The sequence below is a fragment of the Nuphar pumila genome, chromosome 7, assembly GCF_984573655.1.
Source record: "Nuphar pumila chromosome 7, dmNupPumi1.hap1.1, whole genome shotgun sequence".
Taxonomy (NCBI): Eukaryota; Viridiplantae; Streptophyta; class Magnoliopsida; order Nymphaeales; family Nymphaeaceae; genus Nuphar; species Nuphar pumila.
In genome coordinates, this window is record NC_143255.1 from 8679308 (window position 1) to 8811151 (window position 131844).

Genomic DNA, 131844 nt, shown 5'->3' on the forward strand with positions numbered 1-131844 from the left:
AACATCTTACCTTGCATGGCCGCTCTAGGCTCGAGTCTCTTCCTCCGCTTCCCTCTTCTCTTGTCACCATCAATCTCTTGTTGGACATTTTTGGTTACGGGTCCAACCCACAGTCTGACCTGGTTTGACACCTTCTAGTGGGTCACATTAGTGGCCAAATAGTGGGGTTAGTGGGTGGGAGTTACGTGAATGTGGAAAGACCACATTCACGTAACTGCCTTATTTCCCCATTATATAAAGGGTTAGGAGGCCACGAAGATGATGAGAATTCAGAGCATTTCTCTGCCAAAATACTGTTCCGCATTCGGACGCTGCGGAAAGGGTCCTGCTCACCATCGACCTAAGGCCTGGGCTCATTGTGGGCGTCGACCGGCTGAGGAGAACGCCGAACTTCCTACACGAACAATGGCAAATTCAGGTACGCTCCCTGTCTATATTGTTTTCACAAGGTATCGCCCAACATCTCTTAGATTGTCGCCAGACCGGCGTCACCGTGGGGTGACGCAGGTCGCCGGCCATCGTGCTCAGTCGCCGTGACGGCGACGTGGGTCGCCATGGAACCGAAAAGGGCGGAAACCCCCTTTTCGGTTTCCCTAAAAATGAAACAAAAACCATCGGGTTTTTGTTTATTTGTTTTATATAGAGACCGGATCGGGTTCAGCGAGGAGACCCGATGACAGACCCGATCCAAACCCTTTTGGGTGGATCGGGTCTGCTTTTTCACTTTTTGGATCTGACCCGGACCCATAAAGGTACCAGGTCTGGGTCTGATCCGGAAAGGATCGGGTCTTTCTCTCGGATCAGGTTTGACCTGGGTCCATTTAGGACCGGGTCTAACCCGGGTCTGCTTTTGGAACGGGTCCGATCCGGACCCATTAAGAGCCGGGTCGAACCATGGGTCCGTTTCGGACCGGGTCAAACCCGAGTCCGGTTTGGACCGGGTCGTACCTGGGGTCCGTTTCGGATCGGGTCGTACCCGGGTCCATGAAGGACCGGGTCGTACCCGGGTCCATGAAGGACCGGGTCGTACCCGGGTCCGGTTTGGACCGGGTCGAACCCGGGGTCCGTTTCAGACCGGGTCAAACCCGGGTTTGGTTTGGACCGGGTCGAACCCGGGGTCCGTTTCGGATCGGGTCAAACCCGGGTCCGGTTTGGACCGGGTCGTACCCGGGGTCCGTTTCGAACCGGGTCAAACCCAGGTCCGGTTTGGACCGGGTCGAACCCGGGGTCCGTTTCGGACCGGGTCAAACCCGGGTCCGGTTTGGACCGGGTCGTACCCGGGGTCCGTTTCGGACCGGGTCGAACCCGGGTCCATGAAGGACCGGGTCGTACCCGGATCCGGTTTGGACCGGGTCGAACCCGGTATCCGGTTTGGACCGGGTCATACCCGGGGTCTGTTTTGGACCGGGTTCGATTCGGGCATGTTTCGGACCGGGTCTAACCTGGGTTCTGTTCGGGCCGGGTCTGATCCGTATTAAGTAAGGGTCAGGTCTGACCCGGATCCCATTTAAACCGGATCGGATCCATGTAAAGCAGGATCCAAACACTATTGAGACTGAATCGGATCAGGAACCTGATCTGACCCCTTCCGGAATCGGTTCAGAGCCGTTTTTGACCGGTTCTTTCTAGTTTTTCACCGGTTCCGAGATGTTGAGACTCTGTTTTCATAAATATAAAGAAATACAGGGATTTTGGCATACAATTATAGGGTTTTATGAACTTTTGTTCATATTAAGTATCGGTTTATAAGGTTAAGAATCGGTTCAGACCTATAGATGACCGGTGCGGGGTGGTTTCAGACCGGTTCAGAGTGTTTTTAGACCGGTTCAAACTTGTGGACCCTGGGTTTTACCCATATGAGCATGCTTTTGTTATTTTTTCATGCTTTATAAAGTATTTATTTTGAATAATGCATGACTTATGCATGTTAATTCATGTATTTAGCATTGGTTAAGTTATGCATGATGATTTTAAGCATGAATTGTAACTAAATTTATGACAATTAGTTTATGCATTTTTGTTGAAGTATGAACTCATATTATGTCATGAATATACATGTATTAAAATGTGTGCATGGGCGTGCTCCATAATACGAATAGGATTTTCGGTAAAAGATTTTGATTGACCGATTCATGTAATCACCAAAGTGATCTGAATCGTGTTAATTAAGGATTCTTTGGACTGTATTAAGATTCATAATTATGATTGTGTGTGAATTTATGAAACATCGATTCTACCCAAAGGTAGGTCGTTGTGTTCCAAATTTACACAGGGTGTGATAGTAGCTGTGTATTTCAGCCCATAAAGCATGTTTGTACCCAAAGGTACAGTGCTGAATTGCCTCTGGATTCATGATCTACTAGTTTCACCAACTGAAGTCAATTCCTTGAGAATTGAAGAGACAGAGCAATTATGAGTATTATCGTTTTCACCAAAGTGAAACGATAATGGTTCAACTATGCTTATCTCAGAAAAGGTGAAATTAAAGGGTCTCACTTTTACCTTTTCAACACGAGTCTCGTCTGAGCAATAATAGTAATGTCTTTCCGTTTTCGTTCCTTGATTTATCAGGTTCCTTCCATATCGACGGTTCAAGTAGTATCCCTATCTTAGACGGATCGAATTTTTCTGATTGGAAAGAAATTGTATTATTCACTTTGGGTTATATGGATTTAGATCTAGCCCTTAGAATTGACGAACCTCCCGCTCTTACAGAGCAGAGCACAGCCGATCAGAAGGTTGCCTCTGAGAAGTGGGGGCGCTCGAACAAACTTAGCCTGTTGCTTTTGCAATCTCGGGTGGCTAAGAATATTCGAGGCGTCATTCCTCATTGTAGAACGGTTAAGGAATTTCTGGGAGTCATTGAGGCTCAGTTCGTCACTTCTGATAAGGCAAGGGCCAGTACGCTCATGTCCAAATTAGTGTCTATGAAATATGTTGGTGGTGACAGTCACATCCGACAGCACATTTTGAAAATGAGGAATATTGCGACTCAACTGAATGACATGAAGTTCGCTATTTCTGACTCCTTTTTAGTACATCTGATCTTAACCTCGTTACCTACTGAGTATGGACCCTTTAAAATCTTCTACAACACACATAATGATGAGTGGGCTTTTAATGACCTCTTGAGTAAGTGTGTTGAGGAAGATGAGAGATTGAAGGGTGAGAGGGTGTCAAGTGCACATATGGCCTCTCATAAGGATAAACAGAGGTCGAGGCCAAAGAAAAGCTCCTTCAAAAAGAAGAATCAGAAGAAAGCCACTGGGGAGAGTTCAGACTCTCAGGCAAAAGCTAAATCCCAGTCAGGAGGCCCTTCTATAAAGTATTTCTTCTGCAAAAAGAAAGGGCATAAGAAGGTGGACTGTTTGAAGTTCAAAAAGTGGCTCGAAAATAAAGGTAATAGGTCATTCGTTTCTCATGAGTGCAATCTAATTCATGTTCAATTGCATAGTTGGTGGATTGATTCTGGTGCCACGGTGCACATTGCCAACTCTTTGCAGGCATTTCTGAACAAAAGGGAACCAACGGAGCATGAAAGAAGCATCTTCTCAGGAAATAAGATGCGTTCGCATGTCAAGAGCGTTGGGACCTGCAGAATTGTGTTGGAGTCGGGATTTATATTGGATTTGGTCGATACTTTTTATGTTTCATCTTATAGTCGTTACCTAATTTCAATTTCAAAACTTGATAAGTTTGACTTTGTATTTAAATTTGAAAAATCTGAACTTATTATTATAAAAAATTCAATGAATATAGGTTCTGCATATATGTGTGATGGTTTGTATCGATTAAGAACCAAACTCCAAATTCAAGAATCTCACTCCATTGAGAACACAATGATTGGCAATAAACGTGGTCTAAAGGATGATCAATCATATTTGCTTTGGCATCGAAGATTAGGACATATCTCGAAAGAGAGAGTCCAAAGACTCGTGAAAGAAGGAATTCTTGGATCCCTTGATTTTACGAATATAGAGCCATGTGTTGATTGCATAAAGGCTAAGCAGTCTAACACATATAAGAAAGATGCCAAACGCAGCAATGAAAAGTTAGAAATAGTGCATACGGATGTCTGCGGCCCTTTTTCACCGTGTTATACAGGTGAAAAATATTTTGTCACCTTTATAGACGATTACTCACGGTATATGTATCTCTACTTATTATCTGAAAAATCTGAAGTCTTTGAGGTTTTTAAGGACATCAAGAAAGAAGTAGAGAAACAAACAAGTGAAGTTATTAAGGTTGTCAGGTCAGATAGAGGTGGTGAATATTATGGTCGTTTCATTGAGATGGGACAAAAGGAAGGTCCATTAGCGCAGTTTCTAAAAGAGGAAGGCATTGTACCTTAGTATACCATGCCTGATAGTGCTTACTAGAATGGTGTAGCTGAAAGGAGAAACCGTACGCTTAAAGAAATTGTTCGAGCGATGTTGAATCACTCAAACCTTCCTTTGACCTTGTGGGGTGAAGCTCTTAGGACTGCAGTGCATATTCTGAATAAGGTTCCTACGAAGGTTGTTCAAAAGACTCCTTACGAGTTATGGACAGGTAGAAAACCTTCTTTATCATATATGCACATATGGGGATGTCCAACATAAGCTAAATTGTATAACCCACATATAAAAGCTTTTGATCCTAGAACAACTAGGGGTTTCTTCATTGGTTATCCAGAAAAAGGCTTTAGGTTTTATTGTCCATCTCATACACCACAGATAGTGGAAACAGATAAAGCAAGATTTCTTGAAAATGGTTCTGTTGGGATAGATGCATCTCAAAATATTGATTTTGAGGAAATGCAGGATTCAGGTTCTACACCTGCTGAGGATAATGACCCGATTTTCTCTATCATTGTTCCTTCGAGTAATGTAAGAGAAAGTCCAGTCAATGAACATCAATCTCAACTAGATTCGGTTGTTGATGAGGATATACAACAACAACAGGATACAGAGGCTCATTTTGAACCCCCTGTAGCACATGTATGGAGGTCCACAAGAATTAAGAAATTTATTATCCATCCGGACTATGTAGTGTATTTACAAGAGTCAAATGATTTCATAGACATTGATGAAGATCTCTTCACATTTGCAGAAGCCATTGAAAGTGAAAGATCAACACATTGGATCAATGTCATGAAAGAAGAGCTTGACTCTATGGCAAAGAACCAAGTGTGGGATCTTGTACCTCGACCTGATGGAGTTAGACCTGTTGGTTGTAAATGGGTTTACAAAACCAAAACAAACTCTAAAGGTCATGTGGAGAGGTACAAGGCTAAGCTTGTTGCAAAAGGTTTCACACAGATAGAGGGCATTGATTATAATGAGACTTTTTCTCCTGTCTCAACTAAAGAATCATTGAGAATAATCATGGCCCTCGTAGATCATTTTGATTTAGAGCTGCATCAGATGGATGTGAAAACTGCCTTCCTGAATGGGGGTCTGGATGAGGAGGTATACATGCAACAACCTCCTGGTTTCAGTATAGATGACTCGAATAACTTAGTTTGCAAATTGAATAAGTCAATTTATGGACTTAAATAGGCCTCCCGCCAGTGGTATAAGAAGTTCAATCAGGTAATAATGAACTTTGGATTCACTGAAAACATTGTTGATCAGTGTATTTACATTAAGACTAGTGGGAGTAAGTTCATAATTTTGGTTTTATATGTTGACGATATTCTTCCTGCAACTAATGATTTGAGTCTTTTACATGAAACAAAAGACTTTCTTTCATCTCATTTTGATATGAAAGACATGGGTGAGGCCACTTATGTCCTTGGAATAGAGATCCGTCGTAACAAAACTAAGGGTGTCCTTAGCCTATCTCAGAAATCCTATATCCTTAAGGTTCTTAAAAGATATGGGATGGAGAATTGTTCTTCTAGTTCGGCACCTATAGTGAAAGGGATAAATTAAGCTTGAAGGACTGTCCTCAGGATGATATTGCGAAGGCTCAGATGGTTGTTGTCTCATATGCTTCAGCAGTTGGGAGTTTACAGTACGCGCAGACTTGCACTCGACCTGATATAGCATTTGTTGTGGGAATGCTTGGTAGATATCAGTCAAATCCAGGCATTGCGCACTGGAAGACAGCGAAGAAGGTCATGCGCTATTTACAAGGAACGAAAGACTATATGTTGACCTACAGGAAAGCTGACCACCTAGAGGTCGTTGGATACTCTGATGCGGACTTAGGAGGGTGTATTGACAGTAGAAAATCCACTACTGGATACATTTTCCTTCTAGCGGGTGGTGTTGTCTCATGGAGAAGTGGAAAGCAGTCTACCACTGCTGCTCATACCATGGAGGCATAATTTATTGCTCTATATGAGACTACGCCACAGGCCATTTGGATAAGAAACTTCATTATGGGTCTTGGTATAGTGGACTCTATTGAGAGACCACTAAAGATCTTTTGTGACAATGAAGCAGCCGTGTCTTTTTCAAATAACAACAAGAGCTCAACATCGTGTCGACACATAGAGTTAAAGTATTTTGTTGTTAAAAAAAGGACTGAGAATCATCTGGTGTGTATTGATACAATTGGGACGAAGGAAATGACTGCGGATCCCCTTACTAAAGGGCTGGCATCGGGATTGTATTCCCAACATGTAAAGGGGATGGGTCTTTTTTATTCCTTCTGATGTATGACAATACATTATGTAATCACATTTGTGTTTATGTTTTGATTCTCTAAGGTTTTGTGTTATTGTTGATTTTGCATAAAGAATCTCTCATATGGGTTAGAGAGAATAGCAGTATAACAATATTAAAGGACCAATAGAATAGGTGAGAGACCAACCTATTCATAAAGGTAATTTCTTAGCATGCCTAAGCACTGAAGGTGAATTGTAGTGTAGTACAATGAAATATGACATTTCATAAAGGGGTGTTGATATCCTTGACTCATACGATTCATCCTTGTGATAAAGGGTGGCATGTGAACCCACATGAAAAATTAAATCGAGATAACGGTATATACCTCGATTTAGTACATTTTTTGATGTCAATGGGTCAAGTGGGAGAATGTTGGACATTTTGGGTTACGGGTCCAACCCATAGTCTGACCCGGTTTGACACCTTCTAGTGGGTCACATTAGTGGCCAAATAGTGGGGTTAGTGGGTGGGAGTTACGTGAATGTGGAATGACCACATTCACGTAACTGCCTTATTTCCCCATTATATAAAGGGTTAGGAGGCCACGAAGATGATGAGAATTCGTAGCATTTCCCTGCCAAAATATTGTTCCGCATTCGGACGTTGCGAAAAGGGTCCTGCTCACCGTCGACCTAAGGCCTGGGCTCATTGTGGGCGTCGACCAGCTGAGGAGAACGCCGAACTTCTTACACGAACAATCACGAATTCAGGTACGCTCCCTGTCTATATTGTTTTCACAGGGTATCGCCCAACATCTCTTAGATTGTACTGTTTTGAGTAAAATATCAAACATCTCACACCTAAAGCATTTAGAGGAATTGAGACTCAGAGGATGCAAGGATCTCGCTGATGTTGTTCCAGGCTTGGACATGAGTGTGGAAGCCTGGGTTCTGACCTTATGAGCAGATTGTCACAGGTAGGTACCTTCTTGCTTCATTGTCTTTTTTTTTTTTTTCGGGGGGGGGGGGGGGGGGGGCATGATTTATTATAGTGATTTAGGGATGGCAGTGAACGGCGAAAAAACAGGCCTAGCCTCATTTGAACAGGGATAGAGGTTAAAATCAAAACCGGTGCAGGGATTTATGCTTTATCTGGTTGGGCCTCATCTCCGATCTTTGTTAGTAAAATAACTAAAACACCTTTAAGGATGTTAGTGGATCGGTGAGAAACGCCGCTTCACCCCATTTGGACTGGGAATGGAAGACATGAAATGGGAATAGAGGAAGGAGATGGAGGTTAAAATCAAATCCCATCCAGAGATGAAGGTGGAGATGGAAGGCAGAATTTTTAGAAGGGGTAGTAGGGGGTGGAGACTTTGTCCCCCACCTCCACCCGGATCCACTGCCATCCATAGTGATTGGTATACGTAGCACATTTCGTGATATGTATTTGGACTGATTAGCGCCTAACTCTTTGACTTGCAGGCGTCATTTAAACATTTGCTGCGTGTCTGCATTACTGGAAGCCGTGTGGTTCCCCACTTGATATTTGGGATTCCAGCGGAAGCCGTGAGGTTTATCAAATATTTCCAACATACGGAATTCGAATTTTATTTGACAGAGGCGTCGCGCTCCACTCCAAACTTTGATGAGACATCACCCATTAATGTGTGTTTCGAACTCATGGGGAAGCGAAAGATCACCTTACTTGAAAGGCTACAAAGAGAGCGTCAATTATGGGAGACTGGAAGCTACTTCCGACTTTCAACAAGTAAATTGAAGGATGCCATAAATGAGCACTTAGGTGAAGGACCTTTGATGATACGGGTTTCAACAACTTCTCATGGTTACGAGTTGAGGACGGGAAACATCACAATTGGAGGGTGGTGGTTCCCACCGGTGGGCCTCGAATCATTTGAATAAGGATAGAGGTTAAAATCAAAACCCGTGCAGGGATTGAGACGGGGATGGATTTATGCTTTCTCTCGTTGGGCCTCATTTCCGATCTCTATTAGTAAAATAACTAACATACCTTTAATGATGTTAGTGGATCGGGGAGAAACGCCGCTTCACCCTCATTTGAACTGGTAACGGAAGACATGAAATGGGAATAGAGGAAGGAGATGGAGGTTAAAATAAAAAAAAAGCAAAAGAAACAAGTCAAAAGGGAAACCGAGAGAAACTTCCTCGCGCTTTCCTTTCAATAATGAAAGATAAAAAAAAAAAAATGTATAATTTGAGGTGGTCCAATAAATAAACAACAGCAAGCAAGGAGAAAAAATAAAATGCCTATTTGAAATGGTCAAGATACGATGGTGAGAGGTTTTTTTTCTTTTGTTTCTTCTCAACTACAAGAAATGCAACGGCTGACCAGATACTCTCAAGCTTTGAGACTCATCGTTGCAATGGTCTTAGTTTCATGTATGTATTCCCCCCACCCCCTCCCCTTCGTTTCGCCCCTTACTGTATGTATATAGTACAAATAGGCCCATTCTGATTCTGAACCGAATAGAACTGAATCGGCCAATTTATAACCAGACTCACCTCCAATTATAACTGGAACCACCTATCAACTTGAGCTGACAGCTGTAATAAGATCACTACAGTTTCATAAATGAGTCCAACCACTCAATGTCTCCAAGAAGGAAAGAATCTCAATTCTGATCTTGCACATGACAGCTGAAATACGATCACTATCTTGACACTCAAGCTAAACCCCAACAAAAACTCAGACTCTTGCACTTGTCGAAATCCAAGATCTTCGTGGTTTTCTTAAGGGTGACCTACCCTACCTGAGGTTGTCATCAAGCAGGAGGTCACTCAGAAATCGGCTCATTCTGATCACTAACTGCCCCTACCAAACAAGGGGAGGTCCCAAAGAAAAATCTTGTTTAAGAATTAAGATAGAGCTGGGGGAACCAAGGAACCAGGAAGAAGTGTCTCATTAGGTTGGTAGCCAGACTCACCTCCAGTTATAACTGGAACCACATATCTTTGCTATACCAATTGGTCAACTTGAGCTGACAGCTGTAATAAGATCACTACACTTTTATAAATGAGTCCAACCACTCGATGTCTTCGAGAAGGAAAGAATCTCAATTCTGATCTCACAGAACAAATCAACGGGTTGAAAGTAAGGTGTCTTTGAATTTATATAAACATCCTCAAGAAAAGAAATCAATTCTGCAGAAAAGTATTCATGAAAGTCTTAAACAGAAAAATACTCACCCGTCTTCTTTCAATCAAGAAAAATCAATACTGGAAAAAAGCTCACTAACTCAAAGTATGGCAAGACTCCACAATATCAAAGAGCACAGTAAAGTAAAGGAAAGCCTCAAACTCAAGACACGATCATAAGATTACTCGGCCTAGTCAGCCCATGACTCCGTGGAGTTTTATCAATTCCCAGGCCATTCACTAATTTAAATCGGTGAATGGCCACCACAACACGATTATTATTTTGGGCATAAAAATTCTGATTTTTCTGACAAAGTTGATCTCCTCATTTCAAATTTTAATTTGATTTCAAATATCTAAGTTACATTTTAATTTAAATTTGATTTTTGAAATTATATTTAAATTTAAGTATATAAATTGGATAATGTTCTTCAAGCTTTGGAATTATTACTTATTTGTTGTTGTCATCAATTTGCAGTAATGAGGCAAAACTGATCACACTTATAGGCAAGACGGTATCTAATTTATTAAGAAGGGTCACATTTGACATAGATCGTCTAATTGGGATCGATTCTCAATTAAATGAAGTGTTGGAGATGTTGAACAGGGAAACAAATGTAGTTACAAATGTTGTTTCTCTTATTGGAATTTGTGGGCAAGGTGGCATCGGAAAGACGACAATTGCGAGAGCCATCTATAATAAGCTATTTACTAAATATGATGGTGGTTGCTTCATCACAGATGTTGGCGAAAATGCCAAGCATGGTAAGGGACTTCTCAAACTACAAGCTAAGCTAATTTCTGACATTTTAAAAGAAAATAAGGACATCCATGATGTTAAAGAAGGAATTAGCTTGATCAAGCAAAGAACGAGTGGAAAGAAAGTTCTCCTAATTCTTGATGACGTGGATGACAAGGAGCAACTTGATGCTTTTATACCCCACCGAAAAGATTTGAAGCAAAAGGAATGGTTTGGTGCGGGAAGTAAGATTATTGTTACAACAAGGGACAAAGGCGTACTCCTAAAGCATGGACTGAAGGAAAACCAAATTTATGCCCTTAAAGAACTGGACGATGAGCATTCACTTCAGCTATTCAGTCGCCGTGCATTTGGGAATGACGAACCAAAGGCAGAGTTTAAAGATCTGTCTAAGGAAGTTGTGAAAGTAACAGGGGGCCTACCACTAGCTCTTCAAGTACTTGGGTCACACTTTTATGGTATAAGAGATGGAAAAGAATGGCAAAAAATGTTGACAGATTTGAAACGAGTTCAACATAAAGGAATTCACGAAACTTTAAAAATAAGTTATGACTCACTAGAACAATGGGAGAAGTGCATATTTTTAGACATAGCATGTTTTTTTGTTGGAAAGAGGAAACAATTTCCAGTTTACATGTGGGAGGATTGCGGTTATTTCCCAAGCGTGTCACTCAAAGTTCTCGAACACAAGTCTCTTATTAGTATTGATGATGATAATACTTTTAGAATGCGTGACCAAATTCGAGATATGGGAAGGACTATAGTTCGAGAAGAAGGCAATTTCAGACCTCAAAATTACAGCAGTCTATGGGATGCCGATGACATAGAAAAGGTGTTGGAGAAAGCAGAGGTATGATCTAAACTGATTTCTATCTTTATTTTCATAGTATTAGAACTTTGAATATTGGCATAAGAATGATTATGGCGTATTCTATATATCTTTTATTTTTCATAATATTAAAAAGTTGGTCACTAACACAAGATTGGTTTCATAGGCACAGGTTGAGTGAATATTGAGCTAGCTAATAAATTAGACAACATTGTTTCTTGGTCAAAAGTTCATAAACTTGGCCTAAATTAAGATTGGTAAATTTACAGTAAAACAATGGAATCTAGATAATGAACTACTTCTAGCCATCATAGCGCACTTGTCCATATACATACAGATAGTAACAAATAATGCCAAGATTTTGAAAGTGGCGCAATATTTTATTGACTTATTTCCAAAGCCTTAAAATCCCGTTAATATCGTGAGGCTTTCAAAATCTCTCATAATCGTAATATTTTGTGAAATTATGGCACAAACATCGCAATATTAACATAACTTCAAATGATAAAACCTCGTCAACAACAAACAAATTAGTGAAAAAAAATGTTCAAAAAATTTTGCTGACGTGGGAAAACTCCATGTGAGCAAGCAGATTTATTAGCCCACGTACATGAATGGTCCAACCATTTCAAATTTCAAGTATGTTGCCAAGCAAAGAGATCGAGTTCATTTTTAGCTAGAGTTGGAAAAAGGCAAGGACTCTTTTTCCTCATCGATATTGGGCTACTTTTGCATCCTTGTACTCATATCCAATCAATATCTTATTCACTTTAAGATTTCATCTCACCCACCCATAAGTATCTATTATAAACTTTTGGTGGTAGTTTTTTACTTATGTATAATATATTTTGACAAAATCTATATTTTATAAGAATTTCTCATGTAAACAAAGTTTTTCCAAAATCTCCACGTGCCAAGAAAATCTCCACGTTTTTACAAATCTATATTTTGCCGACCTATTTGAAATCAATCTTCGTTTCTAAGAAACTTAGTTTTGCCTCATGTTATCCAAACGGGGACTAAGAATAGGCATTTTTAGTTTGCACATCTTATATGCATCTTTAATAGGTCTGGACAAGTGGCCCGGCCCAGCCCATATGCCTGACTCATTGCCTATCCGTAAGGCCCAAGTACTAAGCTAGGCTTAACTGGTCCACAATATATATATATATATATATGTATGAAGGAAAAACAAAGAGGTTAGGAAGAATTAGTACAAGTAGGGGTAGTTGGTGACGAGGGGGTGACCCCACCACAACAGGAACACAACTAAAGAGCATAAAAGAAACGGTAAAAACCAAAGATACAACATAAAACCCAAAACAGCTTTGCAAAATCCATCCATTTTGGTAAAAATCCAATACCCCCATTCAATATAAGTTTCCTTTACTCTGCGAGCATATGCACGCACGCAGACACAACTGCTATAGTCGTTTGTACATGCAATATAATAGAAAGCACTTTTGGTATATCTAGCCATTAGTTTGCTTAGTAAAAAATAGGTTTTCAAAATCCACATATATAAAACTATAATAAGACCACCTACTAGCAACTAATAGTGTCAATCAGACCTGATAGATGCATCACATAGTTTATTTGATAGGAATAAATATTGAATAATTTATTTTTTCATATCTCTATGTGAAGTCAACGGATACATATGAACTGGATAGCTCAAAATAAGCATTAAGAGGGTACATCAAGTTTTCTAGTGGGTTGATGTTGTTCCAAATTCTTCCAAATATTGAATAACTTATTTTTTCATATATCTATGTGAAGTCAACGGATACATATGATCTGGATAGCACTTGTCTAAGGCTGGATTGTAAGATGTAAATGGTTTATGAGGCAAAATGTTATTGCCAGTTATTCATACGCCAGTGGCAGTCATTGGAGACGGCATGGCTGTGGTTGTTAAAAAGGTAATGGTGACGGCTTGAGTCATCATTGTAACTAGGGATGGCAGTGGACCGGGGGGAAAGCAGGCCCCGCCCCGCCTCACTACATTTGGACCGGGGATGAAGGGTATGAAACGGGGATGGAGGCGGGGACGAAGGTTAAAATCCATCCCCGTCCGGGGGTGGAGGCGGGGATGGACGTACACTTTTCCCCGTCCCCGCCCCATCCCCGCCACGATCCTTGCCTCATCCCCGCCCCAACCCCGCCCCGACCACTTTTCCCCGCAATATCCCCGCCCCGCCCCGCCTCATCCCCGTTTGAACCGGGGATGGAGGACATGAAAAGGGGATGAAGCCGGGGATGGAGGATAAAATACATTCCCCGCCGGGGATGCAGGCGGGGGTGGAGGATAAAATCTTGAGGCGGGGCGGGGGTGGAGACCTTGTCCCCCGCCCCGACCCACTGCCATCCCTAATTGTAACTAGCAGGGACCAGCTGTTACTCAATGACGTGTCTGTTACACTAAGGTCTTGATATAAAACACATGGGTTTGAGGATCAAGATAAGTCTAAGATACGACCAATGTCTAAGTCTTAGAGTTTTGGTTGAGGTATGAGAGTACAAAGAGATAAGATTTTAGTTTCAATAGAGGTAGTATGTCTTAGAATCCTTAAAGAATTTGAGTTTTAGAGTTAGGGTTCTTAGGTCTATAAAAGGGACATTATTTGGTTGTGGGTTTTCTTTTGTAAATTTTTTACAGTAATTTTACCGTACACTCCTTGTTATATATCCAGCAACAATAGTAAGTAAAATGCGTAGACTCCTATTTAAGGAAACATCCTCCCCTTTATTGTGTATCTCAATCAATAAAAGAAGAAGGCTAAGTCGTGGACGTTGATAGTTTTTGCAGAACCACGTAAAATCCTTGCCTTTTGCATTTTTAGTACTTGTTTCTTCGATCAATCGATCGAAGGGTCGTTCCCTAACAAATGCATGAGAAAGAAATGAATTGAAAACATAAGATCCCTAAGAAGAGTCTCTGTTACAACTGATTTCTATTTGAATAGGTTCAGTTCAGCGTATTCATTCCAAGTCAATGAGGTCATCCCCCTCTAGTTTGATTGCAGAGATTCGGTGAAGGTCAGAAAATCGAGTCAGTCAAGTTTGTGGATGAGTTGGTGCATGCATGTTCTCGCATTCTTGTTTACTTGATTCGGTCTGTTTCCTTTCTTATGTGTGCAGGGATCCGAGCTCCCTCTCAGCCAAGGCATGACTTTTCGGAATATGGGCAACGGACATAAGCACTTGAGCAAGGAGGCATCTGAGGCAATGATCAATCTCAAGATCCCTGATAACATCTACTATGGGGATGAAGATGATGGGTCCATACACCTCCAAAGGAATCTAAAATATCTGACATTGTATTGTGGTCGCTCGGATACAGTTCGGTTTCGTAACCATTGCCTGAAGGGACTCGTTGTCCTCGACCTAAGACGTAGTAAATATCGAGAAATCGCAATGGGTAACATGGTTAGTAGTCACAAAAATAGTAAGAATAAAAACACTCATGCATTTCCATCTTCAGTATGCAAAATCAAATATGGAAAAGCGGCAAGCATCCCATGATTCAAATGCCTATTTTAGGCGGAGCCAACGCGTTTTGTGCCTTTTGATTAAGGTACCAAGAATGAGTGATGGCCATTTGGTCATGGGAATTTGAGTCACATGCATGCATGTGTTCATCCTAGGGATGAACAACATTGAACAAGGTCGCCTTTTCTTTTACTCCCAGTTTCTCATATGTTTTTTATGCATATAATGTTTTTGTGAATATAAAAAAAATAATAATAATATTGATCTGCAGGTGCTTCCAAGGCTAAAGGTCCTCGATCTCAGTTACTGTCACAGACTCGACCACACTCCTGATTTCACTCATCTCCAGTGCCTGGAAATGCTGGTGCTGGACAAATGTTGGTCACTGGAAGAAATTGATGAATCAATCAGGCATCTTAAGAAGCTGGTTTTCTTGAGTATGGAGGGCTGTGAGGGACTAAAAGGACTACCTAACAGTCTGTGTGAGCTGAAGTTGCTTAAAGTCCTCGTCCTTAAATATTGCAGAAGAATTTCTCTTCTGCCAGAAGGGCTAGGGGACTTGAAATCCCTATAACGTCTTGACCTTGAGGGTTGTAAGGAACTAAAAGGACTACCTAACAGTCTGTGTGAGCTGAAGTTGCTTCAAGTCCTCGTCCTTAAATATTGCATAACAATTTCTCTTCTGCCAGAAGGGCTAGGGGACTTGAAATCCCTAGAACGTCTTGACCTTGAGGGTTGTAAGGAACTAAAAGGACTGCCAAACAGTCTGTGTGAGCTGAAGTTGCTTCAAGTCCTCGTCCTTGCAGATTGCAGAAGAATTTCTCTTCTGCCAGAACGGCTAGGGGACTTGGAATCCCTACAACGTCTTGACCTTGAGGGTTGTAAGGAACTAAAAGAACTACCTAACAGTCTGTGTGAGCTGAAGTTGCTTGAAGTCCTCGTCCTTGCAGATTGCAGAAGAATTTCTCTTCTGCCAGAAGGGCTAGGGGACTTGAAATCCCTAAAATGTCTTGACCTTGAGGGTTGTGAGGAACTAAAAGGACTACCTAACAGTCTGTGTGAGCTCAAGTTGCTTCAAGTCCTCGTCCTTAAAGATTGCATAACAATTTCTCTTCTGCCAGAACGGCTAGGGGACTTGAAATCCCTAGAACGTCTTGACCTTGAGGGATGCTCTGGCCTAAGAAGAATACCTGATTCATTAGGAGGGTTAAAGAACCTGCCTCAATTGCCTCTATAGCGCTGCACATCACTGGAACTGTTACCAATCTTCATCGGAAAATTCACGTCTTTACGGGTGCTGTATCTTCATTGTTATAGTTCGTTAAGGCTGCTACCCGACTCATTAGGAGACTTAAAGAACCTTTCTGTGTTGTCTCTAAAAGGCTGTGAATCATTGAAGCAAGTACCAAACTCTATTGGAATGTTGGAATCTTTAGAGAGACTCATCCTTAATGGTTGTAAATCACTTCAAAAAGTACCCGACACCATAGGTCGGTTAGTGTTTTTGGAAAAGCTCAACCTGAAGGGCTGCACTTCAATGAAAGGGATACCGGATTCCATAGGGGACTTGAAGAAGCTCCGTATTTTCTATCTAGAAGATTGTTCCTTTGTGGAAGAAATTCCCGATTCCATCGGTGGGTTAGTGTCTTTGGAAAAGCTCAACTTGAAGGGCTGCACTTCAATGAAAGGGATACCGGATTCCATAGATGAATTGAAGAAGCTCCGTATTTTCTCTCTAGAAGATTGTTCCTTTCTGGAAGAAATTCCCGATTCCATCGGTGGGTTAGTGTCTTTGGAAAAGCTCAACCTGAAGGGCTGCACTTCAATGAAAGGGATACCTAATTCAATAGGGGACTTGAAGAAGCTCCGTATTTTCTCTCTAGAAGATTGTTCCTTTCTGGAAGAAATTCCCGATTCCATCGGTGGGTTAGTGTCTTTGGAAAAGCTCAACCTGAAGGGCTGCACTTCAATGAAAGGGATACCTGATTCCATAGGGGACTTGAAGAAGCTTGGTATTTTCTCTCTAGAATATTGTTCCTCTCTGGAAGAAATTCCCGATTCCATTGGTGGGTTGGAGTCTTTGGAAGAGCTCAACCTGAAGGGCTGCACTTTAATGAAAGGGATACCTGATTCCATAAGGGACTTGAAGAAGCTTCGTATTTTCTCTCTAGAAGATTGTTCCTCTCTGGAAGAAATTCCCGATTCCATCGGCGGGTTGGAGTCTTTGAAAAAGCTCAACCTGAAGGGCTGCACTTTAATGAAAAGGATACCTGATTCCATAAGGGACTTGAAGAAGCTTCGTATTTTCTCTCTAGAAAATTGTTCCTTTCTGGAAGAAATTCCCGATTCCATCGGTGGGTTGGAGTCTTTGGAAGAGCTCAACCTGAAGGGCTGCACTGGGATACCTGCTTCCATTAGTTACTTAACGAGCTTAACTCATTTATACCTATTGGTTTGCAATTCGCTTGAACAATTTCTAGATTCCATTGGATGTTTGAAATTTTTGATGGTCCTAGACGTTGATTTCCTTCCTGAGCCATCTTCAAGAGCCTTTGGGGAACTCCATATGGATTTTATTGGTGAATTTTTTCAATTAGAACATCTTACCTTGCGTGGCCTCTCGGGGCTCGAGGCTCTTCCTCCGCTTCCCTCTTCTCTTGTTACCATCGTTCTCTCAGATTGTACTGCTTTGAGTAAAATGTCAGACATCTCAAACCTGAAGCGTTTAAGGAATTTAATATATCCCCCCACCACACACAGTATATATATATAAAGGTAATGAACTAACGGTGTAAAAATAATAGGTGCGAGATGTATCAACTCAACCTAATTACGTATATGTGTTCAATATGGTTTGTTTAGAAAGGATTAAGCCTTGAATTGTATTTTTCTGATGTAAAGCATGATTTTTTGAGTTCTGAAATTTTGACACATTATGGGCTATTAAATGAGTTTTAAATAATTGAATTGTGACATTTAAGTTGTTTTTTTAAAGGCTCAAAAAAGTCAATACTAAAGTTCACAACTCAAAAGTCTTATCTTTAGATTGAAATAATATGATCTAATTTTTTATCCTTCGCAGATAAACTGTGTTGAACACATCTATGATTAAACCTATGATTTCCAACACAATCGCTCTATGCCTTTAATAGCTCTTTTGAGTTAAGAAACTTTGGCACAATACATTGTTGACAGTTGACTTTTGAAAATTTTGATCTACAAAAATTAGAATTCTTTTAAGAAAAAAAAGAGTGATTTCTACTCAATAGTTCCTTACCTTCATTAGTAACCAATATTTACCATATATATATAAGTTGGATAATGTCCTTCAAGCTTTGGAATTACTTATTTGTTGTTGTCATCAATTTGCAGGAGTAAATCTAATTTATTCAGAAGGCTCCCAATTCACTTTGGGAACGAATCTCAAGTAAATGAAGTGTTGTCGATGTTGGACAGGGAAACAAATGTTGTTTGTCTTATTGGAATTTGTGGGCAAGTTGGCATCGGAAAGACGACAATTGCGATGGCCATCTATAATATGCTATTTACTAAATATGATGGTAGTTGTTGCTTCATCAAAGATGTTGGCGAAAATGCCAAGCATCTTAAGGGACTTCCCTATCTACAAGCTACGCTAATTTATGACATTTTAAAAGAAGAAATTGACATCCATGATGTTAAAGAAGGAATTAGCTTGATCAAGGATAAAATTAGTAAGAAAGTTCTCCTAATTCTTGATGATGTGGATGACGAGGAGCAACTTGATGCATTTATAGCCCACCGAAAAGATTCGAAGCAAGAGAAATGGTTTGGTGCGGGAAGTAAGATTATTGTTACAACAAGGAATAAACAAGTACTCCTAAAGCATGGACTGAAGGAAGACCAAATTTATGCCGTTAAAGAACTGAACAACCATTGGCAGAGTTTAAATATCTTTCTATGGAAGTTGTGAAAGTAACCGGGGGCCTACCACTAGCTCTGAAAGTACTTGGGTCACTCTTTTATGGTACAAGTGATAAAAAAGAATGGCAAGAGCGTAATGTGTTCAATCATGATATGGATTTTAGGCTTTTCAATAATTTCTTTTTTGTGAGAAATTAGGATTTCCAATAGTATTAAAAATTTAAAACATCATTTATACTGATTTTGTCAGACTACATTTACTTTAGGTCCAGAAATTAAAGCATTGAGACTTTCCCCAAGCTTTAACAAGACAGAAATATGCAGTACCAAGCTCTTCATGAGAACAAACAGCTTGAAGAGTAGGGAATGAGAATGGTGCATTACCATATCATGCCTGGGCAATGATATTATCAACGGTTCAGTGCTGCTTTGTTGATTTTTAATGTATTTATCATATTGTCTGTTTACCCTTGGTAATGCGCCTATAGACAAGTTTAGAAATCTAATCTACAATTTCCTAACAATGTCTTTATTTTATCCTTTTATGAGATGGTTGGATGTAATTAAATTCTGTTTATATCCCTTTATTTTATTTAACGCACCAAGGTGTCATTTGGATGAACAGTTTATTGTTTATGATTAAGAAAAATGTACAAATATAACTGGCCAAGAAAAAGGGTCCTGTCCTTATTACCTTATTCTTAGGATAAGTAGTACACATACTACTTGAGTCCAACCATCCTATGTCCAACTCGCATAAGTACAAGGCATACAAGATCCTTATTAGTAATGCAGACATGATGCAATTCTATATGTGAATTGTATTGGTTTTTCAAATTAGATTGGCCTAATCACTAGAACATTTCTAAATTTCCTTTTGCACTGAAAGTAAGATTCCCAGATCCCGAATGCTGTATATCATTTATTCCATTAAACATCAAAATGGCAAGATAACATTTATGGCCAGCAAGAGCTAAACACAGGCTCTCCAATGCGGTAACAGAGTTTATTATTAAGGCCTTGTTCAAATCGGGTTGTCTTTAGGCAGATTTAATAGTCAGAGGAAGGGGTGGGGGTTGGGAATCATACAAGGCATGTATAAATTCAACAACTCGAACTAGAAGTTGCCTCAAATTCTACACTTTATCATTTTTTATGAACCAAGCTCTAATGCAGCTTATACTTCTGATATAGTTCTTCAGCACAATCGATGTGATAAAATAGAACACTTCCAAGATTATCTAAAAAATTGACATCTCATTTTAGCTCCATGGGCAAAGAAATGCATATCTAAATGGAATCTAATTTGGCAATAGTGGACATTCCAAGCAAGATGGATAATATGGCAGATGAGGAACTGAAGGATATTTGATGGGCTCATACATGAAGTTGAAAGTCTACACCCAAGGCTTCAATGTTAGAAGTTCCTATATGCAATCAATAGATCCCATGGCTTAGACATTTCTTGGATTGTGTCTCTAAGGATTGGGAAATATTGAATGTCCTAGTCATCTACTGTTTTGTTTCTTTGTTTACGATGTTGGTCTGCTTTGTTTATTTCAATGAGACCTTGCCACTATATTCTTCCAGAAAAATCATAACATTGACATACCTTCAACAATACAATAGACTGAAACATATTTTTCCTTAAAGATCTTCATCGACAACAAAGATATAGTCTGTTAGCAGAAAGTGAAGTACTCAGGTGCTTGTTCACTGCATTGTTGGCATCATGTGATGACCTTCTGAGATTCCACCACAGTGTGAATATGGATGATGAGGATGCAGAACATGAAAACAATAGGAACTATGCTTATAAGCCTAAAAGTTTGCTTCACATTAAGTTTGACTTAGAAAAAAAATTGCTTCACATTGGGTTTGATCCAAGGAAAAAAAATTTGCTTCACATTGAGAAAGATAAGGAAAACAAGAGAAAAAGCACAAAGATGAAGGAGCAAAGAATGAAGAGAAAATATAGCAAGCAGCAGAAAAGACACTAAAGCTGAGTTTGTTACTACGCTGGTTCATCCTACTAGCAATTAGAACATGTGATCATAGAACCCTTACATATTAGAGATTAACAAAAGCGGCAACTCAAACACATAAAGGACAAACATAGCCCCGGCCACCAATGAAAATACAATGAAATTATACTATTTTTTCTCCAGCAAGTCAATTTTTATTTCATGGGTCAAACTTAAACTTATCTTAACAGTACATTCAAATTTGATGCCCTTGTTGCAATGCAAGTTTGTCCCATGCATTTAAGCCTGTTTTTGCTTAATAAATAATAAAAAATGTTCATGATTAAATCAAAAGTGGCACATGCCTATCTCCTTCACTATTCACAAGCCGGAAGGCATTCGTATCTTCATTAGGAAGCCCCAAACATGTCCGTAAATCAACAGCATCATTTAACCTTGTCTCAAGCAATCTTTCCATGTTGAACACACACGATGGATCTCTACAATGAACACACAGAAGTAACAATAATGAGAACAAAGCACAACTGTATCTATAATAAAAAAAATGAGAAAGGAGAATGGCCAAGCATAGCACTAGTGGACATGCCAAATTACAGATTCATTTAAAAGAATAACTATACCGTCTTGTGTCATCCTCTAGTTGCATTATACGGACACAGAACATTGAAAAGGAATTGTACAAGCCCCACCCAATTGGCTTTTCGGATCCATCTGTCACCAGCACAATATCTCCAGTCTTGGGAGGAGGCCTACCAACTATTCTGTCAACAGCACCACTATACACCATTGGACTTCCATTTCGAAACAACTGTGTTTTCCCTTTCTTCAAAACAACCTTTGGTATACCTGTAGTACCAGAGATCTCGTCACAAAATTAATGTTGGTATAAAGCGTGAAGAAGTCATATAGATGCCACAATATACAAGGAACTATTTACAAGAAAGATAAATGATTGCACAGAAAATGAAACTAGTCTGTCACTTAAATAGTAGTGGAAGACCTATGGTTCATTTATGGAAATAGAAGAAATCATGAAGAAGAATGTACAACCCCAGTAAATCTTAACCATACAGGTACCTGCCATGTAGAACGGAATGAACTAAAACAGTCTATTATGATTAAAATGGTGCAATATTATTGTTGTTATTATGATGGTGGTATAAAAAAAGTGTTAGTGATCATATTTTGTTTGTGGAAAAAAGCTGGAAGATACTGATCTTCACAATATACATGAATAATATCATAGAAACAGATGTTGGTAAAGAAACTCAAAGACTAAAAATGTATATAAATCAAGTGTTTGACAGATAAGGTCTAAGAACACAACACTACTTTCTAGGTATAGAAGTTGCGACATCTCAACCAGATGTTATATCTCAAACAAAGTATGTCCATGATCTTCTTAAGAAGACTTAGATGTTGTGATAATACGGCAGTGGATACTCCAAGTGAGCAAAACCATAAATTGATGGCAAAGAACTCAAATGAACCAAAGAAGTTTTTCCAGCCTATTTCATTATCTTTCTTTTATTTGCTCACACTGCTGGATTTCTTCTAAAATTTTGCTACTTTTCCTTTTGTCTTCTCATTCTCCAACTTTTACTTAAATATCAACCCCATTACGCTTTAGAGAGTTTCAACAACTCTTTGCTTAAGCCACTAAGGTTTCTTTGTTGTTGAGCAATGATGGCCTTGGTTGAATGCAGAGCTGTGGTGTGCCACATGGTGTTCACACTGTCTTAAGTGTTTTAAGATACCCAAGAGCAATTAGCTGAAAAAAATTCCTAGAAAGCATGTGAGAAGAATCATGATAACCCGACGTGTTGCGAGTTGGCAACTCCACTAGTGTCGGTGAAAATATACCTTATCTGTTGTCAAGTCCTATGCCATATGACAACAAGGAAAACGTCGAGTTCCTTTACAATGTTATCCTCAAAAGGTACTGACTGAAATAACGATATAGACACTAACAGGAAAATATGTTGATATTTGAGCCTGATCAACTGACGAGAAAATTGCAAGCAATCCCTCACTGCATCAAATACTATTTCGAGTGGTAGTTGAAAAAGATAAAAATGCCTTTGTTAATGCTCAAGCACCTTTTCATATGAGACAGAGTAACGATTTCTTCATATGTTGCCTTGAAAGGTCTCTATTTACTATATAGAGAACAACAATAGTTGGAAACATCAAACACTTGAACTACAGACCGTACGTCTCCATCATCCGGAATGTATTGGACGGAAAAAGAGAAAAGCGAGGAATCCCCAAAAACTCACAAAAAAGACGATAGCAAAAATTCAAACCTTACCATCAAAATTTATGAGCTATGGTGGAAATATTGGACGAAATAACGAATACAAGGAGATTGGGGGGTGCTTAATTTCCATTAATCGATAATATTTTGGTATTGTATAAATCAATATTTTGACAATAATGTGCAAAAAAGAGCAATAGAGTGAACAACCAGCAAATACACAACTAGAACTTCATATTTTAGTTCCATTTCATGGTCATTTCAATACGAATCAGGATTACTGCCTCAGGTGAGGTTTTTATAAGCATAGAAAGCACGCTCTGCACTTATAGCTTTATTTGAAAAGCAAAATGCTCCGAATGAATCGTGTTCTCTGCGCCGACAATCCATTATCTACCACGGAAAGCAAGTCATATTGGGCTTCCTCTTTTTTTCAAGAGAAGCTAATAAGAGATGGCTGCTACCCACAAAAGTTTAGAGAGAGAGAGACCTGGGGTGGCGGCAGCAGCTTCTTGGAGGGGGCAAGTCAACGAAACCTGATCCACTCATGTATGGCTCTATCTCTCTTTGTTCTCTGCACACCATCTTTTGCTCAGATTCATTGCTAATTGTTTGTTTCTTCAGCAGAAGTGAGTCTTCACCATAGAACCATCTAACAGCAAGAGTCGTTATTGCAGCAGATTTCTGCTTGAATGGATGTCAAATGATTAGTTACCAACCATCACAATATTATAAGAATATCAGGCTTTTAAGTGTGTTTTAAAAGAAAAAATTGTAGTGCAATATTTTTGAAAAACTTCAAAATGAAATTTTTGTGATCTTTAGGGTTTTTAGTGCAATATTCTTGAGACGTTAGGGTTTTTAATTTTATTGTTACTTTTTAAAATGTCATTTCACGAGGGGAGTCACTTATTCCTAAATTATTCCAAAAAAAATAAATCATGACATGATATTTCTGAGATAAATGCTGATGGACCATAGTATAATGGTTCAGAAGCTTAATTTTTATGGCCATGAGAATTTTTGATGTGGATAAATTTCACAATTATAAGTGCATGCCGTTACATTATTTTCTTGTTGTTATTGTTATTTTCTGAAAGGCAAAATTCATTATCTGCTTGGATACCAATATATTTGTAGATGGCTGCTAATTATGTCTAAAATGACAATTTCTATTGTACTCTATGGCATGAATATATGCGTACAATAACTTCTAGCAGCTATTTTTTATCTGCAACTCTTCTTGATTTCTAGAACCTTCCAAGGTAAGCCACAGAACATTTCCTTTTAGGCACCTTGAAGAATATGAGGTAGCAAACTTCTATTTTAGGCACTTGTCTTTTGTCCTCATCGCTTATCTTCATTCATTTGCTTATGGCCAGAAATCTTGCTTTTGAAATGTTTGTTTCTGTACGTCTTCATAGCCAGTCAAATTGATCTGTTTGAAGTAATTGGTCATCCACAATGCCTTGAATCACTCGGTGACATTCTGTTGACTATTTGACATATTTTTAGGTTCTTCAGCGTGCATCTTGTATGTACAGAAGCTTAAATTCTTTAGCTATGAGGATAACAAGGGAAGGGGGTCTCCTTATGACCTGTTCATGCTCAGGCGCTATGACCCAAAGTGGGACATTTTTGCAAACTCTTCAAGAAAGTTGTTCACGTTATACTTATCACTTACTAGTTCATGGAATTATCTTGTTTTGAACCATATATCCATGTTCTTGGCATTTTGTTTTGCGTTTCATTTGGCACATGAAAGATGACATAAAATGTTTCTTTGTACACACTTTATAAACCATGAAAAATAACAATAGCAAGCTCATATGGGTAAAACCCGGAGTCCTCAAGCAAGAATCAGTCTTACACGACCCCGAACCGGTCTGAAAGCACTCTGAACCGGTTTTAAACGGCCTCGAACTAATCATCTAAGGTTTCAAACCGGTTCTGAACTTTATGAACCGATGTCAAGTATGAACAAAAGTTCATAAAACTCTATAACCGTATGCAAAAATCCTTGTATCTTCGTAGATTTATGAAAATAGGGTCTTAGCTTCTCGGAACTGGTGAAAAACTAGAAGAAATCGGTCAAAAACAACTCTGAACCGATCCTAGAAAAGGGCCTAATCAGTCATAGATCTGGTTCAGTTTCAAACAGTGCCAAGATCCTGATTCGGTTCATATTAGATATGGGTCTGACCCTAAGTTGGATCCGGGTCTTACCCGATATAAACTGGATCCGGGTTTGACCCTGTATAAACCGGATTTGGGCCTGTTAAAATGTATCTCCCAAAATCGTTAATGTAAATATAAATATATATACTTATATAAATAGAGATACATATACATATGACATATATATATATATATATGTATATGTATCTCTATATATATAAATATGTATATTTGTATATTTTTATCTTTTTGTTTACCCGATAAGGGTATAATTGTAATTTTCCTTCTTGCACATATTCCATTTGGAATATGTTGTATTTTTCTTCTTTTTATTTTGTGTATTCTTTTTTTATTTTTTATTTCTTTTCACCTTTTCATAAAGGTGCATTGGGGGTCCCCCAATAGAGTCGTTGGGGGGCCCCCAACGACTCCTTTGGGAGCCCCTTTGCACCTCCTCCTTCTTGTATAAATAGGGGTGTTTCCCCCTTGTTTTCTCCAAGCTTGAGAGTCTCAAGCATTTGGTTTTTTCTATAAAATACATGCCATATGCCATAGTGCATGTTTATTATTTTTACGCTTTTGCGTACTTTGTTCAAGTGTTGTGAGAGTGCCTTCGTGCACATCTTTTCTAAAGTATTTGTGCTCGTATGCATATTGTCTTATCATAGACAATTTTACATGGTATCAGAGCAAGGTTGATTATTGAAGATCGTGGGATTCTCCATTTTTTGAGTGCCTCGAAAAACGTGTCTTCCGATCTTTGAAGTTTAAAGTGGTGGATCTTTCTTCTCAAATATTTTAAAAGAATCTTGTGCAAAATTGGTGGTGGAAATATTGTGTTGGTACGCTTTTCCCTCTACCTCTTTACTCTTTAATAGGCGAAAAAGAGTCTCATTTTGCTCTTGGTTTCAAATTAAATGGGTCCAACTATCATGTTTGGGCTGAAAATATGGAGGCTCATATAAAAGGGAAGGGCCTTTGGGGAATATGTACTTGGCACAATTCCGGAACCGGAACCTAAGATTACCATAGTAAATGGAAGCGAGATCAAGATTCTTGAGGGAGAAGAAAGAATCAAAGCCCTTGAAGAATACTCTAAGAAGCACGATGAATGGGAAATGAAGAATTTCAAGATTCTTTCATGGTTTTTCTCATCCGTGGAAACCAAGATTAATGCCAACATTATTAAGTTCAAAAAGGCATCGAAAGCTTGGCATTATCTTGAAAAAATGTACACATCAAGGGATCTCTCTCATAAGTATTACCTTCAAAAGAAGGCTATCTCCCTTACTCAAGGTGAAATGACGATTAGGGAATACTTTGCCGATCTTTCCTCTATTTGGGATGAGCTTGCAATACTTGAACCAAAATGGAGTGGAGAGGCAATTGAGCTCCGTCATAAGCAACTTGAAGAAGATCGGTTCTTCAACTTTTTGAATGGGCTAAGGCCCGAATTTGAGCAAATAAGGTCATCTCTTCTTTCCTCCTTTTCTCCCCATTCTCTTGAAGATGTTCTCACCAAATTAAGTGGTGAAGAGACTCGTATGAATTTATGTAAACAAGGACCAAATGTTCTTGCGGTTCCTTGTAGTATTGAAGAAAATAGTGAGGTTAATGCCGTATCAAGACCCAGAAACAATGTAAGAACCTATCGTCCCCCTCACTTTAAATTTCAAAATCAAGGAGAAAATGGTGGACAAAGAGGAAAAATGGACTATAGCAAAACTATTTGTCATTTTTGTAAAGAACCGGGGCATATCAAACTCGTTTGTCCCAAATGGAAGAAGCTCCTAGCCATGGCTACCACTGGTGTACTGCAGAAAGAGGAGACATTTTCAAGTGAGACCCTCTCTATAAATCAAATAGTGGAAGCTCTTCAACCTCTCCTCAACGGATCCACCTCCGGTGCGGTCGTATCCACTCCTTCCTCTCCAGGTAAAATCTCTTGGCTTTCGGACTCCGGTGCATCCTTTCATATGTCCCCAAACATTTTTTCACTCTCCGATTACTCAAAAAATGGTTCTCCATCTTATGTCTCTACTGCGGATGGAACCTCTCTTGAAATTAAAGGAATAGGTAATTTTGAAACTCAAGAGTTTTTTATTTCAAAAATCAGATTTATACCTAAACTAAACTTAAATCTCCTCTCTGTTTCTCAACTCACGGACCATGGTTGCGATATTAAATTCTCTTGTGATAAATGTTTAATACAAGATCGTCAGTCTGGAAAATTGATTGGGGAAGGCTTTAGAAGAGGAGATTTATATTATATGGAATCTCTTCAAGTTCCAAAAGTTTTGTGTAATGTTGTCCGACATAAAGATATAAATGTGTGGCACAAAAGACTTGGTCATCCTAATATCACCAAGTTATCATATTTACATTTTGCAAAAGACCTATATAAAAGCTCTTTTTCTTGTAATGACTGTATTCTTGGAAAAATACGAAGTTTACCTTTTGAGCAATAAATTATGTTCTCTTCTAAAACTTTCGAAATTGTTCATTCAGATGTTTGGGGACCTGCACCTGTTGTTTCAAAAGGAGGCTTTTCTTATTACGTAATATTTGTGGATGATTTTTCCAGATATTCGTGGATATATTTTCTTAAGTTTAAACATGAAGTATTTTCATGTTTTAAAATTTTTCATTCAATGATTAAGAACCAATTCAACAGTAACATAAAGATTTTTAGAAGTGATTCTGGAGGAGAATATCTCTCTAATCAATTTAAGATATATCTTGAGGATCACGGTATTGTTCACCAAAGGTCTTGTCCTAAAACGCCACAACAGAATGGGTTGGCTGAAAGAAAACATAGGCACATTATCGAGACCACTAGGACTCTCCTTATATCTCAAAATATTCCAAAATTTTTTTGGGCTGAAGCAGCTCTTGCTTCTGTTTATTTGATAAATCGCTTACCATCTAGGTTATTAGGAAAAATATCTCCCTTTGAGGTATTACATAAGCTCAAACCTGATTATAATAGGTTAAGAGTCTTTGGATGTAAGTGTTTCATACTTACGGATAAGTATGACAAGCTCTCTCCCAAGACTATTCCTTGTGCCTTTCTTGGTTATTCCGAAACTCAAAAAGGTTTTCGTTGTTATGACCTTCAAGATGATAAGCTATATGTCTCTAGAAATGTAACTTTTTTAGAAAATGAGAGTGGTTTTGAAAAAAATGTTTCTCAACAAGAAAATTTTGATTACTCCTTCTTGTTCAACTTATTGTCTAGTAATGATGACATATCTAGTGATGATGATGTATCATTAAACCATGATGAGGAAAATGATGGAGATATTGGTGAACATAATTCACTCAATGAACAAGAAAGTAGAGTTCCAAGTGAGCCTATAACCTACTCTCGAAGAAACCAAGACACCTTTAGAAGTGCTATTGATCAATATAGTGAGCTTTCCACTACTCTTGACCATAGAAGATCTGAAAGGAATAGAAGACCTCCAACTCGTTTTGTCTTTTTTGACTCTTTTTCACCCCGATATAGGGCTTGTCTAAGTGTCATTCACTCTTATTTTGAATCAAGAAATTTTGAAGAAGCTAAAAAATATATAGAATGGCAAGAAGCCATGCAAAGTGAACTTGATGCTCTTAAAAGGGCAAAAACTTGGGATTTCCAAACTCTACCTATAGGAAAGAAAACTATAGGTTGTCGATGGGTCTTTAAAGTTAAAACTAAGAGCGACGGTTCTCTAGAAAGGTATAAAGCTTGCTTAGTTGCAAAAGGGTATGGGCAAGAGTATGAAATTGATTACGAAGAAACCTTTGCCCCTGTAGCTCGAATGGTTACGGTTAGGTGTCTTATTACTATTGCATCTATTAAAAATTGGAAGATTTTTCAAATGGATGTTAAAAATGCCTTCTTAAATGGTGATCTCAATGAAGAAGTATATATGGATGCCCCACCAGGCATGATAATTCCTAAAGATAAAGTTCTTCGTCTTCGAAAGACTCTCTATGGTTTAAAGCAGGCTCCCAAAGCCTGGTATGATAGGTTTACCAGTGTAATGCTGGAAAATGGTTTTTCCTTATGTTATACTGACACTGCTTTGTTTACTAGAAAATCTAATGTAGGGATTGTAATTTTGTTGCTCTACGTTGATGATATGCTAATTACAGGTGATGATGTTCAAGGAGTCAAGGGTATTAAGTTCGTCTTGACTTCAAAATTTGAGATGTCAGACTTCGGTTTTCTGACATATTTTCTTGGAATTGAGGTTGCTTATTCGCAACGTGGTTATTTTCTATCTCAGTCTAAACTTGCTTGCGAGATTATTGACAGGTCAGGTATTTCTGATGACAAAGTATGCGAAACTCCTGAAGTTGTGGGAGCAAAAATAAAGATTGACGATGGTGTTCCTCTAACCTATCCTACTCCTTACAGGCAGTTGGTAGGTTCCTTAATGTATCTTAGCATTACTCGACCCGATTTGTCACATGCTATACACATCGCCAGTCAGTTTCAGCATGCTTCTACAACCGTTCATATGAGTGATGTGCTTCGCATCATCAGATATTTAAAGGGAACTGTGAATAAGGGAGTATTCCTATCTTCGTCTTCTGAATTGAAATTGCTTGCTTATACTGACTCAGATTGGGGAGGTGACCCTAGTAACTGTCACTCCGCCACTGGTTTCTGTGTTTTCTTAGGTGAGTCTTTGATCTCATGGCGATGTAAAAAGCAACAGAAGGTCTCCCTGTCATCTACTGAAGCCGAATATAGAGCCATGACATCCACCACCATGGAAATTGTATGGATTCAACGTCTTATGGAAGATATGATAGTGTTTATCAGAGAACCAACAAAGTTGTGGTGTAACAACAAAAGTGCAATTTATATTGCCAAGAATCACACCTTTCACGAGCGAACAAAGCATATAGAGATGGACTGCCATTATGTCAGAGAAGAATACTTGAAGAAGGCCATTGATCTACCATACGTAACATCTGAGTATCAGCTTGCTGACTTCTTCACCAAAGCTCTATGTTCGCCCAGATTTCATTTCCTCCTTGGCAAACTTGCAGTTATCACACCGTAAGTTTGAGGGGGGGTGTTAAAATGTATCTCCCAAAATCGTTAATGTAAATATAAATATATATACTTATATAAATAGAGATACATATACATATAACACATATATGTGTATATGTATCTCTATATATATATATGTATATTTATATATTTTTATCTTTGCGTTTACCCGATAAGGGTATAATTGTAATTTTCCTTCTTGCGCATATTCCATTTGGAACATGTTGTATTTTTCTTCTTTTTATTTTTTGTATTCTTTTTTTATTTTTTATTTATTTTCACCTTTTCATAAAGGTGCATTGGGGGTCCCCCAATAGAGTCGTTGGGGGCTCCCCAACGACTCCTTTGGGAGCCCCTCTACACCTCATCCTTCTTGTATAAAAAGGGGTGTTTCCCCCTTGTTTTCTCCAAGCTTGAGAGTCTCAAGCATTTGGTTCTTTCTATAAAATACATGCCATAGTGCATGTTTATTATTTTTATGCTTTTGCGTACTTTGTTTAAGTGTTGTGAGAGTGCCTTCGTGCACATCTTTTCTAAAGTATTTGTGCTCGTATGCCTATTGTCTTATCATAGACAATTTTACAAGGCCTCCTATTAGATTTAGACTCGAATACCTGATGGGTTCGGACCATAATCTGATCCGAATAGATCTGGATCTTAACCCGGTTCAATCGGATTGGACCAGACCCTTAACCAAATGGGTTCGGACAATAACCCAATCCAAAACTGAATCTGGGTCTTTTGAATTAGACCCAGACCCAAATACCTGATGGGTCTGGATCACAACCGGGTCCAAAATATTTTGGATCTTGACCTGGTTAAACCGGATCAGACCAGACCCAAAACCAAATGGGTCTGGCTTCGTTCCAACCGGGTCAGATCTGATCATCCCTCCGAACCCAAGTGGATCTGGGTCCATCTAAGGGATCGAATCCTTAGCCTGATCCAAAACGCTGGTTCTGACCCATACCCGGACCCGGTGCTGAATGGGTCTGGGACTACAAGATCCAACCCAGACTTGATGCCTTATGGGTCTGGTCCTGGGACAAAACCGCAGACTGGATCCAGGTGGATATTGGTAGACCTGATCCACCCAAAATGGATCAGATCGGGTCTCCACCGGGTTGAAATACCCGGTCTGACTCGGGTCACCCAATAAGAACCGTATAAGATGTGCACTCGGTTTCTTGAAAAATCGAATGCATTCTGTTTCTCAGGAAACCAAAACATCTCGATCGACACTGACCCACGCCGCCGATCAACCCCACGTTGCCCCACGATGACGTATGACGACTGACACCAGTGCCCAGCCAATGATGCATACCGGCGAGGGCTCTATGGCGACCCCCAACGAAGGTCACCCCCCTTTCCTACGAAAGGGTTCCTCTATCGGCCACCCAGTCCGGAGGTTGGCCATTACTACACTGGCGAATGTCGGTGCTCCGGTGATCGATCACATCTGCCAGCAGTGCTGGTGAGGCCGCCAGCCATCATTCCTCCGACGGTCTCCGACGACAACAGACTAGATTGCAGCCCGACGATTGAAGGAGCATGGGGTTTTTAAACCCCGGACGTCAGCCATCCGGCGATCTCAACCCCATTCCTGCCCCGACGACGTCTGCGGTGACCTGGGCGCAGGCCAACCACCCTGTAACCCGACAGCGCAAGGAATCTCAGGTGACGGCCCATGGGATCGAGGGACTTCGCCGGCGCGGTGACCCAATGGCCGCCTCTTCAGGCATATCACCCAATGGCGATCAGCTCGTTTCCCCCAGCAATGGATGACTCCATTGCAGCCCCACGATTGAAGGAGCAGAGAAAGGGGGTTTTAATCCCTAGATAACATGCATCGCCAGACGGACGCCGACAACCTCCCCCCCCCCCCTCGGCGACGCTTCAGGTGGCAAAACCCGACGCCAACAAAAACCTCTCAGCCTGACGGCTACATATTAAACCCTCGATCTCTTTTTTTTTTAATGAGGGCCTTCGGGCGGTAACCGGCATACGGCTGCCGGGAATAGCAGTCGCCCCACGATGACTGTTACAGTCGACCAGTGACCCACGGCGACCGGTGCTCACCTCAAGTTGGCTCTGTTGCCGGTGAAGGTTGTTGCCTCGTGACAACAGTCTGCAGGGAAACGTTGTTGCCTCACAGTGGCAGTAGCCATTTACTGGCGACCAATGTTGACGGGTTGAGGAAACGTTGTTGCCCCATGACGACAGTTCCAGTCTGTTGCAGTCGCCTCACGGCGATAGACTGCTAGAAAACAATCACCTCACGGTGGTTGTTGTTGTCAACCTGTGACTTACGTCGCCCCACGGCGATAGTCGCAGCAAACGTCAGCAGGCCCGCACGTACCCATGCGCAGCAGTATGCGTGGTAGTGGGCCCATAACCCAATGTTGGCGTTACCTGAAACAATATACACAAAAAGCGTACCTGCAAGTATATCTGCTAACGCCACAGAGTATGCGTGCAGGTGTTCAACGCTCTTGTCATCCGGTCGACGTCCACGATGAGCCCAAGTCTTAGGTCGACAGTGAGCAAGACCCTATACCACATCATCTGTACGTGGAATTTGGGTAAACTTGCAGCGAAACTCATCATCTTCGTAGCAATCAACCCCCTTATATAATGAGGAAAGAGGCATTTACCTATGTAACTTCCACCAACTATCTTCCCCATTATGTGGCCCACTAATGGTGTCAAACGGGGTCACCCAAACGGGTTCGACCCAGATCTGTTATGTCCAACATTGCTTTGAAGTACATCTTAGAGCTTTGTGTGGTGGAATTGGATTTAATTGAATTCCCTTGTATTGATTCCAGAATTGTCATTTAGTGAATCAGTTCATGTCTGTCCATGATGACTTCGCTCATTTGGTAAGGACTACTCGTGAATGTCACCAAGTTAACACGACATCATGAGTTTGAAACCCACGGGTGCATGTCCTTCGCCGCAAGGCCAAAGATGGATGTATTCCCTAGTGGGCAAGATGGGTGTATTCCCTGGTGAACAAAGGAACCTGAGGTTTTATGTCAATGAATGTACGAGGGTTTTTTCCCGATTATCCAAAAATTTCATAGGAGAATGTTTTGTACCTACATCTATACTTGGGTGAAAGTTGGTCAGTCAAGTGGGGGATTGTTTCACTTGTTTGTCTTAATGTTTTGCATTTAAAGATATTTTGTTCTAAGTTCTAACCTCTTATGGATGAATGTTTTCAAGCCCTTACAGCTCTGCATGAATCTGATATGACTTCTGAATAATTTAAATGGCTGATGCAGGGTGCTGCTTCAATGGCAGGAAGGAGAATTACTGTTCTCCGTCAAGCCGGCGCAGCTTCTGATCATCCTATTGACCCGTCTTACCCAGAGGGAGCATATCTTACCAACTACTTGCTTCGAGTACTATGAAAAAGTTGCTAGCCGTTTGGAGATGGGGTTAAGATTTGGCCAGGTCGCCATGATGCGCAAATTGAATTCTGTGTTGTTTTTCATGAAACTAACCTTACAGATATGATCTACATGGTTTGGATAGTGGGAATCGACTCTTGGCTCGCCCAATAGGTATGTACGATTTTATAATCCTTAAATCAATAGCTCACAATGTGTGATATTTTCTCTGCTCAAAATTATGTTTTTTGGTCGAAAATTTGCGATCCAAGAGCTGGTCTCTAGCATTTGGACCATGCTCGCTCTACCTGTGAGGTCTGATTGGGTCAACATGAACCACACCTATAATCTCTTACTCATTCGGAATGTCAGGTTGACATGACCAAATGGTCCCCCTTGGAGATGTTCTTTCAATTGTAAATGGGATTCTTCTGTTTTTGAGTCTACCTACTCTAGTCCATTTTGACTGCATCTTCTGGTGTAGCCATTTCTGTTGATTATCTGAAAATTATACTAGGTTAATCATATTATATACCATGTGCTCTCTCTCTCTCTCTCATACGCACACACCCCTGACCTGATTATAATCAAGCAGGGATAAGGGGAGGTTCAATCCAAATTCAAATTTAAGTGATAGTACTGGACTCAATTGAAAAGGTTGAACGAGGGTTTTCCACATCCAAAGTGGAATTGGAGCCGAACTGACAGAACTCAGAACCGAATATAGACCTAACACAGTACAAATCTGAATCTGAATCTGAAAGTCCAAACATGCAAGTCTGAATCCTTGATCCGAATGTACATCAGACTGCTAATGAGCTCACAAGATCAGGTGCGGGTATGACTGATTGTAAGTCCCAGTTGGATCTGTTCCATCCAGGGTTGCCAGAAACTCTACTTACATATGAGAAACTCATTTCCTAGGAAACTGTTTCCAAAATAGGAGACCCAGTGTTTCCAAAATTTGTGGGGAACTTTTAAAAATGCATGTACAACTCATTTCACATCACATGGGAAACCTATTTACTTTATATAGAAAACTCGTTTCTTTATTTGGAAAACATATTTTCCTACATTTCTTGTAAGTTTTCTTTAAATAAGATTTTTTTAATAAAAAGTTGGGATATATGTGTTATTCAAAATTTTAGTGCACGTCACCTTTTGTTAGAGCGTTGCAAGTTTGAACCCCAAATGGTACGGTTGTATAACTGGTAGGTAGGGGTGGGGTACCGGGTTGAAACCCAGCCCATTATATAAGTGGCCTGGGCTCGAGCCAGCCCGCGGGCTACTTGGGACTGAGTTATTTATTAAAAATTTTAATAATATAAAATTTTTGAAAATTAATTATTGCATAGGAACTTGGATAACTATTATTATATACTTAATTAGTTGCATGGAAATTTGTTATTTGTTAATTATTGCTATTTACTTAATTAGTTGTACCGATTAGAAATTAGTTGCATGAGAACTTGTTATTCTCTAATTAACCCATAATTTCAGTCAAGCATTTATGCATTTTAAGATTGGGTCAGTCTGGGGTGGGTCAGACCCGGCCTGCTTCACATTGGCCCATTTAGCCAATGAGTTGGCCGATGGACTTCTCTTCAAACCCGAACCCATTAAGAGGGTCAAAACCCAGCCCGAGCAATGGCCCAGTCCATTAGTGGACCAGTTCGGGCCAGCCCAATGCCCACCCCTACTGGTAGGTGTCTGCCTAACCCCAGCTTTCTCTTTTGAAAAAATTAATCACTTATTTAAAAAAGCTAAATTTTGTATACATTTTTAACATTAAAAGAATGCAATTTTTTTAATGTTTTTTTAGTGAAATGTATTGTATGAAATTGAAAAAAAAAATAGTGTAACTACATTATTTTTTCTTATTTCTTTGTTCTATCAAAATCTATGTTGCATTAAAATACTTTATTTATGATATTTAATAATTTTATTAAAAGTAAGCTAACTATTCACTTATTTATATGAAATACAACCAACTTTATAATAGCTTTGTAGTTACAGTCAATTGTAATCATATGTTTTATAAAAAAAAATTTTGATTCTTATTATTTATCACAATATTAGTAAAAAAGTTACTTTTATGTAAACTTGTAATATTTTCATGATTATCGACCTTTGCATTTGCTGCACACATGTATATGTCATGTTTCCTATTTCACGTTAACTTTAAAATGTCTTGTTTCCCGTTTTTGTTTCTCAACACATTTCTCATTTTCGTTTCCCTTCCTGGCAACCTTGGTTCCACCTTTCACATGAACAAATCACCCACCTGGTTCGAACGACATAACTGAACCAGGTGGTTCCACACCATCCTAACTGGGAGGTTTTGAACCATATGGGAGTTGGACTGGCTAATCTTTGTTGGGGATTTTATTTTATAGGTTAACTCCTTACTAAGATTAAAAGGAATTAGGAATGTTTGAGAAAGATGTCGAACTAGAGACCGTTGGATTTGAGATTCTAAGAGCCTATCATTCTCGTGGATGGGAAGGGCCTTTCTTGAGAAATGACATTTCTTAAAAAAAAATCACTTTAATAAAAATTTCTTTTCCTTCAACAAAGACATGGATTTCTAAAAATTCGTACCATCTCAGTCTTCTTACAAGAATGCTTTCATCAAAGGGGAGGCATGAAAAGATTTTTGTGTTATGTTGCCCTATGATTCTTAGATTTCTGCGGATCTTGTGATTGCAAATCACAATCACAACTCTTTCTCAAGGTTAAAACATGAGAAAAGTACAAGTTGTGATTATGATTGTCGGTTGTAATTGTTTTGCCTTAAATCTCAACTACTTTTGCAATTGCCATCGTTCATCCTACGAAAGCAAACATGCCTGTGGTAGGTGGTGGGAAAAATTGGGATCCACTTGTGCCATCAGGGCAATTTTCCACCATGATGATTTGATATTTGTTTTCACTCATAGTAGGAAAGAGCGGGGCATGATTAGGCGATTGGCCCGAGCACTTTATGAGTGAAAGAGAGGGAAAAGAGAGGCATGGTTAAGCAATCAGCTTGGATATACTTTACAAAGTACTCGGGCTACACAAAACACAAAAAAACACTAACGAGTGTATATGTTGTGGGTTTGCGGAAAATTCTATACCCGTAACAATTTAAATTTTGTGTAAAACACAAATACAAAAACTCGCTATGAGCTAGTGATTGAATTTTGTGTGTAAACATAAAACACAGAAACTTGTCATCTGCACAGGGAACTTCTGTGTTTTGTGTAGTTTGATTATTTTGTAAAGTACTCAGGCCGGATCATTGAATTTGCTTCCTAGAGAAGGATGGCAGCTCAACAAGTTATCATAAAATTTGCATGAAACAAACAGAACTTAATAGGTCATATTTTTAGGATCTGTGTCATACGGACATGCCATTTTGGCCACTTTCACCTAATGACACGACCAGCAGAGACATGATCATTCTTTAACTAATTTTAATGTTATTTCAATAAAAGCGATACTGTTTGATACCCTCTCGATTAGGAACCCTAGTGAAAAAATGTAATATTTTTTTATTTTTTCAGATTTTTTTTACATGTGACCCTTTAGATTTGATCTACCTATTAAGTATTTTTAGGATAATCCAAAGAAAAAAAAACTATCACCGATCGCACATTGTCTGACCTTCTATTGGTAAAACCCCTGAGGTCCTCCCGTACACTCAGCTTCAAGGGCAAAGGACGACACCCGTAGGCTTCGAACTTGTGACGTCCTGTAAACTTAGGTCAATTTGGTGATATTCACGAGTCTCTTGGGAGCTGAATCCGGTCTGTTCTTTTTCTTATTACTTTTTTTGGTCAAAAAAAATCTCGAACTTGTGAGATTTTGAGGTAATAAACCAGAAAAGGTTTTTGTTCGTTCGATCCGGAAATCTCCTTTGGGTGAAGTCCGCGTTTGACGTGCAAGCCACATTGTGGACTATATGTGTTCTTCCTCCTCCCACCTTCTTCACATTCGCAATTTTCGAACCCATTCTTATTGTGGCACTACCAACGACGCCCTTTACGCTTCACTCCCTCTTCTCCTGCAACAAATCTTCCCTACCCATCACCCCTCCGCCTATACTGCCCTCCTACGAGCATGCACCGAAGCCAAACTCCTGTCGTTGGGCCGATCGCTTCACGCCCTCCTGCTCAGCAATGGCTTCTCTCAGAACCCCCATCTTCAAACCAGCCTCGTCGCCATGTAGTCTGCTTGTGGACATCTCCCCGTCGCCGATCTCGTCTTCGGCCGCGTCCGCGAGAAGGACGTTCGATCGTGGAACGTGATGATTCGAGGCCTAGTCGATCATGGGCATTGCCGATCGGCTCTGAATTTGTATTCTCAGATGGCTCAACGGCGAATCGATGCCGATAATTTCACGTTTCCCTTCGTTCTCAAGGCGTGTGCCGATTTGGGCAATCTCGAAATGGGCAGAAAAGTTCATGAATCGATCAAGAGAACCGAGTTTCGGCCTCATGTTAGCGTGTGCAATTCGGTGATCGCTATGTACGCGAAGTGCGGCGAGATTGAGGGGGCGCGCAAAGTGTTTGTTGAAATGCCCCAGAGAGATTTGGTGTCTTGGACGACGCTGATATCTGGGTTGGTTCAGAGCGGTTGGTATGCGGAGGCGTTGTATGCGTTAAAGGAGATGCTTGCGGATTCTCCGGGAGTTCGTCCTTCACCGGTGACTCTGGCAAGCGTGTTGCCTGCGTGCTCGTCTTTGCGATTGCTTGGGATGGGGAAGGAGATTCACTGCTTTGCTGTTAGAAGGGGATTGTTTGCGGATGTGTATGTCGCGACTGCCCTTTTGGATATGTATGCGAAATGTGGGGCTATGAGCCTAGCAATCAAGATGTTCGATGAAATGCCTCAAAGAAATGTTGTATCTTGGAACAGTATAATTGCAGGCTATAATGAAAATGGCAAGTACGTTGAAGCTCTTTCATTTTTTCGAAACATGGTGTCGTGGTCATCGTTATCTTCTTCACCAGCTTGCTCTTTGAAACCGAACTTGGTTACCCTTGTCAACCTTCTTCCCTCATGCGCTCACTTAGCAGCATTGCACCATGGCAAAGAGCTACATACCTTTTCTATAAAACATCAGCTTTATCCACATTCTACCTTCATCTCGAATGTTTTAATCGATATGTACGCAAAATGTGGAGATCTCAAATCTGCTCGTCAGGTGTTTGAAGCAACAAAAGAGCGGGACGTGATCAGCTGGACGGCTATGATCTCTGGCTATGGCATGCATGGAGATGGGGCAAGTACGGTAGAATTGTTCTATCGCATGCTCGAAGCAGGGATTAAGCCAGACTATGTAACGTTTGTTGGAGTGCTATCTGCTTGCAGTCGATCCGGGATGCTTGAGCAAGGCCTAGAATTATCAGAGAGAATGAAGGACGAGTATCAAGTTTTGCCTGGCATTGAGCATCACGCCTGTGTAGTTGATCTTTTAGGTGGAGCAGGCCGCTTAGAAGAGGCATTGAAATATGCAGAGCATATGCAGTGCAAGCCCAGTCCAGTTGTATGGGGATCACTTCTTGGGGCATGCAGAGTTCATAAAAATGTACTGGTCGCTGAGATAGCTGCAAAGAAGTTGTTTGAAATAGAACCTGACAATGCTGCTAACTATGTGCTACTTTCAAACATATATGCAGATGGAGGCAGATGGGGAGATGCAGCTAAGGTGAGGACTATGATGAGGGACAATGGGTTGAGGAAGCAAACGGGTTCGAGTTGTTGTAAAGGAGAGGGTGGTATCCCCTGTGAGCATGCATCCTTGGAGAATTGACATTGATGGGTTTTTTAGTGGATATGGTTAAAGGCATATGATCTTGATGTCAGTCAGGCTAGTGGGAGATCAGATCAGGTGATATGTCAAAACACAGTTTTTTTGTGTTTTGAAATCATCACCGTCCATAGCCTTCATCTTTGTATAATGATGACATCAGCTTTTTTGGTGGGTCCCACTACGGTGATGAATTCAGGACACAAAAGAATTTGTGTTTTGACTTGTCACCTGATATGACCTCTGATAATGGCAATGTTTGGAGAGCTGATTCAGTCATTGGCCGGGTACCTTGCACTGTTGCACAATGACTGGATGGCATGGAATCAAGCATCAGACAGTATTGACTGGTCGCAAGGTACTCTACCGGATCACTGGATCTCCTCTTTTACGATTCATAAAGTTTATTTTTTTGAAAGAAAGATTATGATTGATAAAGTTGTGTAAAACATGATCCCAACTTTGTAGTAAACAAATTACTTTAAAACATCATTGTGGTTAGATTGAATAATATTACTTGCACCTGTGATTTCTAGTTCAATATTTCGGTACCTTCAATTATAGCAAATATTTACGCCTACTTAGTGTGGAAGAATTTAGCTAGGCTCGGGATATAAACAATTAATTGTCCTATGATATGTTTTGATTATTTATTTGGCTTAACTAAGGAAGCTTATTGGATAGATTAGACAAATTCACGATAATAAGAGCAAATAAATCGGGTTCCTTAACCAATAATAAAACTTGGTTTTTGCGAACATGATGGTTCACCTATATTTTTTGACCCAAAACAAGTATAGTCAAGTATATTTGAATCAGGTTGAAATAAGATAAGCATATAAGCCTAGGTCCTGTTAAAGCTGGATTTAACCTGGCCATTTTGTCTGTCTTGTCTAAAAGTCTACTTTTACCCATTTTCAGCATATGCTAGTTTCGCAAAGTCTTATATCTCTTATCTGAATTTAGAACTTCATTATTCAAGAAAAAATCCAGATCTAAAATCAAATTCAGTATTGGCTTATCTATGACCTAAACCATCTCTGACTTGTTTGCATCCCTATGTGCACTCGTCATGATGCTCATTCGGGCTGTCAACAGGTGAAGTATCTGACCTGCTCATGTGCTGATGAACAAAGTTTGACAGTAGGACTGTCAACAAAATCAACATGGTTGACATTTGGTGTAGTGGTTTATGTTTTGTTTTGTATTTGGGAGGTTAAGACTTTGAGTATCATTGCAATCAATAGACTTTTTATATTAAATACATTTGTTGACATTTTATCGTCAAACTTTGTTTATACTTCTAGAGTAAGGGTAAATTAGTAATTCATTTTATGAGTTACAAAGGTACTAATTCATCTCATGAGTTTTTTTTTTTTTTTTTGAAAGGCAAGCTGGGGTTAACCAGACCCCACCAGGTACTAGTTCATTTCAACGTATCACTGGGTTTTGAACGTGCAACTTCTCATTACAAGGAGATGTGCACTGACAGCTCCTACTAACCATGCTGAGCCCCGTTGGTAATTCATCTCATGAGTTACAAAGGTAAAATGAAACATGAGTTAGTGTTAACCAAAAATAAAATAATACCTTTAAAACATGAGTTAGTGTTAATTTATGATTGGGGAAATTTGATTAACCCAAGTAAAAACTTTTGTGTGAATTTGCAAACTCTTGGTGTGCACATAAATTAGACTCAAAAGTTTGAAGCTATTTGAAAATTTTCCTTTCTATATACTGCACAATCAAACTAGAATTCAAGTTCGGATAGTTTTCTTTTCTTTTTGGTTAATGTGTCACTATAGTTTGGACGTTATATTACTGGGCCGAGAGCTGTCACCTTGAGGATATGAGTCGGTGCTGATTCTGTAAAACTTCATGTGTATTCTCCCTCTGACCCATTAGGGACAGTATTCCATTTGACTTGCATTCACCCTTCAACTTGAAAGCCTCAAGTCAACCCACCTAGCTAAGTGTGCGAAGCCCTTGTGGCTCAGGTTTAGGGGTGTCAATGGGTCTGGTTTGGTTTGGATCCAAATGAAACCAAACTTGGATTAGATTTTTAGGTATGGTATTGGGTTCAGACCCGAGTTTAATCAAGTCTGCTATAATAAAAATCATACTCAAACTCGATAAGAACTATATAAACCAGACTCGGACCATACCCGGTAAAATAATAATTTTTATTATTTTTGTATTAAAAATTTGTGGGTCTTAATTGGAACTCCGGTCGAGCCTGGGTCTGATCGGACCTTCGGTTCGGACCTAGGGCTTAATAAGGTCTTCTTATTTGTCATCATACCCGAACTCTATATAGGGTTTAGTCCAGGTAAACCCGACCTGTTGACACCCTTAGCCAGGTTCAAGCAGTTGTTGGCCCAGATACGAGAGAACTCATGTTCGATCAGAGTTTTGTTTTATTTTTCCATATCTAGTATTAACTCAACAACTGGTCGATTAGAGAAGTGAGATCATGTAGAATTTAAGTTGAGATTTAGCAACTATGCTTAGTATCTATGTCTCATGGACATACCAGTTTGGCTGTGTCTCTAGTGACACGTTAGGACACGTGGACACTGATACTGACACATGCTTATAATATTTTAACATTATTTTTTTAATGTTTTAGTTTTTTATTTTAATAAAAATACAGTTTTATCATTAAAGTAACAAAAAAATAGATTTTTATTGATTAAAAATTTAAAACAATTTGTGTCCTCGTGTCCTATTTTTCAAAAGATTTTCGAACTTGAGAGTGGAACCCGCATCACGCATCCTCGTGTCCATGTGTCTTTGTGACAGAGCTTAGTATGTATAAATTTCTTACACAATTATCCATGAAAAATACGTTGGCGTAATGACTGTGCGTTCCCGTGTATCTCACCATTGTCTTGGATCGTTTTTAAGGTTAGTATATGTGGGTATGAATTGGATATCCGATCCAATTCTTAAAATCATATTATATATTCATGTGAGTATCTGGAATGATCTCTTTATAAGCTGCTCATATCCGGACCCGAATCTAGTCGAGCTCAAAACAATAGGTCCTAAAACCCGTTATGTTTTTTTATCAGGGTCTTCATTGTTTACAAACCCAAGATTACGGATCCCAATCGGCCGCGTATCCAATCACAAATCCAACCCGTTGAGATTACCCTCACGCACAAAGTACCAATTCAATAACTTAAAAATATCGTGGTATTATTTCATTACGTATAGCGATATTTATGTTTTACCGATAATTTCAAAACATCACGATTTTTTGAACTTTCATCATCTGTTGCGAAAAAAAGAAACCTATAATACCCTGATATTTTCAAAATATCGGCGATATGGTGACGACGGCTGGAACCCACCCACATCCCACTGACGCGAGTGGGGCCCGCCACGAACGACCAAAAACCAGCACCTTCCGTCCGTACCATCACCGTCGTCAGCTCCGGCCACGTGTCAATGTCTTGAAACGTGTCGACTTGAAAAAGCCTCATGCTTTGGCTTTTTCAGTGGAAACCCCAAACTATCCCCCAAAAAATAAAAACATTTCTATTCTGTTCCCTTTCGTTATTGGCCCAAAACGGGCACCCAATTTTAGAAGGCACACTTTCTCTCCTTCTCCATGGGCTTCTCTGCTGAGCCTGGAGGTACTTTTTTCTTCTATTTCTTTTATTTTTTTATTTCAAATATATAGAGAGAGAGTTATTAAACGATATTCTTCTTTTGATTTCTCTTGGTTCTTGATTGTTGTTTTTCCAGTGTTCCTTGAAACCCTAATCTATTTCTTTTTTTATCTTTCTTTCTTTTTTTTTTTGGTTCTTGCAGATTAAAGGATTTTCTGAGGTTTGTTTTTTCACTGTTTCAAGAGGTATGTTTGTTCTAGATTGCCTGTTGTTTTTACTTTTTTCTCGATGTTGGAGTGTGTTATTAGTTCTCGAGATTGATGTTCAGGAGAAAACCGTGTTTTTTTGCGATTTCTGCTGTTGTTGATCATGTTGATCTTCCCCTTGATCATTTTGTTGTTATTGGTCTTCTTCTTCCTCGACTAGGGTATCGAGGTTCTGTGAGTTTCCCATGCTGGTCCTTTATTTTTTCCAAGCGGCGATGCGGATGAGACTTGCGACTTCGGCGTTGAAGATTGCGGTATTTTTATTGGCGCTGGCGCGGGAATAATTTTGAAATTGTTCTTGGTTGTTTTCTTAGTCGTATCGTTTAGTGGGATGGAATGATGGTTGTGGTGGCTACCGGCAGGCTTTTATTTGGTTTCCTTGTTGGTTCCCTTTCGGCTTTCATTAGTGTTTTGTTAGTTGAAGCTATATGCCATGGCCAAAAAGTACATCTTGTGATGTGACATGGAATAATGAGTTATCTAGTATGTTTGGAATGCTAGATCATTGTTCCAGTAACTGTGTGTAGGGGTTAAGGGTAATCTTTGAGTTCTTACAGTTACCATCGCCACTGGCATAGATTTTAGTAAGTCGTTGTCGTTTCTGAGGCTTATGGATGGATGAACCAGAGTTACTGGAAGCTTCTTAGGTAGGTAGGAAGCTCGCTTCGCGGAAACTCGCTTCGGAAGCGCGATACTCATCTCTTTCGAAACTTCATGGGAATCTCGATTCTCCCACACTTTTTCTATGCTTCCCAATCACATGGTCTATGCTTCCTATATGCTTTTCTCACATTTTTTTCATGTATTTTCTCTCACTCTTTCACTCACTTTCCATGTATTTTCTTTAAATTAGTAACCATCATTGTTAGATTTTAACAAAAATATAATTCTTTTCTATGTCACATGGGTGCGGGTGCGGGGGGTGCGGCACTTTCAAAAACCTTGGGTGCGGGGGGTGCGGCACTTTCAAAAACCTTGGGTGCGGCAGGGGCAAAAATGTAAATATATATAGAAGGGGGTTCCCCCCGGTGCGGGTCCCGCTGCGCGGTCATCGAGCGGGGGTCCAAGGGGGGCCGCCCCTGGCGGGGGGTTATAAGGGGGCAGCACCTCCCTCCCCCAAGAATTTTTTTTAAAATTCTGCAGCCCATTTCATAGGGCAAATTTTTTTTTTTTTTTTTAAATCCAAAAAATGGACCGAAATGACCCTGGGTGCAGTCAATGCACCCGGTGCCGCACCCGCGTTGAGTCATGTCGACGCGGGTGCAGCACCCTGCTAGCCGAATCCTTGTTACATAGATTCTTTTTACTGAAAAATCATGAAATATAAGAATGATCAATTTTATTTTAGTTTTTATTTGTTTCTTGTTCGATTCCTATTCAATTACCATATTGCTTCATTTTTTTTTAATATTTCGCTTTTAAATTGATACTTCGCTTCCCGCTTCCTATAAATTTTAAAATGCCTCGCTTCCGCTTCTTGTATCGTTTTCTGCTTCTGCTTCTTAGTTTGGCAACCTTGGGATGAACTGATGGATGGTTCAAGATCAACGACTTTAACTTTGTTTCTGGTTTTTGGGGATGTGTTGTAATGTTTTATTTTGTCTTGTTTACTTTGACAAATAGTTCGCTATCTTTCGTGTTCACCGGACCTAAGAGTTGAGACTTGAACTTCCGCCATTGTTCAATGGGTTGTTTCTTCTAACCTGCCATGGGAGAATTTGCAGCCTTTTCTGGTTCAGTCGCTTTTCAGTTTGTTAAGAAGTTTCTGGTGCATCTGTTGTATTCCACTATTTTTTTTAATTAAAAAAAAACTAGCCATAAGCAAAATATTGGATGAGATCTAGGATTTCAAAATTGTGGTCCATATTAAGATGATCCAGCTTTTGCCATGGGTTTGATGAATGAGCTGATTTATTTGACAGAGCAATATAATGGACCGGTAGAGGTGTATCAATTCATGAGTCTTGGTAGGATGGAAATCTCAATGAGGGAAAATCTAGAAATAGCTTGAAATATTTTGTTGCTTTGAGGAAATCTCAAGAACTATCAGCAATATAGAAATGTACAAGTATAAAAATGAAAAAAAGGAAAATGTAATCATGAAATTACCAAAAGGAGTGTTTTTATTGCATTAATGTTCATGATAAAATGCGATATTTTGAGAAAAAGTAATAGTTTGAAAATATCAAGATAAAATCATTCTATATGTCAAAATATCACCAATATTTGCTACATAGAGCTGTAGTAAAGCCCCTTTAGCATGCTAAGATGTTTTGCTTTTTATTCTTGAGTACAAGTGATTAATATGTTAACAACACTAGGGTTTTGGGAAAGTTGGATGAGGATATTATATTTCAAAGAGAATCTGGGTAAAGCTTGGAATTGCTCCTACTTGTCATATTGTAGGGATTCATTTTGTGGATTAAAAATTTATTCCCGTTTCTATTTATTGTAGTAAGAAACAAATCAAGTTGCTTCATCATGGCTAGCAAGCAGTGGCTGGTATATGGAGTTGAGGAGAGACCTTTAGGGAAAATGAAACTAATAACTGGTTAGCCTTCATCAATCTCCTATGGAAGTGGTGAAGTTACAATTTACAACCTTGCTGATAATATTATCAATTAGGTGTGTTCAGGATGGCCTCTTGACATAGAGGATAGAGCCTTCTTAAGCCATTGGTTTATTAGTACACCAAAATTTCTCAGGATAATAGCCTTTGAAGGAATTTGTTATGTTGGGTCATAGTTTGGATATCTTGGACATCAAATTATTAATTAGTTTATGATATTTCCCTTCTACGATGTGCATTTTATGCCTTTTCCTTTCTCGTTAGAGAACATTTCCTCCTATAATGTGCATGATTCTATTGAGTAAACAGAAAGGCATCATAAAGTCATGCTTGAATATGTTTTGGCCAAGGATCATGATTTTTTGGTGTTTCATCAAAAACTGCGGTGATAAAGCATCTCCTTCTATTTATATCTAATGTAGTGTGTTTGTGAATGTGCACATATGGCATTATAGGCTTGAACAAGTTTATACTAGAAAATGCCCTGTGTTTTTGATAAGTTTCCAACTTTATTTTCCTTATTAATTGTACGATGGTCGAAACCATTTGCAGGAATTTTTTGGAAGATCCAACAAATCGCATTCTTGGGCTTAAGGAAAATTTGCAGTAGATAAAACTTTGTCTTTAAGGAAAATAATGAGAAAAGCTTGCTAAATTCAAAAAATAATAAGATTGAATACAAATCAGAAATGAAAAACTCTTCAGGGCATAAAGAAAATAAAAAAATATTGCAGTGAACTCACATTAAAATTATGGTGAAATCACAATATCGTGAAATGGGCTGGTAAATTTATCTTTTGTTGGAAAGATCATGATCTATGAAATTGTCACAATAAAGTCATGGGAAATTTTTTCCTGCCAAAATTTGGGTCATGGTTGAAAGTTGAAACCACCTTGGTCATCTTAGGCATGTTAATGTAAGGCTGGGAAACAAGCCAAGCCGCTCGTGGCTCGGCTCATGTTCTGCTCGTAAAGAGCTTGCTCAAACTTGTAAAATAGGCTCGGCAAGCTGAATATGAACAAGAGGTACTCAGCTCGGCTTGACTCTTATAAGCTCGTTAGGTATTAAAAAATGTGTTTTAGATATATTTTACATGTATCCTTTTGTAATCCTATTTCTACCAGCTCTAGACCAATGTATTTTTTCTATAAACAAGCCAGCTTGAACACTTCAGGCTTGGCTTGTTCAGCTCATTTACCAGCCCTATGTTTAGGTAGCCTGTCATGCTCTTGCACTACTTTTGTCACAAACAAGATAATCAGTTTGTTAAATGTGTGCTTATTTGATATTGTCTTCAATAGATACAGATTTTATGACCTGAAAGTTAAGTTGTCACCAAAGTTGTATAATTTGTAATGTCTTGTGAAATACATTGCAATACAGGAATGTGGAAGGCTAATAATAAGATACAATGCATCCTCAAAACTAGTTTTAGCAAGCTATCACATCTATATCTTATGTACGAAATGATGTGATGATGCAATATGATACATATTAGTATCATATAACAGTCATAATTGAAGGATGTGTATAGGATTTATTTACAATTCCTATTGTTTGTGATGCTAGAGCTCTCTGGCCTTTTCATAATTCCCTTTTCCATTTTAACTGCCATCTTGGTTGATCTTTAATTTACCTTTACATCTTGGAGTTATGGGCAGTCCACAGTTTGTTACACAAGTATTAAGGTTTAACTGTTTATTATAGACTCTTGTCTTGTAACAATTGTTTGAACATTGAACTATATGAACTCGATTATTGCGACCCTAAATGGTGTTCATAGGTTCTTTTAAAATAAAACCATATGCATGTTAGATCAGCAGTGCAATATCTTTATACGATAGTTTACACATTTTTTGTGCATGATTTACTTCTCATTGCATATAATCACTTAATGAAAAACAGTTTTAATTCCCTTATGGTTATTGTTGGGTTGGGTAAATAGTATGCCTCTTTGTTCTTGACTTCCTGTTCCTTGGCTGGGCAGTGCCTTGGGTTCCTTGAGATTGTTGTTATCACTTACGGAGTTCAAATGGATTCTCTTTAATAGGCTCATTGCATAGTAATGGGTGTTGGTATGGGTTATGACATGGGTATGACAAGCACAATATGGTTGTTTTCCAAAAGGGTGTGAAGTTTGGTTGGATTTTGTATGTCATGTGCACCTTAATGTTTAACTGTGCACATAGTTGATCAACTAGGTGTCTAGTTGAGCTAAGAATTAGCTTCTCGAGTAGGTCTAAGTCTCCTAGTCAGGTTGACTGACTAGGCTATCCTAGTTGTCATTTTTTTCCTTTTAGAAGTTAAAGCACAATGGGTCAGGGGTCAAGCCCAATACTTTCTCTCTCTCTCTAGATATAAATATATATATATATTTGTGCTTCACCTTCTTCTTCTGCCCCCATCCATCTGCTTCTCTTTTCACCCCTCCTCTTCCTCTGCTCCTTCCTATCCAACCCACCTCCTCTTGTTGTCCATCTTCTCCTTTTTATCTTCCACCTTCCTATCCCTCACCTCTGCTTCCTCCTCCTCCCCTCCCTCATCTCTTTTTCTACCTTTGATGTACAGCCCTTATGTAAATTGGCAATTGAGAGTTGTGTCATAAAATTTTCATATGTTCAAGGATCGTTTGTCCTTGGATTATTATGGTATGTTTCCTCTGCATGCCAGCACTTCACCTTCTTCATGCTTTATGGTCAACTGCTACAAACGGTTTAGACATGATGTTTTTTTTTTTATTGAAAGGCATGCTGGGGTTAGGCAGACCCCTACCAGTTTTTTATTCAACGTACCACTGGGTTTGAACCTGACAGCTCCTACCAACCACGCAGAGCCCCCCGTTGGTAGACATGATGCTTTTGCAGAGGTTAGGACTTGGCATATTCTATGTGTGGTTTCGGAATGAGGCAGGTTCCTCATTAGTTGTTGGTAGAAATGAACTCTGTCCGCCATTCTTGTGTATATAAGGTGTCTTACCTTTAGCATATTAAGGCCCTCCTGTAGCTTTGTGTCGCAAAATGATACAGATCCCGATGCACTCCAAAATGAACACCAAGAACCCAAATATAATGTATTTGAATACAAACTAACCATAAGAAATAAAAAATGAACACAAGTATTATGAATGAATAATTTCATTAAGAATGAAATTCAAAATACAAAGAACCTCAATACAAAACACTCAAAGCACTCAAAAGAGCCTAAGTCTACCCATCACTCTCTCGACCTTCACACATACAATCACCCACACATTTGTAGAGAAACAGGAGAGAAGAGGGAATAAAGAGAGCACCAATCTAGCCATTAGACTAGCCTCCAACAGCTAGATAAAGTCAACCTAGGTTGACTAATATATATATAGTAATTGTTCTGGATTTTGAGACAGAATTTTTCTGTCGCTACTTTTCGATAAAAAATGGGTGCGAAATTCTCCCTTTCTCCCTCTCTCTCTCTTTCTATGATTACCCCCAAATCCTCCCCTTCCCCATCCATAGCCGGTCGAAGCCAGGTGCTATTGCCGTAACCACCATTGCCTTCTCTCTCTCTCTCTCTCTCTCTCTCTCTCTCTCTCTCTCTCTCTCTCTCTCGCCCACCACTCTACTCCCCTCCCTGTCACCCCTTCGCCCCTCCTGCCCATATCACCTGTCCTTCTTCACCCCCTCTCCCTCTCCCTCGCTACAACACCCTGCAATCTCCCTCTTTCTCCCATTTCGCTCTCCCCTCTCCTTCTCTGCAACCATCGAAGGACTCACCCGTTGCCTGTAGAAGCCCCAGCAGATCGTCACCAGAGCGGCGACAAACCCTCAACCGTTGGAGGTCAAGTGTGCCCTTTTCCTTCTCTCTCCCCCCTCTCTCTCTCTCAACAGATCTCTCCCTCTCTCTTGAGCATTAGGCGAGGTGATCCTCTCTTGAGTCCTCTTTCTCTCAATCGATCTCTCCCTTCACCTGATGCTCTAATGTTAGGGCTTCGTATATCTTTCTTGCCTCAACCATCTTTTTAAATTTTTTTCGTTGGTATTCTTTTCTTCTTGTTTGCTGGGTTTTGTTTCATGTTTCTCTTGTTTTATTTATAAGATATTGATGTAGCAAGCCAATGTTATTGATTGGCTTTCTTCGTTCACCACCATTCTCAATTTGTCAAGCATGTCTTATTGTTGGTTGGTTTATCTACTTGAGTGTCGTTGATGCTTGAAAAAGATATAACTAGCCTTCTTGTTTCCTCATAAACTATGGCATCATTTTGTTGATGGTGTAGTTCGTGCCTTTGTTTTCTGCATATATGGAATTCCTGTCCATTTTGCTTTTGATATTGGAACTATTTCATCACCCAAACAATTTCTTATGGTTAATGTCTGTTCAAGTTATTGGGATAGGTTTTGTGCTTGTTCAAGAAACATAATATCATGTTTTCTTATGTTTGATATGTTGCCAATGCAAAGTAATTATGTAGTAATAGTTTGGTTTCTCTAAACTAGACAAACATGGGTCATGACCCTGTTGTCAAAGAAGCATCAGATCATGTTGTCAAGACTATTCAACAGAGGTCTAATTCGCTGGCTCCATATGAGCTGCTGGAGATCCTTACTGTTGCTACTATCAAAGGGTGAGACAATAGTCAACTCGACGTTAAAAATGTTTTTTTCCACTATATTTTGAAAGTGGAAGTTCTCATGAAAGAGCCTCTTCGATGCAAAGATGTTACGAATCCTGAGTATGTTTCAAGTTAAGAAGGCCCACTATAGACTTAAACAAGCCTCAACGACCTAGTTTCATAGACTAAGTGTTTTTCTTGCAAATTTAGGATTTCTTTGTAGCACTACTGATCCTTCTATATTTATTAGTCACAAGACCTGCAAAACTCTTATTTTACTCATATACATTGATGATATGATTTTGACGAAGAACAATACCGAACTCATGAAAAGGTTTATTGAAAAAATCATACAGGAGTTCCCTATTAAGGATTTGGGTCCTCTTCATTTTTTTGGGGTATTGAGGTTGACTACGATAACCAAGGAATGTTATTGTGTCAAGAAAAATATACCAAGGATCTATTGGAACGGGAAAGAATGCAAGATTGTAAGGTCATTGCTAATCCTATGGCTCAAAAATGCCAATCTAATCTCTATGAACGATTTCATGATCCCACTATGTGCAAAAGCTTGGTAGATGCCTTGCAATACTTGATCATTACTCGACCCAAAATATCTTTTAGTGTTAACTATGTTAGTTAGTTCATGCATGATCCCACATTTGCTCATTTGCAAGTTGTTAAACGAATTCTTTGATAAGTCAAAGAAATAGTACACTTTGATAAGTCAATGAAAAAAAAACATACCCAAGGCAATCCTAGGTGGTCTTCATGCTGAGAGAAACTTAAAGACCTGCATATTTTGGAAAAAAGACGAATCAAGGACTATCATCCTCCTCCCCTTGTAAATCTTTTGATTCTCATCTTGCTAAATTGAACTTATTCAGCCTGTACGTGAGAGAACAAAAGAAAAAAACCAACGTACACCATGAATGTTGGTCACATTGACCGAACCATGTTACATATACTTCTGTTTTTTTTTATCTTTGTGTACTATTTTTTTTTTTTACTTTAACCTGAACGGTTGTGTAACATTAGAGAGCCTTCACTTGTCCATGAGCCATCCTTAAATGAATGTTTAAAAACTGGTATAGTTTTTATTCAGGGAAACCTTGTTGATCTGTCAAGCCAATATCGTCTCCGTACCCATCCTATGATCACAAGCTCTCAAGATGGTAAAGTTCATCAGGAACCAAAGTCGGTTCTAACTATGCAGAGGAGATGAATGCTCTACGTAGAGATCAGACGTGGACCTTGGTACTCTTAATGAGTCTGGTAATTTGGTTGGGTGAATGAAAAGTAGAGTTGCCCATATAAGAGATTTTTAAACTTTTTTCACGGTTGATTTTCACTGAATCACTTCCCTGATAGCCCGAGTGAATCAGTAAAGCATTCAAGTACGGTAAAATGTGGTGTGAGTTACCTGAAGGGGGTACCATATGAATCATCTCCCATCACCACCAAAGATGCATGATAAGCATAAGGAGGACCAGATTGGAACTCCCAATTGATTTGCTGACATGTTTTGGCCGTATGACCGACCTTATCACAAAACAGACATGATCTAAGAACTGACTGCACTCGAGTCATTTGATGACTTGCCTGAGGAACTAGGGAGAGGAGCACGGCCATTGAAATGGCCACACCCTCATCCCCTAGACAGGCCACCACAACACGATTATTATTTTGGGCATAAAAATTCTAATTTTTCTAAGAAAAGTTGATCTCCTCATTTCAAATTTTAATTTGATTTGAAATATCTAAGTTACACTTTAATTTAAATTTGATTTTTGAAGTTAAATTTAAACTTAAGTATGCAAATTCATATTTGTTTTTTGAACTCAACTATATAATTTTCAATTATTGATGTTGGGTGCTTGGGATTCTAATATATTAATTGTGAAGTTGAGTCATTTTTCTTTTTCTTTTGGGTGATTTCTCCTCACCCACCTTTTTCGGTGTGCTTAATTATTCTTAGCTATTAATAAAATCTTTTTATACTCTGCCTCAAAAGACAAAAAAAATAAAAAATACTGAATTTGAGATGGGTGTTTAAACCCCAGCGGACCAACCCGCTAGTACAATCAGGCCCATTGATCATTTATAGTAAAGGGCCTAGATGCTTACAAGAAAAGGACTGAACTTTAAGTTGAAGTTGCAGCAATTACATTTAATCATGCGGGTCTAACCCCTGAGTTCGATACATGTGACAAATATCTTTATTTTTCGTTCAAACAATTACAAAAAAAGCTATCTTTACCTTATCCCAATAGAAAGACAAAAATTGGCAGAAACTATTTTCAAGAAATTTATTTTAATTAATTTTATTGGTGAATACAAAATGAGAAAAATAAAAAGTTTAATTTCTCACAATTTCAAACTCTTGGCTTCCCTCCGAATTCCCGTCCAAGATCGTCCCTAGATGAGTGCACTGGCGCTGATCAGGATTGGCGCTACTTACACAAACTGGCCCCAGTTTTACAGACTAGCGCTGATATGCTTTGGTCGAGTCGGATCTAGGTTGTGTCTAGATCTGAATCCGGATAAGATCCAAGAGATGGGTGCCAATCTCCATGACTAGTGTTATCTTGGCAAATGGATCATATTTGGACCTAGGCCTAGATCTAGAACGGGTCTAGACCCACATAAATTGGTGTCAGTCGTTGAGACTGGATCTGATCTACAAGATCTAGATTTGGATCGGGTAGAATCCAAGTCTGGCTCAAGTCCAAACCCACTTAAATTGGTGCCAGTTTTTGGGATTGTCTCAGACTTTCTCGATCGTGTCAAATCCAATTTAGATCAGGTGCAGACCCACTTAGATCAGCACATGTCTTAAGGAAAAAAAGTAAAAGTCTCTAGGTTGGTCAACATATCATCGTGAGTCTTTCTCCTTGGTAGATGTTTCCTCTCAACTACAAGGAATAGTAGATGTTGGACTACTATTTTACATAAGGGACTAAAGCCCCCTTGCCCCCCCTGCATCACTATTATCACAACAACAAAGCTAGGCGATGGGACCAGGCTCGTTGTCTAATCATGGCTGCATTAAAATTGGATAAGAACGAAACCGTGTGGGATCTGGAAAGAAGTTTTCTTCTGTCAAAAATACAAAGCAAAAAAAAAACAGTCAAAAGGGAAACCGAGGGAAGCTTCCTCGCGCTTTCCTTTCAATAATGAAAGATAAATATATATATATATATATATATATATATATGTCATAAAAAAACAGCAGAAAAAATAAAAGTCTCTGGGTTGGTGAAGATATGATGGTGAGAGGCTTTCTCCTTGTATTTCATCTCAACTACAAGGAATGGTGGATGTTGGAGTAGACTGGGCAGGTTGAGAACAAAAAAGACCCATAGAGCAATTGTTACTTCTGTTTATTAGCTTTTTTGTCCATAAGTTATATCTGTAAAACCTCCAAAATAAGTGTAAACTTTTCCATTAAAAGTAACAGAAATGTATGCACTCAATTTGATGAAATTTTAATCAATCTTTTCTGCCACCAATTTTCTTGTATCGTGTTACCCCATTGTGGATTAAAGCACTAAAGTTGAGTCATTTTCCTTTTTCTTTTGGGTGATTTCTCTTCACCCACCTTTTTCAGTGTGCTTAATTCTTCCTAGCTATCAATAAAATCCTTTTATACTCTCTGCCTCAAAAAATAAAAAATAAAAAACACTGAATTTGGGATGGGTGTTTATGCACCAGCTAGCACAATCAGTCTCATTATGCTGCATTTATAGTAGGGGGCCTTGATGCTTACAAGAAAAGGAGTGAACTTTAAGTTGGTTCGCAAATACCTCTCAAAAAATTGAGAACAATGTCTTGCAAACTGCGGAACTGGAATAGGTAAATTTGAAGTTGCAGCACTTCTTTTGAAGTGTTAGATTTAAGCATGGGGGTCTAACCCAGAGTTGGTGTATGTGACAAATATCTTCATTTTTCGTTCAAAAAATTACAAAAAAGCAATCTTTACCTTATCCCAATAGAAAGGCAAAAATTGGCAGAAACTATTTTAAAGAAATTTATTTATCAAAAAAAATTTTTAATTAATTTTATTGGTGCATGAAACATGATAAAAATAAAAAGTTAAAAAATATTGGCGTTATTATTCCATTCTAAGCTTTTGTCACCGTGGATGCAACCCACTTCCACTTCAATTTGGTAGGTGGTGGTGGGCCTCATGCTCATTGACTTTTGGTACCAGCATTGGCAAAAGAGCGATGGGCCAAAGTAATGTGCAAGCTGCAAACGCGTATTCCACGGGTCTGCAAGCAAGAGAAAACAAGTGCAAGAAAGAGAAGGAAAGCTTCCTTGTGCTTTGCTTTTCAACAATGAAATTGTCCAACCAAAGCTCAAAGCCTCTACATGCCATTACAACTAATTCCAAAGAGTGAATGACATTAGGGATGTCAACGGGTCGGATTAACCCGATGTCTGACCCGAATTTGATTCTGATAAGTTAGATTTGGTAGCCAAATCCAGATCCTATCAAAAATCAGATTCGATTTTGCATTAAGTGTAAATATGCTAGTCAGATCCAGATTCAATTTTATCTTTTTGGCATCCGATTCCAAATCCAATCAGGTCAGATCCAATTAAGACAGATTTGGTAATACCTAAATCCAGATCTGATTAAAAATCAGATTGGGATTCGGTATAGATTTTGCATTGAAATCCAACTCTAAATCTAACTAAAATCTGAAACCGATTAAATGTAAATATCATGTTTTAGGCAGGTAGGATCGGGATTCAGTTTTATCTTTTTTTCATCAGATTCTGAATCCAATTAGATCAGATCTAATTAAGTCAGATCTGACCGTTGACATCCCTAAATGAGATTTTTAAATAGGACAGAATATACAAGATGATACTGACAACTTTTTTGCAAACTTTCGGTAGCCCATCACCAAAAGGCCACTTATGTGATCACTGGTGTAGCATTTGGTAATTACCACCTCACCCTGGTGGTAGTTAAAATGAGGAATTGAAACCAGCAATATTCCTACTTTTTTCTATTTTTCCTTGCTTCCAAACAGCTTCGCAAGTGGGAGGGATTTCACACTTACCATTCTGGCGACCTTCGATGGTCACTTTCCAAACGAAACCTTAACTTGGTTGGCAAATACCTTCTATCCCACCAACAAATTGAGAAGAATCTCATTGCAAACAAGAAACTGGAATAGGTAAAATTTGAACTTGGAGCATTTTTTTTTTCATTTTGGAGCATTAGATTCAGGCAAGCTGGTGTAACACCAGACTTGAATACAACCAGCGTGACGAATACCATGTTTTTTCTTTCAGAAAAGGAAAATGTGAACTTTACGTTACCAATAGAAAGGCAAATATTGGCAGAAACTATTTTTATGAAATTTATTTTTTCATATAAATTAGTTTTTATTGTTAGTTGATTTTGTTTGGGGATGAAAGGTGAGAAAAATAAAGAACTCAATTTCTCTGTATCCAAGAAGAGGAAGTGCATGGAGGAAAAGGCAGCAGACCCATCAATGATGCTATCAAAGCATGGTGGGTTTGAGTTTGATGTGTTCTTAAGTTTTTCAGGGAAGGACACCCCCAAGGCCCATCTCTACCAACGACTGCAACTGCATGGCATAAAAGCATTCATAGACAGTGAGGACTTGTCAAAGGACCAAAGAATCAATGAACTGTTGAAGCACATAGAGGGATCAAAGATTTTTGTGCCCATCTTCTCCAAAAACTAAATCCTAGTAAAATCTGAAACCAATTAAGTGTAAATATCGTCTTTTAGGCTAGTCGGCTCCAGATTCAGTTTTATCTTTTTTCATCCTATTCCTAATCTAATAAATCGGTCAGATCCAATTAAGTCAGATTCAGTAATACCTAAATCCAGATCCGATTAAAAATCAGATTCAGATTAGGTACAGATTTTGGATTGAAATCCAAATCTAAATCCTACTAAAATCTGAATCCGATTAAATGTATATATCTTGTTTTAGGCTAGTAGGATCCAGATTCAGTTTTATCTTTTTAATCCAATTAAATTAGATCCAATTAAGTGGGATTCAGTAATGCCTAAATCTGACCCGTTGACATCCCTAAATGAGATTTTTAGATGGGACAAATATACATGTGGCAGCAAGCAACTATGATAATTTTCTTTTCTGTCCAACTTTTGGTTGCCCATCTATGTTACACAAGTAGAACCAGACTCAAACCTGATTTGCCATGATAATATTGGTTTGGGACCCGAGTCTAATCTGACCCACAATAAAAAAAACCCATACCTGAATCCTATAAGCAGCGGTGGGTCCAGGCTCATTGCCTTTTAATGGCTGCATTAAAAATGTTAACAACAAAACCGTGTGGGGGTCTCACTGAGGACACACTCAAAAAGTAAAAGTGTCTAGGTTGGTGAAATTGAGGATACTCTCATTGCAAACAAGAAACTGGAATAGGTAAATTTTGAACTTGGAGCATTTTTTTTCATTTCATTTTGGAGCATTAGATTCAGGCACGCTGGTCTCAATTTCACCAGACTTGAATACAACCAGCGTGACAAATACCATGTTTTTTTCTTTAAGAAAAGGAAAATGTGAACTTTACGTTACCAATAGAAAGGCAAATATTGGCAGAAACTATTTTTATGAAATTTATTTTTTCATATAAATTAATTTTTATTGGTAGTTGGTTTTGTTTGGGGATGAAAGGTGAGAAAAATAAAGAACTCGATTTCTCACGAGAAAAGAAAAAAATTGGTGTTGCTTTTTCCTTTTTGTCACCGTCGTGGACACAACCCACTCTCACTTCTAAGTAGCAGCAGTGGTGGGGGCCAGTCTCCTTCACTTTTCATGGCTGCATTAGCTTCGTTGTAAAACAAAAATGGGTAAGGAAAAGGACCGTGTGGGGGTCTGGAAAGACGTTTTCTTCAAGCCTGACGTCATAAGAAAGCGAAGCAAGAGAAAACAAGACCCAGGGAAGCTTCCTCGCTCTTTCCTTTCAATAATGAAATATAATAAAAAAAAAACTGTATAAGCTGAGGTGGTCCAATAAAGAAAACTCATTTTCACAGTGGTAAAACTACAAGTTTGATAGGCAACCTCTGTCCATCACATTATCTAAAGGCTGGATATCCTCCTTGTTCCTCCTCTTTTTGTACAAGTCATTTTTTTTTTTACTCTGAACCCAATACACTTGGAACGAGTTTTTGAAGAGTGGTCCTCAAAGTCAAGTGACCATCCAAGATTGTTGAACATGGACGCCCTTTACTTGAGTGGATCTTAGACAACGACTACTCTTTTTACATAAGGGACCAAAGCCTCTTGGTCCCCTGCATCACTAATGTCACAACAACAACGCTAGGGTGTACTTCTAATCGGACCCATCATAAAAAAAAACAATACCTGAATCTGAAGTGAAACTTAATTAAGATCCATCCATTTCAGTTTTGTCTTGTTCAAATATAAGGTTTATTGCGGGATGAATAGGGTCATAATTATTTTCTCAACAATACTAAACAAGTCTTGGCCAAGGTTGCTTGAGTATAGACCTGAACCACAATTGGATCTAGGTTCAGACTTGATCCTGGTCCAACCAATCTCACCAGATGACAGCCTAAGTACTGCCGTGCATGCAAAGGCAATGCATGAGAAAGAAGTGAATTGAAAACATAAGACCCCTAAGAGGAGCCTCTCGTGCAACTGATTTCTATTTGAATCAGTTCAATTTAGCATATTCATTCCATTTCAACTTTCAAGATGGTATTTCTATTTGGTTTCGGGCCCTGGTCTAATCTGACCCATCATAAAAAACACCCTACCTGAATCCTATAAGCAGCGGTGGGTCCAGGCTCATTGTCTTTTTTTCGTCGCTGCGTTAAAAATGTTAAGAACAAAACTGTGTGGGGGGTCTGGAAAGACGTTTTCTTCTAGTTTGAAAGCAAACGCAAACAGGTGGAAGGGAAACCGAGGGAAGCTTCCTCGGGCTTTCCTTTCAATCATGGTATAAGTTGAGGTGGTCCAATAAAAAAATAACAGCAAGGGTAAAAATTAAAAGTATCTAAGTTGGTCAAGATATCACGGTGATCAGAGGCTTTCTCCTTGTGTTTTCTCTCAACTAAAAGGGATGGTGAGAGGCTTGGCAGGTTGAGAACAAAAAAGACTCAAAGTGAAATTATTACTTTTGTTAGTCTAACACCTCGATTTAGGACATCAAGAGTTCGAGTTGGATTTGTATTACTTCTCATAGAGAAAGAGCACAAAGTTCACATAGAGAAAAACATGGATATTTTTTTTATTTACAATAACTCATTTTTTTTCACAATGTTATCATTTATAACAAAAAAAATAGCAATTACATTATTGTTCAATGACATAAAAGTAAAAGCTATGAAATATTCTTTGGAAGACGAAGTTGATCAATTTTTGCCTGTGCTAGTAAGCCTTGAACTTACAGTTGCAATCAAACATGAGGATGTGTCTACAACCCAATAAGAAATAAGTATAAGCAAATAAATATTTAAACTTATAATTGTAATGGGCTCTAAGCCCCTAGATTTAGTTTAGTATTCGATATACCACAGACATTTATATATTTTAATTACCCTCATTAACTCTCTCAAACACGTGATCACCACAGACTATCACTCAGTCGACTATACCGATCATAGTCGTCTATGAGCATAGCAATCTCGTAGAAGACTTCAATTCTATATGTTGGTCAGGCATTTAACCATACACTTCTAGGGGTTTCTTGACCACCAGGCACTGCAGTGAAACAAAAAAGAGGACCCCACCGATAGCTAGCTGGGAGGTCAGGTTCTCCTAACCATAGTTCATGCTACATCCTAACCATGATCATTATCAATCATTCATGGTTCTCTAGAGTCTCAAACACTTTGTGAGTGTAATCCTAAGTCATAACTAACTTCAATAAATTGAACTACATTCTCAAACTCGTAATTCACTCATTCTCTTACAAGTGATATCATAAACCGATCACGACGAATTTTACTCTTTAATCTCATGATGACAATGAGATTGATACTCATTTCATACTAAGCATGCAATAATATAATGTCTCTATATCGTTAAATCATTGACGTCCAAATCTTTATGGTGATTGCACTTTGGCTGCGAACCAAGTAGCCCATGCCAAAGGTCGCCACTTTCAAAATTTAAGGAGTTATGCATGTTGATCTCAATATAATCATTCATAGAACATGAATAGAATAAATGAGAATCCAATCTAAACATAATATCATCACAATGCATGTTATTAGTAATCACACAGACATGATATCACAAACAAAATTCCTTTCTAATATGCATGAAATACTACAACTAACGTGTATATCCCAATTAACATATATATATATATATATATATATATATATATATATATATATATATATATATATATATATATATATATATATATATATATATATATATATATATATATATATATATATATATATATATATAATCAACTCATAATGTCAATCATAGTAATTTTATGCATATCATATTCTCATTCGAAAGTTATCATGCTAATTAATTTACAACATTGCAATAACATGCAACGTAAAAATATTTATTTATAATTAAAATTACTTATAATATCTCTTACCTCAAATACAAAACACGTGCTTTAATTGCATTCTAGTCTTAAGATGCACTGGCAGTAGGATCTGGTTATTACATAGACATTTTCATATTAATTCACATAACCTCTTATATTATAATAGAAATTACCATAATACCCTCCTGAATTGACTCGTGAAACCTTAATTTTTGTATCACTAATTTAACTAAAACCAATGCACCAATAGATTCTTTTCTATGATACGAGTCCAACACATCAGACCTCACTCAATTCTGAGTTTGGAGTGCAAAAATATGTTCATTTTACCAAAATAGATCTCGGGTACCCATAAGGGTATTTTGGTTATTTCAAATTTTTGTACAATTCTAGAATAACTCATCATCCAATCCAGATCTATTTATAATCTAGATCCAATAATGTCTAACTTGATCCAAATCCATTACTCATTTGGATCTAGAACTATCTGACTGGGTCCAGAACAATCTGACTCGATCTAGACCCAGTTTTGATATGGATTCAAGATTGATCAAATCAGATCTAGAACAGTTAGTCCAAATCCATATCAAATTGGATCCAAACAAAGAACCGAGACCCAGTCAGACTGAACCGGTTTAGTCTGACCCGGGTTGATCTAAATCGGTTTGGTTTGAACCGACTCCACCTAAACCAGTTCAATCGAAAACCCTTTTTTTTATTTGTCTCAGTCTGGGTGTCGTCCTGGTTCAGTCTGAGTCACACCCAAATCAACTCGGTCTTGAATCACAACCATTTTTCTTTTCTTTTCTGGGTCTATCTCGGTCTGGGTGCGACCTAGATCGACTCTGTCTTGAATCACAACAAATTTTTTTTTAAAGCGGGCTCGGTCTGGGTCACGCCCAAACCAACTGGGTCTTAAAAAGCCCAAAAAGCAGAAATGAAAAGGGGAAAAGCCCCTTTCGTCTGCAAAGAGGGTCGACCTCTGAGCCGACCCTCTCTCCCGTTTCTCTGCGGTAGAGGGGTCAGCCATCAGCGTGACCCAGCAGACCCTCTCTCTCTCTCTCTCTCTCTCTCTCTCTCTCTATATATATATATATATATATAATAAAGAGGAAGAAGATGAACAAGGTGGAGGGTTTTACCTCATTGTCGACAGCCAGATTTTGATAGGCTCCTTTTTTTTTCTCCTCACTCTCTTTGTCGTTCTCTTTTTTTCTCCCTCTATCGCTCATTTGATATGCGATGAAGGAGGTTGCATGAGGGATTTTATAGACCTCATGTAGGGTAAGGATAAGCCTTACCCCTCCCATGGATTTTGGGGCGTGAGATTTATCCTCACCCCTTCGATTTATCGCAGAAGTGGTTCCCAAATAGGAAGCCACCCTTTTTTTTTAAGTTTATCCCCTCTGTCGTTTTAGTCGAAGTTTTTTTTTTTATAATTCTACCCTCTTTAAAAGAAGATCCGTCCTGAATCTTACCTAGAAACACTTGCAGAAATTGTTAACAGATGTCTGATTCACAATCACAATCCCATAAGTCCTAATACATAGAAAATAACAACGGTGATAATAGATCTCATATTGTGTTTGAAGTCATTTTTCATGAAAACCCTGTCCATCATGAACCCACTTTTCATAACAGATTCCGAACTTTGCATGATATACATCAGTGTCAGTTTTTTTAACGTGTAAATCACCATCAGAATGAAGATCAATCTATTCCACAAGAATCAGGTGAGACATTATAGTCTCGACAGGAGGGTGAGATGTTGCAATCTCCACATGAATTTTGTTTCAGCACCAACAATAATGAACTATTGGTCTCTCAATAAAAGGTTGATGTTCAATCTGGATTCAGCACCAACATCAATGAAATGTTGTTCTCTCAAGAAGAATATGACCAGGAGCACACCCCTAACAATGAAAGTTGTGTTCTCGCTAAGTCTATGCATGACATTTTTGAACTTAACCGCAAGTAATTTTTTTAAAAACGTTCATAAGGAACCTCACATTATTAATGTTGTTCTCTCTCCTCCGGGGTGGAAGAAAACCATGGATGAGGAGATGCACGTTTTTCTTACCAATGAAATTTGGGATCTTATTCCAAAAAAAACCAATGATAATGTTATCAGCTGGAAATAGATATACAAAATCAAGCTAAAACCTAATGGGACTCTTGATCAAATTAAAAAGAGACTCCTTGCTGGTGGTTTTACTCAAATTAAGGACATTGATTTTTATGAGACTTTCTCACCTGTTATATGACCCAAAAGTATTATAACTATCCTTGCTGTTGCTACTATGGCATTCCTCAACTAGACGTTTAAAAATGTTTTTCTTCACTATATTTTGAAAGTGAACGTTCTCATGAAAGAGCCTCTTCAATACAAAGATGTTAAGAATCCTGAGTATGTTTCAAGTTAAAAAGGCCCACTGTAGACTTAAACAAGCCTCAATGACCTAGTTTCATATACTAAGTGTTTTTCTTGTAAATTTAGGATTTCTTTGTAGCACTGTTGATCCTTTTATATTTATTAGTCACAAGACATGTGAAACTTTTATTTTACTCATTTATATTGATGATACGATTTTGATGAAGAACAATATCGAACTCACGAAAAGGTTTATTGAAAAAATTGGACAAGAGTTTCCTATTAAGGATTTGGCTCGTCTTTATTTTTTTGCGGTATTGAGGTTGAATACAATAACCAAAGAATGTTCTTGTGTCAAGAAAAATACACCAAGAATCTATTGGAACGGGGACAATTGCAAGACTGTAAGGTCATCGCTAATTCTATAGCCCAAAAATGCCAATCTAATCTCTATGAACGATTTCATGATCCCACTATGTGCAAAAGCTTGGTAGGTGCCCTGCAATACTTGATCATTACTAGACCCAAAATATCTTTTATTTTATTAAAATGAACTTATTATATGTGAGAGAACAAATAAAAATCCAACGTACACCATGAATGTAGGTCGCATTGATCGAACCATGTTACATATACTTTTGTTTTTTTCTCTCTCTACTTTTTTTTTTTGCGTACTTTAACATGAACCGGTTGTTGAAAGTCCTATTCACTCGAGTAACAGTAGAGAACCTTCAAAACTGGTATAATTTTATATTCAGGGTAACCTTGTTGATCTGTCAAGCCAATATCCTCTCCGTACCCATCCTATTTAAGTTGAAGTTGCAGCAATTACATTTAACCCCTGAGTCGGATACATGTGACAAATATCTTTATTTTTCGTTCAAACAATTACATAAAAAGCAATCTTTACCTTATCCCAATAGAAAGGCAAAAATTGGCAGAAACTATTTTCAAGAAATTTGTTTTAATTAATTTTATTGGTGAATGAAAAATGTGAAAAATAAAAAGTTCAATTTCTCACAAAGAAAAAGTCTGGGCGTTATTATCCCATTCTATGCTTTTGTCACCGTGGATGCAACCCACTTCCACTTCCACTTCCACTTCCGCTTCCACTTCCACCAGGTAGGTCAGGGTGGGGGCCATACTCATTGAGTTGGGTCTGACATACTGGTAGAGCAAAGCAAGAGAAAACAAGTAAAAGAATGACCAGGAAAGCTTCCTTGTGCTTCCAGTCATACAAAATCTTTGCAACTAATTCAAAAGAGTGGATGAGATTGGCAGGGATGTCAACAGGTCGGATTAACCCGAATTCTAATCCGATAAGTCAGTTTTGGTAGCCAAATCCAGATCCTATTAAAAAATCAGATTCGAGTTTGCATTGAAATCCAAATCTAAATCCTAGTGAAATCAGAAAACGATTAAGTGTAACTATGGTGATTTAGGCTAGTCGGATCCGGATTCATTTTCATCTTTTTTCATCCGATTCTTAATCCAATAAGGTCAGATCCAATTAAGTCAGATTCAGTGATACCTAAATCCAAATCGATTAAAAATCATATTCGGATTCTGTGTAGATTTTGCATTGAAATTCAAATCTAAAATCCTACTAAAAATCTGAATCCGATTAAATGTAAATATCATGTTTTAGGCTAGTAGGATCCGGATTCAGTTTTATTTATTTATTTTTCATCAGATTCGGTAATGCCTAAATCGGACCAACTGACATCGCTAAATGAGATTTTTAGATGGGCAGCAAGCAACTATTAAAAACTTTTTGTAGCCCATCAAATATGTGAAGTTGCATTTGGATTTTTGATCACGGGGTAGAGCGGATACTACCATAAAGTTTGCTCTTGTCACTTTTTTTTTTCTTTTTTTGTGCACTTTGCCTCGGGTATCGCCAGTCCCATCAGCTTTTAAATCATGAAAATGCAAAGTTTAATGTTTATACGGATATTGGTATGATTCAGAAAGTTTTTTTTTAATAATAAGATCACTCATCGAGTATGCGCAACACATTTACTGTGTCGGAATAGCTAAAAAATACTTTATATATATATATATATATATATATATATATATATATATATATATATATATATATATATATATATAAATAAAAGGTCTGACCTCGTGCTTTCCTTTCAATAATGAAAGATAATAAAATAAAATAAAAATTTTGCAAACTTTTGGTAGCCCATCTAAGTTCGGACCAAGTAGAATCAGACAATCCTATAAAGAGCAGTGGGACCAGGCTCGTTGTCTTTTCATGAACCCATTAAAATGGGTAAGAACAAAACCGTGTGGGGGTCTGAAAAGATGTTTTTTTTATGGTCAAAAGGAAAACCGAGGAAGCTTCCTCACGCTTTCCTTTCAATAATGAAAGATGAAAAAAATGGTATAAGTAGAGGTGATCCAATAAAAAAAAGAACTCACTTTCACAGTGGTCAAACTATTATCCACAACAACAAAGCTAGGCGGTGCATATAATCGGACCAGGCACGTTGTCTATTCATTGCTGCATTAAATATGGATAACAACGAAACCGTGTGGGGGTCTGGAAAGACGTTTTCTTCTGAACTGAGGTAAAAAAAAGGCATAAGTAAAAGAAAACAAGTCAAAAGGGAAACCGAGGGAAGCTTCCTCGCGCTTTTCTTTCAATAATGAAAGATAAAAAAAAATTGTATTATTTGAGGTGATCCAATAAAAAAAGAGCAGCTAGCAAGGATAAAAAATAAAAGTCTATTTGGAATGGTCAAGATATGATCGTGGGTGATAGGTTTTTTCCTTGTTTCTTCTCAACTACAGGGAATGGTGAGAGGCTTGGCAGGTTGAGAACAAAAAAGACCCACAAGGCAATTGTTACTTCCGTTTATTAGCTTTTCTATTCGGAAGAAGGAAGACAATCGCTCTGCTTGTGTGAGCAGAAGAAGGGGAAAATGGCGAAAAGGAAGAGCATGGAGGACGAGGCAGCAGATTCATCAATGATGCCATCAAAGCAGGGTCGGTTTGAGTTTGAAGTGTTCTTAAGTTTTAAAGGTGACTGGTGGGCTGTGCGGGTCCTTTCAGTGGTGACTGGTGGGCTCCCTAGAGGCTTAAGTATCGGTGACCCCACCTGGAGATTACCCACTTGGACGGGGAACTTCATCATCAAAAATTTAGTGCTTTGTTTTCTGTCTAAAACGACAAGCAAAAATGCTACAGCCTCTAGTGGCTGACCACGCTACTGTCCCACTGCAGCGGCTGACCAGATACTCTCAAGCTTTGAGACTCATCGTTGCAATGGTCTTAGTTTCATGTATGTATTGCCCCCCCTTGGTTTCGCCACTTACTATATATATATATATATATATATATATATATATATATATATATATATATATATATAGTAGAAATCTGCCCATTCTGATTCTGAACTGAACTGAATCGGTCAATTTGTAACCAGACACACCTCCAATTATAACTGGAACCACCTATCACTGCTATACTAATTGGTCAACTTGAGCTGACAGCTGTAATAAGATCACTACACTTTCATAAATGAGTCCAACTACTCAATGTCTCGAGAAGGAAAGAATCTGAATCCTAATCTAAAACCAGATGGGACAAATCAGCAGCTTGAAAGAAACGGCAATTTTGCGATAAAGTCTTTCCAAAAGTCTTTGAAAGAAAGAAAAACTCACTGCAAAACAAGCAAAGCACACAAGCAATTACATGATTTGGCAATGTGCCTACATCCACGAGACAGGAGAAGCATCTTTCATTACTGTTACTCAATACAAAGAATTACACGATGAATAAGATATAAGATCGCTATACAACTTCTCAACAAATATGGAAGGATATCTTTCTAAGAATATACGAATAAACCCAAAAACAAAGGGATAAAGATAAGACAGCTCCTCAAAATATCGACTTTCCTAACACTCTCCCTCAAGTTGAGAGGAGTAAAAGTTCACTACTTTCAACTTGTTCATAAATTTAGATAATTTTTCTCCAGTAATTGCTTTAGTGAATATATCGACACATTGATCTTTACTCTTCACATAAGGAGTCTCAATTTTTTTATTCTGAACCTTGTCACGAACAAAGTGACAGTCTATTTCTATGTGTTTAGTATGTTCATGAAAGACTGAGTAATTTGCTGCTATATGGATAACAACTTGATTATCGCCATGAAGCTTCATGGGATTAGTCTGATCAAACTCGATCTCATTGAATAATGCTTTTAGCCAAGTCAACTCAGCCGCTGCATTAGTCATCGCTCTGTATTCGGCCTCAACGTTGGACCTTGGTATAACCTTTTGTTTCTTACTCTTTCAAGAAACAAGATTTTCCCCAACAGTAACACAAAATCTAGTGGTCGACCTTCTGTGAGAAGCACTGCCTGCCTAGTCTGCATCGACAAATCCTTCTATACTCGTGTGGCCATTCCTTTTCATTAATAATCCATATCCTGGAGTTCCTTTTAAGTACTTCAAAATTCGATGAACGGCATTGAGATGCTTTTGTTGAGGAGAATGCATGTACTTACTAACCGCACTAACAACGTAGGTGATATATGGCCGAGTGACAGTGAGATAGATCAGTTTCCCAACGAGTCTTTGATACTGTTGAATATCTTGTATTCTGTCTCCTTCAACGGTGTCCAGTTTGAGGTTGCCTTCAATAGGGTTAGCTATCGGGTTGGCTCCAATTTTTCCTATGCTCTTTAAAAGGTCACGGACATACTTTCTCTGTGATAAGTATAGGCCTTTCCTTGAGTGGCTAATTTCAATCCCCAAAAAGTATTTTAGTCTGCCCAGATCTTTGATGTCAAACTTATCATTTAAGTATTGTTTTGTCTTCTCTATCATTGTTTTATTATCCCCTGTCACAACAATGTCATCAACATACACCAACATTAGGTATGTTTCCATTTTCGATCGATGAATGAATAGAGAGTTATCAGAAATACATCTCTTATAATCGAACTCCATTAGGGCATTGCTCAATTTTGAGTACCACGCACGCAAAGACTGCTTAAGGCCATATATAGTCTTCTTTAATTAGACGACACATCATGTTTTCCTGATTGATATGAATGAGACCTTGAGGAATTTTCATGTACACTTCTTCTTGTAGATCTCCTTGAAGGAAAACATTCTTTACATCTAGTTGACATAGTTCTTAATTAAAATTGCATGCTATGGATAAAACCACTCAAAGCGTTGTCATCTTGGCTACAGGAGCAAAGGTCACCGTGTAATCACCTCCTTCTGTCTGAGAGAATCCGCAGGCTACAAGCCGAGCATTATATCTGTCTAATGTACCATCACCTCTAAATTTCAATTTAAACATCCATTTTGCAGGAAACATGATTTTTATCAACAGGAAGTTGAGTGAGTTCCCAAGTATTATTTCTCACTAAGGCGTTTAACTCTTCATTAATAGCCTTTTGCCAATGAGGATCCTTGTATGCTTTTTCGAATGTCTCCGACTCAGAGTAATCTGAAAGTCTCATATGGAAGGATGCATGATTATGAGAGAAACGATCATATGTAACAAAGGATTCAATGGGATATTTAACATTGCTCATCATTACATAATTCATGTATCTTACAGAGTGTTGCCGAGTTCTTTCTGATTGTCTCAAGGGAACATCTGCAACATTGTCATGAGTGCCAATAGTAGCTTCATTGACTTCTTCGGTCTCTGTGTTTTTCTTTTGAGTCATTAATTACATCATCACTGAGAGAAATGTTTGGAAAAGGAAAAACACATGAATCTTCTCTAGGAAACTCCCCCTGAAGTTGATTTTTATAATACGCCTATGACTCATCAAATCACACATCACGAGAAACAAACATTTGTCTAGAAACCGGATCATAACATCGATAGCCTTTCTTGGTAGGGGAATAACCCAAGAATATACTTTTAACTGCATGTGTCTCAAGCTTATTTCGGTGCCAAGGAGACTTCCACACATAGGCAACACACCCAAATTTTCTGAGATGAGTGATTGAGTGTTTCTTGCCTTTAAGGACTTCTATTGAAGACCTTCCATCAAACACCTTTTTTGGAAGACGATTAGTAATGTAATTAGTTGTAGAGATGGCTTCGTTCCAGAACCGATTGGGAACTTGATTTTGAAAAAGTAAGGCTCTAGCGACATCCAACAAATATTTATTTCCTCATTCAGAGATGCCATTTTGTTGAGGTGCTTCTCTGCATGTTAGTTTGATGATCAATTCTCATCTTATTAGTGAAGTTGGCAAACTGTTGATTTAAATATTCAGTGCCATTATCAGTGTGAAGCACTTTCATATTTTTTCCAAATTGAGTAACGACCATGTTATGAAAAATTTCAAACTTTGAAAACACTTCATCCTTTCTACGTAGAAAATATATCCATCCAACTTTAGAAGAATCATCAATAAATTTCAAGTAATATTTAAATCCATTATAGGCATCAACGGGTGCTGGTCCCCAGACATCAGAGTAAATCAGGTCAAACGGTTTCTCAAATATATTTTCAGATAAAAGGAATGAAGGTCTAGTAAATTTTGCATAGCGACAAATCTCACAAGAACTATATTCAAAGTTCATTTCGGGTTTTAAAGTTCTCAAAACATAACTCGATGAATGATCGAGTCTTGAGTACCACAAATCATCTTCATCCTTATTCAAGTTGGTGACTAATGCCTTATTCTTGTTATTCAAGTAATAAAGTCTCCTGAACTCCGATCCTTCACCAATCATCACCCCCGTGCTCTGATCCTGAAAAACCACCTTAGATGGTGAAAATATAACATTGCAATTGCAATCTCTAGTCACACGGCTAACCGACATGAGATTAGAAGTTAGACCAGGCATGTATAAAACTTCAAGAGGCTTTAAGTTTTCAAGTAAACAGTTTTTTCCTTTCCCTTCAACATGAATTTTTTTACTATTAGCAATAGTGACCGGTGTGATTTCAGGACTAGTTTCAATGTTGGATATGATGCATTTATCGCTAGTCATGTTGTCTGACGCTCTCAAGTCGGCTATCCAGCATTTATCATCAAATTGAGAAAGGAAATCAAAGTTACCTGTGTTATCGTCCTTATCACGTGATGCCACAATAGCGAGATGTTGTTTGGTGAAATTTTTGAACATTTGAACCAGCTTTTCCATGGTAGCCGAAGTCTTCTTTTGATCTTCTTGATATGCTTGAGCAGACTTAGGTCTGCTGCCACCACTGTTATTGGGTCTTTTGTTCAATTTTCAACATCTATCTCTTGTATGATTCTCCTTCTTGCAATAAGTGCAAAACAATTTCCGTTTTTTGCGGGGATCAGTTGAAGTCACAACTTCTTTGTGCTTGGAAAAGAGAGCAACTTGAGACTCATTTGAATAATCAATTTTTAATATAGAATTCATTACTTGCCTTCTGCATTCTTCACGCATAATGATGGCGCAGACTTCATTTATCTTGGGTAAATCTGAAGACATGATAATCTGACTGCGAAGATTTTCATACTCAGGTCTCAGCCCAGCCAGCAGTTGAAAGATTTTGTCATGCTCACGGTTCTTTTGGTGAGTCACAACATCCATGGCTGTCGGGGTGAAAGACTCCCAATCGTTCCATAAAGCCTGCAACTCCCCAATATATTCAGTGAGTGGTTTCTCACCTTGTTTGAGATTGTTAATCTCCTGCATAACTTGATAACATCTCGCCATGTTGTATTGATGTCTGAATATCTCCTTCGTCGCATCCCAAACTTCTTTTGCAGTTTCTAAAGAGTAGAACGTTTGAGCGATTTTCTTGTCTATGGAGTTTAGTAACCATGACATCACAGTGTGATCATTAGACTCCCATTCTTCAAGTTTCGGGTCTCCATCAGGCGGTCTGACCTTGCTGCCTGTCACATGACCGAGCTTGGTCTTTCCGCTCAAGAACAATTTTGCAGATTTAGACCATGTCAGATAGTTGTAGCCATTCAACAACTCTATAGTGATTTTCAGGGTTGGATTCACGCTCTCCACCATGTTAGTATGCTGCTGATTGAAATCAACTGAACTGCTTCCCTATTCGTCTGCCATGAAAGAATTCCAAGAATGGGCCAAGTGCAAATCATAATAGAGCAAGCAACCACACCGTGTAAATTGCTACATGATATATGATATTGCCTGCAAATCATGAACCGAGAAAATCGCTACACGATTTGTTGTAAATCGCTACACGATTTGTTGTAAATCGTTACACGAGCAGGGAGATGGACTAAATGCTTGCAAAGTAGATGTTGCATAAGAGCCATTAGATTGATTGCATAATGATTAGCTACCATGAGAGTCTGACGTTGCAGCGATCAATCATATGCTTGTAGGGTATCGAAGAACCTGGCTTTGATACCATGAAAGAAAGAAAAACTCACTGCAAATCAAGCAAAGCACACAAGCAATTACGTGGTTCAGCAATGTGCCTACATCCATGAGAGAGAAGGAGCGTCTTTCATTACTGTTACCCGATACAAAGAGTTATATGATGGGTAAGATGAAAAAAATGGTATAAGTAGAGGTGGTTCAATAAAAAAACTCACTTTCACAGTGGCCAAACTATTATCACAACAACAAAGCTAGGCAGTGCATCTAATCGGACCAGGCTCGTTGTCTATGCATGGCTGCATTAAAAATGGATAAGAACGAAACCGTGTGGGGTCTGGAAAATCGTTTTCTTCTTGGACTAACATGATGAAAAAGCAACACCAAAGCAAACAAGTCAAAAGGAAAACTGGTGGAAGTTTCCTCGCACTTTCCTTTCAATAATGAAAGATAAAAAAAAAATTATATAAGTTGAGGTGGTCCAATAAATGAAACACATTTTCACAGTGGCCAAACTCCAAGTTTGATAGACAACTTCTGTCCACCGCATTATCTAAAGGCTGGATATCCTCCTTGTTCCTCCTCTTTTTGGGCAAGTGATTTTTTTTACTCTGAACCAATACATTTGGAACGTGTTCTTAAAGAGTTGTCCTCCTTGTCAAGTGACCATCCCAGATTCTTGAACATGTACGCTCTTTACTTGATCGAATCTTACACTAAATCCCTTTGGGACCCTGCATCACTATTAGCACAACAACAAAGCTAGGTGATGTGTAGCGATTTACGAGATATCACCATGTAGCAATTTATGAGATACCACCATGTAGAGATTTATGCGTTAACCCATACCACCATATAACGATTTACGAGTTGACCCATATAGCGATTTATAGATAGGAAGTGATTTAAAGGTATCACTGTGTAACGATTTACACAGTGTACCAGACGGATCGCGAACACGATTTGCCACAAGAAAGAATTAACGTGGTTCGATCATGTTAGACCTACGTCTACGACAAACACTCTTACTCTCTTTTTTCTTGTTATTGAATCATCCAGGGATACAATATTTATAATACACAACATATAACTAACCTGGAAAGAATCATAGAGGTACGATATTCAGTTTTCATAACCAACTTGATACACAGAGATATTTCTTATAACCGTTTGGATGAGACGAGATCGGATCTCGTAAATCAAGGAGAGAGAGAGGTGAGAAGGGATATCATCAACACTCCCCCTCAAGTGGGGTGTAGATGTTTGCACAACCCCACTTGTCGAGAAGGTCACTATGATGATCTTGTCTTAGTCCTTTGGTGAATTCGTCAGCAAGTTATTTTGCACTTTTAGTATATGGAGTAGAGATCTCTCCTCTTTGAACCTTTTTCACGAACATAATGACAATCAATTTCTATATGCTTAGTCCATTCATGAAAGACTGAATTTGTTGCAATATGTAGTGTTGCTTGATTGTCACAAAACATGGAAATAGGTAGATCGACTGACATCTTCATTTCTGTTAGAAGAGTTTTGGCCAGGTTATTTCACTAGTAGTAGTTGCCATGGCCCTATACTCAGCTTTTGCACTAGATCTGGCAACCACCTCTTGCTTTTTGCTTTTCTAGGTAACTATATTGCCACCAACAAATACACAATACCCTATGGTAGACCTTCTGTCTGAACTTTTTGCCCAGTCTGCATCTGTGAAACCTTGAATTTGATGACAATCGTTCTGCTTGTACCATAATCCTTGGCATGGCATTCCTTTCAAATACTGCAATATTCAATTTATGATTTTTCAATGTAGTTCCTGAGGAGTATGCATACATTGGCTTACGAGGTTGACTGCATATGTAATGTCTGGTCGAGTAATAGTCAAGTAGATTAGTTTTCCAACTAATCTTTGGTATCCTTTCTTATTTACTATTACATCATCTGTTGAGATAATAGATTTTTGTCCGCTTTCAACTAGAGTTTCAAAGAGCTTACACTCATTTTTGTCTGCACTTTTAAGAAGATTTAACATATATTTCCTTCACTTTCTTGAGTGAGCTATTTCAATGCCTAAGAAGTAGTGAAGTTTATCCAAATCTTTTATGTCAAAGGTGTTATGCAGAAGCCTCTTTGTTTCTTGAATGCCTTCATCATATGTACCTATCAAAATGATATCATCCACATATACCAAGATAATAACCAAATGATTTTCTTCTCCTTTGACAAACATTGAATTGTCAGCATTGCTTCTGACAAATTTATGTTGTTCCAAACAACTGCTCAATCGATGGTACCACGTCCTGGGAGATTGTTTTAGGCCATAAATGACTTTATGTAGTTTGCATACTCTATCAATATTTTCTTCTTCAGGATGTCCAGGTGAAAGTTTTATATACACTTCTTCTTTTAAGGCTCCCTGCAATAAAGCATTTTTAACATCTAATTGATAGAGAGGCCAATTATAATTGCAAGCAACAGATAAGAGAATTCTGACGGTATTCACTTTGGCAACGGGAGAAAATGTTTCATCGTAATCGAGACCTTGAGTCTGAGTATACCCTTTAGCCACCAACCAGGCTTTATATCTCTTTATAGTCCTGTCACTATTTTGTTTTATCTTATATACCCAACGACATCCGACTGCCTTTTTTTTCAAGAGGTAAAGGAACAACTTCCCAAGTTTTATTATCATAAAGAGCTTGCAACTCTTCATTCATAGCTCAAACCCATATTAGATCAATTCTAGCCTCCTCATACATGGATGGCTCCTTAATCTGAGAAATGCGACTGATGTAGGTTTTGTGAGTCCTGCTAACTTTGTGATACCCAATATAGGTTTCAATAGGGTACATGACTGAGAATGAAACATAATCATTTAAATAAGCAGGAGCACTAGATTGACGCTCTGACCTTCTTAGCAAAGGTTGATTTTTTCTTTCAGAGTTTGCCTCTTGCGGTGAGTCCAAAGTTCTTCCTATGTTGGTTGTAATTTTCTCATATGAGTCGGTCGCAGGCAGAACTACTTCTTCTTTAGAATAGTTTTTCTCAAATATGTCTCTAGATGTTGTCTCCTCATGGCATTGATTTTGCTGAAAGTATGAAACATTTTTTGTTGAATTCGACATCCCTGGTGATAAAAAGACGTTGCTCTTCTATATTATAGCATTTATATCCCTTTTGAGATGCAGAATACCCAAAGAAGACACATTTGGAAGCACGACTGCTAAGTTTATCTGATCCTTGTTTGGCTATGAACACAATACATTCAAAGGTTCTCATGTGATTTAAATTGAGTTTCTGTCCCTTTAGAATATCAAAAGGAGAGTGTTTTTCTAAAATTTGGCTAGGCAGTCGATTAATAAAATAGCAAGCAGTCAGAACAACATCACTCCAAAACATTTTTGGAACATTCATTTGGAATAAGAGTGCTCTGGTAACTTCAAGGAAATGACAATTTTTCCTTTCGGCTACTCCATTTTGTGGAGGAGTACCTACACAGGTAAATTGATGGTTTATACCCTTTTATTTTTCAAATTCTTCAAACTGAGTATTCTTATACTCAGTGTCTTGATTTTTGTGTCATATTGGTTTTCTATCATAGAGAAAAACTCTTTAAATTTATCAAGGACTTCATCTTTGGTCTTAAGCAAATAGATCTAGGTAGCTTTTGAAAAATTGTCAATGAATGTTAGATAATATCTAAAACCAGAATAAAATGTCACAGGAGAAGGTCCCCATACATCAGTATGAATTAGATCAAATGGCTTTTCAGCAATATTATTTGATCTAGGAATTGAAAGTCTAGTCATTCAAGCATATCTACAAACATCACACAAATGACAATCAAATTGAAAATCAGGAAACAAAATGTTCAATGACTGTCATGATGGGTGTCCTAAGCGTTTATGCCACAGACATCCTTCATATTTTCTAGCAAGCGTGGCCCTTTCGTGTCTTCTAAGCACATAAAGACCATCTGAAATTTTTCCTTCACCAATCACTTTCTTCGTCGCCCTGTCCTGAAATATCACATTATATGGTGAAAAAGTGATATCACAATTAAGCTCATTTATAATTTTTGACACAGATAATAAGTTGACCGATAAGCTTGGGACTACCATAGCATCCAGTTCTTTTGCACGATCAAATGGATAAAATCTACTAATACATGTTACCTCAACTTTTGTTCCATCCACAATGACAACATGCTTGCAGCCGAAAATTGGTTTTAGCCTGGATTTATCGGTTATGGTTGAACACATATGTTCACTTGCTTCAGAATCAATGACCCAACTTTTATCATTGTGATGAGCAGAAATATTACCTGGATTTGAAGGAGAGAATGTGGAGGCCATCATAGCTACTTGATTATTTTTCTGACAAACAGTTTTAAGCAACTCAGCAATATTCTTCAATTGAGTAGACAAATCTTCTGAGCTAACTTTATCATTCGGGTTTGAAGTGGTAGCCACATGACTAGATGGTACGATTTCATGAGAACGTCGAGCTGGAGCAGTTCCTGATTTACCGTGAAGGTTCCAGCATCTATCCCGAGTATGTATATTTTTTTTTACAAAAGATACAAGAAATCTTGTTTCTTGTTTTGTGGCCTGATGATTCATAGTTTTTTGTTGCACATGCTACAACATCAGAAAAAAGAGCTCTATCAGATGCTTCAGGGAGAGACTTCTCTACATTCATTAAACGACGATGACTTTCCTCTTTTATTATGATAGAGCATATATTGTTAACCGATGGTAATTCAGTTGATAACAAAATCTGGCTTCAAATTTAATCAAATTCATTCTCAAGCCCAACGAGCAATTGGAAAGCTTTTTCCTTTTCACGAAGATTTTTGAAGGAAATCATATCCGTGCATGTGGATGTATATGACTCATATTCATCCCATGGACGCTTCATTTTTCCAAAAAAGTCAGAGAAACCTTGAGTATCCTTCTTGATGTTATGAATCTCGCAAAACAATTGATACATACGAGCTATATTGTTTTGCTCGCTATAGATTTCTTTAGCAGTAGTCCATATTTCTTGAGCGGTATTTAAAAATAAAAAACCCTTAGCAATTCAATTTTTTATCAAATTAAGAAGCCAAGACATAACAAGGTCATTGACAGACCTCCAATCCCGATATTTGGGGTCATTTATGCTTGGCCTAGTTATTTCCCCATTAATATATCTGAGTTTAAATCTACCGCTTAAGTATAGAGAAACTGATTTGGACCACGAAAGATAATTTCTACGATTCAATAATATCGATGTGATTTTTTGTATTTGGTACATGATCTTGAACGAGGATGCACTCTGTTGATGATGGAGATTGAGGTTGTCCTGACGAGCTGTTCGCCCTGAAGAGGAAATACACACAGTGAACAAAAACACTTGACAAGATTGAGAGGAGAATGCAATGGCCAGAGATCAACTATACTCTGATACCATATAGTGATTTATGAGATACCACCATGTAGCGATTTATGAGAGATACCACCATGTAGCGTTAACCCATGCCACCATATAATGATTTATGAGTTGACCTATATAGCGATTTGTAGATAGGAAGCGATTTGTAGGTATCATTGTGTAACGATTTACACAGTGTATCAGACGGATCACAAAGAGGATTTGCCACAAGAAAGAATTAACGTGGTTCAGTCATTTTAGACCTACGTCCACGACAAACACTCTCGCTCTTTTTTTTCTGTTATTGAATCATTAAGGGATACAGTATTTATAATACACAATATATAACTAACTTGAAAAAAAATGATAGAGGTACGATATTCAATTTCCATAACCAAACGCAGAAATATTTTTTGTAACCGTTTGAATGTGGGACCAGGCTCGTTGTCTATTCATGGCTGCATTAAAAATGGATACGAACGAAACCGGGGGGGGGGGGGGGGGGTCTGGAAAGACATTTTCTTGATGACTGACGTGATGAAAAAGCAAAACAAGTCAAAAGGGAAGCTTGCTCGCGCTTTACTTACAATAATGAAAGATAAAATAAAAATGTATAAGTTGAGGTGGTCCAATAAAAAAACAACAGCAATGGGGAAAAAGTAAAACTGTCTAGGTTGGTGAAAATGTCATGGTGAGAGAGGCTCAACTACATGGAATGGTGAGAGGCTTGGCAGGTTGACAACCAAAAAAGACCCGTAGAGCAATTGTTACTTCGGTTTATTAGTTTTTCTATCCGGAAGAAGGAAGGCAATAGCTCTGATTGTGTGAGCAGAAGGAGAAAATGGCGAAGAGGAAGTGAATGGAGGACGAGACAGCAGACCCATCAATGATGCCATCAAAGCAGGGTCGGTTTGAGTTTGAGGTGTTTTTAAGTTTTAGAGGGAACTCCTAATTGATTTGCTGACAAAACAGACATGATTTAGGAACCGACTGCACTTGAATCATTTGATGACTTGCCTAAGGAACTCAACTTTATAATTTGTTTTAAATTTAAGTATGCAAACATAAATTTGATTTTTTGAACTCAACTATATATTTTCAATCATTGATGTTGGCTGCTTGAGATTCTAATATATTAATTGTGAAGTTGAGTAATTTTTCTTTTTTCTTTTGGGTGATTTCTCCTCACCCACCTTTTTCAGTGTGCATAATTCTTCTTAGTTATTAATAAAATCTTTTTATACTCTGCCTCAAAAAACAAAAAAATTAAAAAGCATTGAATTTGAGTTGGGTGTTTAAGCACAAGCCGACCAACCCGCTATCACAATCAGGCCCATTAAACATAATTCTTTACCTTATCCCAATAGAAAGGCCAAAAAATGGCAGAAACTATTTTCAAGAAATTTATTTTAATTAATTTTATTGGTGGATGAACAATGAGAAAAATAAAAAGTTTAATTTCTCACAAAGAAAAAGTCTTGGCGTTATTATCCCATTCTAAGCTTTTGTCACCGTGGATGCAACCCGCTTCTACTTCTATTTGGTATAGGTCGTGGTGGGCCCTGTACAGGCAAAAGAGTGATGGACCAAATTAAGGTGCAAGCTGCAAACCCGTATTCCACGGGTCTGACATAATGGTAAAGAGAAAACAAGTGCAAGAAAGAGAAGGAAAGCTTCCCTTGTGCTTTGCTTTTCATCAATGAAATTGTCCACCCAAAGCTCAAAGCCTCTACATGCCATTACAACCAATTCCAAAGAGTGAATGACGTTAGGTATGTCAACGGGTCGGATTAACCCGATGTCTGAACCGAATTGGAATCTGATAAGGCAGATTTGGTAGCCAAACCCAGATCCGATTAAAAATCAGATTCGAGTTTGCATTGAAATCCAAATCTAAAACCTAGTAAAATCAGAAAACGATTAAGTGTAAATATCGTGTTTTTAGGCTAGTCATATCCAGATTCAGTTTTAACTTTTTTTCATCTGATTTCGAATCCAATTAGATCAGATCCAATTAAATCAGTTTTGGTAATACCTAAATCCAGATCCGATTAAAAATCATATTTGGATTCCGTATAGATTTTGCATTGAAATCCAAATCTAAATCCTACTAAAATCTGAATCCGATTAAATGTAAATATCATGTTTTAGGCTAGTAGGATCCCGATTCAGTTTTTTCTTTTTTTCATCAGATTCGAATCCAATTAGATCATGTCCAACTAAGTCAGATTCGGTAATGCCTAAATCCGACCCTTGACACGCCTAAATGAGATTTTTTAATGGGACAGAATATACACGTGGCAGCAAACAACTATGACACCTTTTTTTTTTTTTGCAAACTTTTGGTAGCCCATCTAGGTTCAGACTCAAGTAGAACCAGACTCAAACCTGATTTGACATGATGATACTGGGTTTGGATCCGGGTCTAATCGGACCCATCATAAAAAAAAACCATACCTGATGGTGGGATCGGGTTCGTTGTCTTTTCACGGCTGCATTAAAAATGGATAAGAACGAAACCGTGTGGGGGGTCTGGAAAGACGTTTTCTTCGAGTCCGATGTCATAAGAAAGCGAAGCAAGAGAAAACAAGAGGGAGGGAAGCTTCCTCGCGCTTTCCTTTCAATAATGAAAGAAACAAATGAATTAAAGTAAGATGGTGAGAGGCTTTATGGTTGTGTTACCTCTCTCGGCTATAAAGGGATGGTAGAGGTTGGACTAAGACTGGGCAGATTGTAACTCCCGTTTAATAGCTTCTCTGTATCTAAGAAGAAAGACCATCGCGTAGCTTGTGTGAGATTAAGAGGAAGTGCATGGAGGAAAAGGCAGCAGACCCATCAATGATGCTATCAAAGCATGAGGGGTTTGAGTTTGATGTGTTTTTAAGTTTTAGAGGGAAGGACACCCGCAAGGGCTTCACGGGCCATCTCTACAAAGAACTGGATCGGCTTGGCATAAAAGCCTTCATAGACAGTAAGGACTTGCCAAAGGGCCAAAGAATCGATGAACTGTTGAAGCACATCGAGGGATCAAAGATTTTTGTGCCCATCTTCTCCAAAAACTATGCAGACTCCAAGTGGTGTTTAATGGAGATAGCCAAGATGATGGAGATTAACAAAGATGCTGAAGAAAACAGGCCAATCATTCCTGTGTTCTTTCATGTTGATCCTTCTGATGTCCGACATCAAACGGGATCATTTGAAGCCGTTAAAAACCACGAGAGCAATAAAGAATTGGATGTTAATGCGTTCAGAAACGCCCTGACAACAGCTGGGCAGAATTCTGGGTACTGTCTCACTGAGACAGATGGGTCAGTAACAACCTCTCTCTCTCTCTCAGTATATATATATATATATATATATATATTGGCTTCTAATAAAGATAAAAAACTAATAAGCTAAAAATGATAGGTGCAAGATGTATCGAGGCCACACAGTTGCCTCCAACATGGCTAACATGAAGATCACATGATTCAAAACAAGTTTCTTAGTACACAAACCATGAAGATCACATCCCTAACATTTGATTTACAAGAAAGTTAGAAATTTTTTGAAGAAAAAAAGGGATTTCTGTTCATTAGTTTCTCACCATATATATATATATATATATATATATATATATATATATATATATATATATATATATATATATATATATATAAGTAATGGGCTTGTTCAGCCTGATAGGCCCATTCAAAATTCACAGTTTTTTGTGTTTTTTTTCACATCTAACACCATAGATGTGATCTATAGGTTTTGTTTAGTGGGACCCTCCTATTTTTGGATCATCGGAATCGGACATGTATACTGGTTTTTCTTGTAATCCAAAATCAATGGCTACGAGGCATCAATTTTCTTGGCTCCTAAAAATACATTTTTCATCAAAAAATATGATCCAATAGAGGATTCCACTAAATCAAGCATGCCGAACACATCTAACGGTTCAGATCTATTATAAAACACTTCAAACTATGCTGCCTAACGAGACAGAACTAGAAAAAAGTGTGTGTATGTGTGTTTGTGTGAAAATGAAAACCTACAAAATCAGGGCTGCTAAATGGAACATGCAATTGGATTTTGGGTGTTTTTTCAAAATGCTGAGCACAGGTGATTTATATGCTTGTTTTTATAGAAATCACTTCCTGGAGCATTTGATTCCAATACGTGAATAGGTATTTATATGCTTTGAAAAAATCAACGGCCTATATTTTTTTTAAAATAAATGCTGTTTTTTTATCTAAAATGCATGATCAAACCGTATTTTTAATAAATTTTTGAGACTCCATGTCCCAAAGGGGTTTGCCGTAGTGGGATGGGGCCAAGTCTCGTTCTAGGTTCAAATCTCATGGGTGTCTCCCCCTTGTGCAAGCGGAAGCGTGGCTACTCCCTGGGAGCAAGTGGGTAATAAAAAAAATCATGTTGAACACATCTGTGCGATCAGAATTCGAAACAAACACCGAAACCCCAATAACATGTTTCCTTTAGCACCATGCCTATTTTGTAGGTTTTCATTTTATATATATATATAAGTTGGATAATGGTCTTTGGAATTTCTTATTTGTTGTTGTCATCAATTTGCAGTAATGAGGCAAAACTGATCACACTTATATGCAAGAGGGTATCTAATTTATTGAGAAAGGTCACATTTGTCATAGATCCTCTAATTGGGATCGATTCTCAATTAAATGAAGTGTTGGAGATGTTGAAGAGGGAAACAAATGTTGTTTGTCTTATTGGAATTTGTGGGCAAGGTGGCATCGGAAAGACGACAATTGCGATGGCCATCTATAATATGCTATCTACTGAATATGATGGCAGTTGTTGCTTCATCAAAGATGTTCGCGAAAATGCCAAGCATCGTAAGGGACTTCCCGCACTACAAACTAAGCTAATTTCTGACATTTTAAAAGAAAAAGTTGACATCGATGATGTTGAAGAAGGAATTAGTTTGATCAGACATAGAATGAGTAGTAAGAAAGTTCTCCTAATTCTTGATGACGTGAATGACAAGCAGCAACTTGATGCATTTATAGCCAAACGAAATCCTTTGAAGCAAGAGGAATGGTTTGGTGCAGGAAGTAAGATTATTGTTACAACAAGGGACAAAGGCGTACTCCTAAAGCATGGACTGAAGGAAGACCAAATTTATGCCCTTAAAAAACTGAACAGTGGGTATTCACTTCAGCTATTCAGTCACCATGCATTTGGGAATGACAAACCAAAGGCAGAGTTTAAAGATCTGTCTAACGAAGTTGTGAAAGTAACCGAGGGCCTACCACTAGCTCTTCAAGTACTTGGTTCACACTTTTATGGTATAAGTGATAGAAACAAATGGCTACCATGGTTGACAAAACTGAAAGGAGTTCAACATAAAGATATTCATGAAAGGTTAAAAATAAGTTATGACTCACTAGAAGATCCAGGGGAGAAATGCATATTTTTAGACATAGCATGTTTTTTTATTGGAGTGGATAAACAATTTCCAGTTTACATGTGGGAGGATTGTGCTTATTCCCCAAGCTTGTCACTCGAAGTTCTCGAACACAAGTCTCTCATTAGTATTGATGATTTTGGTATATTTATAATGCATGACCAAATTCGAGATATGGGAAGGACTATATAGTTCGAAAAGAAGGCGGAGAGAACCCTTTAAACTACAAGAGGCTATGGGATGCGGATGACATAGAAAGGGTGTTGGAGGAAGCTGAGGTATGATCTAAACTGATTTCTATTTTTATTTTCATAGTATTAGAACTTTGAATATTGGCATAAGAATGATTATGGCGTATTCTATATATCTTTTATTTTTCATAATATTAAAAAGTTGGTCACTAACACAAGATTGATCTCATAGGCACAGGTTGAGTGAATATTGAGCTAATAAATTAGACAACATTGTTTCTTGGTCAAAAGTTCAGAAACTTGGCCTAGATTGGCATTGCTAAATTCACAGTCAAACAATGGATTCTAGATATTGGATTACTTCTAACCATCTTAATATTTATAATACCAAGATTTTGAAAATGGCGCAATATTTTTTAGACTTATTTCCAAAGCCTAAAAATCCGGTTAATATCGTGAGGCTTTCAAAATCTCTTAATATTTATAATGCCAAGATTTTGAAAATGGCGCAATATTTTTTAGACTTATTTCCAAAGCCTAAAAATCCGGTTAATATCGTGAGGCTTTCAAAATCTCTCATAATCTGAATATTTTGTGAATTTTTGGCAAAAAGCATTGCGATATTAACATAACTTAAAATGCTAAAACCTCGCCAACAACAAACAAATTAGTTAAAAAAAATGTTCGAAAAAGTAGTGCTGATGTGGGAAACTCCATGTGAGCATACCTTTAAGCTTGTTACTCATCTGAACGAACAGATTTATTAGCCCACATGAATGGGCAAACCATTTCAAATTTCAAGTATGTTGCCAAGCAAAGAGAGTTCCTTTTTAGCTAGAGTTGGAAAATGTAAGGACTATTTTTCCTCATCGATTTTGGGCTACTTTTGCATCCTTGTACTCATATCCAAGCAATATCTTATTCACATTAAGATATCATCTCACCCACCCATAAGTATCTATTATAAACTTTTGCTGGTAGTTTTTACTTATGTATAATAAATTTTTACAAATCTATATTTTTATAACAAATTCTCATGTAAACAAAGTTTTTCCAAAATCTCTACTTGCCAAGAAATTCTCTAGAACGATATTTGTTATGTTCAATAAATATGTTCTCACCTCATATTTAGAAATCTTTTATAAAGATGGATATCATATCCATACGGATAGGTTTACCAAAAAACGCATTTTATATGATTTTTTTGATGGTGTCAACGGACGAAATGACCATTGTACGCCCAATCCCACACGTACACACTGAATGAGTCAGGCAGGTGCCTCTCGGCTAGGGCAGTGCCAGTCCATTTTCCGGCTAGTGTATGACCTGAAAATGGTTGGGTTGGTGCCACCCTGGCAGGTAGCCACCAGCCCGACCATTCTCCGATTGGTTGCCCAGCCATAAAACGGTCATCCTATTTTTCATTTTTTCCATTTATAGCTGGCCAATGGCTAGAAAATGACTGAACTGGTGCTGCCCTAGCCAGAAGGCACCAGCCTGGTCATTCTTTGGTTGGTGGCGAGACGAAAAATAGCCAGCTAATTTTTCTTTTATTTTTTTATTGTTTTTTTTTTTTTGACCAGTGGTTTACCATAAAATGGCCAGCTTATATTTCTTTCTTTCTTTTTTGGCCAGCCACCTGCTGGAAAAGAAGGTGCCAGCTTGTGGCTAGAAAATTACTAGTTTTTTTTTTTATTTTGTTTAGCCTTTCGGAACCCAAATATTAGTTCTTTAGGTTTTGGGTCATTCAAAAACCAACAAAACCTAATTTTTGGCAAACCACCGTTTGAAAGTAGCGGTGCAAACAGTTCAGACTTGGGTTGGATCCTGTCAGTTCTGATCTGAATCAGGAATGTAAACATCAGATCCAAATCTGAGTCAAAATCCATATGCGAATTTGATCCAGAAAGGTAAATTTGAGTCTAAATCCGAAATACATGTGGTAATACTTGATCTGAAAAAAATAGAACAAAAACAAGCCATTTACATGTAAAAACATGTAATTAGTTCAGATTTTGAATCGGATCAATTCTAGATCTAATTTAAACTGCTGATTTGAATCTGAAAGTGATGTGATTGGACAGATTCGAATCCATCTGAATATACATTCAGATCTTACTTAAATGATCTATATTTGAAAAAAAAAATGTTAGATTTGGATCCCATATTCAACCATATCCAATCCATTTGCAGACCTATTTGGAAGCAAATCTTGGTTTCTAAGAAACTTAGTTTTGCCTCATGTTATCCAAACGGGGACTATGAATACTAATTTTTAGTTTGGAATAGATGCAACATCTTATATGCATCTTTAATAGGTCTTGAAAAGGGGCCCGGCCCAGCCCATATGCCTGACTCATTGCCTACGCGTGAGGCGTGAGGCCTAAGGGTACTAAACTAGGCTTAACTGGTCCGCAAGCTAATATATATATATATATATATCAAATCTAGGTTGGGCTTGGCCTACACCTTGTTCCTGGGAGCTGGCCCAGAAACTTGGCCCAGGCCCAAACCAAACATGCCCGGCCATGGGCTACCCGTGGCCGCCTGCCTATTGTCCACTTCTAATATTTAATGGCTCAAACGCCCATGTGATACCGAAAAATTTTCAAACCACTGGACATCTCATTGATGCGTCGGGTCCGACCTACATCTGATCCGGACCCCAAAGGATATTCCTCCAAGCTGGCCACCGTGTCTCAAATCTCATTCTCTGGAAAATATCGGCCAGAAAAAATTAAACCGATATTTTGATTGATTTATTTATTTATTTTAGGCTCACAAAAAAATTTGACATGTTTACAAAATATATGTAAGATATAAACAATATCGAAACATTGCAAAATTTGTTTTCCAAAATAAGTGATATTTTATGAATAATGAATTTTTCGGTATTACATGGGCGTGTTTGAAAATATTGTGGTTTTTTGATGTTACAGATTCTTCCAAATATTGAATAATTTGCTTTTTCATATCAATATGTGAAATCAACATATACATATGATCCGGATTGTAAGATGTAAATGGTTTATGAAGAGAAATGTTGTTGCCAGATATTCATACGCATGTGGCAGTCATTGGAGACGGCCATGGCTGCGGTCAAAGGCAGAGCTGGGGGGGGGGGGGGGGGGGGGGCTGTAGCCCAGTCCTCCATTAGATAATGTCAGTTATGGCTGTAGCCCAGTCCTGCCTCCCGGCCCAGTTAAAAAAAAAAATATTTATGAATGTTTGCCATTAGATAATGTTAGTTATGGCTGTAGCCCAGTCCTGCCTCCAGGCCCAGTTAAAAAAAAAATATTTATGAATGTTTGCCATTAGATAATGTTAGTTATGGCTGTAGCTCAGTCCTGCCTCCAGGCCCAGTTGTGAATGTTTGCATTGTTATGAACTTCAAATTATCGCACCAGTGTTATATATTGTAATTAGATAATGTTTAAGAACTTTCCGTTGGGGTTGTTAAAAAAGTAATGGTCACGGTAAAAAACATGTCTACTGCTGGTGTCACGGGCCTATTTTCTTCAATGGGCCAGCGCGGCGCAACGGTCCTTCCTTACCGCCGCAAGCCTACTCGTCAGCTCGCTTGCCAGTCGCGGAAGCTTGTAATCAGAGTGCAAGAGAGCAAGAGAGAATAGAGGGAGAGAAATTGCAATCACAACGAGGGTGAACAAAAGAAAGCTCAACGCATTTACTTCATTCACAATTTTGCCCGCAGGCTATTACAGTTCAAGTATACGGGCTGCCCCTTTGGGGTATTAATTCACCTGAACCGGGCAGCTTACATCAGACTCAACAAAAGCAAAACAGACTCTAAGCGCAACTGTACACTGTAAGTCGCAAGGGAACATGCTCCCCCCTTCAAATCATGCGCCGTCCTCGGCGCCATCTGTTTCGTGGTAAGCCCTGACTTCAGCCGGGTAGCGGCTGTTCATTCGAAATGCAGGCTCCCACGTTGGTTCCGCTGTTTCCTCCCACTGCACCAAGTATTTCTTCGCTTGCCCCAAGTAGTTGACCTTGTGGCGAAGGATCTGACTGAGGTGCTTCTCGGCCCGTTGTGCTGCCGGGGCCCTCTGCATTGTAAGAACCACAATATTTCTGAGATATTTTGTAGTGGCATGTGCTTCATTAATTGTTATTCTTGCTTTGTCGCAAGAATTTTTCGTGATTGTGCTAATATAGCAATACGAAGTCTTAATCGCGTAAGATTCGATTTACGAAGCAATTAAGGACGACCTTGGCGAACTAAGGTCCGATATCCCTAGAATAGATTTATAACTCATCTAAGTAGGTTCATCCCGAATTGGAAACCTAAACTAGGAAATATTTCTGGTAGTAGGGCGAAACGGGTATATCGGTAAATACGAGTCACGACGAGAGTGAATTTGTCAGAATGGAAAGCCTAAGTAAATAAGCTTAAAACTTAAGTTTTAATTCAAAAGGGTAAGGTTTGAAATGAAATTCCTTCAAAGTTTGAAACCTAGCTTTTAAAGGAAAAATTTACTAAGGTTTATGAGATATTAAAATTGGATTTTTGTAAAGTTAGAAGAGACTTTTTTTCAAAATCTCCAAGACCTAATTTGGAATTTAGAAAAGGTAGTTAGCATGGGGCCCACGTGAGCATGAGCCCAGCCCATGCTACTCTTAAAATAAAACAATAATAATAAAAAAAAAAATGGTATTTAAATAGCATTTTTGAAAAGCATGAATTTCCAAAAGTTGGGGTTGGGTTTTGGCATTACCACAAGTGGTAGCCCAAAACCCAACGGCTATTGGGCTGGAGGGGGCGCCCCTTAGGGGGGGTAGCTCCAGCCCATCATGTCAAAAAAAAAAAAGAAAAAAAAAAAGGGGTTTGACCTTAAGGTCAAAAGGTGGTCTATGGGGAGACCTACTCTCCCTAATTTAGGGAGAGTAGTTGTGGGCTAGGCTCAAGGGTTGTACACCCTTGAGCTAGGCCCATCATGAAGGGGGTCAAATCCCCTTGGGCTAGCCTTATAGCACCTAAAGGAAGGGGGGGGGCGTGTGGGAGGAGAACCCTCCATCTCCTCCCCTCTAATCCCAGCCCTCCATCTCTTGGAGTGGCTATTTAAGGGAGGGAGGAGAGAGAAATTCATTTCTCTCTTCCTCCTCCTCAACCATCTCCCTCCATCCTTCCATTTTCCCCTCCTCTCTCAAGTGTGAGAGTGAAGAGAGTGAGGTGAGTGTGGCTGAGAGAGTGCAAGTGAGGGCACCAGCACCACCACGCCGGAACCATCTCCGTCCCTACGCCGGAAAACCCCGAAGGTGAAGAGCTTCCACTTTACAATCCATTTTCCTTTGAAAAAAAAAGAATGCATGTAGAAATTGTTATGGTTGGTTTGGGGTTTTCTTTCTTTTTCTATACCATGAAACTTGTATGAGTGTGGGTGTGTCTTAGGGGGGGATCGACACACCGTTGTGGTAAACACGCACACACCGGACGTTCCACGCAATGGGACTGTCCTTAGGCGATTTCGGAGTTCTGGAGCTCCGGAGTCTCCTCTACTCAAAAGACCGTATCTCACTCGATACTGGTCCGAATGGAGCGTTCTTGGACTTTTCGGAAAGGGGAGACGACGTTCTCCAACATTTGTGTTTGCAGTTTTCACTGGTTCGGTCTGCAACCATCCCTAAAAATCCTCGTTTCTAGCAGACGTTCCGAACTTCTGTCATTGTACAGGAAGTCCTGAACATTGTCCGGTAATCCGGTGGTATTTCTCAAACCGTTTGTCGGAATTTTTCATGTTATAACTTTTCGGAAAGGTAAAATGATTATCTACGACTTCGATGTAGGAAATTTTCCCTAATTCATTTTGTAAACCCTTCAAAAAGTCAGGTTTTTGCAGACTGACAGGGTTTTGACAGTGGTCCAGAAAGTTCCAGACACTGTCTGGTAACACAGCGCCCTTTTCCAGACCGATGGTCGGATCGGAGTGATCTTGGTGTCTGTGCGAAGCAGAGACGCGGATCTACGAGTTCCGTGTTTGAAGTTTTTGCTATTTTGGTGCGGACGGACCCCAAATCGGGTCATCTTTCAGGCTATTTTTGGGCCATGCAAATAACTATATAACTATATATATATGTATAAAAAAAAAAGGAAGAGAGAGATCGATCGGGACTTGCCGTGTCCCGCTGCAACCTCTGCAGCGTTCGGTATGGCAGGGTGGTCTGACCCACTTCGGGGTTCGGACCCACCTATTGGGACTTCCCCAATCATATGGGGAAGGGGCGCCACACGGGACGCCCATGGTTTTGGGTAACCGGGTGTGCCTTACACCCGGAGCGCCCTTTTCGTTGGGACACGCCCCAGCAGCCAGCAGGCCGCAGCCTTGCTGCTGGCTGTCCCTTGGCCAAGGAGGTTCCCTCCTAGACCCGGCAGGGTCTGGTCCAACGTGGACCAGACCAGCTGGTCGCTGGCCGTCGCCTTCCAACCGCACCCTAGCTGCACCCCATGGTGCAGGCTGCTCGCGGCCCATTGCAGGCTGCTGCCTTAACAACCTAGGGTCTGACACATAGGTCAGACCAAGGTAGGTCCGGGTCTGGTCCAGCAGACCAGGCTGCCCAAACGACCCCGGTTGGAGCCTTATAGTGGCGGCGGGTGCTAAGTGCGCCCGCAAAGCTTAGCCAACCACTAGGTGGTTGCGTGACCGCTGCACCCACCCAGTAGCCTCGTGTAGAGCTTAGTGAAGCTCGTGTTGGTGGCTGGCACAGCCCTATGAGTCTAGTACGACATGTCTAGACCACCTACTTATGGGATTTTTACCTCGCCGCCAATTCAAAAAGCACGAAAATGCACGCATGAAGGCAAAACCGATAGAGTCACTAATAGACTCCTTGTAAAACGTGTATGATGTCCAAACAGCCGTTTTGTACACTTGGCACCAACGGTGCATGGTTCGGAACTGCCTATAGGGCCTGGTGGGCTACGGTTAGCCTTTTGGCATTTCGGCACACATTGTGCCATCATACCCTTGCCGTCACGTCAGTGGTCCAGAATGACCACCTTAGCCTTCGCTGCCACATCGTGGTGAGTTAGGAAAGGGGTATAGTGTGGCGAGCGGTACGCTGCCCATGTACCTTATTACGTTTCCCAAGTATTTGGGTCTTTCGACGTTTTCAGCAGAAAACCGTCGTTTTGACTTTTTTGAGTTTTGCTAGTGCAGTGGCACATCACGGATGTATTGACGTAATCCCCGTACACAGGGGGTTACTTTAAGAACCCTTCCTCGACACTCATCAGTGTCTACACTACGGTCTTCCCTAAGCGAATGGTTTCGCTAAGTGTTGGAGCCGACGTAGGGCGGCGAAAATATGTGTATTTGGGAGATCCGTGCTTAAAGCTTTGGACACTGGTTGTCGTACGGACATGTTGATATATATATATTTGGAGCCTATTATCGCTCAGATTTGTGCCTTTATGAACATGTGTTCCAAATCGTGATAATGTGTGGTTTATGCACGTGGCACATCATAACACGTATGTCACCCGTTCAGGTTCGTCGAGTACTTCTTGTTTTGGCTCACATTCGTATATCAATGGATATACGACACACCAGAGGCGTGTTTTCTACTCGATGTGACATACACCTGGAAAGAACTAAAAGCACTGTAGGGTATGACACTTTTGACCTGTTGAGGTTTGGGACTCGGTTGGAGTCTTCGGGCAGTGGCCCAGGTTTGTGAGAGTGTACTCATACCTTGTGTCACCCTAGGCATGAAATGGAAATGTTATAATATCGTCTTCACCGGCGATGTGCTCATGTGGCCGTGAGAGGCTGAGCACGTGGATGGGCAGGCCAAGTCCTCGTTTGCGTACCCCGCGGGGACCACGAGGCACAACTACCTCGAAGGGAGGTATGACCTGAAGAATAAGCCTAAACAAGATAATCCTGCCGCGCCCCATTCACAAATTTGGTCACCCAGGGAGAGGGTGAATGGTACAGCCCCGAGTGACGTGTTGTTACTACGACCTGTTCTTTTGAGGAGCCGATGTGCCCTCTGACCTCCAGTCACTCGGAGTTAGGGAGGTCAAGGTTGCCCTCCACAGGGACCTTTGCTACTGCAGTAGTACGGATTGCAATCCTTTGCCCCTGCGAAAGGTTTCTCCTGGCTGCGTGTCGCCCGCAGGTGGTTTTTCTCGTTCTGTAGCATCCCCGGTTACCACACTAGAAATTTAATAACAGACGCCGGGTGCATGTCTCGCAGAACTCGAGGGTCTGTCCTTCGCGTACCCGAAGGAGGTTAAAAAGAAAAACATAAAGACTAACCAAACAGACTAACGTACAGTAGTTGGTTACTTGCTTACTTTGGCACTGCTTGTAGTTCCTTTAATTATTGTACCTTGCTGGTTAGCTCCTGCTCTGTTTCAGTTGTCATACTATTACTTGTAGTTTACAGTCTTCTAGCACGAGCACTTGCCTGACACTTGCACATATATCTGTCACTTTACCTGTTGCATGATATGTGCCTCTTCTGGATAAAATGGATATGCAATGTTGTTGTTCTTCACCAACTCGCAAGAGTTCTGACCCCGTTTTATGGGGATACAGGTGATGAGTAGGCGCGGTGGCGATGCGACGGTGTACGGTTGGAGACTTGAGACCCACACTTAGCTGCAGATCTTGGTCCGTGTCTTGTTTTGGGGTTTGAGGGGAGTTTTCCTCTCATTTTGGGAGAGACTCGTTGTATGGGTGTTTTTAGTCTCATTTTGTAAAACTCTGATATTATATGTAATGGGAATGAATATGTGGTTTGTATCTTTTACTGTGGCCCGCTCAGACTTGCGGCCTTTGCTTACCCCTTTGTACTTCCGCTATTCGTTTTAAATCCTTTCAAAAAAAAAATTTTTGCTCAAAAACCAAAGGTTTTTACAAGGTCGGGGTTTTGGGGCGTCACAGAGATTGGTATCAGAGCAGCTTTAAGTGTAGTCCAAGACTTCTGCGTACATCGTTCATCGCACTGTAAGTATGCTTGGCTCGGTTAATTATGTTGATTATCATTGTTTCTTGTGCTACTTAGTTTATACATATGCATGCTTCGAATGTGGTTTGATAGATGTCGTCAGACCCAAGGTACGAAATGATCCTAGAAGCAGTACGTGACCTAAGTCAGGGCGTAAGATCCCTAGATCATGCTGTGAAGCATTTGGCACGAGGTGTTCAGATGATGGCACCTCCGGCACCTCCGTGTGAGAGATGTAAAGTCTGCCATGAGGGGCAGATTTGCCCACGGGAATGGTGTCACTGCTTTCGTTGTGGCCTTAAAGGGCATATTGAGGCTGAGTGCCAGCGTAAATTGGAAGACCTTGCAGTTGACCCAGTGGAAGGGGTGCATACTCCATCAGGTTTACCCAAGTGCACACCTTCTTCAACTCCTTGTCCGAAGCGAAGACGGTGCGGGAACCGGAACAGCTACCGCGACCTCTACACTAGTAAGAAGTGAGAGCGGTCGCACCGATATGAATGTTTTGTTAGGACACTGAGTCAGTGTCTGCGGTTGTTACGGAGGAATGTATCATGTAACCCTGTTATAGAGGGTAATTTTGGCTTGTACTACATATATGTATGCATCTTTGATCGTATAATGAAATTTTGTTTTGGTATCTACTCTTTGCTTATACGAGTCTCATTGTTGTCAAGATGGCTTGGCGTGAACGTTGCAACAACATCATGGACACCTTGGACAACCTGGCTGAGGTTGTAGGCAGGCAGGCCGAGGCCATGCGTGCCATGGGGGAGAACATGCAAGCCTCTCAGGGACGAGAGACTCCTGTTCCTACTCCTTCCCCGGTGTTAGTAGCGACAGCCGTACCCTACAAGCAGTTCATGGCTATGAACCCTCCGTCATTTGATGGGAAGTCTTCTCCTGAGGCAGCCAAGGACTGGATACGAGAGATCGAGAGAATCTTTCGTGTGCTGCAGGTCAGTGATGACCGAAAGGTGGATTTTGGCACGTATCGGCTCCGGAAGGATGCCGAAAGGTGGTGGGCGACCACCTGGGATGTCAGGTTTGCGGGCGGAGCCGTTTCGTGGGAGCAGTTCGTGGAGGTTTTCTACGCGGCTTACTTCCCGACCCACGAGCGCAGTCGGAAGATGCAGGAGTTCCTCGACCTTCAGCAGGGGAACTCTACTTTGGCGGACTACATCACGAAGTTCAGAAGCCTAGAGCGCTTCTGTCCGCATGTATACGTGACTGAGAAGGAACGAGCGATGAAGTTCACTCGCGGTTTGAAGTTAGCACTGCGCCTGAGAGTGATCACGCGCGCTCCCTCGACTCTTGAGGAAGCCCTGGAGACGGCTACACTCCTGGAGCAGGAATGGATAGAATCCCAGAAGACTCCACAGTCCAGAGGGAAACCGCAGCAGATAGGCCAAAAGAGTTGGCCTAAGAAGAGATCCTATCAGCAGAACTCGGGTGGAAAGAAGTCCGCCCCGCCAACAAAGAGGAACCATCAGAACCGCAACAACCGTCAGCAACAGAATCGTCAGCCTCAGCAGCAGAATCAGGTAGTGGCGACATCGGGATGCCCGAAGTGTCGTATGGATCACCCAGGCCGACCTTGTCCTCGTGACGTCGGAGGATGTATCTATTGTGGCAAGATGGGCCACTACATCAAGGATTGTCGAAAGAAGCAGTCCGATGATCTAAGGAGGAATACACCAGGAACGTCGCAGCCAGCACCTCAGCGACCTCCTCAGCAGCTGCAGCAATCATACCCGCCGCAGCAATCTTCTCAGCAGAAGACGGGTAATCAGAAGACAGTGGCAGGGCGTGCCTACGCAGCCACTATCGAGCAAGTGACCAAAGGAGAGTTGGTCCAAGGTACTATTCCAGTCGCTGGTCATGCAGCTTTTACTCTGTTCGACTGTGGTGCTTCACATTCGTTTATAGCTTCTAGATTTGCTAGTTCCTTGCCTATGACTGCTGTGTTGCTGAAATGCCCATTAGAAGTGCGTACACCGACTGGTAATCAGTCCTTGTGTACTTTGTACATTCCGAGCATAGAGGTGTCAGTGGCAAGTCAGAGCTTGCCAGCTGACTTAATCCTGCTAGACATGACGGAGTTTGATGTCATTCTAGGCATGGATTGGTTATTTGAGTATCATGCTCAAGTTTTGTGCAGAGAGAGCAAGGTGGTTCTGTACCCTCCTGATCGTCCAGTTTTGGAGATCAGCCTTGCTCGACCTATTCGAGACAGTCGTATGATTTCGTCATTTAAAGTTCAGAAGTATTTGCGGAATGGGGGTACTGCTTTCTTGGTCAGTATCGCCCCAGTTGACTCGGTGTTAACCCCTATTGAGGATCTTGACGTAGTTCGGGAGTTCCCCGATGTGTTTCCTGAGGAACTGCCTGGATTACCTCCGAAGCGTGAGATCGAATTTTGTATTGAGTTGTTGCCTGGAACAACTCCGATCTCAAAGGCACCGTATCGTATGGCTCCAGCAGAACTCGAAGAACTGAAGCGTCAGTTGGGAGAGTTGATGGAGCAAGGATTTATCAGAAACAGTGCATCGCCGTGGGGTGCACCTGTGTTGTTCGTGAAGAAGAAAGACGGATCCCTGAGGTTGTGCATTGATTACAGAATGCTCAACCAAGCAATGATTAAGAATAAGTATCCGTTGCCGAGAATAGAAGATCTCTTTGACCAGTTGCAGAGGGCGAAGATATTCTCGAAGATCGACCTCAGATCGGGTTATCATCAACTCCGGATCAGAGAAGAAGATGTCTCAAAGACAGCTTTTCGAACTAGGTACGGGTTGTACGAGTTCGTTGTGATGCCTTTTGGGCTCACGAATGCACCAGCAGCATTCATGGATCTGATGAATCGTATTTTCCGTCCATTCGTGGACACGTTCGTGATCGTATTCATCGATGACATCTTGATCTACTCAGAGACCCCTGAGCAGCACCGAGAGCATCTGTGTATCGTGTTGGGAGTACTTCGAGAGCACAGATTGTTTGCCAAGTTCTCCAAGTGCGAGTTTTGGCTTCGGCGAGTCATGTTTTTGGGTCATGTGATATCCAGTGATGGTGTGTCAGTTGATCCAGCAAAGGTCGAAGCGGTGTTGGACTGGAAGCAGCCGCAGTCTGTTACCGATATCCGTAGTTTTCTCGGGTTAGCTGGTTACTACCGACGTTTCATTCAGGACTTCTCCAGGATCGCGCTTCCTTTGACGAAGCTTTTGCGTAAAGGAATCAAGTTCGAGTGGACCGACTCTTGTGAAGAGAGTTTCCAGATCCTGAAGACGAAGCTGACTACCTCTCCGGTGTTAGCTTTACCTTCTGGTAGAGGCGGTTTTGTGGTGTACACAGACGCTTCAGGTACAGGCCTAGGATGCGTGCTCATGCAGCATGGTCGTGTTATTGCATATGCTTCGCGACAGCTGAAGATTCACGAAAGGAACTATCCGACTCATGACTTGGAGTTAGCAGCAGTGGTGTTCGCCTTGAAGTCATGGCGACATTATCTGTACGGAGATACGTTTGAGGTCTTTTCTGACCATAAGAGTCTCAAGTATTTATTTTCCCAGAAGGAGCTAAATATGAGACAACGTCGTTGGCTCGAGTTTATTAAGGATTATGAGTTTACATTGTCTTACCACCCTGGTAAGGCGAACGTTGTGGCAGATGCGCTTAGCCGCAAATCGAGCAGTGTTCTAGCTAGTCTTGTGTGGAGCCAGAAGTTGATCGAAGATTTTGTGGCTTGGAAGCCATTTGCAGTCGAAAGCGGAACGATTAGATTGTCGGGGTTGGCCATTCGGTCAGAGTTCTTGCCTAAAGTTATCGAGGCGCAGAAGCAGAACGCTCAGTATCAGAAGTTGGTTGACCGAGCTCGTGAAGACGGCTCAGTCTTTCGTATTGATGACAGCGGTTGTATCCGCATGAAGGATCGACTTTGGGTGCCAAATGCCCCTGAGTTGAGGAAGGAGATTCTTGATGAGGCACATCTGTCGAAGTACACCATCCATCCTGGTGGTACTAAGATGTTTAAGGATCTTCAACGACGGTATTGGTGGAACGGGATGAAACGTGAAGTTGCAGCGTATGTTTCGAGGTGTTTGACTTGTCAGCAAATCAAGATCGAGCACCAACGTCCCGGTGGTTCCATGCAGAGGATTGAGATTCCTCAGTGGAAATGGGAGGATATCACGATGGATTTCGTGGTAGGTTTACCGCGAACCAGGGGAAAGCACGACGCGATATGGGTGATTGTGGACAGACTCACCAAGTCTGCTCACTTCTTACCTATCCGGATTGGTCAGCCGCTTGAGAGCTTAGCAGACTTGTATATCCGGGAGATTGTACGGTTACATGGCGTACCTACATCTATCATTTCGGATCGTGATCCCAGATTCACGTCGCGACTGTGGGGACAGTTGCAGTCAGCTTTGGGAACAAAGTTAAAGTTCAGTACAGCCTTTCACCCTCAGACTGATGGCCAGTCAGAGAGGACGATTCAGACACTAGAAGATATGTTGCGGGCGTGTATGCTCGACTGGAAGGGTGAATGGGATTCACACTTGTGTTTGGTCGAGTTTGCCTACAACAATAGTTATCATGCTAGTATCGGTATGGCTCCGTACGAGGCTTTGTATGGGAGACCTTGCCGATCACCGTCATATTGGGACGATATCAGCGATCGATCCAGTGAATCGCCGATTGTTCTTCAGCACTACACTCAGCAAGTGCAGAAGATCCGAGAACGTCTGAAGGCAGCTCAGGACAGACAGAAGAGCTACGCCGATAAGAGGCGGCGAGAGCTTCAGTTTGATGTGGACGACATGGTTTTCGTGAAAGTATCACCGACGAAGAGCGTCTTTCGTTTCGGAAAGAAGGGAAAGTTGAGTCCTAGATATGTTGGGCCGTTCAGGATCCTCGAGAGGATCGGTGGAGCAGCCTATCGTATTGAGCTACCACAGCGGTATGCTCAAATTCATAATGTTTTTCACGTGTCGATGTTGAGGAAGTACATTCCGGACCCATCGCACGTCATCCGATACGAAGATGTCGAGGTACAAGAGGACTTAACTGTGGCCGAGAGGCCTGTTGAGATCATCGATCGTCGTGATCAGGTTCTGCGTACCAAGACCATTCCGTTGGTTAAGGTACGGTGGCAACACCATGGCATTGAAGAATGCACATGGGAGCCGGAGGCCAGCATGAGGGAGAAATACCCTGATCTTTTTGTGGCCTAGCGTTCGTGATTTCGCGGACGAAATCCCTTTTTAGGAGGGGAGGATGTAAGAACCACAATATTTCTGAGATATTTTGTAGTGGCATGTGCTTCATTAATTGTTATTCTTGCTTTGTCGCAAGAATTTTTCGTGATTGTGCTAATATAGCAATACGAAGTCTTAATCGCGTAAGATTCGATTTACGAAGCAATTAAGGACGACCTTGGCGAACTAAGGTCCGATATCCCTAGAATAGATTTATAACTCATCTAAGTAGGTTCATCCCGAATTGGAAACCTAAACTAGGAAATATTTCTGGTAGTAGGGCGAAACGGGTATATCGGTAAATACGAGTCACGACGAGAGTGAATTTGTCAGAATGGAAAGCCTAAGTAAATAAGCTTAAAACTTAAGTTTTAATTCAAAAGGGTAAGGTTTGAAATGAAATTCCTTCAAAGTTTGAAACCTAGCTTTTAAAGGAAAAATTTACTAAGGTTTATGAGATATTAAAATTGGATTTTTGTAAAGTTAGAAGAGACTTTTTTTCAAAATCTCCAAGACCTAATTTGGAATTTAGAAAAGGTAGTTAGCATGGGGCCCACGTGAGCATGAGCCCAGCCCATGCTACTCTTAAAATAAAACAATAATAATAAAAAAAAAAAATGGTATTTAAATAGCATTTTTGAAAAGCATGAATTTCCAAAAGTTGGGGTTGAGTTTTGGCATTACCACAAGTGGTAGCCCAAAACCCAACGGCTATTGGGCTGGAGGGGGCGCCCCTTAGGGGGGGGTAGCTCCAGCCCATCATGTCAAAAAAAAAAAACAAAAAAAAAAAAAGGGGTTTGACCTTAAGGTCAAAAGGTGGTCTATGGGGAGACCTACTCTCCCTAATTTAGGGAGAGTAGTTGTGGGCTAGGCTCAAGGGTTGTACACCCTTGAGCTAGGCCCATCATGAAGGGGGTCAAATCCCCTTGGGCTAGCCTTATAGCACCTAAAGGAAGGGGGGGGGCGTGTGGGAGGAGAACCCTCCATCTCCTCCCCTCTAATCCCAGCCCTCCATCTCTTGGAGTGGCTATTTAAGGGAGGGAGGAGAGAGAAATTCATTTCTCTCTTCCTCCTCCTCAACCATCTCCCTCCATCCTTCCATTTTCCCCTCCTCTCTCAAGTGTGAGAGTGAAGAGAGTGAGGTGAGTGTGGCTGAGAGAGTGCAAGTGAGGGCACCAGCACCACCACGCCGGAACCATCTCCGTCCCTACGCCGGAAAACCCCGAAGGTGAAGAGCTTCCACTTTACAATCCATTTTCCTTTGAAAAAAAAAGAATGCATGTAGAAATTGTTATGGTTGGTTTGGGGTTTTCTTTCTTTTTCTATACCATGAAACTTGTATGAGTGTGGGTGTGTCTTAGGGGGGGATCGACACACCGTTGTGGTAAACACGCACACACCGGACGTTCCACGCAATGGGACTGTCCTTAGGCGATTTCGGAGTTCTGGAGCTCCGGAGTCTCCTCTACTCAAAAGACCGTATCTCACTCGATACTGGTCCGAATGGAGCGTTCTTGAACTTTTCGGAAAGGGGAGACGACGTTCTCCAACATTTGTGTTTGCAGTTTTCACTGGTTCGGTCTGCAACCATCCCTAAAAATCCTCGTTTCTAGCAGACGTTCCGAACTTCTGTCATTGTACAGGAAGTCCTGAACATTGTCCGGTAATCCGGTGGTATTTCTCAAACCGTTTGTCGGAATTTTTCATGTTATAACTTTTCGGAAAGGTAAAATGATTATCTACGATTTCGATGTAGGAAATTTTCCCTAATTCATTTTGTAAACCCTTCAAAAAGTCAGGTTTTTGCAGACTGACAGGGTTTTGACAGTGGTCCAGAAAGTTCCAGACACTGTCTGGTAACACAGCGCCCTTTTCCAGACCGATGGTCGGATCGGAGTGATCTTGGTGTCTGTGCGAAGCAGAGACGCGGATCTACGAGTTCCGTGTTTGAAGTTTTTGCTATTTTGGTGCGGACGGACCCCAAATCGGGTCATCTTTCAGGCTATTTTTGGGCCATGCAAATAACTATATAACTATATATATATGTATAAAAAAAAAAGGAAGAGAGAGATCGATCGGGACTTGCCGTGTCCCGCTGCAACCTCTGCAGCGTTCGGTATGGCAGGGTGGTCTGACCCACTTCGGGGTTCGGACCCACCTATTGGGACTTCCCCAATCATATGGGGAAGGGGCGCCACACGGGACGCCCATGGTTTTGGGTAACCGGGTGTGCCTTACACCCGGAGCGCCCTTTTCGTTGGGACACGCCCCAGCAGCCAGCAGGCCGCAGCCTTGCTGCTGGCTGTCCCTTGGCCAAGGAGGTTCCCTCCTAGACCCGGCAGGGTCTGGTCCAACGTGGACCAGACCAGCTGGTCGCTGGCCGTCGCCTTCCAACCGCACCCTAGCTGCACCCCATGGTGCAGGCTGCTCGCGGCCCATTGCAGGCTGCTGCCTTAACAACCTAGGGTCTGACACATAGGTCAGACCAAGGTAGGTCCGGGTCTGGTCCAGCAGACCAGGCTGCCCAAACGACCCCGGTTGGAGCCTTATAGTGGCGGCGGGTGCTAAGTGCGCCCGCAAAGCTTAGCCAACCACTAGGTGGTTGCGTGACCGCTGCACCCACCCAGTAGCCTCGTGTAGAGCTTAGTGAAGCTCGTGTTGGTGGCTGGCACAGCCCTATGAGTCTAGTACGACATGTCTAGACCACCTACTTATGGGATTTTTACCTCGCCGCCAATTCAAAAAGCACGAAAATGCACGCATGAAGGCAAAACCGATAGAGTCACTAATAGACTCCTTGTAAAACGTGTATGATGTCCAAACAGCCGTTTTGTACACTTGGCACCAACGGTGCATGGTTCGGAACTGCCTATAGGGCCTGGTGGGCTACGGTTAGCCTTTTGGCATTTCGGCACACATTGTGCCATCATACCCTTGCCGTCACGTCAGTGGTCCAGAATGACCACCTTAGCCTTCGCTGCCACATCGTGGTGAGTTAGGAAAGGGGTATAGTGTGGCGAGCGGTACGCTGCCCATGTACCTTATTACGTTTCCCAAGTATTTGGGTCTTTCGACGTTTTCAGCAGAAAACCGTCGTTTTGACTTTTTTGAGTTTTGCTAGTGCAGTGGCACATCACGGATGTATTGACGTAATCCCCGTACACAGGGGGTTACTTTAAGAACCCTTCCTCGACACTCATCAGTGTCTACACTACGGTCTTCCCTAAGCGAATGGTTTCGCTAAGTGTTGGAGCCGACGTAGGGCGGCGAAAATATGTGTATTTGGGAGATCCGTGCTTAAAGCTTTGGACACTGGTTGTCGTACGGACATGTTGATATATATATATTTGGAGCCTATTATCGCTCAGATTTGTGCCTTTATGAACATGTGTTCCAAATCGTGATAATGTGTGGTTTATGCACGTGGCACATCATAACACGTATGTCACCCGTTCAGGTTCGTCGAGTACTTCTTGTTTTGGCTCACATTCGTATATCAATGGATATACGACACACCAGAGGCGTGTTTTCTACTCGATGTGACATACACCTGGAAAGAACTAAAAGCACTGTAGGGTATGACACTTTTGACCTGTTGAGGTTTGGGACTCGGTTGGAGTCTTCGGGCAGTGGCCCGGGTTTGTGAGAGTGTACTCATACCTTGTGTCACCCTAGGCATGAAATGGAAATGTTATAATATCGTCTTCACCGGCGATGTGCTCATGTGGCCGTGAGAGGCTGAGCACGTGGATGGGCAGGCCAAGTCCTCGTTTGCGTACCCCGCGGGGACCACGAGGCACAACTACCTCGAAGGGAGGTATGACCTGAAGAATAAGCCTAAACAAGATAATCCTGCCGCGCCCCATTCACAAATTTGGTCACCCAGGGAGAGGGTGAATGGTACAGCCCCGAGTGACGTGTTGTTACTACGACCTGTTCTTTTGAGGAGCCGATGTGCCCTCTGACCTCCAGTCACTCGGAGTTAGGGAGGTCAAGGTTGCCCTCCACAGGGACCTTTGCTACTGCAGTAGTACGGATTGCAATCCTTTGCCCCTGCGAAAGGTTTCTCCTGGCTGCGTGTCGCCCGCAGGTGGTTTTTCTCGTTCTGTAGCATCCCCGGTTACCACACTAGAAATTTAATAACAGACGCCGGGTGCATGTCTCGCAGAACTCGAGGGTCTGTCCTTCGCGTACCCGAAGGAGGTTAAAAAGAAAAACATAAAGACTAACCAAACAGACTAACGTACAGTAGTTGGTTACTTGCTTACTTTGGCACTGCTTGTAGTTCCTTTAATTATTGTACCTTGCTGGTTAGCTCCTGCTCTGTTTCAGTTGTCATACTATTACTTGTAGTTTACAGTCTTCTAGCACGAGCACTTGCCTGACACTTGCACATATATCTGTCACTTTACCTGTTGCATGATATGTGCCTCTTCTGGATAAAATGGATATGCAATGTTGTTGTTCTTCACCAACTCGCAAGAGTTCTGACCCCGTTTTATGGGGATACAGGTGATGAGTAGGCGCGGTGGCGATGCGACGGTGTACGGTTGGAGACTTGAGACCCACACTTAGCTGCAGATCTTGGTCCGTGTCTTGTTTTGGGGTTTGAGGGGAGTTTTCCTCTCATTTTGGGAGAGACTCGTTGTATGGGTGTTTTTAGTCTCATTTTGTAAAACTCTGATATTATATGTAATGGGAATGAATATGTGGTTTGTATCTTTTACTGTGGCCCGCTCAGACTTGCGGCCTTTGCTTACCCCTTTGTACTTCCGCTATTCGTTTTAAATCCTTTCAAAAAAAAATTTTTGCTCAAAAACCAAAGGTTTTTACAAGGTCGGGGTTTTGGGGCGTCACAGAGATTGGTATCAGAGCAGCTTTAAGTGTGGTCCAAGACTTCTGCGTACATCGTTCATCGCACTGTAAGTATGCTTGGCTCGGTTAATTATGTTGATTATCATTGTTTCTTGTGCTACTTAGTTTATACATATGCATGCTTCGAATGTGGTTTGATAGATGTCGTCAGACCCAAGGTACGAAATGATCCTAGAAGCAGTACGTGACCTAAGTCAGGGCGTAAGATCCCTAGATCATGCTGTGAAGCATTTGGCACGAGGTGTTCAGATGATGGCACCTCCGGCACCTCCGTGTGAGAGATGTAAAGTCTGCCATGAGGGGCAGATTTGCCCACGGGAATGGTGTCACTGCTTTCGTTGTGGCCTTAAAGGGCATATTGAGGCTGAGTGCCAGCGTAAATTGGAAGACCTTGCAGTTGACCCAGTGGAAGGGGTGCATACTCCATCAGGTTTACCCAAGTGCACACCTTCTTCAACTCCTTGTCCGAAGCGAAGACGGTGCGGGAACCGGAACAGCTACCGCGACCTCTACACTAGTAAGAAGTGAGAGCGGTCGCACCGATATGAATGTTTTGTTAGGACACTGAGTCAGTGTCTGCGGTTGTTACGGAGGAATGTATCATGTAACCCTGTTATAGAGGGTAATTTTGGCTTGTACTACATATATGTATGCATCTTTGATCGTATAATGAAATTTTGTTTTGGTATCTACTCTTTGCTTATACGAGTCTCATTGTTGTCAAGATGGCTTGGCGTGAACGTTGCAACAACATCATGGACACCTTGGACAACCTGGCTGAGGTTGTAGGCAGGCAGGCCGAGGCCATGCGTGCCATGGGGGAGAACATGCAAGCCTCTCAGGGACGAGAGACTCCTGTTCCTACTCCTTCCCCGGTGTTAGTAGCGACAGCCGTACCCTACAAGCAGTTCATGGCTATGAACCCTCCGTCATTTGATGGGAAGTCTTCTCCTGAGGCAGCCGAGGACTGGATACGAGAGATCGAGAGAATCTTTCGTGTGCTGCAGGTCAGTGATGACCGAAAGGTGGATTTTGGCACGTATCGGCTCCGGAAGGATGCCGAAAGGTGGTGGGCGACCACCTGGGATGTCAGGTTTGCGGGCGGAGCCGTTTCGTGGGAGCAGTTCGTGGAGGTTTTCTACGCGGCTTACTTCCCGACCCACGAGCGCAGTCGGAAGATGCAGGAGTTCCTCGACCTTCAGCAGGGGAACTCTACTTTGGCGGACTACATCACGAAGTTCAGAAGCCTAGAGCGCTTCTGTCCGCATGTATACGTGACTGAGAAGGAACGAGCGATGAAGTTCACTCGCGGTTTGAAGTTAGCACTGCGCCTGAGAGTGATCACGCGCGCTCCCTCGACTCTTGAGGAAGCCCTGGAGACGGCTACACTCCTGGAGCAGGAATGGATAGAATCCCAGAAGACTCCACAGTCCAGAGGGAAACCGCAGCAGATAGGCCAAAAGAGTTGGCCTAAGAAGAGATCCTATCAGCAGAACTCGGGTGGAAAGAAGTCCGCCCCGCCAACAAAGAGGAACCATCAGAACCGCAACAACCGTCAGCAACAGAATCGTCAGCCTCAGCAGCAGAATCAGGTAGTGGCGACATCGGGATGCCCGAAGTGTCGTATGGATCACCCAGGCCGACCTTGTCCTCGTGACGTCGGAGGATGTATCTATTGTGGCAAGATGGGCCACTACATCAAGGATTGTCGAAAGAAGCAGTCCGATGATCTAAGGAGGAATACACCAGGAACGTCGCAGCCAGCACCTCAGCGACCTCCTCAGCAGCTGCAGCAATCATACCCGCCGCAGCAATCTTCTCAGCAGAAGACGGGTAATCAGAAGACAGTGGCAGCGCGTGCCTACGCAGCCACTATCGAGCAAGTGACCAAAGGAGAGTTGGTCCAAGGTACTATTCCAGTCGCTGGTCATGCAGCTTTTACTCTGTTCGACTGTGGTGCTTCACATTCGTTTATAGCTTCTAGATTTGCTAGTTCCTTGCCTATGACTGCTGTGTTGCTGAAATGCCCATTAGAAGTGCGTACACCGACTGGTAATCAGTCCTTGTGTACTTTGTACATTCCGAGCATAGAGGTGTCAGTGGCAAGTCAGAGCTTGCCAGCTGACTTAATCCTGCTAGACATGACGGAGTTTGATGTCATTCTAGGCATGGATTGGTTATTTGAGTATCATGCTCAAGTTTTGTGCAGAGAGAGCAAGGTGGTTCTGTACCCTCCTGATCGTCCAGTTTTGGAGATCAGCCTTGCTCGACCTATTCGAGACAGTCGTATGATTTCGTCATTTAAAGTTCAGAAGTATTTGCGGAATGGGGGTACTGCTTTCTTGGTCAGTATCGCCCCAGTTGACTCGGTGTTAACCCCTATTGAGGATCTTGACGTAGTTCGGGAGTTCCCCGATGTGTTTCCTGAGGAACTGCCTGGATTACCTCCGAAGCGTGAGATCGAATTTTGTATTGAGTTGTTGCCTGGAACAACTCCGATCTCAAAGGCACCGTATCGTATGGCTCCAGCAGAACTCGAAGAACTGAAGCGTCAGTTGGGAGAGTTGATGGAGCAAGGATTTATCAGAAACAGTGCATCGCCGTGGGGTGCACCTGTGTTGTTCGTGAAGAAGAAAGACGGATCCCTGAGGTTGTGCATTGATTACAGAATGCTCAACCAAGCAATGATTAAGAATAAGTATCCGTTGCCGAGAATAGAAGATCTCTTTGACCAGTTGCAGAGGGCGAAGATATTCTCGAAGATCGACCTCAGATCGGGTTATCATCAACTCCGGATCAGAGAAGAAGATGTCTCAAAGACAGCTTTTCGAACTAGGTACGGGTTGTACGAGTTCGTTGTGATGCCTTTTGGGCTCACGAATGCACCAGCAGCATTCATGGATCTGATGAATCGTATTTTCCGTCCATTCGTGGACACGTTCGTGATCGTATTCATCGATGACATCTTGATCTACTCAGAGACCCCTGAGCAGCACCGAGAGCATCTGTGTATCGTGTTGGGAGTACTTCGAGAGCACAGATTGTTTGCCAAGTTCTCCAAGTGCGAGTTTTGGCTTCGGCGAGTCATGTTTTTGGGTCATGTGATATCCAGTGATGGTGTGTCAGTTGATCCAGCAAAGGTCGAAGCGGTGTTGGACTGGAAGCAGCCGCAGTCTGTTACCGATATCCGTAGTTTTCTCGGGTTAGCTGGTTACTACCGACGTTTCATTCAGGACTTCTCCAGGATCGCGCTTCCTTTGACGAAGCTTTTGCGTAAAGGAATCAAGTTCGAGTGGACCGACTCTTGTGAAGAGAGTTTCCAGATCCTGAAGACGAAGCTGACTACCTCTCCGGTGTTAGCTTTACCTTCTGGTAGAGGCGGTTTTGTGGTGTACACAGACGCTTCAGGTACAGGCCTAGGATGCGTGCTCATGCAGCATGGTCGTGTTATTGCATATGCTTCGCGACAGCTGAAGATTCACGAAAGGAACTATCCGACTCATGACTTGGAGTTAGCAGCAGTGGTGTTCGCCTTGAAGTCATGGCGACATTATCTGTACGGAGATACGTTTGAGGTCTTTTCTGACCATAAGAGTCTCAAGTATTTATTTTCCCAGAAGGAGCTAAATATGAGACAACGTCGTTGGCTCGAGTTTATTAAGGATTATGAGTTTACATTGTCTTACCACCCTGGTAAGGCGAACGTTGTGGCAGATGCGCTTAGCCGCAAATCGAGCAGTGTTCTAGCTAGTCTTGTGTGGAGCCAGAAGTTGATCGAAGATTTTGTGGCTTGGAAGCCATTTGCAGTCGAAAGCGGAACGATTAGATTGTCGGGGTTGGCCATTCGGTCAGAGTTCTTGCCTAAAGTTATCGAGGCGCAGAAGCAGAACGCTCAGTATCAGAAGTTGGTTGACCGAGCTCGTGAAGACGGCTCAGTCTTTCGTATTGATGACAGCGGTTGTATCCGCATGAAGGATCGACTTTGGGTGCCAAATGCCCCTGAGTTGAGGAAGGAGATTCTTGATGAGGCACATCTGTCGAAGTACACCATCCATCCTGGTGGTACTAAGATGTTTAAGGATCTTCAACGACGGTATTGGTGGAACGGGATGAAACGTGAAGTTGCAGCGTATGTTTCGAGGTGTTTGACTTGTCAGCAAATCAAGATCGAGCACCAACGTCCCGGTGGTTCCATGCAGAGGATTGAGATTCCTCAGTGGAAATGGGAGGATATCACGATGGATTTCGTGGTAGGTTTACCGCGAACCAGGGGAAAGCACGACGCGATATGGGTGATTGTGGACAGACTCACCAAGTCTGCTCACTTCTTACCTATCCGGATTGGTCAGCCGCTTGAGAGCTTAGCAGACTTGTATATCCGGGAGATTGTACGGTTACATGGCGTACCTACATCTATCATTTCGGATCGTGATCCCAGATTCACGTCGCGACTGTGGGGACAGTTGCAGTCAGCTTTGGGAACAAAGTTAAAGTTCAGTACAGCCTTTCACCCTCAGACTGATGGCCAGTCAGAGAGGACGATTCAGACACTAGAAGATATGTTGCGGGCGTGTATGCTCGACTGGAAGGGTGAATGGGATTCACACTTGTGTTTGGTCGAGTTTGCCTACAACAATAGTTATCATGCTAGTATCGGTATGGCTCCGTACGAGGCTTTGTATGGGAGACCTTGCCGATCACCGTCATATTGGGACGATATCAGCGATCGATCCAGTGAATCGCCGATTGTTCTTCAGCACTACACTCAGCAAGTGCAGAAGATCCGAGAACGTCTGAAGGCAGCTCAGGACAGACAGAAGAGCTACGCCGATAAGAGGCGGCGAGAGCTTCAGTTTGATGTGGACGACATGGTTTTCGTGAAAGTATCACCGACGAAGAGCGTCTTTCGTTTCGGAAAGAAGGGAAAGTTGAGTCCTAGATATGTTGGGCCGTTCAGGATCCTCGAGAGGATCGGTGGAGCAGCCTATCGTATTGAGCTACCACAGCGGTATGCTCAAATTCATAATGTTTTTCACGTGTCGATGTTGAGGAAGTACATTCCGGACCCATCGCACGTCATCCGATACGAAGATGTCGAGGTACAAGAGGACTTAACTGTGGCCGAGAGGCCTGTTGAGATCATCGATCGTCGTGATCAGGTTCTGCGTACCAAGACCATTCCGTTGGTTAAGGTACGGTGGCAACACCATGGCATTGAAGAATGCACATGGGAGCCGGAGGCCAGCATGAGGGAGAAATACCCTGATCTTTTTGTGGCCTAGCGTTCGTGATTTCGCGGACGAAATCCCTTTTTAGGAGGGGAGGATGTAAGAACCACAATATTTCTGAGATATTTTGTAGTGGCATGTGCTTCATTAATTGTTATTCTTGCTTTGTCGCAAGAATTTTTCGTGATTGTGCTAATATAGCAATACGAAGTCTTAATCGCGTAAGATTCGATTTACGAAGCAATTAAGGACGACCTTGGCGAACTAAGGTCCGATATCCCTAGAATAGATTTATAACTCATCTAAGTAGGTTCATCCCGAATTGGAAACCTAAACTAGGAAATATTTCTGGTAGTAGGGCGAAACGGGTATATCGGTAAATACGAGTCACGACGAGAGTGAATTTGTCAGAATGGAAAGCCTAAGTAAATAAGCTTAAAACTTAAGTTTTAATTCAAAAGGGTAAGGTTTGAAATGAAATTCCTTCAAAGTTTGAAACCTAGCTTTTAAAGGAAAAATTTACTAAGGTTTATGAGATATTAAAATTGGATTTTTGTAAAGTTAGAAGAGACTTTTTTTCAAAATCTCCAAGACCTAATTTGGAATTTAGAAAAGGTAGTTAGCATGGGGCCCACGTGAGCATGAGCCCAGCCCATGCTACTCTTAAAATAAAACAATAATAATAAAAAAAAAAAATGGTATTTAAATAGCATTTTTGAAAAGCATGAATTTCCAAAAGTTGGGGTTGAGTTTTGGCATTACCACAAGTGGTAGCCCAAAACCCAACGGCTATTGGGCTGGAGGGGGCGCCCCTTAGGGGGGGGTAGCTCCAGCCCATCATGTCAAAAAAAAAAAACAAAAAAAAAAAAGGGGTTTGACCTTAAGGTCAAAAGGTGGTCTATGGGGAGACCTACTCTCCCTAATTTAGGGAGAGTAGTTGTGGGCTAGGCTCAAGGGTTGTACACCCTTGAGCTAGGCCCATCATGAAGGGGGTCAAATCCCCTTGGGCTAGCCTTATAGCACCTAAAGGAAGGGGGGGGGCGTGTGGGAGGAGAACCCTCCATCTCCTCCCCTCTAATCCCAGCCCTCCATCTCTTGGAGTGGCTATTTAAGGGAGGGAGGAGAGAGAAATTCATTTCTCTCTTCCTCCTCCTCAACCATCTCCCTCCATCCTTCCATTTTCCCCTCCTCTCTCAAGTGTGAGAGTGAAGAGAGTGAGGTGAGTGTGGCTGAGAGAGTGCAAGTGAGGGCACCAGCACCACCACGCCGGAACCATCTCCGTCCCTACGCCGGAAAACCCCGAAGGTGAAGAGCTTCCACTTTACAATCCATTTTCCTTTGAAAAAAAAAGAATGCATGTAGAAATTGTTATGGTTGGTTTGGGGTTTTCTTTCTTTTTCTATACCATGAAACTTGTATGAGTGTGGGTGTGTCTTAGGGGGGGATCGACACACCGTTGTGGTAAACACGCACACACCGGACGTTCCACGCAATGGGACTGTCCTTAGGCGATTTCGGAGTTCTGGAGCTCCGGAGTCTCCTCTACTCAAAAGACCGTATCTCACTCGATACTGGTCCGAATGGAGCGTTCTTGAACTTTTCGGAAAGGGGAGACGACGTTCTCCAACATTTGTGTTTGCAGTTTTCACTGGTTCGGTCTGCAACCATCCCTAAAAATCCTCGTTTCTAGCAGACGTTCCGAACTTCTGTCATTGTACAGGAAGTCCTGAACATTGTCCGGTAATCCGGTGGTATTTCTCAAACCGTTTGTCGGAATTTTTCATGTTATAACTTTTCGGAAAGGTAAAATGATTATCTACGACTTCGATGTAGGAAATTTTCCCTAATTCATTTTGTAAACCCTTCAAAAAGTCAGGTTTTTGCAGACTGACAGGGTTTTGACAGTGGTCCAGAAAGTTCCAGACACTGTCTGGTAACACAGCGCCCTTTTCCAGACCGATGGTCGGATCGGAGTGATCTTGGTGTCTGTGCGAAGCAGAGACGCGGATCTACGAGTTCCGTGTTTGAAGTTTTTGCTATTTTGGTGCGGACGGACCCCAAATCGGGTCATCTTTCAGGCTATTTTTGGGCCATGCAAATAACTATATAACTATATATATATGTATAAAAAAAAAAGGAAGAGAGAGATCGATCGGGACTTGCCGTGTCCCGCTGCAACCTCTGCAGCGTTCGGTATGGCAGGGTGGTCTGACCCACTTCGGGGTTCGGACCCACCTATTGGGACTTCCCCAATCATATGGGGAAGGGGCGCCACACGGGACGCCCATGGTTTTGGGTAACCGGGTGTGCCTTACACCCGGAGCGCCCTTTTCGTTGGGACACGCCCCAGCAGCCAGCAGGCCGCAGCCTTGCTGCTGGCTGTCCCTTGGCCAAGGAGGTTCCCTCCTAGACCCGGCAGGGTCTGGTCCAACGTGGACCAGACCAGCTGGTCGCTGGCCGTCGCCTTCCAACCGCACCCTAGCTGCACCCCATGGTGCAGGCTGCTCGCGGCCCATTGCAGGCTGCTGCCTTAACAACCTAGGGTCTGACACATAGGTCAGACCAAGGTAGGTCCGGGTCTGGTCCAGCAGACCAGGCTGCCCAAACGACCCCGGTTGGAGCCTTATAGTGGCGGCGGGTGCTAAGTGCGCCCGCAAAGCTTAGCCAACCACTAGGTGGTTGCGTGACCGCTGCACCCACCCAGTAGCCTCGTGTAGAGCTTAGTGAAGCTCGTGTTGGTGGCTGGCACAGCCCTATGAGTCTAGTACGACATGTCTAGACCACCTACTTATGGGATTTTTACCTCGCCGCCAATTCAAAAAGCACGAAAATGCACGCATGAAGGCAAAACCGATAGAGTCACTAATAGACTCCTTGTAAAACGTGTATGATGTCCAAACAGCCGTTTTGTACACTTGGCACCAACGGTGCATGGTTCGGAACTGCCTATAGGGCCTGGTGGGCTACGGTTAGCCTTTTGGCATTTCGGCACACATTGTGCCATCATACCCTTGCCGTCACGTCAGTGGTCCAGAATGACCACCTTAGCCTTCGCTGCCACATCGTGGTGAGTTAGGAAAGGGGTATAGTGTGGCGAGCGGTACGCTGCCCATGTACCTTATTACGTTTCCCAAGTATTTGGGTCTTTCGACGTTTTCAGCAGAAAACCGTCGTTTTGACTTTTTTGAGTTTTGCTAGTGCAGTGGCACATCACGGATGTATTGACGTAATCCCCGTACACAGGGGGTTACTTTAAGAACCCTTCCTCGACACTCATCAGTGTCTACACTACGGTCTTCCCTAAGCGAATGGTTTCGCTAAGTGTTGGAGCCGACGTAGGGCGGCGAAAATATGTGTATTTGGGAGATCCGTGCTTAAAGCTTTGGACACTGGTTGTCGTACGGACATGTTGATATATATATATTTGGAGCCTATTATCGCTCAGATTTGTGCCTTTATGAACATGTGTTCCAAATCGTGATAATGTGTGGTTTATGCACGTGGCACATCATAACACGTATGTCACCCGTTCAGGTTCGTCGAGTACTTCTTGTTTTGGCTCACATTCGTATATCAATGGATATACGACACACCAGAGGCGTGTTTTCTACTCGATGTGACATACACCTGGAAAGAACTAAAAGCACTGTAGGGTATGACACTTTTGACCTGTTGAGGTTTGGGACTCGGTTGGAGTCTTCGGGCAGTGGCCCGGGTTTGTGAGAGTGTACTCATACCTTGTGTCACCCTAGGCATGAAATGGAAATGTTATAATATCGTCTTCACCGGCGATGTGCTCATGTGGCCGTGAGAGGCTGAGCACGTGGATGGGCAGGCCAAGTCCTCGTTTGCGTACCCCGCGGGGACCACGAGGCACAACTACCTCGAAGGGAGGTATGACCTGAAGAATAAGCCTAAACAAGATAATCCTGCCGCGCCCCATTCACAAATTTGGTCACCCAGGGAGAGGGTGAATGGTACAGCCCCGAGTGACGTGTTGTTACTACGACCTGTTCTTTTGAGGAGCCGATGTGCCCTCTGACCTCCAGTCACTCGGAGTTAGGGAGGTCAAGGTTGCCCTCCACAGGGACCTTTGCTACTGCAGTAGTACGGATTGCAATCCTTTGCCCCTGCGAAAGGTTTCTCCTGGCTGCGTGTCGCCCGCAGGTGGTTTTTCTCGTTCTGTAGCATCCCCGGTTACCACACTAGAAATTTAATAACAGACGCCGGGTGCATGTCTCGCAGAACTCGAGGGTCTGTCCTTCGCGTACCCGAAGGAGGTTAAAAAGAAAAACATAAAGACTAACCAAACAGACTAACGTACAGTAGTTGGTTACTTGCTTACTTTGGCACTGCTTGTAGTTCCTTTAATTATTGTACCTTGCTGGTTAGCTCCTGCTCTGTTTCAGTTGTCATACTATTACTTGTAGTTTACAGTCTTCTAGCACGAGCACTTGCCTGACACTTGCACATATATCTGTCACTTTACCTGTTGCATGATATGTGCCTCTTCTGGATAAAATGGATATGCAATGTTGTTGTTCTTCACCAACTCGCAAGAGTTCTGACCCCGTTTTATGGGGATACAGGTGATGAGTAGGCGCGGTGGCGATGCGACGGTGTACGGTTGGAGACTTGAGACCCACACTTAGCTGCAGATCTTGGTCCGTGTCTTGTTTTGGGGTTTGAGGGGAGTTTTCCTCTCATTTTGGGAGAGACTCGTTGTATGGGTGTTTTTAGTCTCATTTTGTAAAACTCTGATATTATATGTAATGGGAATGAATATGTGGTTTGTATCTTTTACTGTGGCCCGCTCAGACTTGCGGCCTTTGCTTACCCCTTTGTACTTCCGCTATTCGTTTTAAATCCTTTCAAAAAAAAAAATTTTTGCTCAAAAACCAAAGGTTTTTACAAGGTCGGGGTTTTGGGGCGTCACAGCATGATGGGAGCGCGTTGCGGCACATTGCGTTCCGGGTCTCCATCATCTGGATGGAACTGCTTGAGGTTGCACACGTGGAACACCGGGTGCACCTTGAAGTCTGGGGGCAACTCCAGCTTGTATACCAGCTTGCCCACCTTCTTTGTGATGGTGAATGGTCCCTCATACTTTCTGAGTAGTCCGCGGTGCCGCCCGCGGAAAATGCCTGTACGACCGGGGTATAACTTCACCAACACTTGGTCCCCAACTTGGAACCCTGCGGGCCGACGGTGTTTGTCCGCCCACTTCTTCATTCTCTTTGCCGCTTTGTGTAAGAATGCCTTCGCCAACTCATTTTGCTCGTGCCAGTCGCGAACAAATTGATAGGCGAAGGATGGCCTTCCCTTTTCTTGTGCGGCAAGCGTATGCGGGGTCAGTGGCTGCTGCCCCGTGGCTATCTCGAACGGGCTGTGGCCTGAGGACTCGCTCTTCTGCAGATTATAACAAAACTGTGCCACATCAAGGAGCTTTACTCAATTTTTCTGATTGGCACTAACAAAGTGCCTAAGGTACTGCTCAAGAATCCCGTTGATGCGCTCTGTCTGCCCATCAGTTTGCGGATGGAAGCTAGTTGAAAACAGCAACTCAGAGCCAAGTAGCCGAAATACTTCACGCCAGAACTTGCCCGTGAAGCAAGCATCACGATCACTCACAATGCTCTTTGGTATGCCCCAGTGCTTCACCACATGCTTTACGAACAACTCTGCAGTCTTCTCTGCAGGGCACTCCTTAGAAGCTGGAATGAAGGTGGCATACTTTGAGAAACGATCCACCACAACCAAAATAGAACTGAGGCCCTCTACCTTTGGCAGACTAACAATAAAGTCCATGGAGATGCTATCCCAAGGACGTTCTGGAATTGGTAGAGGCTCAAGGAGACCGGCAGCCTTCTGGTTTGTCCCCTTATCTTGCTGGCAGATAAGGCATGTCCGCACATACCCCTCCACATCGTCTCTCATCTACGGCCAATAGTAGCCGCGCTCAAGGAGTGCTCAGGTCCGCTCCTGACCAGGATGGCCGGCCCATAGTGTATCATGGCACTCCTTGAGTAGCTCTCGGCGAAGGCTTCCCCACCGTGGTACAAAGATGCGTCCCCCTTTGGTTACGAGGAGGCCATCTTGTAGCCAAAATCGCCGAGTCTTCCCTGCCTGCGCCAGAGAAACAAGGTGTTGTGCGGTCGGATCTTGCTGCGTACCCTCGCGGATGCGGCTCAACAATGCACCCTCCAAATGCACTTCAGAAGACTCCGCACGCACAGCTGCCAGTTCAGCCCTACGGCTCAGGGCATCCGCCACAACATTGGTCTTTCCAACCTTGTACTCCAAGGCAAAGTCGAACTCAGCCAAAAGCATCTGCCACCGAGCTTGTTTAGGCGTCAACTTCTTTTGTGTCTGAAAATAGCTCGTGGCCACGTTGTCCGTCTTGACGACGAACTCGGCACCCAAAAGGTAGTGCCGCCAGGTCCTGAGGCAATACACAATGGCGGTCATTTCACGTTCGTGCACTGTGTAACGCCTCTCTGCATCCTTCAGCTTACGACTCTCATATGCGATCGGATGACCGTCTTGCATAATAACTCCGCCAATGGCAAAGTCTGAGGCATCAGTGTGGACTTCGAAGGGTCTCGAATGATCAGGCAGTCGCAGCACTGGCTCCCTCACTAAGGCTTTCTTCAAGCCGTCGAAGGCATCTTGGCACGCTCCTGTCCAGAGCCATACCCAATTCTTCTTTAACAAGTCTGTGAGGGGCGCAGCAATGAGAGAATAACCTTCGATGAAACGTCGATAATAGTTTGCCAAACCAAGGAATGACCGCAATTCTGGCACTTTGCTCGACGGAACCCATTCCTGGATGGCTTTTATCTTCTGCCCATCCATACGCAGCACACCACGCCCCACAACGTGGCCAAGGAAGCTGATCTCCTCCTGCCCGAAGAGACACTTCTCTCGTTTGACACAAAGGTGATTATCCTTCAGCACCTGAAACACTGTTCGCAAGTGCCTGACATGTTCCTCCATGTTGCTGCTGTAGATCACGATATCATCCAGGTAGACTACCACAAACTTGTCTAAGTAAGGGTAGAAGATCTGGTTCATTAAAGTCGTGAAAGTGGCTGGAGCATTTGTCAACCCGAATGGCATTACTAGAAATTCGTAAGCACCATAGCGGGTGACGCAAGTTGTTTTCGACTCATCACCTTCGGCAATCCTCACCTGCCAGTAACCCGATCGCAGATCTAGCTTGGAAAATATACGGGCACTGCCTAGCTGATCGAACAAGTCTGCTATCAATGGCAATGGGTACTTGTTCTTCACCGTGACCTTGTTCAAGGCACGGTAATCCACACATAACTGTTTAGAGCCATCATGTTTCATCTGGAAAAGGACCGGGGCACCAAATGGGGCTTTTGATGGACGAACAATGCCTGCGTCCAACATCTCGTCTAACTGCCTGCGCAGTTCTTTCAGCTCAGCTGGCCCCATACGATATGGAACCATTACAGGAGGCTTCGCTCCTGGGGTCAACTCAATCTTGTGGTCGACCTCGCGCCTTGGCGGAAGACGCTTTGGCAATTCCGGGGGCATCACTCCCCGAAACTCCTCCAACAGTGGGGCTAGGGTCGGTGGCACTGCTGCTTCCACCTTCCCTTCCTCTGCGCGCACTGCCACTAAGAATGTCTGCTCCCCATGCTTGACACCCTTCTTCAGTTGCATTGCCGACAACACTGAAGACTTGCCTTTCTGCGTAAGGCACTGCACTGTGTGGGACAGGTCTGACTCCATGATCGTCAGCGTGTTGAATTTTGGCAACATCATAACATTCTGGCTTAGTAGAAACTCCATACCCAAAATCATCTTGAAGTCATCCAGGGGCACCACAGAGAAGTTGGCTTTACCGACCCAACTTCCCACTTGAATAGTCACATCCCTGGCTTCACCAAGGATGGGCTTGGCCTCAGAGTTTACCGTTTTAATGGTCCTCTGCTTTGGCCCATGCTTCAAGCCCAACCGCTCTGCCTCTTCCCGCGAGACAAAGTTGTGTGTGGCCCCGGAGTCTATCATTGCTGAAGTAGACTTTCCATTCGTAATAACTTCAGTGTACATGAGTTCCTTACTGACCTGCATGTTTTTAGCTGCACAACTTCTGGCTGCATTAATCGATCGCATGGCGCCCATCCTCGGTTGCATGGTCTCAGTGTCACTGCATTCAGTATCGCTGCATTCTTCCTGCGCAGCATTGGCTTGCCCGTCGTCCTTTATAAGGCACTTTGGGCATTGCCGGGCGATATGTCTATCACCACAGAACCAACATGTCACAACCGCACCCTTGTTGCTGTTGTTATGCTTTGTGTAGTTCTGTTTCTTTTCGGATTGATGGCGTGTCGACGCCTCACCTTTATCGTTGCGCTGCTCATCCTTCTTGCCTCCGTGGTCAGGCTTCTTCCCAACTTTGGTCGATGGGGTGAAAGGCTTGCGCTGAGTGTCAACTAAGCGCTCAGCTGCCACATATGCATCTTCCAAAATACGGGGGTTGTTCCTTTCCACTTCAGACTGTGCCCATGGTTGAAGTCCCACAATGAACCAGTTGAGCATGTCGTCTTCTGGCATGTTAGGTATCTCCAGCATAAGCTTCTGGAACGTTCTGACATAGTCTTGCAACGAACCAGTATGTTTGAGCTCACGAACCATCCGGTAAGCCTGTCTCTGCGCATTTCTTGGCATGAAGTAGTTGCGCAACTCTACTTTGAAGTCGTCAAAGGTGTTTATCACATATTGACCCCTCTCCATGTCATTGCGCTTCCGCCTCCACCAAGCGATAGCATCACCATCAAGTAAGGCCGCTGCAGCCTTGATCCTCAGATCTTCGAGGGTCACATTCTGGATATCCAAGTAGTTTTCTACTTGGAACAAGAAGTTCTCAATGGCCTTGCTGTCGCGAGAACCATTGAATTTTGCGGGTCTAGGTACATCAATCTTTGATGATCTCTCACCATTTCCGTCATTCAGGGTCACCGTCCGCTGCAACGTACGGTTTCTTAGCTCGAGATCGGTCACTGTAGTCGTCAACGAAGTGACCTACCCCATTAGTAAGTTAACCTGCTCTTGCAGGCTCGCCACCACATCATTCAATCCATTGAATGATTCACATGCACGTGAAATCGCTTTATCATGCGAAGTCACATCTTCCACCAGCTTGTTAACAGTTGCAGTCAACTCTTCTTGGCCCCGAGGTGAACCCATCTCCTCAGTTTCGGCAACTGCCTTGCCTCTGGTGTTGCGCAAGTGTTGATAAGGCGCCACGATGTCTTGCTCACAAATCGCAGCCTGTCGGCGTGTCTGTCGACACCGACTCCGGAGTCCCTTCCCCAGCACGAGAACGGGCTCTGGTACCACTTGTCACGGGCCTATTTTCTTCAATGGGCCAGCGCGGCGCGACGGTCCTTCCTTACCGCCGCAAGCCTACTCGTCAGCTCGCTTGCCGGTCGCGAAAGCTTGTAATCAGAGTGCAAGAGAGCAAGAGAGAATAGAGGGAGAGAAATTGCAATCACAAGAAGCAATCACAACGAGGGTGAACAAAAGAAAGCTCAACGCATTTACTTCATTCACAATTTTGCCCGCAGGCTATTACAGTTCAAGTATACGGGCTGCCCCTTTGGGGTATTAATTCACCTGAACCGGGCAGCTTACATCAGACTCAACAAAAGCAAAACAGACTCTAAGCGCAACTGTACACTGTAAGTCGCAAGGGAACATCTGGATTGTAAGATGTAAATGGTTTATGAAGCAAAATGGCAGTCATTGGAGACGGCCGTGGCTGCAGTTGTTTAAAAAGTAATGGTGACGGCTTGAGCCATCATTGTAACCAGTAGAGACCAGCAATTGGACAATGACGTGAGTCTGTTATATACTAAGGTCTTGATATAAAATACATGGGTTTAGAGGATCAATAAAAGTCCAAGATGAGTGCATGTTCTCGGATTCTTGGTAACCTGATTCGGTCTGTTTCCTTATTTGTGCAGGGATCCAAGCTCCCTCTCATCCAAGGCATCACTTTTAAGAATATGGACAGACCACATCATCATCGGAGCAAGGAGGCATCTGAGGCAATGAGCAGTCTCAAGATGCTTCATAACGTCGATTATTCGGATAAAGATGATGATGGGTGCATACACCTCCCAAGGAATCTAAAATATCTGAAGTTGTATGATGATCGCTGGGATATGGTTCGGTTTCATAACGATCGCCTTAAGGGACTCGTTGTCCTCGACCTAAGTCGTAGTGACTTTAAAGACATGGGTAACATGGTTAGTAGTCACAAAAATAGTAAGAATAAAAACCGATGCATTTCCAATCTTCAGTGTGCAAAATCAAATATGGAAAAGCACCAATCATCCCATGATTCAAATGCCTATTTTAGGCAGAGCCAACACGTTTTGTGCCTTTGATTAAGGTACCAAGAATGAGTGATGGCCATTTGGTCATGGGAACTTGAGTCACATGCATCCTAGTGATGAACAACATTGAACAAGGTCACCTTTTCTTTTTACTCCCAGTTTCTCATATTTTTTTGATGCATATAATGTTTTTGTTAATATAAAAAATAAATAATAATAATGATCTGCAGGTGCTTCCAAGGCTAAAGGTCCTCGATCTCACTGGCTGTCATAGACTCGTCCGCACTCCTGATTTCACTAGTCTCCGGTGCCTGGAAAGGTTGGTGCTCGACAGCTGTAGGTCACTGAAAGAAATTGATGAATCAATCGGGCATCTTAAGAAGTTGGTTTTCTTGAGTATGCAAGGGTGTGGATCACTAAAAGAATTGCCAAACAGTCTGTGTGAGCTGAAGTTGCTTCAAGTCCTCGTCCTTGCACATTGCATAACAATTTCTCTTCTGCCAGAAGGGCTAGGGGACTTGAAATCCCTAGAACGTCTTGACCTTGAGGGTTGTGAGGAACTAAGAAGAATACCTGATTCATTAGGAGGCTTAAGGAACCTGCCTCTATTGCCTCTATTGAGTTTCACATCATTGGAACAGTTACCAATCTTCATCGGAAAATTCACGTCTTTACGGGTGCTGAAACTTGATGAATATTGTTCGTTAAGGCTGCTACCCGATTCATTAGGAGACTTAAAGAACCTTTCTGTGTTGTCTCTAAAAGGCTGTGAATCATTGATGCAAGTACCACACTCTATTGGAATGTTGGAATCTTTAGAGAGACTCATCCTTGATCGTTGTATATCGTTAAGAGGATTGCCTGATGCTACAGGAGACCTGAAGAATTTGAAGAAGTTGAGCCTATGTGATTGTAGTTCACTTCAAAAAGTACCCGACACCATAGGTCGGTTGGAGTCTTTGGAAGATCTTAACCTTGGGGGATGCACTTCAATAGCACGAATACCTGCTTCCATAAGAGACCTAAAGAAGCTTTGTTATTTAAATCTATATGGTTGTGAGTCACTTCAAGGAATTCCCAATTCCATTGGAAGGTTGGAGTCTTTGGAAGAGCTCAACCTTAGCTATACTTCAATAGCACGAATACCCAATTCCATTGGAAGGTTGGAGTCTTTGGAAGATCTTGACCTTGACTACTGCACTTCAATAGCACGAATACCTAATTCCATAAGAAACCTAAAGAAGCTTTGTTATTTAAATCTATATGGTTGTGAGTCACTTCAAGGAATTCCCAATTCCATTGGAAGGTTGGAGTCTTTGGAAAAGCTCAACCTTAGCAGCTGCACTTCAATAGCACGAATACCTAATTCCATAAAAAACCTAAAGAAGCTTTGTAATTTATCTCTAGCATATTGTCGCTCTCTGAAAAGAATTCCCGATTCCATCGGTGGGTTGGAGTCTTTGAAAAAGCTCAACCTGGAGGGCTGCACTTCAATGAAAGAGATACCTGCTTCCATTAGGTACTTAACGAGCCTAACTCATCTATACCTAGTGGTTTGCAATTCGCTTGAACAATTTCTAGATCCCATTGGATGTTTGAAAAATTTGATGGTGCTAGTCGTTGATTTCCTTTCTGAGCCATCTTCAAGAGCCTTTGAGGAACTCCATCTGGATTTTATTAGTGGTTTTTTTCAATTACAACATCTTACCTTGCATGGCCGCTCTAGGCTCTAGTCTCTTCCTCCGCTTCCCTCTTCTCTTGTTACCATCGATCTCTCAGATTGTACTGCTTTGAGTAAAATATCAGACATCTCAAACCTGAAGCATTTAGCGAATTTGAGACTCACAGGATGCAAGGATCTCACTGACGTTCCAGGCATTGAAAGCCTCGAGTCTTTATCACGGTTGTACATGAGTGGGTGTGAAAGCCTGGGTTTTGACCTTATGAGCAGATTGTCACAGGTAGGTACCTTCATGGTCTTTTTTTTTGGGGTGGGGGGGTGGGGAGAGAACATATTACTGATTGAGTTATCACATCTAGTGTCAGAGATTTATTATAGTGATTTAGGGATGGCAGTGAACGGCGAAAAAACCGGCCTAGCCTCATTTGAAGAGGGATAGAGGTTAAAATCAAAACCGGTGCAGGGATTTATGCTTTCTCTGGTTGGGCCTCATCTCCGATTTTTGTTAGTAAAATAACTAAAATACCTTTAAGGATGTTAGTGGACCGGTGAGAAACGCCGCTTCACCCCATTTGGACTGGGAATGGAAGACATGAAATGGGAATAGAGGAAGGAGATGGAGGTTAAAATCAAATCCCATCCAGAGATGAAGGTGGAGATGGAAGGCAGAATTTTTAGAAGGGATAGGGGGGTGGAGACTTTGTCCCCCACCTCCACCCGGATCCACTGCCATCCATAGTGATTGGTATACGTAGCACATTTCGTGATATGTATTTAGACTGATTAAAGCCTGACTCTTTGACTTGCAGGCGTCATTTAAACATTTGCTGAGTTTCTGCATTACTGGAAGCCGTGTGGTTCCCCACTTGATATTTGGGATTCCAGAGGAAGCCGTGAGGTTTATCAAATATTTCCAACATACGGAATTCGAATTTTATTTGACAGAGGCGTCGCGCTCCACTCCAAACTTTGATGAGACATCACCCATTAATGTGTGTTTCGAACTCATGGTGAACCGAAAGATCGTCTTCCTCGAAAGTCTACAAAGAGAGAGTCAATTATCGGAGACTGGAAGCTACTTCCGACTTTCAACAAGTAAATTGAACGATGCCATAAATGAGCACTTAGGTGAAGGACCTTTGATGATACGGGTTTCAACTTCTCATGGTTACGAGTTGAGGACGGGTAACATCATAATTGGAGGGTGGTGGTTCCCAAGTCCACCGGTGGGCCTCGCCTCATTTGAATAAGGATAGAGGTTAAAATCAAAACCCGTGCAGGGATTGAGACGGGGATGGATTTATGCTTTCTCTCGTTGGGCCTCATTTCCGATCTCTATTAGTAAAATAACTAACATACCTTTAATGATGTTAGTGGATCGGGGAGAAACGCCGCTTCACCCTCATTTGAACTGGTAACGGAAGACATGAAATGGGAATAGAGGAAGGAGATGGAGGTTAAAATCAAAACCCAATGCAGAGATGAAGGCGGAGATGGAAGGCAGAATTTTTAGATGGATGCCATGCCTAGTGATTGGTACATGTAACACATTTCGTGATATGTATTTGGACTGATTAACGCCTAACTCTTTGACTTGCAGGCGTCATTTAAACATTTGGAGAGTTTCAGAATTATTGGAAGCCGTGTGGTTCCCCATTTGCTATTTGAGATTCCAGCCAAAGCCGTGAGGTTTATCAGAGATGGCCGATTTATGCGTTGCAATTTTTATTTGGCAGACCTCGCGCTCCAGACCAAACTTTGATGAGACATCACCCATTGATGTGCGTTTCGAACTCATGGTGAACGGAACGATCGTCTTCCTTAAAAAGCTACAAGGAGAGAGAGCAGCACTGGAGACTGGAAGCCACTTCCGGTTTCCAACAAGTGAATTGGAGTGTGCCATAAATGATTTCTTAGGTGAAGGACATTTGATGATACTGGTTTCAACTTCTTATGGTTACGAGTTGAGTACAGGCAACATCGAATTTAATTATAAGTGGCTGGGAATGCCAATGCAATGCTGTGAAATTGTCTCACCTCGTACTGAATTAGTTGCCTTGTTTCTTGTTTGGGAATTTTCTATTGAAAACATTTTTCTATGTTGAATCCATATATTGACAAAAGTTAAAAACCACAAAATATTGACAGCCAAAAACTCGTGAATTATAGAATTTTTTTGGAAATTTTGCATTTTTAGGCAAAATCATAGTAATAAAAAATTTAATTAAAAATATTAAAAATAAATTTTATAGAAATATAAATAAAAACACTTAAAAGCAAAAAACACAACTTTTTATGATAAATAGCCAATAAAAACATAAATATAGTGTGTAATACAAGGTATGGTATTTTCTAGAGATTTTCATAAATCAGGCAAGCTTTGTCACAATGGTTAAGTCAGATGGCTTCCAAAGAGCTTTTTAAAATCCTTTCACAATCACTAACGGGGCTCCTGTTGCTTGGTACGAGCTGTGTTGGGACCATCCTTTCACGGTCACCCATGTGTTGAAGTTCAAAACCCAATGGTATGTTGTGTAACTGATGGGTCTGCCTAACCCAGCTTCCCTTTCATATATATATATATATATATATGTATATATATATATATATATATAGAGAGAGAGAGAGGTAATGTTTGTTACGCTGGTAGTAAGGAACTTCTTAGTAAAAAATTGTTTTTTTTTTCAGTTATTTGCACATTTGACTCTTGAGATGCATATTTAGTAGAAACGAATATTTGGTCGTGTTTTTCTGAGGTATATTTCAGAATTTATGAGGTTTGAAAAAATCAATGGCCTAGACATACCAAAATTTCAAATTTCAATAGAAACATATTTTAACATGAAAAAGCTATGATCCAAGGGTTTTTATTATTTTAATCATGTTGAACATATATATCCATGAGGTCAGATTTGGTCAAATCAACATCTCCACATAAGTTCAAACTAGGAAGTTTCTTACCCACGACGTAGCAAATGCTATACATATATATGTTTTGGTAATAAAGGTTTCAGATTATTTATCTCAGTTGTATAAAGGTTTTCAAGCTTTGGAATTACTTATTTATTGTTGTCATCAATTAACATGAACCGGTTGTTGAAAGTCCTATTCACTCGAGTAACAGTATGTTTAAAAACTGGTATAGTTTTATATACAGGGTAACCTTGTTGATCTGTCAAGCCAATATCCTCTCCGTACCCATCCTATTTAAGTTGAAGTTGCAGCAGTTGCATTTAACCCCTGAATCGGATACATGTGACAAATATCTTTGTTTTTCGTTCAAACAATTACAAAAAAAGCAATCTTTACCTTGTCCCAATAGAAAGGCAAAAATTGGCAGAAACTATTTTCAAGAAATTTATTTTAATTAATTTTATTAGTGAATGAAAAATGAGAAAAATAAAAAGTTTAATTTCTCACAAAGAAAAAGTCTGAGCGCTATTATCCCATTCTATGCTTTTGTCACCGTGGATGCAATGCAACCCACTTCCACTTCCACCAGGTAGGTCATGGTGGGGGCCATACTCATTGAGTTGGGTCTGACATAATGGTAAAGCAAAGCAAGAGAAAACAAGTAAAAGAATGATAAGGAAAGCTTCCTTGTGCTGCCAGTCATACAAAATCTTTGCAACTAATTCAAAAGAGTGGATGAGATCGGCAGGGATGTCAACAGGTCGGATTAACCCGATGTCTGACCCGAGTTCGGATCCGATATATCAGATTTGGTAGCCAAATCCAGATCCCATTAAAAATCAGATTCGAGTTTGCATTGAAATCCAAATCTAAATCCTAGTAAAATCAGAAAACGATTAAGTGTAACTATGGTGATTTAGGCTAGTCGGATCTGGTTTCAGTTTCATCTTTTTTCATCCGATTCTGAATCCAATAAGGTCAGATCCAATTAAGTCAGATTCAGTGATACCTAAATCCAAATCGATTAAAAATCATATTCGGATTCTGTATAGATTTTGCATTGAAATTCAAATCTAAAATCCTACTAAAAATCTGAATCGGATTAAATGTAAATATCATGTTTTAGGCTAGTAGGATCCGGATTCAGTTTTATTTTTTTTTCATCAGATTCGGTAATGCCTAAATCGGACCAACTGACATCCCTAAATGAGATTTTTAGATGGGCTGCAAGCAACTATTAAAAACTTTTTGTAGCCCATCAAATATGTGAAGTTGTATTTGGATTTTTGATCACGAGGTAGAGTGGATACTACCATAAAGTTTGCTCTTGTCACTTTTTTTTTTCTTTTTTTGTGCACTTTGCCTCGGGTATCGCCAGTCCCATCTGCTTTTAAATCATGAAAATGCAAAGTTTAATGTTTATACGGATATTGGTATGATTCAGAAAGTTTTTTTTTAATAATAAGATCACTCATCGAGTATGTGCAACACATTTACGGTGTCGGAATAGCTAAAAAATACTCATATATATATATATATATATATATATATATATATATATATATATATATATATATAAAAGGTCTGACCTCGTGCTTTCCTTTCAATAATGAAAGATAATAAAATAAAATAAAAATTTTGCAAACTTTTGGTAGCCCATCTGAGTTCGGACCAAGTAGAATCAGACGCAAACCTGATTTGCCATGATAATACTGGTTTCTGACCCGGGTTCACTGGGACCTCATAAAAAAAATCCATACTTGAATCCTATAAAGAGCAGTGGGACCAGGCTCGTTGTCTTTTCATGAACCCATTAAAATGGGTAAGAACAAAACCGTGTGGGGTCTGAAAAGATGTTTTTTTTATGGTCAAAAGGAAAACCGAGGAAGCTTCCTCACGCTTTCCTTTCAATAATGAAAGATGAAAAAAATGGCATAAGTAGAGGTGATCCAATAAAAAAAGAACTCAATTTCACAGTGGTCAAACTATTATCCACAACAACAAAGCTAGGCGGTGCATATAATCGGACCAGGCACGTTGTCTATCCATTGCTGCATTAAATATGGATAACAACCAAACCGTGTGGGGGTCTGGAAAGACGTTTTCTTCTGGTCTAACGTAACAAAAAAGCAAAGTAAAAGAAAACAAGTCAAAAGGGAAACCGAGGGAAGCTTCCTCGCGCTTTTCTTTCAATAATGAAAGATAAAAAAAAAATTGTATAAGTTGAGGTGATCCAATAAAAAAAGAGCAGCTAGCAAGGATCAAAAATAAAAGTCTATTTGGAATGGTCAAGATATGATGGTGGGTGAGAGGTTTTTTCCTTGTTTCTTCTCAACTACAGGGAATGGTGAGAGGCTTGGCAGGTTGAGAACAAAAAAGACCCACAGGGCAATTGTTACTTCCGTTTATTAGCTTTTCTATTCGGAAGAAGGAAGACAATCGCTCTGCTTGTGTGAGCAGAAGAAGGGGAAAATGGCGAAAAGGAAGAGCATGGAGGACGAGGCAGCAGATTCATCAATGATGCCATCAAAGCAGGGTCGGTTTGAGTTTGAAGTGTTCTTAAGTTTTAAAGGTGACTGGTGGGCTGTGCGGGTCCTTTCAGTGGTGACTGGTGGGCTCCCTAGAGGCTTAAGTATCGGTGACCCCACCTGGAGATTACCCACTTGGACGGGGAACTTCATCATCAAAAATTTAGTGCTTTGTTTTCTGTCTAAAACGACAAGCAAAAATGCTACAGCCTCTAGTGGCTGACCACGCTACTGTCCCACTGCAGCGGCTGACCAGATACTCTCAAGCATTGAGACTCATCGTTGCAATGGTCTTAGTTTCATGTATGTATTGCCCCCCCTTGGTTTCGCCACTTACTATATATATATATATATATATATATATATATATATATATATATATATATATATATATATATATATATATATAGTAGAAATCTGAACTGAACTGAATCGGTCAATTTGTAACCAGACCCACCTCCAATTATAACTGGAACCACCTATCATTGCTATACCAATTGGTCAACTTGAGCTGACAGCTGTAATAAGATCACTACACTTTCATAAATGAGTCCAACTACTCAATGTCTCGAGAAGGAAAGAATCTCAATCCTAATCTCAAACCAGATGGGACAAATCAGCAGCTTGAAAGAAACGGCAATTTTGCGCAAAAGTCTTTCGAAAAGTCTTTGAAAGAAAAAAAAAACTCACTGCAAAACAAGCAAAGCAAACAAGCAATTACATGATTTGGCAATGTAGATGTGCCTACATCCACGAGAGAGGAGAAGCATCTTTCATTTCTGTTACTCAATACAAAGAGTTACACTAGGAATAAGATATAAGATCGATATACAACTTCTCAACAAATATGGAAGGATATCTTTCAAAGAGGGCAGTACCTGAGCAGGGGTAGGGCCTCCAAATTTTTTGAGCCCCTATTAAAAATGGGCTTCTTAAAAATAGGCCCCCTATTAATAGTAGGAGTTTGGGGGCAGCGCCTCAGAATTTTTTGAGTCCCCTATTAATAGTAGGAGTTCGAGGGTAGCACCTCCAATTTTTTTGGGATCCCTAAAATTTTTTTTGCTATTGTTTGGTCCCCATTAAAAATGGGCCCCTAAAATTTTTTTGGCCCAGGGGCCCTGAGGTCCGAGTCTCATTGGCCTCTTGACAGGTCTGGCTCTGCTTTCAAAGAATATATGAATAAACCCAAAAAGAAAGGGATAAAGATAAGACAACTCCTCAAAATATCGACTTTTCTAACACTCTCCCTCAAGTTGAGAGGAGTAAAAGTTCACTACTTTCAACTTGTTCATAAATTTAGATGATTTTTCCCAGTAATTGCTTTAGTGAATATATCGACACATTGATCTTCACTCTTCACATAGGGAGTCTCGATTTTTTTATTTTGAACCTTGTCACGAACAAAGTGACAGTCTATTTCTATGTGTTTAGTACGCTCATGAAAGACTGAGTTTGTTGCTATATGGATAGCAACTTGATTAACGCAGTGAAGCTTCATGGGATTAGTCTAATCAAACTCGATCTCATTCAATAATGCTTTTAGCCAAGTCACCTCAACCGCTGCATTAGCCATCGCTCTGTATTTGGCCTCAACGTTGAACCTTGATATAACCTTTTGTTTCTTACTCTTTCAAGAAACAAGATTTTCTCCAACAGTAACACAAAATCCAGTGGTCGACCTTCTGTGAGAAGCACTGCCTGCCTAGTCTGCATCGACAAATCCTTCTATACTCGTGTGGCCATTCCTTTTCACTAATAATCCATATCCTGGAGTTCCTTTTAAGTACTTCAAAATTCGATGAACGGCATTGAGATGCTCTTGTTGAGGAGCATGCATGTACTTACTAACCTCACTAACAATGTAGGTGATATATGGTCGAGTGACAGTGACATAGATCAGTTTCCCAACGAGTCTTTGATACTGTTGAGTATCTCGTATTCTGTCTCCTTCAACGGTGTCCAGTTTGAGATTGCCTTCAATAGGGTTAGCTATCGGGTTGGCTCCAATTTTTCCTATGCTCTTTAAAAGGTCACGGACATACTTTCTCTCTGATAAGTATAGGCCTTTCCTTGAGTGGCTAATTTCAATCCCCAAAAAGTATTTTAGTCTGCCAAGATCTTTGATGTCAAACTTCTCATTTAAGTATTGTTTTGTCTTCTCTATCATTGTTTTATTATCCCCTGTCACAACAATGTCATCAACATACACCAACATTAGGTATGTATTCATTTTCGATCGATGAATGAATAGAGAGTTATCAGAAATACATCTCTTATAATCAAACTCCATTAGGGCGTTGCTCAATTTTGAGTACCACACACGCAAAGACTGCTTAAGGCCATATATAGTCTTCTTTAATTAGACGACACACCATGTTTTCCTGATTGATATGAATGAAACCTTGTGGAATTTTCATGTACACTTCTTCTTGTAGATCTCCTTGAAGGAAAGCATTCTTTACATCTAGTTGACATAGTTCTTAATTAAAATTGCAGGCTATGGATAAAACCACTCAAAGCGTTGTCATCTTGGCTACAGGAGCAAAGGTCTCTGTGTAATCAACTCCTTCTGTCTGAGAGAATCCGCAGGCTACAAGCCGAGCTTTATATCTGTCTAATGTACCATCACCTCTAAATTTGAGTTTAAACACCCATTTTGCAGGAAACATGATTTTTATCAGTAGGAAGTTGAGTGAGTTCCCAAGTATTATTTCTCACTAAGGCGTTTAACTCTTCATTAATAGCCTTTTGCCAATGAGGATCCTTGTATGCTTTTTCGAATGTCTCCGGCTCAGAGTAATCTGAAAGTCTCATATGGAAGGTTGCATGATTATGAGAGAAATGATCATATGTAACAAAGGATTCAATGGGATATTTAACATTGCTCATCATTACATAATTCATGTATCTTACAGGGTGTTGCCGAGTTCTTTCTGATTGTCTCAAGGGAACATCTGCAACATTGTCATGAGTGCCAGTAGTAGCTTCATTGACTTCTTCGGTCTCTATATTTTTCTTTTGAGTCATTACATCATCACTGGGAGAAATGTTTGGAAAAGGAAAAACACTTGAATCTTCTCTAGGATAACTCCCCCTGAAGTTGATTTTTATAATACGCCTGTGACTCATCAAATCACACATCATGAGAAACAAACATTTGTCTAGAAACCGGATCATAACACTGATAGCCTTTCTTGGTAGAAGAATAACCCAAGAATATACTTTTAACTGCATGTGTCTCAAGCTTATTTCGGTGCCTAGGAGACTTCCACACATAGGCAACACACCCAAATTTTCTGAGATGAGTGATTGAGTGTTTCTTGCCTTTAAGGACTTCTATTGAAGACCTTCCATCAAACACCTTTTTTGGAAGACGATTAGTAATGTAATTAGTTGTAGAGATGGCTTCGTTCCAGAACCGATTGGGAACTTGATTTTGAAAAAGTAAGGCTCTAGCGACATCCAGCAAATATTGATTTCCTCATTCAGAGATGCCATGTTGTTGAGGTATTTCTCTGCATGTAGTTTGATGATCAATTCTCATCTTATTAGTGAAGTTGGCAAACTGTTGATTTAAATATTCAGTGCCATTATCAGTGTGAAGCACTTTCATATTTTTTCCAAATTGAGTAACGACCATGTTATGAAAAATTTCAAACTTTGAAAACACTTCATCCTTTCTACGTAGAAAATATATCCATCCAACTTTAGAAGAATCATCAATAAATTTCAAGTAATATTTAAATCCATTATAGGCATCAACGGGTGCTGGTCCCCAGACATCAGAGTAAATCAGGTCAAACGGTTTCTCAAATATATTTTCAGATAAAAGGAATGAAGGTCTAGTAAATTTTGCATAGCGACAAATCTCACAAGAACTATATTCAAAGTTCATTTCGGGTTTTAAAGTTCTCAAAACATAACTCGATGGATGATCGAGTCTTGAGTACCACAAATCATCTTCATCCTTATTCAAGTTGGTGACTAATGCCTTATTCTTGTTATTCAAGTAATAAAGTCTCCTGAACTCCGATCCTTCACCAATCATCACCCCCGTGCTCTGATCCTGAAAAACCACCTTAGATGGTGAAAATATAACATTGCAATTGCAATCTCTAGTCACACGGCTAACCGACATGAGATTAGAAGTTAGACCAGGCATGTATAAAACTTCAAGAGGCTTTAAGTTTTCAAGTAAACAGTTTTTTCCTTTCCCTTCAACATGAATTTTTTTACTATTAGCAATAGTGACCGGTGTGATTTCAGGACTAGTTTCAATGTTGGATATGATGCATTTATTGCTAGTCATGTTGTCTGACGCTCTCAAGTCGGCTATCCAGCATTTATCATCAAATTGAGAAAGAAAACCAAAGTTACCTGTGTTATCGTCCTTATCACGTGATGCCACGGTAGCAAGATGTTGTTTGGTGAAATTTTTGAACATCTGAACCAACTTTTCCATGGTAGCCGAAGTCTCCTTTTGATCTTCTTGATATGCTTGAGTAGACTTAGGTCTGCTGCCACCACTGTTATTGGGTCTTTTGTTCAATTTCCAACATTTATCTCTTGTATGATTCTCCTTCTTGCAATAAGTGCAAAACAATTTTCGTTTTTCGCAGGGATCAGTCGAAGTTACAACTTCTTTGTGCTTGAAAAAGAGAGCAACTTGAGACTCATTTGAATCATCAATTTTTAATATAGAATTCATTACTTGCCTTCTGCATTCTTCACGCATAATGATGGCGCAAACTTCATTTATCTTGGGTAAATCTGAAGATATGATAATCTGACTGCAAAGATTTTCATACTCAGGTCTCAGCCCAGCCAGCAGTTAAAAGATTTTGGCATGCTCACGGTTCTTTTGGTGAGTCACAACATCCATGGCTGTCGGAGTGAAAGACTCCCAATCGTTCCATAAAGCCTACAACTCCCCAATATATTCAGTGAGTGGTTTCTCACCTTGTTTGAGATTGTTAATCTCCTGCATAACTTGATAACATCTCGCCATATTGTATTGATGTACGAATATCTCCTTCGTCGCATCCCAAGCTTCTTTTGCAGTTTCTAAAGAGTAGAACGTTCGAGCGATTTTTTTGTCCATGGAGTTTAGTAACCATGACATCACAGTGAGATCATTAGACTCCCATTCTTCAAGTTTTGGGTCTCCATCAGGCGGTCTGACCTTGCTGTCAGTCACATGACCGAGCTTGGTCTTTGCGCTCAAGAACAATTTTGCAGATTTAGACCACGTAAGATAGTTGTAGCCATTCAAAGGCTCTATAGTGATTTTCAGGGTTGGATTCACGCTCTCAACTATGTTAGTATGTTGCTGATTGAAATCAACTGAACTGCCTCCCTATTTGTCCGCCATGAAAGAATTCCAAGAATGGGCCAAGTGCAAATCATAACAGGGCAAGCAACCACACCGTGTAAATTGCTCCACGATATACGATATTGCCTGCAAATCATGAACCGAGAAAATCGCTACACGATTTGTTGTAAATCGTTACACGAACAGGGAGATGGACTAAATGCTTGCAAAGTAGATGTTGCATAAGAGCCATTAGATTGATTGCATAATGATAAGCTACCATGAGAGTCTGACGTTGCAGCGATCAATCATATGCTAGTAGGATCCGAATTCAGTTTTTTCTTTTTTTCATAGATTTCGAATCCAATTAGACCAAGTCCAGTTAAGTCAGATTCGGTAATGACTAAATCCGACCCTTGACATGCCTAAATGAGATTGTTTGATGGGACAGAATATACACGTGGCAGCAAGCAACTATGGCACCTTTTTTTTTTTTGCAAACTTTTGGTAGCCCATCTAGGTTCAGACTCAAGTAGAACCAGACTCAAACCTGATTTGACATAATGATACTGGGTTTGGATCCGGGTCTAATCGAACCCATCGTAAAAAAAACCATACCTGATGGTGGGACCAGGTTCGTTGTCTTTTCACGGCTACATTAAAAATGGAGAGGGTGGTGTATGTTCGCCCCCGATGATTCACTGAATCCCACGTCTGTGTTCGGGGCTTTGAATGAGCACCACGTATACAAGCACATGGGGCTTGTATTCCCGTGTATGTTGACATAACTTTGCATCGGACTCTGGTGTTGTTGCAAAGACTTAAGTACCCTTTCTTGCTATTCTTCTCATAAAGTGATGGTTTGAGAAAATGACAAAAATGCCCTTCATTCAAAAAAGAAAAAACAAACAGTTCAAAAAAAGGACAAACATGTCCTCCATCCAGAAAGTCGAGGATGATGTTGACTCTTCAAAGTCTTCTTCTTTTTCTGTTCAAAAAAAGGACAAACATGTCTTCTTCTTCTTTCTCCGTAAAACACTGTAAAACCCTCTCTCTCTCTAGAGAAGAAATCAAGGGAAACAAAGAGTTCTTCCTGGAGAAGGCCATGAACATCAACCCTCTCACTCTCTCTCCCTTCTCTCTCTACTTCTGTGCACATCCAACAGACGATCCTACATTGCTCCATCGTCATCTTCTTCTTCTTCCTTCTTCGTAAAACACTGTAAAACCCTCTCTCTCTCTCTAGAGAAGAAATCAAGGGAGGTAAAGGGTTCCTCCTGGAGAAGGCCATGAACACCAACCCTCTCACTCTCTCTCCCTTCTCTCTCTACTTATGTGCCTGATTTAGAGTTTTTGCCCTTACAGAAGGGGGGTCCGGGGGCTCCCCCTCGGCGAGTATTATCGGGCTTTCCTACAACAATTTGTAGTATTTTCGAGTCTCCAACGAAACGCTATAGCGATTTGTAGTGTCTTCCGCAAATCGCTATAGCGATTTGTAGTGCAAATCGCTATTGCGATTTGTAGTGTCTTCCGCAAATAGCTATAGCGATTTGTAGTGTCTTCCGCAAATCGCTATAGTGATTTGTAGTGTCTTCCACAAATTAGGACCAACTTGTCAGAGTCATATCTCCCTAACCGGAGGTCATATTCCAAATTCGTAAAAAGTGGTGTCTTCGTTATTGAGTCTAGTTTATTTCTGTAAATTTTCAACAATTTCTATTGTCATTTCATTCCCCATTTTAACTTCAACGATAAATAAAAACACAATCATCAAAAGAAAGATTGCCCAAGCTAAGAGTCACCATTCTCGCCCTCCTCCTCGACAGCAACCCAGTCGGTGCAGTCGCGCTGAGGATGGCCAGCAGAAGCTCCACCACGTCGTCTTCCTCTCCCTAGCGAGGAGGTCTCAGCGGAGCCGTCGTTCCGGTGACGGGTGTTCATCTCGTTCCGGTGACGGGTGTTCTACGAAATGTAAATCCCCCCTCCTGTAAGGGCAAAAGGCCATGAACACGCTGGGAGCCGTCGTTCCGGTGACGGGTGTTCATCTCGTTCCGGTGACGGGTGTTCTACGAAATGTAAATCCCCCCTCCTGTAAGGGCAAAAGGCCATGAACACGCTGGGAGGAGCCCTCAGATCCCTCTTCTGTAAGGGTAAAAGCTCTGAATCAGACTCCATAACTCTTCAAGTTCAATGATGCTACCCACACTGGTGATGCTACCCCACGCTGGGAGGAGCCCCCAGACCCTCCTCCTGTAAGGGTAAAAACCTCTGAATCAGGCTCCACAACAGTAAATGTGCAGGTCAGTCGGTGCTTGATGGAGCAATGTATGATCTTCTAATGGATGTGCACAGAAGCAGAAATAGAAGGGAGAGAGAGAGAGAGTGAGAGTTGAATGATGCTACTCACGCTGGGATGAGCCCCCAAACCCTCCTCCTGTAAGGGTAAAAACTTTGAATCAGGCTCCACAACAGTCAATGTGCAGGTCAGTCGGTGCTTGATGGAGCAATGTATGATCTTCTAATGGATGTGTACAGAAGCAGAAATAGAAGGGAGAGAGAGAAAGTAAGAGGGTTGATGTTCATGGCCTCCTCCAGGAGAGATTTCTTTCTCGGATAATCCTGCAGTGTAGAGACTGGGTCTTAAATAATCATCTTCGGGGCACTTAAGTCTTTACAACCACTCTTTTTCAAGAACCGTCATTTTTTTTTGCACCAATGGAGGAGAGGGTACTTAAGTCTTTGCAATCGCATCAAACTCCAACACTAATTAATGCTGACAAACATGAGGATACGAGACGCACATGCTTACATACGTGGTGCTCTTTGAGACCCCCGATCATGAGATGTAGCTAACTGCCCTGTTCGGGGGGGGGGGGGGGGGACATATAACCTGCTTTGTTAAAAATGGATAAGAACGAAACCTTGTG

General features: G+C 40.9%; 3 protein-coding genes and 1 long non-coding RNA gene across 5 annotated transcripts; 2 read left to right on the top strand and 2 right to left on the bottom strand.

The window, feature by feature from the left end:
* Window positions 1–21006: 21006 nt before the first annotated feature.
* On the bottom strand, window positions 21007–23617 carry LOC149831053 (uncharacterized). The gene is made up of 3 exons (XR_016432982.1): window positions 23489–23617; window positions 21362–21587; window positions 21007–21220 (listed from the first exon to the last, which is right to left on the bottom strand). It is a non-coding gene; the product is annotated as an uncharacterized LOC149831053 (long non-coding RNA).
* An 8299-nt stretch (window positions 23618–31916) lies between these two features.
* Window positions 31917–50481, top strand: LOC149831054 (putative pentatricopeptide repeat-containing protein At3g11460, mitochondrial). The gene is made up of 7 exons (XM_090012924.1): window positions 31917–32054; window positions 33517–33636; window positions 37838–39319; window positions 39443–39502; window positions 43241–43258; window positions 43347–43478; window positions 50350–50481. The coding sequence occupies exons 1-7, from the start codon at window positions 31917–31919 to the stop codon at window positions 50479–50481; spliced, it is 2082 nt and encodes a 693-aa protein (XP_089869050.1).
* A 19167-nt stretch (window positions 50482–69648) lies between these two features.
* LOC149831055 (uncharacterized) lies at window positions 69649–70413 on the bottom strand. Its single transcript, XM_090012925.1, has one exon. It carries the CDS (start codon window positions 70411–70413, stop codon window positions 69649–69651), a length of 765 nt encoding a protein of 254 aa, XP_089869051.1.
* An 8465-nt stretch (window positions 70414–78878) lies between these two features.
* On the top strand, window positions 78879–87317 carry LOC149831056 (TMV resistance protein N-like). 2 transcript variants are annotated; one of them, XR_016433261.1, is made up of 3 exons: window positions 78879–79466; window positions 80737–81864; window positions 85490–87317. XR_016433261.1 is itself a non-coding variant. In XM_090013642.1 (2 exons), the coding sequence occupies exons 1-2, from the start codon at window positions 78970–78972 to the stop codon at window positions 81776–81778; spliced, it is 1539 nt and encodes a 512-aa protein (XP_089869768.1). In that variant the 5' UTR covers window positions 78879–78969; the 3' UTR covers window positions 81779–85034. The 2 variants fall into 2 exon arrangements, 1 of the variants encoding a protein (XP_089869768.1); XM_090013642.1 differs by lacking the exon at window positions 85490–87317 and having other exon boundaries at window positions 80737–85034.
* Window positions 87318–131844: the final 44527 nt, after the last annotated feature.

What these genes read in the sequence shown, in the direction of transcription:
- LOC149831054 (XM_090012924.1), top strand. Translation starts at nt 31,917, where the DNA reads ATGGGATCGAGGGACTTCGCCGGCGCGGTGACCCAATGGCCGCCTCTT. An exon ending in TGAAGGAGCAGAGAAAGGGG is followed by an intron (nt 32,055 to 33,516) that starts GTTTTAATCCCT and finishes TGGCTGATGCAG; the next exon opens with GGTGCTGCTTCAATGGCAGG. An exon ending in GATGGGGAGATGCAGCTAAG is followed by an intron (nt 39,320 to 39,442) that starts GTGAGGACTATG and finishes TGGGTTTTTTAG; the next exon opens with TGGATATGGTTAAAGGCATA.
- LOC149831056 (XM_090013642.1), top strand. Translation starts at nt 78,970, where the DNA reads ATGGAGGAAAAGGCAGCAGACCCATCAATGATGCTATCAAAGCATGAG. An exon ending in TGTCTCACTGAGACAGATGG is followed by an intron (nt 79,467 to 80,736) that starts GTCAGTAACAAC and finishes ATCAATTTGCAG; the next exon opens with TAATGAGGCAAAACTGATCA.
- LOC149831055 (XM_090012925.1), bottom strand. Translation starts at nt 70,413, where the DNA reads ATGGTGGAGAGCGTGAATCCAACCCTGAAAATCACTATAGAGTTGTTG.